The sequence below is a fragment of the Grus americana genome, chromosome 9, assembly GCF_028858705.1.
Source record: "Grus americana isolate bGruAme1 chromosome 9, bGruAme1.mat, whole genome shotgun sequence".
Taxonomy (NCBI): Eukaryota; Metazoa; Chordata; class Aves; order Gruiformes; family Gruidae; genus Grus; species Grus americana.
The window spans coordinates 6,060,765-6,189,888 of record NC_072860.1 but is presented as its reverse complement, the minus strand read 5'-3'; the positions used below and the strand labels follow the sequence as shown (position 1 = coordinate 6,189,888).

The following is a 129,124-nucleotide window of genomic DNA, read 5'->3' as shown; positions in this document are numbered from 1 at the left end:
TTTGGAACCTTTCCTGTGTAAACATCTCCTCTTGTCTTCAAAAAGCTGACTTCTTCCCTGAGGGCTAGAACAGTCAGAAAGAAAGGTGACAAGTTTAACCTATACACTTCCTAGATGAATGAGATTAGCAGAAGCAATTAGTGTGTGATTTATGAGCCCTTCCTGAGGCTTTACCTGTGACACACTAGGAGCAGGTGCAACGTGTGGTCATCTGCAGAAAATAAGAATGAACAGAAAAAGGAGAGTCTGGCTCTGGTGCTGTGATGGCAGTGACAAGTCATTAGTTGTAGAACATAAAATTATTAAAAAGTTTGTCACCATTTAATCAAAAATGTAAAAAAAAATCATAAGTCAACTAGCTAGGTTGGAGCTTTCTACTCAGTTCTTTAATATGCAGCTTTTCTGTGGGTGATCATGGCATGAGCCTCGTGTTTGCTTGAAGACAAATTTCATACAGCTCTGTACCTAAATGGCAGGCTTCTGATCTAGTAGACCTCACCTATACTATCATAAAGGTGCTGTTTACACTTGCATGCCCTAATAATTATGCTGGCTAGTAGGTAAGCCCTATATTGCACTGTCCTTGAATAGAGATGGAAGGGCTGAAGGAAAAGCACTCTTGATTGAATTACATACCATTATATTTTATATAGAATTGTACTTCAAGATGCTAACCTGCATATTACCTTAAAGAGCTCGCAAGCAGCGCTGAACTGTAGAGACGATCTGATTTGGCTACACCACTGTGAAAGTTCTGTAGGCCCTGATGATGTGAATGCTTTTTAAAAACCACTGCCATGCAGTAGTAGAAATATGTCAAGTAAAGTCTAAAGACTGACTCTTTCAATTCATGTGAGAATACCATGGGAGGAAGATGCTACATTACTGTTTTGGTGGGTTTTTTAGATCAAACTGGGGAAAATCTGTATTTATCACTTACAAATAAGGATCAAGGCCCAGAAAGCATGATTTTACTGCTTCAGTTGCACTTGTCTGCCTCCCAAATGCGTGCTTCAGTGAAATTATGGACAAGGGAGAAAATTCACAGCTATAATTCCTCCTTGGAAGTTTGACTGTTTCCAGTCGAGTTCCTCAGCAGTGCAGCAAGATAAATTCCAAAGCAAAGTCCTTGGTATTAGTTGTTCTGCAATTGGATCAGTCTGAGAGAAGAATCTGGCTCTCAGGATCATTTCTGGCTAGTGTATTTTAATCTTAATGTTGAGCTTGTAACCAGCTGCTGCGGCTATCAAGCTTAATGTAGTTAGCTGAGTAATTGCTGAGACTTGCATGCACTTCCTGCTAAGACGGTAATTTCATGATAATTATGAAAGACAGACTCTTTTTAGGAGATCTGTATAGAAAACAGCTCTTGTAATGGATGAGAAAAGACACTTTTTGGAAACTACTCCTGATCTTAGCATGAAGCATACACCATGCTTACCTTGTGTTAAGGAAGAATAGTATCAAGTACAAAGACCCAAAAAGATAATTTCAAATCCCATAAGAATGATGACGATAACTCAAAGCTAATACATGCACAAAGCAATAACCTCAAACTCATTTTTGCCTCTTTGCTTACTTCAGTTAAAAAAGGACCAGTTTTGCATTGCTTGTCTTCCCCCCCCCCCCCCCTTTTTCTTCTATCTGAAAAGTAGTAAGCATAAAGGTACTATTATAGGAACATGAGCAATAATTAATGCCCTGATTCAAGAAACTTAGTAGTACTAACTTTGTTGACCTGTGATTTTTGTCTGCTGCCTGTACGTTGTTACTGTCCATTACACCCTAGAGCCAGGGATATCGGTGCAGCAAAACCTGCAGCAATGTTATTCCTAGAAACAGCATCCTGGCTTATCACAACTGGCAGCGTTTGTGCGTATGCGGAGGAATAGAGATGCTGCCCCTCCAGATCTCTCTTGCTGGGTGGGAGGAAGCATAGGAAAATGGTTCTAAGATAAACGTGCAGACACACAAGGTTTGGAAACCTTCATTTCATACCTACTTCTGCCAGTGACTTGCTAGTTTTTAAAGTCAAGTTAATTAGCCCGTAACTTTTTCCTTGTTTGTGAAACAGTTAATACAGCAGAGGTAACAAAGGTTGGCTGTGGCTCTTCGTAAAGGTGCTCTGGAAACACACATAAAATTTCTTGGTTAAAACTGTATACAAAATATAATCTTGGATGTACTTACAGTTTAGTCTTAGAAGACCCAGAGAAGAGGCTCAATCCAGAAAATCTCTTCTTAAATAGTCGCTCTCGCTTTTTTCGGCTGTGCTTCCCATCTCCTATGCTTTCTTCTGTGAGTTCCTTCTTTCCTTTGTGCCAGCTCATTTTGTCTGTCATAACAGCAGCACCTGCTTAGATGAAAGCAGAAGTCTGAGTAGCTTTTCGAAAGTCTCTCCCTTACTGCGTTGCACCTGGTGAAGTCTGGATCTGTTACTCTACAGACCTGTAAGTGTCCTGGTTACGCAGAAGGTTTTGTGGAGATCAGCGAGCAGCCGCTTTCCATCAGATGGAGCAAATACGTGCCTTAAAATCCTGCAGACACAAGGCAACTGGATATTCTTACTCAACCACTCTTCCACATAATTATGGAAAGTAGGCTTGGACATTAAATATAATAAATATTTCCCTCTACGTGATCTCTTTCATGATGAGGCTAGTTGCTGAAAACCAAGAGAGGAGGCGGCTCGTTTGATAAAAGCGAAGAACCAGGAGCCAATGAAACAGTTTTGCGCAGAGAACAGAAGCAGTGAGACAAATGTGAGATGGAACAAGCACTGCAAAGAGAAAACCAGAACCCTGAAAAGATGAAGAAGCAACTGGGGATTTTAGTTAAGGCTTGGAAATTGTTTCCTTTTTCTTTTGATGAAGCAGTTGATTAGACTGCATTTCCGTGTTGCATTGCTTTGTCTCCAAGAATTATCCCTTTGGCCTCTCTGATTGAATTAGTGTCTCTGCTCTACATTTGATACTTAGTAATTGCATTAACTTTTGGTTGCTTGACACGGAGGGTCACGTTCACCCCCTTCTAATGACTGGAAGTGCTTGTCTGTTCCTACCTATTCAAAATATTTTCCACACATCATCTAAAACAAGTCACACAAATTTTGTAGGCTTAAAAACAGAATTGACAACCATTTTGAACTGTGCATGCTTCTGATCTTACTCTTCATCTCTCCCCCCTTCAGTCCCTTGCCCCTCCTCCCCCCCAACCCAGGCTTTTAAGGACAGTTCTCCTTAACCAGTTCTTACAGTAGGATATACACAGGCAGTAGGGGCTCACTGTGCAAATGCTCTGCAGGATCGCACCCTGAAATGGTTTTTCATTGTGTTGTAATTATTTACCAAAATTATATGTTGACACACATTAACAAGAAACTATAAATACCTCGAAGGAACAGTGACATACCTTGCTACTCATGCTTGGTAATGAAACACTCAGCTTTTTAACAGAGCCTAGGTAAGTTGGACGTGTTTCTCCCACAGAAATGGCAGAAAACACTATTTATGAAAGAAATTGCAAACAGTTTATTGACCGCTGAAAGGAAACTGTCACTAAAGAATTACTATGCTATTAAGGAATGAATAAAAGTTGTGAATGAAAGAAAATTACACACCTTACAATTATACACTTCCCTTCGGTTTTTAATTTGTGATAAAATAATCTGCAAGTTCAAGACCCATTTTAGGCATACAGTGGTGCTGAGGTGTAGCTTTGCACTACAGACCAATCTGTGGCTAATAAAATCAGGAACCAGGGAGGCAGGAATCTACCTTACCTCTGAGCTTCAAAGGCTTCTCACTGCAGGATCTTTCAGTACTAATTCCACTTGTCTAAAAGATCAAGAGATGAAAATGTAATATTGAAAGTACAGATATAAGTATGTGGAAATTGGTGGCAAAGAATCAAAGATACACAGAAGGGGTCTTTTCTGAAGCCTTTTAGTCAATAGTTTTTAAAAAACCCTGTACTTTGGACTTATATAGTATTTAATTTCTTTCGAAGATGAAGTTGGCTATGTTGAGTTTTGAGTGTAATTAATTCTAATGATGTAGGTGGAATGCCTCCTATAATTTAACAATAAGTTTAAATGTGTTGCCAGATCAGAAGATCTGAATACTCAGTATTTGAATAATTGATCTCTGCCTTGCTTTTCTTCTCCGCTTAAATCTTGTGAAACTTGACTACCATTGCTTTCAATATACTGACTGATTGCCCTCACCTTTCTTACTTAGCAACAGCAACAGTGGTTTTTTTGTTTTGTGAGCCACAGTAACCAATAATAATGTTACTGTGGCTAGCCCTGAGATTTACCTTATTATGTGGTCAGTCTATAAACCTATAGATTACATAATGACTCTTTAAAATGGGAATCCTACTTGTCGATCTGGGAGAAAATATGTTTCTTTCAGATAAGGATCACTTAACAGCAGCGAACAACATTTTCAGGAACCTCAGTGTTGTATCTGTGGGTTGGCTCTAGTTAATTATAAGCAAGGTCCTGTACCTGCAAGGCCTCAGATATCAAAACTGATTTGCACTGATGCTTGCTGTTGACTGCCTTCATTCCTGGACTACCTTAGCAGTGTATTGGTGCCTCTGTAACTGCTTTCATATTTATAAATATGATTTCAGGACAATGTGTGAATTACAGATGTGGTGAAATAAAAAAACCCCAACAATTTACAAATGAGACTGATAGTTTTTCCTACCTAGGTCTGGCAGGCTAAAGGTGCAGAAAACTATTTTCCAGAAACAGAGCGTTTCCACAGCCATCCCTCCAATTGCAGCAGCACAGAGCAGCCGTCACCCAGCTGGTATCTCCTGGGGTAAAAGAACCAAACAGAACAAGAGGTAAAGTCTTTGTGGCAGGAACTGTCATGCAAACACACAGGGCAAGAGATGCCAAACAGGAAAGCAGGCCTGGAGAGGAGAAATGACATGACTAGCAACTTGGGAAAAATTTCTTGTTTCCCCAGGATGCAGCTTTTCTGATCCAGTTCTGTGTCTTAATTAAATACAATTTAAGCTGTTTGAACTAATTCTGATCATATTATTTTTGCCACCACAGGGTGTCTCTGCACCTCCTCTTACACTAAAGGCTTTGATAGCCTTTAATGGCAAGCTGCAGTCTCAAGGGAACGTAGGGCTAAAGGAAAATGTCCCCCAGCTTAGCTGTGAATTTTCTTCAGGATCATGAGCCTTCTTGGATTGGAATAGTGATGCTTTCATTAGCTGGTAGGGACTTCTTTACCAAGTAAGGCTATAGTCCAGTGAAGTTATTTAATTTGCTTTTGAGAACTCTCCTGTATCAGATCAAAGCAAGCTGTGGCTATATGATGTAGTACACTGATCTAGCTTAAGCTCCTTCTACACTACGTTCACAAGATTTGAAGCATTATCCTGTACTGGCACGCTTCTGCTAAAGCAGGCAACGTGTGTCTGACACTCTACGTTTTCTGTTCTCCCTTCAATCAGGAGAAAGCTGGCATGAAGTCAACATAAGCACTGTATCATGTATTTGTATATTAAAACCCTTTCATGTTGGGTTTGGGGTTTTCCAGGGTTTTTTTGAGTCTTACAAGCTTTGATCTAGCATCAACATTACTTGTTCCACCCTCCATGTAGTAGGGACATGAAGTGATGCCACACAAAGGGCAGGAGGGTCTAGATAGTGGGTCCTTCTGTACCAGGAGCTCCTGGCCTCACTAGTCGTGCTTGACTTCTCTCTTCCTCAGTATTCAAATCCGTTTGGGGTTTGAGGACTAAGACGACAATCTTCCTGGTAGCAGTTGGTCCCAATATTAGGCATAAGCCTATGTGTGGGTGTTGATGTGGCTGTATGTTATAGGGGTATCGTATAAACATATATTTGTCTAGGATATCTGAAAAGTAAACTGTCCTCAGGAGGAAAGAGTTATGGAGGAATTCCAGGTGAGAAGCACTGAGCTAAGTGGTCTGTGGATAGATAAAGCTTAAAGCTAGTCAGGAATCTTCTGATGGTCATTGAAGCATGTCAGTTGGTTGAAACTCCAGCTTTTGGTAGAGAAAATCCAGTTTCAAGTGTTTTTTACTTCACATGGAAAAGTTTCTCAAGGCCAGGCTGTTATGAGCACAATATGCGAGCAAGCCCTTAGCAATGTGGTCAAATGTAGACAACTAAGGCTCAAAGTGCTGCCTTAAGTGATATTTATTTATTCATGCAAATAATTAGCTTCAGTAGAAGAGACAGAATCAGGGTCCCGTGGCAGTAGGTATAATGAGTCTTTAACGCAGTGAGCAAGCTCTTAGGCAGCTGAGGGAGGAGGAAGAGAGGTTACTGTGACTAAGTTGCTCTGAGGTGTTCCACCTTTCCCAAGGGCCTAGTTCCCCTTCAGAGCTGATAGCCGGGGGCTTGCATCTGAATCAAGCTGTGATAGCACCTGAGCTTGGAGTTAGGCAGTAACTGAGTGTCCTTATGTCTAGTCTGTGTACTGCTGCTGTGGATGTTGTCACATTCCCGGGTTACTTTCTTACTCCATGAAAATATTCAACTGGTTGATACCAAGTTTAGAAACTGGGACTGATGCATCACTCACCCCTAATACCTGTACCTTTGCCTGTTGCTTTGAGGAACAACTCATCTTTTCTTTAGCTTCCACATGCAGAAAACACAGATTTGATCTAATGACACCAATATATTTTATCTCCAACAGGCACCCCAAGATCTGAGGCCTAGATACTTATAGAAGCTCCTCTGTGTTCTAAGTAAGCCCTTGTCTTACTTGGGTAGATACCTGGTTTTAAAGGCTTGTGGTAGCTCTCACTGAAATTGATGGAAAGTTCGTGAAGGCAGTGACTGGTGGAGTATCTTCTTACAAGTAAAATGCAACAAGGTATCACTGGGGACAGCAATGTTAAGTTCCTAGTTCTTGAAAAACTGACTGTGTAGGCTTTCTTCTTCCTTGGCCTGTGTTTAGGGTATGTGATGGCCATGCAAAGGAGCATGTTCTCCTTCAGAAGTTTTGTTCTGTACAGAGGTGGGGTGTGTGCAAGAGAATTGCTAATGTTAATGAAGGGGATTCAAGCGGGAGATTGACTTCTTGCGGCCTTCACCTAGCACTCAACCTAGGTCCAGGCATCCAAAGCCAGGAGCGCAGAGACTTGGCCACAGCTGTATTTCATCTGAGAGACAATCATTTAAGCAGCAATGGTTGATCTAGTACCTTATCTGCCTTGGTTTTGCTCTATGTTATGGGTAGGAATTACCATCTTGACAACTTTGCTTTTTTTAATTCACCAGTACTCACTCATGACAGCACAGATTGAACTGTAATACCGCTCGTGATTTTCTTTTTTTCTTTTTCTTCCTTTTTTCTTTCTAGAGAGGAGAGGAAGAAAAAGAAGGTGGTTTCAGAAACATACAAAGGTTTTCATTTACATACCCCCCGCCAAGCCTCCTGGCTGGAATGAGCTCGGTTCTGGTAACCACACCCCAGCGAGACATTTCCTGCTCCGCACGGGGAGGAGGCGGGATGCGGGCAGGGAGCGAGCGGCTCCGGTTGCGTTAGTCACTCTAGGACTTTCTCCTGCCTGGCATGAGGGTGGGGAGGGGGTACCGCTGTGCCTTGCCTCTACTTCCTACTCTGTGATGTGAGGCACAGGCATGCTCAGTAGCCGGTGTCTACCCCTCCTACCTCAGCAACAGTGCCTACAATACTAGGAGACTGCTGGCAGCAGGAGCAGAGCCGGAAAGCCATCTTTGCTGGAGAGGGAGGCAGCAGACCCTGAGCCGCTCGGCTGCACACCATGTGAGTACCCGGGCGGCCCGGCCCGGCCCCGCAGCCCCACGCAGCCGGGAGCGCCCGGCCCGGCCCACGCCCCTGTCCCACGCCCCTGTCCCACGCCCGGCTGCGCTGCGGGCTGCCCTGCAAAGAAACGCGCGCGGAAAGTTCACAGCCGCCGTGGGGGCAGGAGAGTTGCTCTGCAGACTTGGGGAGACAGCGGGTGTTACCCTGTTGCTTCCGCAGCCGAGGGGGGATTAACTTTTGCGATCCGGCATCGGTTTGGTGTCTGTGGGATGTGCGGCGTGGTGAGCGGGGTGGGGTGAAGGGATGGAAACGGGAATAAAATGTCTGAAGCTGCCGTCGCCCTTGCGGATGGCATCCTGCAGTTGCAGGCTCTGAAGAAGGATTTCCAGGGCGTGGGGCTTGGCATGTGTTATTCAGCCAGACGGAGTCTGTAGGAAGCAGCATCAAAGTCTAATCTATCTGCTACTGCTGTTAACCTGTGAGCACTTAGATGGGGCTCTCGCTGCTGTTTATCCAACTGCCAGGCAGCAGTGGAGAGCATTTTTGACACATTTCTAACTTGGATTAATAGTCAAAAGGAGATGCTGGGCCAAGATCCTCAACAGGTTCAAGACAGGATTGTTCGATAGCCTGAGTCACTCAGTGCTGCTGATCCATGGCTAATGAGTCCTGTTTATTTTCATTGTTTAATGAAATGTTCTCTCTCAAATACTAGCTGTCTGATCAGTTCAGCCTCACCATCTCCAGTACCAATGGCTTCCTGTCAGCAGCGCTTGATAATAATCTGTTCCTTGTTGTTTGCATCTCTTCAAATATCTCTTCCAAGTCTTTACATTCAGCATTAATGAAAGCATAAACATTCTTTGCTAGGCAGTGATGAAACCCCCAAAGGCAATTCTGAAATCAGAAGTGTGCTGTGGTAAGTAGGAATTGATTGGACCCCTGTTCATTCACAAAAGAATTCAAGAAGCTAAATGCATCATTTTAGTTTTGTCTCAATTCATTGCTCATTCCCAGTGACTCCTAAAGGACAGCCAGAGAACATGTCTAAAGCAAACAGTCACTCACATGTGGTGTATGGGACCAGATACCTGCTGGTATTGGGTGGTCTTGGAAGAACTGGAGCTTGGTTGATTCAGACAAGATGAGGAGTGGAAACAATCTTGGCAATCTGTGATTAAATTACTTTCAAAATATTTCCATTAACCAACTGTTCTTCATGAGGGGTTTTCAAAATAGAGTCTACAATCACATATTCTGAAATGTTGGCTTTTTTATTTAATGCTATTTCCTGTATAATATCTTGGACAATAAGCTTTTGTCCATGTTGTCTAAAATGTTTCCAAAGCAAGGAACTCTTTGGAAGTAAAAATAAATTGCTATCTAAAAGAAGATTCCTTATGTGAACACTGAACTCCATCTAGCAAAAGCCAGTGTGTTGTAAGCTTCTGTTGCCTGGTTGTGTTTATATCAAGAGCCAGATGATGACATCAAATACTTTTTTTTTTTTTGATATGTGAGCTGTTCTTCAATGATTAACACAAGAGTTTGCTGCTGCAGTATTATACAATCTCAGCTGTTCAGACACAAAGCAGCAACTCAACGTTTAACCTTAACCTGTGTATATTTCAGACTCGGTGTAGGTAGGTATTCATGACAGCGTTTGTAAATAAAGCAGAAAGGGTGATGCTAATATAACTCGGTCATGCTTCTTCTGTAGGAGACTTCTGTCTGACTTTTGACAAAAATTAGAAGAAAAAGGGAAGGTGCTTTTTGTCTATTTTGGCAATACAGACTTTCAGTTTGATAATCAAAACAAAGCTAAGACAAATAAGCAGCTTGTCATTGGCAGTGTCAGTTGGCTTCTGTTTCATTGCCAGATATTGTAATGAAAATGATTTTTTTGAACATCTGCATGAATATCATGTCCCAGTAGTGTCTGAGTTACTGATGAACAACAGAGATAAATGTATATTAGCTACTGACTGGTAGCAGCAGCTACAGTTGTAGTTCACTGGACTATAAAAGCTAATCGCTAGTGAGCACCAAATACCAGAGGTTACTTCTCCTGCTGTTACATCTGTAGAGTATTGCAGACATGGACTCTTCTCATGTGCATACACAGACGTGCACGTGAGACACAATGCTTGTGGCTTCAGCTGGTGTGAGCTAGTGTCAATAAAGAACTCCTTCACTGGGTCAAATGACAGCTCCATCTATTCTGGTGTGCTGTCCCCTAAAGCAGCTTGCAGGGTGCGCTCAGGGAAAAGTACAAGCAAACAGTGGGTATGCAGTGGTATTTCCAGGATACTTTCCCAGTTTCCAGAGATTTAAGGCTCAGGGAGTGTCTGAACCTGAGGAGAGTTCTTTGTATTTCATGACTCCTAATGGGTTTTGTTGTTCTTTCATGAAGGTGTCCAGTTGTTCCATTTGCAGTGTCCTGTGGCAAGGAGGTCCACACTTGGACCATGCAGGGTGTGAAAGCTGCTTCCTGTTGGTTTTGACCTAGCAGATAGGTTCTGTCTGATCTTAATCTTGTACTGGAAATCAGAGAATAGTGTTCCTTATTCACTATCTTCTCTGTGATTCATGATTATGTATCATCCCAGCAGACCTGCATTGATTTACATCAGGTGGGAATCTGTGGTCTCTATTGCAGTGAGTACAATCCAGAGCAGGTAAGATACATTCAGGTAACAGATGTGTTTCACCTAGGTGCAGGCAGAGGAGAGGCAGCTGTGACATAAAAAGGTTGAATGAAAGGAGAAGGATATAAGAGGGATCTAAGCCAAGAACAGAGAAGGGCTGGACCATGCCAGTGCAGCTGGGAGGGTTGTTCCAGGTGTAAGAGAACACACAAACTTAGTTGGAGGAGATAAGAGGAGCAGTGAAGGGAGATAAGGAGAAGAAAATGGCGCTCAAAGCTGAGGCGCTCATAGGCTTTGTTCCTGTCTGGAAAATAGACTAACAGCAGCAGGTGAAGTACATGGTTTTGTTTCTTTTACAATGGTCACATCTCAATAAGTAATTATATATAATAGAAGCTCATGGCATCATGTCATCTGTTTACAGAGAGGTCAGTGACCAGACAGCAGGGTGCCTTTGATTACATTAATCCAATACAAATGTGCTCTATTGCAGGGTACAACTTTTGTGAGACAAGCAGCAAAGCAAAGCACCTGGGTCTCCCTGGGGCAGAATTGCCTCACTGTATCTCATTCCTTGGGTAGCAGTTAAAGCTTTCTAAAAAAAAAAAACCTAAAAAAATCTTTCTGCCTGTTTTAGAGCAGCAAGGAGTACATACATCCTGGAGGGGATGGATGGGTTTAAAATGGTTCCACCAATTGTAATGAGTCTGTTCTGGTCGAATGTCTATTCAGTTTCTCTGAAAAGAATGGCGTGGCTATGGTCTCCTGCTGTTAGTAGAGCAGTACTTAGCCTTCCTTTTGTGGGCATAATTTTATGAAACTCGGCAAAATCTCCCTACCCTCCCCTTCTCTGGTACCGATCAGCATAGACAAACTGATTTAGTACTGTTCTCTACACAATCCTGATCCACTGCTTTTATGGAGTTTAGTGGCTTACAAAAGTGCATACAGCCAGTGCATGTCCTAGGAACATATAACCAGCATGAAATGGAGGGGTAAATTTTCTAAGTGGTGCAGCTGTTCCGTGCTGGTAAGTGTGTTTCCTTAGAAATACATTCCAAAAGAGCTCTGGAAATCCATGGTGGCAGGAAGATTTGCATCCAGTGGAGCTCTCAGGGTTTTACATCTGGTGGCCAGCTGTCTCAGACTCAGAGAAGCTAGATTCAGTCTTGACATTTTTCTGACATTTCCCCCTGCCCCTACAGTCAGCCAGAGGGACTGGTGGTTTTGAGGGTCTTGTAGTGTTGGTTCACACAAACATAGCTATGAAGGAGTGGGTTGTTCTTTTCATTTAAGGGATGCAATGGAGCTTGTAGTGAAAATAACCAGGATGTACTCAGTGGAGCAGGGCTGTGTACATGAGAAGATGATGTTGAGAAGGGCAAAGGACCCCATTTTCAGCACAGTTCTATTCTGACCCTTGTTTGCTGGTTCTAAGGCTCACAGCTCTGAGTAAGAGCCTTGAAGTAAGGGCGTTAGGAATAGGAGACATCAACAGAGGGATGTATATATCTTGTTGTTTGCTTCCCTTGACTTGCTCATTTGTGACATCATGCAGAGATGTTCTTCACGTATTGCATTAGAAATAAATGCTTCCAGCTCACATTAAGTATTATTCCTGATACGCTCACTTGCCATTTGAAATAAAGGTAGCCCAAGGAGGTCTTAAATCTTTTGGATATTTGGGTGATGAGTGTTTGAAAGTGTAGAGATCAAACTGAATGGTATCTTGAGGACCTCGGCAAAGAAAATAATTCCACAATGAGAGCAGCTGGGAATTATATGTGACAAGTACAGATAAAGTGAATATGTGTCACAATAAACATTATTCAAAACAGGCTAATATGAGGTAGATTAAACCCAAATATATTTAGTTCAGTGGTCCCTTTCCTTGTGACTTAGCACTCATTCATTCTGCCTATGCATCAGCCATAACTTGTTCCTGTTGACTTCCAGGCATTCTGCATAGATCGTTCCAGCAGTGGAGTGATTTACAGGACTCTTAAAGTGGCTGGAGTGGAAGCTGAATCAGTCTGCCAAAGGAGCATTTCCCCTTTTTAGATGCTATGTACATAATTAATGTCTTCCTGAAAAAAATCAATAATTAGGCTGTAGAGCACCAGGCAAATCCACGTGTGTGTGCATGTGTGCGTACAGAATGCTCCCAGGGTGAACAGGCATGGTTGAAGAAAGGAGAGCAACGTATTAAACCTGTTCTTCCCTTCCTTCCACTGCCCTTCTGCCACTGTTTCTAGGATGCAGAACACACAGAGGATTCTGACAGCTTTAGCCAAACGTTTATGGTGCCCTGGAAGGGGCAGTACAGACTGTCCCAAATAAGTTCAAATTGACTGAACTGCTTATTTTAGGCAATTATGACTTAGAGAATATCCTCTCACCTACGTCATTCAGTACTCTCTACTGTCATTATTTGTAGCCATTACCAGTAATTAACTAAGCTGGTGGTTTTTAATGATGCAGTTCCTTTTTCCCTGATGTTTGCACTTGAGCCCTCTAAACTCTTTTCCATTATCCACTGAACAACCACTAAACGATTGCAAGGTTTTTTTGGTGGTGGTTTTTTTAACTGCTCAGTTATGACAACCTTATGTTTTTCTGTGTAAAGTAGTAACTCATTGAAATAGATCTGTCTGTACATTTGCAGTAAGTGTTTTGTCAGTTGCAGTTATATTGTAGCTTCTGTACTGGGTGAAATAATTAGAATGGAAGTTCCTGACCAAATGACCTGAACTACCTGATCAAGTTCCTTGATATCTTCAGATGCAAAATTTAATGAGAAATATGCAGAAAAGTGAAAGTATTTCTGTTTCAGAGTAAATGAGAAGGAAATTTATCAGGTGTTAACTTACACCTGCTGGGCTCAGTATCACAGGGTCAAAAAAGAACTCTTCTAGAAAATAGAGATTCTCGTATGATGACCTTTTAGAAGATCAAAACCACATTGTTTCAGGAATTGTGGGGAGTTTCTTATGGTTTTGTTTTTTTAAAAGTACATTCTCATCTATTGCAGTGTTCTGTAAATGTAAATCAGTAAATGTATTGGAATCAAGTGCTGCCACTGCATATTTATACAGTGGAGCTGTAGTTTGCTTGTGTTTTGGAAGTACCAAATAGCTGACAGTTTGTGTTTGTGAGGAATCAGTGCTGTGAACTTCACTGGAGGTTTTATTATTATGAAACATGTCAATACCATGCAGAATTGAGACAGTCTTTGCAAGAAGCTGGAGACAGAAACAGAACTGATGGGTGGTGGGAATACACCAGAGGCTATGATGTGTCCTGCTTCACTGAATGGTGCCTTATGCTGGAGGGTAAGTAGGAAAGGAAGAGTCCACAGAGTTTACAAAACTCCTTATTTGGTCTAGAAAAGAGTTGAGCAGAGGAAATACAGAGTGATAAGTGTTGCACCAAACTGTTGTTTAGTGCCTGATACTGGATAGATGCTGATTTTCTTTTAAGATGCTCGCACCAGATCCAAATGGAAATTTATATAGTGAACTTTTAAATTTTAATTGGAAAATGAAATTAAAAAATTGAACAGTTTTAAAAATGCAGTCACTGTAGGAAAAGGTTTTTCTTATTTCCCATTCTAGATGCGGGAAAATGTGTTATGTTACAAAATTGTCAAAAGATTTCTTTGCATTCTTTGAAATGAAGTTGCAAAATTTGGTTTAAAAGAACTTCTTAAAGGACTGTAGTGAATATGTTCAGGAGAGATGCTTTGCAAAGTGTTTTTGGAGATATTAAAGAATCTGACTGGATGGTGTCCTAAACAACTTCATCCAGTGGGCCCTGCTTTGAGCAGAGGGTTGGACTAGATGGCCTCCAGAGGTTCCTTCCAATCTCAGCACTTCTGTGATTCTGTTCGAAAAGGTCAGTCAAAATTGAATATGTTGAAGTTAGCTGAATTAACATTTGGCTGTTTCCCAAACATTCAAGATTTTGACTTTTCATCCATGATAACTTGGTAGCACTTTCATCTTCAACCTTTTGGTAGTGGATGCCACAGAAATACCTATCATAGAAGGGGAAAACATATGGTATTTGTGAAGGGAGGAAATGTGGGAGTTTTAAAAAAAAAAAAAAAAAAAGGCAGATCACTGGAATGCATTATTAAATTTGGCTTGAATGCAAAAGTTCATGTTCCTCCCCCAGAGAACAAAACCCAGGTTCCCTGCAAGAGAGCTTTCTCATCTTTCATATTCAATGCAATCTTCTCTAGCTTGGTGTCTGCTTTCATCTCTCTACACCATATCTTGCAATAGCTTGGTAGTTTGGAAAAAGCTATCAGTCTGTTACCCTGTAAATGCTGTCTCAGTAGTGCGGAGTGCACATTCTACTAAAACCATATGTGTTTATATCAAGTTAGGGTGTCTGGATCCATAACAGAGGAGAAGCAAATCTGTCACATGCAGCAGACTGGAAGAGATAGGAATTGCTGGTAGTAGGCAAGGTTACCAAGGAGCAGTGTGCTGACCGAGACAGGAGTTGTGACCCGCTGCTACAGAGCTGTGGCTTTTGCAACTCAGTTTGTAACTTCTGGAAATGGTGGGTCTAATCCCTGGTTTATCTCGCAAAATGGCAGCTGAATTAGCACAAAGGACCATGTTGCTTCAGGGCATGGCTGTGGAGGTAGATCCTTCTCTGTGGAGCCATATGGGAGCTTGATGGGCATGCTCGGCAGAGAGTGCTCCTTATATCCATGCTGGTAGCAGGTACCTCTTGGTTTTGGGCTGTCAGAAGCAGGACAGATCTTTAGCCCAGCATCTCTCTTGCTTCTCCAGATCTCCTTCCTCAATCTAGATTTCATGTACCTCTGGAGAAGGGGTGAGGAGAGAGCTTTCCCAGTGAGCCTTTTGAACTGCAGTTCTTGCTGGAATCAGTCTGTGAACCTTCAAAGTGAGCAATGCACCCAAAGTATGCAGCTCTGCTGAAACATGGGTGCCTATATAAAAGCAAGTGTGGATTTGTGAAGGAAAGGACTTGGGAATTGTCTCCATAGGCTTCTCAGCATCTCTTTCTGCACCCACAGAAAGGCCGGGGTGCTTGCTGTGGGAGGTGGGGGATGGGGGTGGGTGGGCGTTGTAATGCACTAGTTGCCCTTTTAGAAACCGAAGTCCTGAGTCAAGCAACGTGCCAGCATTTTAGAAATACATGGGTCCTGGTAAAGCTTTCCTAGAAACTATGAAAATCATTAATTATCCCTAAACCCACTTGTTATCTACTTCAGGAGGTTAATGGTTAGAAATTATATTTGTTCATTTGAATATACATACAAAAATAGCTCCTCTTTATCATGCTAGTGAATCTGGCCCTACTCAAGGCCTTAATTACAGCGTGCTGCAGTAAGACAAAGGGCATTGCTGCTTGAAAGCATAAACCTGGTCTACTGTTATCCACCAGCTGTTGGCACAGACTATTGCATGCGATAGTGTTTTGTACGTTATTTTGGAATTTAGAGGGGAATTCTAAGACTGGACATTTCTTACTGCTCTCAGTGATCCAGAACAACACTGAAAAAAAAGAGACAAAAATCTGTCTTCCTCTTTCACACACACACACTCTTTTAGGTCGATCTGTGGGAAAACTTCCTGAACTCCAGCTAGGTTTGGCGATAGCTCTGATAGAGAATGGTTCCCCCTTCTCTTTCCTTCATGTCTCTCCAGTACCATCCATTTCCAGTGTGTGCAGAGTGAGAATAGCTGCACCCAACAGCTGTCACCCATGGTGACAATTCAGATGGGGAAAGGGGAAGGGAAGCAAAGAAACAAAGAGCTTTAATCAATAGCAGCAAGACCAAAGTTGTCATCTAACCCTGAAAGGCATAGAGCACTTTGTGCTATCATTGAGCTGTTAAACTGATTGACATGGCACTTTGTGCTGCTGAACATCCTGAGTGGGATCAGATCTTACACAACAGTTACCACAAGATAACTGGACTTGCCTATTGGTAAAAATGCAGATTCCTAAATAGGCATCGGATGGAGCATCAATAAGCAAAACTTTGGCAGAATGACCTTGCACAGGGTGAACGTGGTAGATGCTGCAGGCCTGATTTGCTAGGACTGGTTCTGGCCAAATACTCATATTTGCAGGAGCTTTGTTTGTTTTCCATCACAAGTGCACTGAGTAACAAAACAGTCCTTCCAGAAGGCTTTAGGTATCTGGTTGTTTCCCGCGCTTCAAAAGCTGACTGAGATTTGATGATAATTTATAGTCCATCAGATTACCTGAGAATTTCAAGGCAGAATCCTCTGAGCTGGTGTCAGTGCTGTAGTTGAGAGCCTTTCTGCTGATTGGGATCTGGGGAAGGCTCAGCTTGAGAGTGGGTACTGCCAGGATGAATCAGCAGATATCTTCCTGGAAGCAATCAACAGTCGGGATATCCCAAGTGTTTAGCAGAGATGCCACCAGGCTATAAAAGTCTGCTTCTGAAATGTTTGACTACTACTTTCCAGCAAGGAGCTGTACAGTCATTCCCTGACAGCTGTGATATTGTCTCCCACACATATAAAGATTACACAGTGACATTTTTCAGCAACTTTGTTTACTAGATGATATAAATACAAAAATATTTCAAGTCACTTAACATTTTGATGCTTTTCTCTTTGTATTGAACATTTTAGGGAGACTAGGAGAAGGAATGAAAGGCAGAATATGTCCCATGTGTCTTGGCATGTTGACACTGACTTGCACATTTTTCATGTCAGTTCTCAATTGCTTCATGTATGTGAAACAACATGGTCTCTTGTATTTCATCTTCATAATTGATGCATGGCTACAGCAGCAATGTTAAAGCAAAGACCCTTGCATTAGCATGTTCATTGCCCTTGTGACAGTTTTATGGAGTTAACTCTAGGGGAGAATAAGCGGATTTGAATGTAAGTTCTGTGCAGAGACTGAAATGTTTTAGCAGTAGAATGATCTCATAACAGAAATCACAGCTGACAGGTGCTTTTTTGGTTCAACCCCCACCTGGCAAAGCCAGTAACGAATTATGCAAGTTGATATTTTTCTTGCTGCTGACTTCCGGATAGTTGTTTGCTGAGGATCTCCTTCACCACCACAGTTTTAGAAATAAAGCCTGTTTTGAGTCCTGAGCCCCTTGTCCCAGCCCTTCCTATTTCATGAGCAGTCTAGATGGCAAAACTTGTCATGCAGAAAGAAGGCACTTTGACTTAGACTAAAACATAACAATTACAGAATCAAACACACTGTATTTGGGTAGACAAAAGAGCTTAACAAGACAGATAGTGTGTGTGCATGGATCAAGAGGGGGCCTGCACCTTGGGGAAGGGAACATTGTACCCAGAGAGAAGAGCAGGGTTCCTCTCTCAGAAATATCCTCGTTCCTGTGCACTGTCAGTGAACAAGAGGTACCAAGATTTCTGAATAACTTCCTGTAGTCTTGGAGGAATCTGTAGTTGTCATAGCAAGTAACTCCAGAAACCTTGATTGCACTGAATGGTTGCTAGTATTGAAGTCCGTTAGAAGATTCCTTTTCCCTTTGCAGGGTAGCAGTTAGTCCAAGAGGTCCTAGATGTTTAGGAAGCTAAGTCCAAAATCCTCAGAGCCAACATGGCTATTGGCTTTAGATCAGGCTCAGCTCAGAACTGCATCATTCTGTACAAGGTACTTTCACTCTGAGATGCTGCAGTAGTATTGCATAACTTGAAGGAAAACATTTAAAGTAGAAAAAGTATAGTTCAGACGGTAACTCCCAATGAATTAAGCATTACATACTTTGCTGAGTGAACCTGAAAAATCCCCAAATATTGTAAAACATCTAACAACTTTACCGGTGACTAGCCAAATGTTAATTTAATTTAAAACTGCATTTTTAATTAGTTTGGTTGGTTGGTGATGGTGCTTGTCTCTGGGTTTGTTCTAGCATTGCTTGTTTATAGGATTGAATGTGGTTTACGGCACAGGCAGCTGTTCCGCCAACTTGAACCAGAGTAGTTGTGCTTCAGTGTTTGGATATATGCAACCATTTGCAAAACTCCTCTAGTTGAAAGGATTTTTCTCAATGGCTTATGTTTATTTCTGTAATCTTTGTTTTGCTTTGAAACTGATTGCTCAGGTTGCTTATGGGATTATGCATCTAAATAGCAAAGGAAAGTACTTGATAAAGATTTCTTCATATCTCTAAATCATCTGGGATTTAGGATAAAAAATGAGAAACTCCTCTTACTTGAAGGGTGGTGGGGTAGTATTGTGAGTAACAGATAGGAGATAGCAACTTGGTGAGCGTACGGGGAAGAGGAGACAAATGTAGGTGTTTACACTTCCAGCTTGCTGCACTGAGCCAACGTTCAGTCTCTTGACAGCACAGTCACATCACAGTCTCTGGCAGCCAGGTGTCTTAGGCGGTGACTCATTCGCTGAATACAGTTTTCTGTTGTTTTCACTGTGGTCCCTTGTTAACCTGCAGATGGTCCATCTTGAAATCTGCCTTCCGCTGCAACTTCCCAGTGGTGAATGTGACTGCCTGTATTTGAGACTTTTCCCTTCCTGAGGTGGCTTGATTACAGATTGATTATAGATACACCAACCAGCAAGCATCAAATTACAGCTCCAAGTGACAGAGGGCTCATAGCCTAACTTCCCATGGAAATGGCCTTCATCTGAATCTGTACTGGGATGGTAGCGTGTGTTTCGGGGCTCTAGCAGCAGAAACACATCAAACAGGTTGTCAGTGGTGACAGGGGACAGGATTGCAGTAATTCCTTTGTGTTGTCAAATAAACAAAGGGAATCCCTCTGCTCTGAGCTACAATTACCTTTAATTTGGTCAAAGTAGAATAATCTGCCTTTATTCTTCTTGGCTGTCTCTTTGAGAGAATAACAGAATAGAGAGTAACAGTCTTCGTAACAGAAAGCAGACTAGTTGTAGGCTGAGGTCAGAAGAAAATTAACTTAGAATATGCAAGGAATTAAGGTGAGGGCCTTGACTCTTTCTTATGCCAAACAGAACTTTTGAATTTCCATAAAGCCTTTGCATTTTCTGTTCTGCCCAAGTCCAACTGTGTAAATCCTTCTCTCGGGAGCAGTACAGAAAAATGAGAATTGTCAGGATGGAGAAGGCTTCTTTTACTTTAATCTCACATCTCAAACGGCATCATCATGGATGCCTCAGCATTTGCAAAAATACTAGGCATGTGAGAGATGGTGTGGAACTGGGAATTCCTTATAGTTACTGCCATAACCAAAACAGGGTTCTTCTCAATGAGCCTTTAGTTTTCCAGAATGTAGTGTACTTTGTATTTCCAAGTACAACATAGATTTTATATAGAATTTGCTCCTGGGCATATTCAGATAAATGCTCAGGATGCTTAACTCAGATCAAAAAGACAAGTAAGTTGACCTTACAAAGATTATGAGAGAAGATATTAAAACTCCTTGAGAAGTGTGAGATTTCTACGTGAGAAGATATTCAGCACAGGAACAAACACCTCTGCCTAGGAGCATGCAGATTTTTTTCAAATTGCCGATGTTTTTAATGACAGCTGCTTTGTGCAAATGTGTATAGCGAATACCCAATTTAGATGTTTCCATGATGCTGTGCAAGAGCTATTCTGCATATAAGCATTATGATGCAAAGCATGTTCTGTTTGACAACTCACTGTTTTGCTCTGTCTTTAGAAATACAATTCCTGAGAGGCTGGTATTTTTTGTATGTGTGTGCACTAGATGTGTTGTTTTGGGTTGGGCAATTTGTTTTCTTTATTTTTCAGACTATTTAAAATGGAGAAGTTGTTTGACCAATTAAAATGTTGGAATTCAGCCTCTCGTTTTTGGGGCCTCATCTCCAGTCCACTGAGGTGACTGTTGTCTGAGTTCAGGCAATCTGGCTTTGAAGAGTACTTGTTTGTTCCCAGTAGTACTTTGCTTTATACAGTATGTGTTGTTGGTGCTTATTATCTCTATGTGGACGTATATATGGCTAATATAGAATTGGCTGAAATCAAGAGAAATGTGTAAATGGCCTGTAGGCTCTGGGTCTCTCACATCTGGTATGCCAGAGCAGAGCAATATGGATCAGACAAGCAGGCAGTGATTTGAAAGTTCAAGTGAGTGCACTCAGCTGAAAACTCCTTGAAGAGGTGGGTGAGAGATTTCCCTCTAAAAACACCTGTCTGCAAGACAGAGCTTTTTTTTAAGTGGGGGAATGAACAGTGAATTTTAATTAGGATAATAGTTTTAATAGGCTAAAACCAATCAAAATACCCCTCTGTGTCTTACAGACAGTGGTACTGGCAACCTCAGCACTGCACAGATTTATACCATATAGACATTGACAAATGAAACAGAGAAGAATTAAAATCTTGTTGGAAAACTAAGACAAATATAGCCATTGTATATATTAAGGATTTTTTTCCCTTCAGAATTATCAACTGTTAATGGGAATTAAGAGAGAAGATAGAACATCCTGGTTTAAATTGAGTAGAATAAGTGAGTAAAAATTATTTACGTAGTTCTCTTACATGCTTATGATTGTCCCAGAGCTTTAATGAATGTCTTCTCTTTGCTGATGTCTTCCAAATTTGTCTCACAGAATTGAGTTAGTGCAGAATTATGTCTCCATCACAATGCTCCAGAAATTGACGTTTTAAAAGAAGACTTCTGTCCTCTTCCTGAATTGTTTCTTCTCTCAGAGTACTAGGAAATAAACCAGCCTGCAACAACCCTTACTCACTGTTTGGCTGGGAAGGTGGCTTCAGGTGGTGGCTTCTGCTATTCATGGTTCTTTGAAACCTCTGCAAGTGTGCCTGGTGTTTGGTGATACATACAATAATAAGTACCAGTTAAGCGGTGAGTGAAATAAAGGAGCAGCATGTTATAGCATGATGCTGGTAGAAGGAAAGATTTTTCTAGTCCAGTGAGGCTCACGTAAAGTGGGTTACTAGGGTAAAACATAACCATCTCTGCCTTGTTCTTTCTTTTTTGCCTCTTTCCTCACCTTTGATCTATGACTAACTCTGGCTACCTTTGACTGTCTTTGTTCTCCTGTAACTACTCTGCCTTGCAAAACCTTTTGTGGAGCGAATTTGCTCCAGCAATGTGTGCACAATGTCTGTCTTTTAGATATTTTTTTTTTTATCAGAGGTCACATCTTGTTCCATCAGGAATAAACTTGCCTGGCTTCTAATTTGAAATTTGATTTCTTAAATGTTAATATATTTAAAAAAAGAAAAAAAAAAGAAGAAAAAAGTGGCCATGCTGTGACATGTGAAGGGAAGAGAAGCTATGGACTGGGGAAAATATCTTCTCACTAGAAAAGATCTTTGAAGAGAGAAAATAAATTCCCTATGGAAAGATCAAAGCACATGAAGTTAATGCATTATGACAAGGTAAAAAAAAAAATACCTGGAGAAAATAGTAGGTTCAAACATAAAAGAGGGAAATAGGAAAGAGTGGGTTTTTTGTTGGAGATAAAGGACAGTTAGATGGCTAGCTAAGTACTTGAGATTATATGTTGTAGCTAAAGGGCTGTTAGCTGGAATAGGGATTTCTTTCCTCATGCCTGGCACAGCTTCCATTTATGTGGTGTCGAGGTAGCATTGGAGTTGCAGTCCTGAATTCCTGCTCTATTGCAGTGCTCTGTGCTGGTGACTACAGCCTAAGGCGCCCTGTAGTGCAACTAGACCCTTTCAGACTGACACAAGTCTGATGTAATAACTCTTAAAGTCACTTTAATAGTCTGATTATGTCCTGCTAGGGTCAGAAATATATGGAGTTTATCAAAGAAAAAAAAAGTCAGAAACCCTTCTGATGAGCTTGGAAATGTTAATGGGTGAAAAACTCTGGAAAAACTTTTGTTCAGGTTATTGTTATGAAAGATCATCTGTACTGCTGTAGGTGTCTGTGTGCTGCCTTTATTGCTGCAGTGTTCGATGCCTCACAATCATACAGAAATAGAGAACTACAGCTAAGGCACAAAGACAGATCCTCGAAGATCTCGTTCTCAGCGGCATACACATCAGTGGGAATCAGACATTTGAAATGCCTCTCAAGAAGCTGGGTTCAGTTGACTTTGTCCAAGGCTACACTGGGTTTCTGTGGCAGAGCAGAAGCCACGCCTCACTTCTCCCATTTAGTCACCCATCCTTCCTGCAGTCCCACCACAAAGCAGAAGTCCCAGGGGACATGTGCCAGTGCTTTACATGCACCAGGAGGTTCACCTGTACTAATTACAAAGTAAGTGTTGGATCTACTGAGAGATACTCAGCCACCCAGAACTATCTGTAGGTGTTGCTGTTTGCCCTTCTGGTTTATTTTGCTATAATTTGAGCAGTTGCGTCTCCACAAACCTGCTGGTTGTTTCCTGTATTTACAGGGATGTCTACATTGAGTGAGAACCCAACACTTGCTGCCTGCCCTTCTTAGCAATACCTGCTTACCTTCTGTCTTGGCTCAGTTTCTCATCTGCCTTTTCACAGTTCTTAAGAAACAACCTGCCTCTCTTGTCTTTCTGTCTCCAGAAGTTTATTTTGAAAAAGGCAGTAGATTTGTGTAGTGACTGGAGACAAGAAAAGTTTGCATATGTGGGACATCTCTGTATTAATGATCTGGTGGAGAGCTGATCAATACTGGAGCGTATTTAGAAGTGCAGTGTCTTGCCTGTGACCCTATGCTATGAAAGAGGTGTTGTTACCAGATGGGGTGAGGGAGGGATTAAGGCCCTGGTAAATCCTACTCTCTCAGACTCGTTAATACTGCCTGTGCTTTGTGTGCGCTCCTCTGCTATGTGATTTTTTTTTTTTTTTTAACTGCTAAGAAGTGGCTGAACTGATGTAGGAACTGTGTTGCTTCCAGCTCATGGGCAACTTCAAATTAAATATATTTAACTTAATTAAAAATAAAATTGTAAGCCCTTCTTTTTGTTAGACTGCTTCACTTTAAACTAGAAATTCTTTTTTCTTGTTTTACAGCAGCTTCAGGAGCAGTAGTCTCTCTTGCCTGTCCCCATGACGAGAAAGTAATATGTAAAGGGATAGTTTACAGTGGGTGCGTACTCCAGGAGGAGTAGAGCAACATGATTACAAAATTCAGTTATTAATAGCAAAACATTTCTATAGTCTATTCTCTTAAGATCTTGTTTAGTTTGGTTTGTAGTAGAGGCCAGAGAAACAAAAAGGGATGGGAACTAGATGCAGCAAGACTGGGTTGGACAGAACAAATGGTTTTGATTAGAAATGTTATTACTGTACCCATCTAGAAATGAGAAGATATGAGAGCTTGACCTGAATATTTGATATTCAGAATTCTTGATAATAAGATGCCAACAAAATTTAGAAGCAGTAATTGAAGGACAGCTGTCACTGGGTGACTTGCGCAATATGTCAAGAACTGTTATAGTATTGAGGCCTTTGCCAGCTCTGAGCATGGGGCCCATGCTTTTCCCACCTTTTCGAGGAGAATAGGTCTGTGATAGTCCTTTCTGTGGCATGAGAAAATTGTGCACTTTGTTACGTCTGGCACCATGGTCATATTTTTTGCTTTTAATATCTAAAATAGATATTTGGAGCTGTGGAGCTTAACCAAACTCTGCAGCAATTGCTACTTACCAGTTAAATTCTGGGCCTATATAAAGGCTAGTAGCCTGGCACCTCATAATTAGCAAATTCCTTCAAAAGCAATAAACCAGGATGTTGAACAAAAGCTTTTTTTTTTTTTTTTTTTTTTAGCACCCATCTTAGTTCAGCAGCCAAGTTTAGATATGGGTCCTGAAATTTCAGTTTTCAATCTTTATTTTATCATGTTCCACTTCCACAAAGCAGTAGTCACAGTGGTGCCCTTTTGGTACGCACTGTTCCTGCCAGGCCCAGAGCAACTGACCTGCTCTGTGGAGTAAAAGGGAGTGCTACTCCCAAAGACCATTCATGGGTACAAAAGTGCAGTGTCGCCTTCTCTTCCATCTCTTTCTGTTTCCCAAAGCTATGTATGGCTTTTCTTTTGTATATTGTCAATTTTACTACCAATCATTTCCATTTCAGTACTGATGTATGGAAGATGATAACATACAAAACATTGCTACAGTAGGGTACTACTATAAGATGATGCTGGCAACACACACAATTAGCCATATTAATTTCTTCTCTTTTAATAGCTGGGAAGAAAACCTGGAGAAATAGTGAGCAACAAAACCTCAGTTTTCATTTGAAAAAGGAAATAGAGAATGATTCATTCTAAAACCATACGCTCCAAAGGAGGAAGATTTGAATTATTAACAACATATCTTAACATGATGGGTGCTGACACCTTCATCTCTTTAATTTTTACTGCCATGGATTTTCTTCACATGCAGTGAGAAAATTTATACTACAGGAAGTGTTAATGGTTTAATGCTTCCTACCCAATTTTAGCTGCCTAATTTATGGAAAGCCATTACTAGGTGAGTCATTGCTTTCACAGGATTAGTGTGGCTGAGATAGAGCTTTGGGTGTTCCTTTAATTTCCATATTTGCTTGAAAGGAGCAACAGAACCACATTAAAACTGTTAGTGTTTGCTCTTGCAGTAGAGTTCAGAGTCTCTGCTGTGCTTGATCATGTACAAATATTGCCAGAGATGCTCCTTGTCCCTATAAACTAATGAGCTAAACAAACAAGAAAGATAGAGACTTAGCTGCATTATAGATGCCATGAGTTAGGGTGTCTTATTGTTCAGCATTTGTGCCTGTCTGGATGGGAATTAAATATTTGCAAAGATTACAAACAGAAGCAATGCTAGGAGTGTCACTATAAAGAACTGTTCATCCTGCAATAGCTTTTGCAGAAGTACATTTACTCTCTTGTTGATCTTAAGAGGTTTTGGTGAGACATTCACAAGTTACAAAAAAATAACAACCAAGCCTGAGGATCAGGGTTTACCCCAATAGTAAATGAACCATGGGTTGAAATACATTTGGGCTGTCTGAATCATGATTGTAACAGGAGAAATGCAGTGTGTAAAGTATTCAAACGCTGAATAAGGTGTAGATTTCATAGCCAATTCTCTTTGTAACAAGTAATTCAGATTTGTTCAGCTTAGAGAATGGTCTCCAGCAGGCAGTAACAGATAAAATGTAAAGGGAATCTTGAACTGATTTTTTAACTAATTTAATCTTCCATAAATCTCTTAACATGCTGCAAAAGGTGTGTGTTAGCTGTTATGAGTCTTTCACCCAATGAGAAGCTCTTAAAGATCTACATAGGTTTTTTATACAGGTTTTCTGTACAGGTCTACCTCCAGAGGCTAGCTGTTTCAGTTATGTGTAGGTTTCTTAATTAAGGAGCCCATATCTCACTGTACAACTATCCATCTGTGGCTTCTGCATTTGCCTTGCTGGGAAGTCTATCATCAAAAAATATTTTAAATTTTATTCTGACCTTAAATCAATACAAACATTTGTGGTGGATGCTTTTATTTGTACGTTCAAAGCATCTCACATTATTCATGTTCTTATTTCATTCAGGGCAGTTGAGTGACTGAACGCAGAAGAAAAAAGCAGCCACGTCCTTTGAAAGCTGAATGATTGGCTGCTCATTTGTTATACCACTTCTATGTAAAATGAATGGCATCTTCCTCCACTGGAGAGCCACTGCCATGACTAAGGCATAATACATGTTTGAATAACAGTAGCAAAAGCAGAGGCTAAAAAGAGGTGTCTGCATGCAAGGCTTTTAAATGCTGCTGGCTTTGGCCTGCCTTTCCAAGGAAATACAGTTAGTGTGATGGCCTCTTTACTATTCTGCTAAACTTGATTGAGTGGTAAAGACCTCATAGATACAAATTCCTAAAAGCTGTTGGGAAATCAGCAGCTAGGTAGAGATGAGGCCCAAATTATTGTTGTTAGCCTAGGAAAAGTCAGTAAGAGAAGCTCAGGAGCTGTTGGTTCCGGTGGTTGGCTGTATGCAGGGATGGTCCAGACCTCACCACACGAGCAAAAGTTCTGATGCTTACTAGAAGGGGAAAGGGTAGAGAAGAGCCAGTGCATGTGGCAGGAAGTATTACAAGTTAGCAAGTCTTGCAAGATGGTAAGGGAGGTAAGCTGGAGGTATTTTGGTGACTGGGGAGTGATGTAGCAATTTTGGATATGAAGCATGGCTTTATTGGTTTGGATCCTCATGGAAGAGTTTGTAATATAGTCTGCAAAGGTTGCTTTTTAATGAATGACATCATAAACCAGGGGATAAATGGAGTAATTCTGAATATTGCTGGTGTTTTAGACCAGTAGAAGGGATAAGACTCAGTCTTGGTATCGATAAAAACTCATTCAGGATCCTAACCACAGAAAAGGCAGAAATTGTATACAAAGTGAAGAAGTACAATAATATATCATGGGTGTTCTATAAATAAACAAACCAGTGGATTGAGTATTTGTCCTGCTTTGATTTAGTTTCTAAGCAAACTAATGTACAAATGATAAAAATAAAGCAAGCCATTACTAATACACTTCTTTTGGCACCTTTACTGAAATCTATGTTTCATTCTGTGGCATGTACCATAGAGAAATTTGTGAGTCCAATACATATCTTCAAAGTAATAACTGACAAGTCAATAAAAGCAAGAATTAGCAGACTCAGACCTGCCTCTTCTTTCTTTTGTTTGACGCAATACATTCTTACAAGGTTAGATGTTCTGGAAAGTGTCTGTGTGTAATGGATACAGTCAGAATAGTTTAATGCGTACTTTATTTGCTGCTGCTTGTAACTGAATCAAGCAAAAAATGTTCTTTCCTTTTGGACAGTGACAATTGTCTCCAGTTGCACCACAGGACACCTAAAATGGTAAGATGGAGCTATACTCTACTATTAAAAGCCCCTTGGACATTGCCTGATACATTGTGGAGTTGTGACAGTAATATTTTACTATAATTCCTTTCTTAAGATGATGACAGAGTGCTGCCATTGCTGTAATTTTTTTCAGTATGAGTTAAACCAAATATGTGTGATTCAGGCATATTCACTTGACAGAATGCTCTGAGTTTACATGATTAGAAAGCTCTTCAGATTGAATGCAATTCATCAAGGTATTTCTCACAAGTACAATACCAGATTGGCCACTTTTCCTTTGTGATGGTCGGAGAAGAGTCTTACTGAATTCAAGAAAAATCTCTGAACTACCTGTACATGCCATCAGGTAGGTAGGTAAATAATGTCTCTAATTAGTTCCAGATGTAAAACTGCATGTGCAAGGTTGAAGGCTGAGTTGAAGTTCTTTAAAAAAAAAAAAAAAAAAGAGTACAAGGTGGTACTGCAGACTTCTGAAAAAGAGGCTTTTTCAGAAAATCAGGCCCTTCAAATCTATTGAATCTCATGAAATGTTAGTCAAAATCTGAAAAAGAGAAAACGCTTAGCAAGCAGTTTAAAAGGTTCTTTATCATTGCAGGATCATCCAGGAAGATTGCGTATAGAAGTATTCAGCAGGTTTTCTGGAACGTTGCCATAAAACATAGTTACGTGGTCTCAAGCTATCAATAACCACTTACAAACTCTTCTTTATGCTAGTTTCAAGCTCCTTGCAGAAGTATTGGTATTAATCCACATGTGCACAGATGGTTCATTACATGTGATGGCTGCTGGTAATCATATGAATGCAACATGATTGTTGCAACTAGTAAGAACTTGCATTTATTTTTAAAAAGCTGTGCTACTATGCAATAACTCAGATGTTTTGATATTTTTGAGGTCCTGATTCTGCAGGAAACTTACTGGAAAGAAACTATGAATTTGGTACGGCTTTTTCCAGAGAAGATTATAGCAGAATGCAAAAGTGGAGTCAAAAACTAGACAGGTGGTCCCTTGATAAAGAAGTTGGACCATCTTTTTTTTGTTGTGTTTATTTCCCTATGTGAGCACAAAGCAAAAAATATACCTTTAACTATGCTTGGTTGGATGAGTGTTGGTGAGATTGTGATAATTACTGGTTCATTATTGAAAAATATATGCTGTTCTTTTTGACTCATGAAAGACTTAAGAATCTCTGTTAGTGTTTAGTGACTTTGCTCATATACTCCTTATATAAAATAAATAGAAAGAAAACATTTAAAATCAGCAACATCCCAGAAGATGAGATAGTTAACAAAATTGATTTTTCTGCAAGTTACTGATTGCATTTCATTTACTTGGATAATTTGGATGTAGCAGTTTGGTGAGATTAGCATAATCACCAAACATATACTTTATCCTAAATTTGATTTAGCAGTTACTGATGAAAATTGGAATTAATTCAAATAGAGTTTGTTGTTTTGGTTGGTTTTTTTTCAAATGCAGCTTGAAACACAAATTAAGGCCAAAACACCATTAAATTCTGACTTCTTGTATTGTGTAGCTATATTATTTCACAGTTTACTTTTTTTAAGCTGTTACAAGTTTGGATTACAGCAAAGATTGTTTTCTTGATGTTCGGGGTTTTTTATTTGGAATCTAACCTTCATTTAATCATTTGAATTGATAGCTCACTAATGTTAGACCATTATATTTTTGTTTGCTAGATTGGAGAAGAATCTAATGTCTGGCATCTTCTCCCTGAGCTCTGATGGTCACTGTTTTTGAGGTTTTGAGATACATACACACACACACACACACATATATTCATGCATAAATATATGTGGAATTACTTCAGTCTCTTTTAAATAGCTTGCATAACAAAGTCTTGCTCTAGTAACTTTTATGATTTTGAAGTGAATCAGTACTTCACACATTATTGTTTCTTTGACTTTTCAATTTGGAATTGCCTATGAGAAGTCTGAACATCTAACAGTCTTTTTTGAAAAATAATTTTAAAGTAATGTCTGAGAATTGTTATTCAGTGGATTACTCACAAGCAGTTAGTTGTTTTTACTTGAAATCTGATGGAAAAAACTGAAATGTGGTCTGCTCATGTAGGCTGGATTAATTCTGTAATTTTCTCCTCAATTTGAACATTGGAATCAGGCTTCTAAATTGGTTTTCCTAATAATGTTGTGGTTTATCTTTCTGATTATATTTGTCTCAGTTAACTTATTTAAATATTCTCACAGCAGGTACTGCAAATTTTAATGTTTTTATGAGTATATTATTAAATTTTTTTAAGGAAGTTAGTCAATACTAGGTAAGACTAGGAAACTGAGTCAACCTGGTTTTAAAGAGAACAGGCAATGAGAGAACTCTGCTTTGATTTGGACAGGTCCCTTCACAGGTTAAAATTTACTTTGCAAAAGATTTCGTAGACAATTCCTCTAGAGTCAGTGTGATTTCTACCATACTTAGCAAGGAAAATGACTTCTGTTCGTTTCCTGAATTGCTCTACAGATGTTCAGTCACTCTAGAACTTCATGGATAAAATAAAGAGCTTGCTGTTACAAGGTTTTCATGTAGGCATCAAGATTCTTCATATTTACAACTCACAACTCTTTCTTTCCTAAATATTCTAGTCCGTCAGCTGATTCATGACTGAGGGACCTATGCTACAAGTACGCTTTGGCCAGTCTTCACTTAGGGGCCCAAGGACTAAATATTGCAAAGCATACTTGCAAGGATTAATGGCTCTGTCTGATGCCCTAGGAGCTTTGCTTGAGTTAACTGCGCTAAATGAACCATCAAAATGTCTGATACAAATATCATTGGGGGGAAAAGCCAGACAAGGATGAGGCAGACAAACCTGTTTCAGATCAGAAGTAGAAGTCAGTCCTGACTGGAGATAAGGGAATGGTCAAGATGAACTCCTGAGGCCTTTTCCAGATAAATTTTCTATTTTCCATTATTAGGAAAAAAACCCCACAAACAAACCAAACAGAAAAAAATAAAACCTCAGTCAAAAGGATGTCTCCTGCCAGAAACATTCCCAGTTATGTCAAAATCTGTTGCTTACATTGGGAACTGACTGACTTTGCATGGTTATGCCCCACTTCCCTTTTTCTTAGTTACCAAAATTTTTACTATCAGTTCAAAGTTTGAGGATTTCATACTGCCATCTAAATAAAATCTAATTTAATTATTGGGCAGTTAACTTTAAGGAAATACCTTATTGGTATGGAATGCTTAATGCTGTGTGTCAACTGTACATCTAGCATACAGCAGTCTTCTTTCTAGGCTAACACATCCATCTGTGAGAATTGTAAGGCATGACTTATAATTGTATCCTTTTAAAGCACTTATCATTTATTAAGTTTTGCTGCATTCAGTGACCATGTTGGTTATCTGGAAGCACAATGATTCTGGGGCTGTGCATTGTCAGGTCACTAATCTCCATCCTGCACTCAGTCTATCAGCCACATGAGAATGACTCATTCTCTGCAAACCTCTTGTCGCTTAGTAGCTGTTTGTAATGTGAAAGAGAGTTGGGAAAGTAGTGGTGAGGTAAGAGAAAAAGAGCTGGGAGGCAGAGTGTTCCTGGCTGCCTAAAAGGAACTTGTGAATGAGGGTATTATTTGACCTTCAATTTGGTGAGGAATTTTTCTGTTTCCTCACAGATACAAGGTACATGAATTTATATGCTCTGCCTCTCTCTCTCTCCTCTGCAGTATCCAGGAAAGTTAGTCATGCTTGTGGGCCTTTTTTGTATGCATTTATTTATTTACCACCATGGTACCACTTTCTTTTTTAATAGTATCTCTTTGTTACCTAGGGAACTGGTTACAGCCCTGCACATTTCTTCCTCTGTTTGGTGTGTCATGATGCTCCTGTATGCCGTACACAAGGTTCTCAATAGTGTTTGAAGAACTGCACGTCTGAAACCTGTTGTGCCAGGTGTGCATTACAGCACTGGCACCAGCATGATGACTCAAATCAAAAAGGATACAGGAGCCAAAGAGGAATTAAAAAAAAAAAAAGGAAAGTAATAGCTCTATCAATGCATTGAATCTTGGAATCATAGAATGGTTTGGGTGGGAAGGGACCTCAAAGATCATCTAGTTCCAACCCCCCAGCTATGAGCAGGGACACCCTCTGCTAGACCACATTGCCCAAAGCCTCATCCAACCTGGCCTTGAACACTTCCAGGGATGGGGCATCCACAACCTCTCTGGGCAACCTGTTCCAGTGCCTCACCACTCTCACAGTAAAGAATTTCTTTCTAACATCTAATCTAAATCGACCCTCCTTCAGCTTAAACCCATTACCCCTTGTCCTGTCACTACACTCCCTGATAAACAGTTCCTCCCCTCTTGCTGTAAGTTGTTGAATTTGTTGTGGACAGGTGGATTTAATTCCCAATATTTAGTTGGGATAGCTGTAGAAAGTTGTTTAGCTTTTTTATGGAAACAAACTGCATGAATAACATTCGCTTCTACACTAAAGTATGTATCTGTATCCCAATCCTAATAGCAGGAGGTAACACTTTGCCCTTCAAGGGATATAACACAGATGGAATGACTGAGAGAGCTTGAAGAGTAGCTTTGAGGGTAGGAAATGTTAGCCATGGGAATGCTTCAGTGGTCTGACTTTTTCTTTGTTAATATAAGCAGTAGTTATGGTTGATTGTAAATGGATTGCTTTGTCCCAAATATGATTCTTACCAATTTCTTCTTCTCACTTGAATAACATATGGACAGTTCAAATTTTGATTAAGTCTTTGATTTTTTTTAAAGCATAACAGGTTTAAATCTCAAACACTTCTCCTCAATCCTAATTACTTTTTTGTTTTCAAAAAAGGAGATGAGGAACAAGTGGTTATTTTTGAAGTGTTGTAAAAATAATTAACTTCCAAGTTTCAGATGAATGCTAAGCAAAACAGCAATACTCACTCAGCAGACATGGAGGAGAGTGTTTCCATTTATCTGGAGAACCCCAAGGGCTGCTTATAATGATGCAACTCACAACAGACTTTCAGCAAAGTGTCTAAGCATTTTAACAAATAGTAAAAGGCAGTCTCTTGTGTGTAACAAGACTAAAAGATAGAACCAAGATAAACTGGTCTTTACTGAATTAATAGAAGTTTATGGATTTATTTGGAGAAAAAAGTTCCATTTCTGGACTGTAGCAATTTGTGAATATACATTTGATTTAAGTATCTCAACTAAATTAGAAAATCAGATGTCATAGCTCAGCCTCAGCATTGATCCACAGAGTATGTCTGTAAGCTTCTGAAATCACACTAAGGGTTCTGGAAATGTGATTTAAACACAGGTCTTTGTGTAAAGCAAAGATGGTTATTAAAAAAATATCAGAGTTTAGAGAGAAAGACATATGGTAAGATAAAGATGGGGGCATAGTCTAAGGGGAAACTACAAGGCTCTCAGTGATGCCATGAGGATGGGAGTCTGAAGAGTTTAGGAGAGATGGCTGTGATGATACAGACAAATCTTATTTTACACACTTAAAGTGCTCAAAACGTGTTTCAATATGGATTGTATAATTTTCTGTTAGGCAGTATTCAATAAATTCACATTAGATTGCCAAATGATTTATGTGGCAAAGTAGTCTTAGAGATCTTCTTTAAAAGGTCTTTAAAATTCTGGGTTTGTGGTATTCAAAATGTTCTGGGTTTTTTCAATCAATGAGAATTTGAAATGAGAAATTTCCTTTTATTGCTTTAATATATTTGATTAAATGGAATCTAGTTGCAGTAATTGATGGATGTTGAAACTGTGGAGAAAAAACATTGTGTATGAATCATAACACTGTGGGAAGGTGGAGCACCTGTGATAGGGACATGGTCACTTGCAAATGGTAGCTGTGTTTCATGGCAGTTCTTCAAGAACTGAACATGACATTTTGTGAGAAATAAGGATGAAAGTTTGACTTGATGTACCAATACTTTTGCTATGCTCTCTTAACACTTGCACATACTGTGTGACTGCTGTTTAAGTAATGAATAGGTGGATAAAATGTTCACTGTGGTTCTCTTGGCCAAGTACGTAGAGAAGATTTAAGCTTAATAAACCTCCTGATAATTAAGCTTTAATATAAGTAAGGATGGTAATTACTCTATAAAGTTCAGTTGTGATGAAATTGCTACTGAATAGATGTATATAGCAAGGCTGCAAAAACATTTAGCTGCTGATGGAGATGTGACTTTCAGCTGTTTAGTTGTTGCTGGGGCTTTTTAATTAAAAAAATAAAAAATGTTAATAGTTTATTTCTTTCTAAAGTGCAACAAGAATGCTGGGAAGCAATTTACAGACAAATGGAAAGCCTCCAAGCCTCCTAGGTTTTAATTTGGGTCTCTCAAAAGACAGGCGCAGAAAACATCCTTGATCCAAAAAAATACTACTTTAAAGTAGTGAAAGCATAGCAATCTTATCATTCCTTTAAGAGTCTTCCTTGCTCCTCTCTATCAGAGTTAACTTTTAACTGACTGCAACCAGCAACAAATTACAGCAGTTTCTTCTGCACCGGTACATGAGTCAGCGAGTAGGGTATGGCTGAGTCAAACTCTACCCTGATCCCTCCTTCCCACTCCCTGCCCAGCTGCTGCCTGTTTACTCCTTTGGGTATAGCCCATGATCCTGGAAGCCTACACAGAAAGTTAGAAATAGTGGAAGCTCTTCTTCCTCTGCATGAGAACATAGGTGAAGTCTAACCATAATGTACCACGTCAGCATGAACTTCAAGTACATCATCTCGTGTTCAGAAGCAGGACTTGGGACTTTGCTGAAAGGTGACCATTTCCATTGAACTGTGTCCTTAGTGATTGCTCTAAAGGTTGAAAATAGAGATTTGTGAACCTGGAATATTTGGCAGACCAGGATGTTTAACATCATCGGCTTGTTCAAATGTACTCTGACTTTAGAGTCCTGAATTTTTAGAACATTTCTCTAGCAATGTATTTGATATTTATGTATTTGTCCTATAGTTTCCAAGACAGATTGTGTTTCTTCTTTCTCTTCCAGTATGGAGAGGAAAATGATAGCAAGGATACTGACTGCAATTTCAGTGTATTTATTGCTTTATTCTTGATTTGTTTCAGACATATCTAAGGCACTGACTGAAGCTTTGTTCTGTTAGGCTTCCTCTCTCCCACAGCCTAGTATGCTTTGGCAATTTTCTGCTTTAATCCAGTGTTGTTGCAGTTTGCAATCAGTTTTCTCTTTCCCTAATTTCAGATCAGTAACTTAGCACGAGAAAAATAAAGGCTTTGTATTATCCAGGATTTGATTTGTGATTAATTGCTTCTTTGTTTTGGGTGATTTTTGGTTGTGTTTTGTTTTTTATGCTCAGTAAAAACCACTCTTCTATTTATAAATTAAAATCACTTTCATAAAGTTTTCTAGGGAGAAAAATGCAACTTTTCCTGTAATGGTCAGTCTTTGTGTTATTTTTCCAGTGTGTAACCTAACCTCAGTGTGCAAGACAGAGCTGTAGTAACTGGAGAAAGGCTGCTACCAATGCGTCTTGCAAGGTCAAGAGCGCTCAGGGATGGAGTAGAAGACCACATCAGCTCAAATGGGCTGAATTAAGATAAAAACGTATGGGGCTGATAGAGCATAAGGAACTTCTTTTTAACAACATTCGGTTATTTTTTTGGAACGGTATGTTCATTTATCTACACCTTTGAATCTATTTGAAATTGGCAACCCATGCAGAGTACTAGGTTTAATCTATATTCAACTAACTTGAAATAGTAACCATTTTGTGACAAAATCAGATAACAGAACTGATCTTTGTGCCAATTTTATTGCCTTTAGCCCACATGATAACCCAGACATTCAAGGTTAATGGATTGAGACTTAAAAAAAAAAAAAAGCGCAGCTTGTATTCTTTCAGCTAATGAAGAGAAATTACTGTAAGATTCTAAAATCTTGTAAGAAGTAATAGGAGGTACAGTACCTAGGAACTAGAGATAGTACTTCCTTTTTAAAATTGACATGTAGTGTTTTGGTATTTTTCTGTGTAGACATTGCACTGAAGATAGCTTTTAGGTAATAACTGTCATGAATATTTCACGTGATGGATTTTTCACATTTTTTTTACTAAACTAATTTCTATCCAAAAGCAGCCTGATGCAAATTAAGAATTTAAGCAAATTTAGAAAACAATAAATTACGTTCCTCTTTTTCCCCAATATAATGTTAATTTCAATATAAATATTAAGAGAAAGTTTTTATAATTGCTTACACCTGTATTTGCTTTCATTCTCTAATTGAAATAAACCTCATTTAGTATAAAGACTACATAAAAATTATCTATAAAGATTAGTATAAAATTAGTTTCAAATCAGCAAATAATGAGAATTAACCCTTTTCTAAGGAAAAAACCACAATATGAGACTAAAATTGGCTAAAGTCACTGGTCAGTCTGAGGAAATTACCTTAAAGGAAATTATTTACTTTAAGAGTTGTTTAGGTATTTCCATTCTATATATTTAAGTATATAGATTTGCAGTCCTTGTAGCTGTGGAAAAATATATGTAATTTGATCAGAGATTACCCAGGTATGTAGCTATTCTAATGCAGAGGTTTGTTAGGGGCAAAGTCCCTTGCTGATCTGAGCAGGGCAGCAGAGATTCCCTGCTCTGGTGTGCCTTGCTGGCAGCAGAGGTCCCACATGCAGCAAGGTGCAGTGGGGCTGCCCCACAAGCTAACCAGCTCCATTGGGGCTCAGTAATATGGGGCTCTTTCCGTCCCTCTTGTGGTTGTTCCCGGAGAGATCTAATTTGCTGGTCTGCCCCTCTGGAAAGAGATGGGGAACCCTCATCACTTTTGGAGAGGCAAGTGCTATGGTGTAAAAATTAAACCCCATATCGCAGTGTGTTAGAGCCCAGATTTAGTTAGTCTAGTCTGGGTCAACACAATTCCTAACTGTGGTTTAAGTAGCGGACTGAGCTCTTTTAAGTGGATCAGATACGTTACAGGTTATAATGGTGATTACTTGGTTGTCTGCTTCATTAGTTCCATACATTTTTGTTAAACCTTTCTTTTGTCCAGTTAAATGTGAAGATGACACTGGTCAACTGGGATCTAAAGACGTGGTAGAATTAGTCTGTATGTGCAGGTGCTTTTTTGGATAGGTGATCACTTAACACTAGCATACGTTAAGATGGTTGGCTTCTATAGTGTAGTTCTCAGGTTTTAATTTGTGAACATAAAATGTGTACACTAACACCTTGAGTCATCTAACCCTTAATCATCCCTCAAGCAAATCCATAGACTGCACTACAAAGCATGGTCAGTGGTTAATACATGAATCAATATCCCTGCATTATGTTGACTTTATCTTAAGCCACAGCCTTTGCAAAAGATGACAGCAAGGGGAAAGAAAGATCTAAAAAAAATCTGTAGTGTTGATATTTCAGAAAAGGAATCCTGCCTTGTGTTAATTTTCTGACTAACAGAAACCCGCCTGAGTCACCACAACTGGTGGTTGTGAAGACTACAATTTAGAGAAATTATGGAAATAATGCAACTCTTTCTGGCAAATTCTTATGTTTGTCACAAAGATAATTTGGCTGAAGTAATTTGTTTGATTTAGAATTCAGGTGCTTTGGGCCTTGTAAGTAATACTTATTTGGCTTGAATAGAAGATATTGGAGAAGATAAATCGGTCAATCATTACTAGCATAACAAGTGATGATCAAATTAAAGATGATGTCTTAAAGTTCCTCTATTTTTCCTCTGTGTGCATATTTAGCACAGCAGATGGTCAATGCAGTCATAATAAACTGGTGGGAATATTTAATTAAATGTAGGGTATTATTCTTTGGCTGATGATCAGAGTAAATATTTTGTAATAAGGGAGAGTCCTTGTAGAATATTGCTGGTACATGAAAATCACATTTGGGAACAGAAATGTGTTCAAAGCAGAACTTTCTTCACAAAATTAAGACATCTCAAGTGTTAATTCCTTTTATATGTGGGTTTTTTCCCTACCACCAATTCACTGTTACTCATTACTACCCAATTATTACAAATGAGAAATCATTTCCAAATTGATAGTCATAGAATGGAATGAGTCTAAGTTAAAGTCTGTAGCTGTTTAATTGGTAACAGTCACATTTTTACTGAATACTGAAAGGCCTAGATGGAACATTGAAAAGCACATTTACAATCAACATCTCAAACCAGTGATGGTTCCCTGGTACTGAAGGAAGCCTGTTTGTTCTTGTTGGGACTTAATTCTGCTCCCTCTGTGAAATCTCAGAGGACTGAAAACACCTTTCCATAGTCAGAAAATCTCTCCACCCTCAAATATGCAAATGTCCACTAGCCCAGCCCATCTTTTCACCCTAACCAGTTTTATAATATCATGACTCTCTTTACTCCTATAGAGCAGCTTTTTTTCCCCCCCTGTGAAAGAGATTAGTAGAATGAAAACAAGAATAAACTTAGCCTATTAAAACAGGCTAGTTAATAACTGAAGGGGGAAAGATCAGCTACAAATCTGAAATACATACAGTTAGAGGGCAACTGAACCGAAAAGCAAATTACCTTACTGAGTGCATCTATCTCTGAACTGGGTAGGTCATGCTCTCTAGCTGGGGTTTTCTTTTGAAGAGTCCTTTCACCTTACAGGCAGAGAACATCATTATCTGTTTGTAAGAAGGCTGAGAACCTAATTCTGAAGGACACTTAATTTTATGGGGGTATTAGAAGTAAGTTATCTTTTCTCTGAACCTCTCCTGACAGAATTAGTGTGTGGTTTTCAGAGAGTAACAGGAATCTGCCATTTGATGCTATCCCATTTCACTATGGGAAAAGCAAAAATTTGGGTGGGAAGCATTGGGATGGATAGCTAACATCTCTTGATTTCTAGACACACGCATCTATATATTCCCAAACAGAAACATAATTGTCCACACACAACTGTACTAGTGTTAAGTTTGTAGCGTTAAGCACACAAGTTTGGAAGGCCCAGAACTTTAAGGAGTTTTGATATGAAAGGTACCAATTTCTCTGAGAGATGACATGTAAATAGGCTAGCACAGAATTTTAGTCTGCCGTCTTTGGTTAGACTAGATTTTGATAGGACTGTGTCAAACTGCATATAGCCAAACTGATTAAGAAAGCTTTTGTGCTAGTGTTGGCTAAACTGACCTACTGCGGAAATAAAATCCTGTGTGGTAGAATCTGATTAACAGAAAACTGGGAACTAGCAAATCCATCCAGAAAGCAGAAGACCTCAAAGTATTATCAGTGAAAGTCTGCCTTTGCAAATTAGCAGTGGCAAAATTGCTTTAGCTATTACTGCATAGGAATAAACAAAGCAAGTTCAAAACTAACAGCAAACCTCCAGTGCTATAGAGCTCCTTTATGTCCTTAGAGATCCTCCCTGCCTCAAAGCTTTCAGATGCATCTAAATTCACAGATGAACACTCTCAGCACAAGGGACAATGTGAGAGTGGTTTGTTTCTACAGTTACTGTTAGGTCCAGGATCTTCACTGACATCTGTAGTCACTAGTGTAGTGTATGCATATGCATTTCTAGCTAATTTTAATAATTGTTTTAGAGTTAAATCTCAAGAGTACTGAGCTATGGAGTGTTCTGATTTATTTTACAATTAAGTAAAGGGATTTTTTGTGGTGTTTGGGGTTTTTTTTAATGCCTTTGGAACCACAGACTGTCAAACCCCACTTAAGCAGTCAGCCCAAATGGGTAGATGCCTTTTGAAGGGGTCCAAATGGAAGAACAATATCTTAAATGCACGTAAGTTTGGTTACAACAGTAAATATTTACTACAGAAATATGGCACCTGGACAGTAAAAAAAATAGAGAGGAAGAGATTTTATATTTTATTTGAACAACAGGGAAAAGGGGTTGAGGAAAGAGGAATCAAACTGGGATTCATATAAAATTGCCTCCTTCATTTCACTTTTTATAGGGATCATTAGTCAAATCTTCTGCTGCACTGATGCACTTTCACTACCCCCTCCCCTGAGCTTTGCCAACTGCTACCAGCTAAAGCTGTCTGGTGTAATTCTTACTTTCTTTGTGTTGTAACCTTTAACTGTGTGTTTCTCACTATTTAAGTCTGAGGGGTAGAAAATAATTCCTGCTGTTAGAAACAGGTTGTGAGTTTTGATTTGGAGTCAGTAGCTGATGAAGAGGGGAGCAGAAGCATGGCAATGAAGAGGCCTGGGCTGCTTTCCACAGGCTTCCTATGCCACTGAGCAAGTCACTTAATCTCCCTATACCTGTTTCCCAGCCATATGCAGGGATAATAGCTTGTCCGTAGCTTGCTGCAGTGTTGTTAGGATAAAGACTTTGAAGGGATTAGGTCTGGTAGCTGGAGGCTTTAAAAGCACTTTGGATAGATAAAACAAGTTGCTGAAAGTGGCTGTTAAGGTCCTAATGTAAACTGTACCAAAGTCACAGTGGTGGCCTGGCAATCTCCTGGTATTCACATTGTGCATCTCCCTTCCCTAGCCGGACTAACAAAAAATTTCTCCTGTGTAGCTCACACATACGAATAAAAACGCAAGTATGTTTCAGGCAGCTTCCCAAAATGTTAGATACGCAGTCATGCTTAATGTTCTTTCAGCTACTGCTGAAATGGAAAACAGTAATGCTGGGTATCTCCAATTCTCTCTTAAATAGAGTTGCAGCTCCCTTTAACCATTAGAGCTAAGTAGTAAATTGCTTCCAAAATATCCAGGTGAGATGAGAAATCTCTTAGTCATGATTTTGACCTACCAGTTTCAGGCCCAGCACGTAACTGAAGAACTGAGGATGTCTGAGTCAGCTGAGACCATTTTACTGAATCACTAGGACAGTCCCCAAATGTTTCTTCATAGGTGGCTGCATACATACACAGATCCAGCACCTGCTTTCAATCAGTCGGATTGCTCATGTGCTAACAGAACAAAATCTGGCACAGTGGGGGATGAGGATGTAACTAATGTTATATAAAGAATGACCTAACTGCCGAGGCTCTAAGCTGTGGTACTGTTGTCCTGAAGTAAGTGTACTCATCACTCTACCAGAGTGTACCTCAGTGCTCTGACATTGCAGAGTGGTTGCCATTTAAGAATATTTGCTAGGGATTTATACCCTTTTTCACCAACAATAATGGAGCTTTGTCCCCTCTTCAAAATTAATTTGACCTGTTCTTGGGAGTGAAGATTCTCAACATCAATGGTAACTTTTTTCCTTTTCCTAAAAAAAAAAAGTACACAAGTCTGATGGCTAAGGGCCCGGCGATGGAACTTTTATATGGATTTTTGCATTCTTTTGTAGCTCCCAAAAATCATGCCAGGCCATGAGAAATTGGACTTTAAAATTGTGATGCTTCATGTATTTCAAAAGAAAGCCTCTCTAACATAGTGCTAATGTTTTGCATAAATTTCTTTGAATAATGCTTCTGAGAAATTATAAGCTAATATGACACAATACAGAGGCAATAATAGAAGAATTATGTAAATGTAGGCAGGACTTTTCTTCTAGCATTTTTGCACTAAGATATCCCAGAGAATATCGGTACCTTCTAGTGATGTAGGCCTTCAATTCCCTTCTTTACTAGAAAACTTAGGTTCAAAGACAAACTCTTGACAGCCTTGTGGGACTGGAGTCACATTAACTCACAGAAGAACGGCCTTCTGCTGCTGCCCAGCCAGGGTGGTTTCTACAGAGCTCAAAAACTGGTAGGGCTGAGCCGGAAGCATGGAGACCCCTCTGTCCTGTTCTGAAGTGTCTTGGGAGGCGGGGAGGAGGAGAAATGATGCAGATATCTTTGTGCTTGTTTTGTCTATTTTGGATATCACATGCTGCCTAATGTCAGGAGAAGGCTCATGCCTTGTTAACCTGCAAGATGTACTGGTGGTATTAAATCCACATGCTTAAGGACTGACTTCCTAGAGGCTGTCTGGGAACCTGTGCTGTCCTCTCTGCAGTGGGTGCTGCATCTTCTCTGGTGAGCGCTCTACTTGTGGCAGCTCATTGCTCAGACCCACAAGGTCGTGAGCGAAGCAGCTGCTCTTACTGCGTAAGGAGAGCACAACTCCAGAGACAAAAGCTTTGCAAAGAGTAGCTTTGCACTGCAGGCAGCACCCAGCTCTGGTTACTCTTGTATTAGATTTTATGTATTTAATTTAGATGGATATGTTAATTACAAGCTTGCTGTACCTTAGCATAAAGATTTCCATCTCTCTTTGATCGTTACAGTAACTCCTGCTGGATGGTCAGGGCAGCTGTAAAAACACCCATTCTTCCCATCCATTCCTCCCTTACGCAGGGAGCAGAGAAGCCCCAGGACATACAGTTGAAACCAAATTAGATGGCAGCAAGGATGCTGGAAGAGAACAAACCAGGAAGTGTCTACTTTATGCCACATCATTCTAAGGACAGCTTAGGGGTGTGCAAAAAAGATGAAAGTTACTGGGCAGAAAAGGTATATGGCAGAGCACTGAACTTTTGAGTTGTCACACAGCTTTGACCAAGACCACCACTGCACTTACAAGCTATGCTTACTAGGGAAAACATGTGGCCAAGAAAAACTTCTCGTGCTTCCCTTCTGTAGTCTCTGGGATGCTAACAATGCATAGCTCAAGAGGGGAGCTCTGTTAACAGCTGTAGTAGTGAACAGTGTGACACAACATTTCCATAGAAAAAATTCTGCTTGTGTTGATTGGGAAAAAGCTTATTTATGTCCTTGACTGGAAAGAAATTTCGCAGTTTCAATTTTAGCTCTGTTGTTGTACCAGGAGCTCCTTTTGAAGTTGTTAATGCTCCAGAGAGATCTTGTTTTGTGTTATTTGAGTCTGATATACATTATAGTCAGATTTTGATCCTTTGTGACAACAACATAAACTCAGAATAAATCTTGTTGGCATGCTAGCCCTCTTCCATCCTTCAGTGGAGTAATTCCATTGCAGGTGGCAGCAGCATCTGGTCTTTTATGTATTTAATAGTGGCTGTGAGGTCCTCAAAAGATGAGCAATTTGTGTACTGCTCAAGTTCTTTTAACTAAAGCTTGATAATGACATGCTCACTCACAGTTGAAAAAAAAGCAGCATAAGATACAGCAGTGCTCCAGATCTGCAAACAGCTGCTCCATCACCGGGAGTCTGTGAGGGTCAGTGTTATCTGTAGGGATCTCAGACCACAGGCGATACTGTCAAACTGAATTTTGCAGCTTAGGATACCTTTGTGGAACTAACTTTAGTGCTTCTAGGCACTTTGACAGCGTATTACTGGGGCCATAATTCTAGCAGCATTAATCAGACCCCAGGACGTAAAAGGGAATGATTCACAGAGAAACACTGTGTTCTCTCAGTCTGTCACTGTGGGAAGGCATTGGTAATGCATGAGTGGGATTTGTGATGTTTTTCAGTTCACAAGCTTAGGGATTTCCTCTGCAGCTTCAGGAAGGGTTTTATTTCTCTGCAGGAAGAAGTGACAGGGGTCCCTTGAAAGGAAAGTTAAGGTGTCACAGGTTAAAGTGTGAGTGTGAAGAATGACTGGCTAAGGTTGAGGGACCCTGTTCAGGCTGGCAGGGTGATTTGCCTGCACAAGCTCATGTACTGAGACAGACCAAATCTGTTGTTGGATTTTTAAGGGCCTTTTGTTTTGTCTTTTGTTTTAAAACAAGCTGGGGAAAGCCTGTGTTGATGCTTAAGTGAAGAGCTGATGCACAGGAGATCAGTGCTCTGTTCAAAGCATTGCTGCAAATATTCATCCAGGGTCCGGCAGATGTTCAAGCCAGGCCAGCTGCTCTAGTGGGGCATTTGGTGACCACCAGTGGGGTGGTTAAGCATTGCTGAATGCCTGAGATGACTAACCCCATGCTGTTTGCAATTCTCACCCCCACTTCCTCCTCCATTTCTTTCTCCTCTCCTTTTGTTTATCTTTACTTGGTTAGCTTCCAGCCAAACACCAAGGAGCAGGGGAGTGCATCATTCAGCACACTGAGGAGGAAGGCAGGGTCGCAGCCCTGGCTCATATAGCATCAACACAAAACAGCCATAGCAGAGTCTGTTTCTTTGGTGGGACATAAGCTCTGCCCTGCTATTCAGGCCTGTTATCAGTTTGGCAATTGGCCTAAGTTAGGTAGATAGTCTGAAGTGCTTGCTGTTTAAAAAGGCAGCAAGGGAGAGGAAGAGTTTGATACAGTCCTATCAAGAAATAGTGTGAAAACTAATTGCAGCATGGGAGGGAATGGGACACCAGGGTTGTGATCCGGGAATGGAAAATGTGGGCTGTGAGACAATGGAAAAGTAACTCCTTTTAAGAGATACGTACTTCTGACTTGTTCCAGAAAAGAGGTAGTGAACAAGTGAAGTCACTTTTTTTTGTTCTCTGGTTTTGATCTAGGTCTTCTCCAGTTCCTACCCAAGGTCCCACCACTGCTGGGGCTGCAGGGCCACCTCCTGCTACCAATGTGTCAAGTAACAAACGGCTGCAGCAGACACAAGCCCGGGTGGATGAGGTGAGTGGCTCTAGGTGATTTGTTGCTCACCACAAGGTACTGATGTGATTTTTTTTTTTTTAATTTTTTTTTTATTTTAAGATGCTTTTCTCCCTAGTGATCCAGCAACTCCTGCTTGTCTGAAGGCAGTGCATCTAGGAAATGAGGTTTACCAAAGGGTGGTATTTATGAGGAAGCAGATAGTATGAGAGCGAGCTGAGTATGAACATCCTTGTACCAGTAACGCTTCTGCAGAATAAACATGGGCATTGGTGTCAATTCAGGAATTTATCCCAGTCAGTCAGGCTAGAAGGAAATGTCATAGTGGAACCAGCTCTTTTAATATGTTCCTGCATTCCTAAAGGTTAGACACTAATCTCACAGACTGTTTCACAGGGACAGACCATCGGCTTCTCATAGATAGATTCAAGTCATGTGAATTGTACAGCTGAGGGCTGTGTTCATTAGCCAAAGCTCTATTAACTAATCGTCACAATTTATCCCCAAAGAAAGACACCCACACATGATGTCATAACAGCATCTTTAACAAATCCCCACTCCTTTTGTTGGTCTTGGAGGACCACATGCCTGTTCAGCATGAATCCTTAAATTCTTGTAGCGTACAGACTACCCCACCACCTGGGCTGTAATGCCAGTGTTCATCTAACTGCTGTCATAATGGGAATAAGCGAGCATACTGCTGCTCATGGGTGTAGTCCCTGCGCGTACCAGCAGTACAATAGCAGCTGTAGTGTCCTTGCACATCTGTGCAGATTTGTGTGCTGGGTATTAAGTACAGAGTTTTGCTAAACCCCTACAAAGACGTAAGTAACTAATTGTTTACTGTCCACGGCTTGTGTGATTCTTTAATGCCAATTCAATAAAATACACATTAGAAAATAGCTATTTATATGCATAAAGGCATCTATTTTCAAAAGCTCTAGGTATGCCTTAAAAATAGTAGAGAAGACCTCATGATGATCCAACTCAAATGCATTTCTTAAGATGAGTTAAATACACCTGTCAAATTGAGCTTTGTCTTTTTGAGAAGTTTTTCTTTGCTGAAGATCTGAAACAGGGTCTTTCTGGCCTCCCCATTGCTAATGCTCAGAGCTGATCACAAGAACACCCTCTAGCTGCAGAAATGTCTGCAGAAATTTCTAGGCCTGGTTTCCCTCATTATCACTGATTTTCACATCACATTAACTACATTGACATTAGTGGAGTGTCTCCTGCAGTGGGGAAAGGAATATTACATTTCAACTTTTGTCTTGGTTCAGAATAATAAAATAAACTTCTTGTCCTGAACATATTACATCATGATGGTGCTGTAATTGTGAGCTACAGCAAAAGTAATTGTCCCTAGAAGATGAAAAATAATTGCTAGTTATTGTTTAAAACAAGTGATGTAGGTCAGATACATAGGGTTCTTCAAGCAGATCAGTGGAGATGGCTCCAGTGAGGCTAGTGAACCCCCATTTTTCATTTAAGATACCATGTACTCTGAGACTTTTCACTCAAGCCTATGGAAGTTTGTCTTCTTGCAAAGCATGATGGAGTAATTTTGGCAGGAACTCTTATCCAGTAGGAGGGGACAATGAGTAGCTCTTGGATTTGAGGATTATGTGGGTGATAATCAGAGTCCATGGGTTTTTTGCCTCCAGTTTGAGAGGGAGGCTGAGGTTGCTATGGGTTTTGAGTGGATAGCACGCAGTCAGTAGATCCTTGTTTAACAGGGAAATCACAGTATAAGAATAGGCAAGGGAGAAAAATGCCACTGAGCTTGTAGGACTGTGAAGTCACTAGGGTGAAACATTTATAGCACTTAAGGATCTCATCTGTTTAGCATTGCTTTGACCTTCCTACTAGATCTTTCCTGGTTGTTTTTCTTTCGTGTCTTGTGGGAAAGCAATCTATAGGTGGCACCAAACACCACAGCACACCACTACACTTCTCTGGCTGTTCTGCACAGCACTTCAGGCCCAAAGCCAAAACTCAGCAACACGATCACGACTTTGCTTAAGAGAAAATTTTTGGTGTTAGTAAAATGACTGACATTTTGAATGCTATATCAATGCTGATATAGTATTTCAGCTATATCCGTGTTGGGTTTTCCCCTCTGATTTCTCTGAGCATCCTAAGGTGCAGATCTTGTTTTTAGTCTAAGCAAACATTTATTTATTTGACAAAAATGCAGTCTTATCTCAATAAGACTTCACTGCAGCTAGATTAAATTCAATAAATAATTCTGGGAAAAAAAAATGAGAGAATGGGTTGGAAATGTTAAAATACTTTGTTTCAGCATTTTCAAATAGTTTAAAATTTTCACTATGAAACATTGTACCAAGACAAAATTCAGCTAAATACTAGCTGAGAAATGAAAACAAAAGGGTTTTTAATTTGATATGAAGTTAAATGCTTGGAAGGTTTTGATTTGGAAAAGCAAGTAAGAAAATCTGGGTTGACCAAAACATTTGATTTTGTTTTAGGTTTGGTAGACAAGTGAAACAAATCTTTTGAGTTTTGGAACAGCATTTAACCCTATGCCAGTCCTTTCAAAGATTCTTTCACTACCAGTTTCATCTCACTGATTTTAAATCATGTCTTATTTAAATAACGCTGGGTTTTTGAAGGTAATAGTTAAATTATATTAAATACAAACAACATGGACTTCCTTATTACAGAGTATGAGAATAACAGACCAGCAACCATATTCACTGCTAGAATAAGTGGACACAACTTTACTGAGCTTGGTATACTGTCTAACATTTACGTTAGTGATGAATTTGTACAGGATTTCTATTCAGAGTTATTGGCTTGCTAGAAGAGGATTTTCCTCTAACTCAATGTATAAAATATATGCATGAATGGGCCTTACCTATTGTGTACTGGCTGTGCACACTTTTTTCGCTGAGGCGATGCCATGAGGTGGCATGAGCTCCCTGCTACTCTTCAGGCTGAATTTTCTCAGGTAAAATTTTCTCCTCCTCCACTTTCAAGCAGCACTTCAAATTATGGCTGGGAAGTCATCTTGTCTGAGAAAGATCTGCAGAATGAGTGAATTCCTTGGTCAGGAAATGCATACAGTTCCCTTTAGAATGGCCTTTATCTAGCCAATTTCTCTAGTTCAGGTAAGGAAATTACATTAAATTTATAAGGAAAATAATAGCTTGGTCTTAGTGATGACTAGACAAATGTCAATCAAATTATAGTAGAGGTACTAGTCTCCAGGTTTTTTTATATCTATAGTGAAGTGGCTAGTTGCAGGCTGAAAAAAAAAACAAAAACAAAAGCTGAGCACAATATAGCTATGTTCATCTTGTTCTCACTGTGTCTGTTTCCATGGCACGGTTTTTGAGGCACTGTCCAGGTAATTGCCATCACATGCTATAATGGCAAATGGCTGGTTTCAGTATGATATGTGATATTCCAGAGTGTGAACATATGGGTGACCTTCAGCTTTACTGTCTGTGGAATCTAACATGAGACTGTGCCTTTGCAGGTGGTAGACATCATGAGAATGAATGTGGACAAGGTGCTAGAAAGAGACCAGAAGCTATCAGAGCTTGATAACCGGGCAGATGCGTTGCAAGCAGGTGCCTCACAGTTTGAAACCAGTGCAGCCAAACTGAAGAGAAAATACTGGTGGAAAAATTGCAAGGTAAGGAATATAAATTCTTGTTAAGAGTCACTTCATGGCAGACATTAATTTCACTTGCATTTAATGGGACTTCGCTTGCAGGATGGCATCTCTAAGTGGTCTCTTCTTGTGAAGGGGAGAAAGAGATGTCTTGCCCTCTAGGCTCCAGGATAAGTCAAGCAACTTTGATCTTTACCAGAACCTATTCTTTAGATAATATCTGCAGTGTATAAAATGTAGATACAAATTTTTATGCTTCAGTCAGTGCCTGCAGATAGGGATGGGAGAGCATTCCATGTTAATTCATGTCAGTTCCCTGTGTGAAGCAGAAAACCTGAACCTGTAGTGAATTCTAGTAGTGGGAGAAAAGAAGCTTTTTCCTTGTGGGAGATCATCAGCCTCTTGATCTTTCTTTAGGATGGTAAACTACAAAAAAAATACTTGGTTCCATAAATTGCTGTGAGATGTGAGGAGATGACAGTCTCTTTTAGAGAGGGGCAGATTAGGATAGAACAAGACTTTAATCAATCAGCTCTCTCCTCTGCTGTCTTCAAAGTCTCATCCTTTCCCACGAGCAAAGGGAACCTCACTCTCCTTTGCTTTTTCAGACCTCCTTCAGGATTTGTGTTTTCCAGACCCAGAAACTTCAGCTCCGCTTAGTCATATAAGACCTCATATCCTTGCTTCTTTCTACTCATGCACCACCAACACATGAACACTATGCCAAAAGTTCAGCTTAATTTCCATTTCTCTTCAATACCATCTTTGCCACTGATCATTCACGTCCACCCAAATAAAACCACCTGTTCCCGAAGGAGAATCTCACATGTATCTCTTACCAGTCTGTTGCCTGCTTTGTCTCTTCAATCCACAGTGCTATGAAATGCAAAGCAAGACAAAATATTCTGGGTAAACTACATACACAAACACTCTAGAAATAAGTGGATCTAGGTTAGAAATTCAACCAAGCAGTTGTTCTGGGCCTCTTCTAGCTGTTGCCCGGTTGCTTTGCCTGACAGTGCAGGAAGCAGGGCTTTTGCGAGCTACAGACACAGAATTTGAGTTAGGTTCACCCATGCTGACGGCAGTCACTACAATGACCTACATTGACACTAGATCTTCAAACCTACCTTCATTCTCCTTTCCTCATTGTCCCTTCCTGCTTTACCCTGACAAACAGAAACCCCCTGTCCTTCCTCTGGCTCCCAAACTCTGGAAGGAGGGGGAAAAATAAGTAAATCTCCTGCAAGCCAATGGCTGTCTCTGTCCTTCAGATATATGTTTGGAGGAATGAAGGCCTTGATTTGACTTGTCCATGATTTGTTGTTTTTTTAGTTTTTCCATTCTCACTGGGGTAATGATGGGAATTGGACTGCAGCATCTCTGGTGGTCTCATTAGCATTCAGCAAGTCTCACGTGGGGGCCTCTACGGCACACAACTCAGGGCTGGTATGGTCTGTGCACAGCTGGCTCTGATATATCTGTTCTTATGGGAACAGCCTTCGCCTTTGTGATGAGCTATTTCCAGGCTAACACGCTGGAAACTGTGCTGGCTAGCATGGGCTACCTCTGAACAGCACAAGTACACAAAGCCAGCGCAAATAGCTGCTAGGCATTAGACATCTCCAGCTGTCAAGATCTTTCCTGACTATGAGAACGTGGTGGAAAGTGATCACATTACGCTGGCATAAAGTGGTACATGGCCATGTGTGAATCACCTCTGGAGTTATTTTACTTCAGAAGTTTACTTTTTCTTTCCTTTATTGCTGGAAATGGACGAGGTTCATCACTGCATCTTAGCTGATGGGCAAGAACTTGCTAGCTTTGACAAGAGTTTATGTCCATTGCTGGTGGTTCCTAAAACTGACACTAAATCTGGGGCCTTAACAAGTCTGTTGCGCTGAGTCTTTGCAAGAATTAAAAGTGCAAGGAATGAGCCACTAAGTAAAAGCAAAAAACCTGAGGGATTAATGTCTTTCATATGAAAACCTGACTTTCTCTTTTTTTCTCTCACAACTTTCTTTTTACAGATGATGATCATCCTTGGTGTAGTATGCGCAGTCATTCTCATTATAATTATAAGTGAGTAATTAATTTTCTCTTTTGTCTGTGATCTCAATAGCTCTGTGACCTACAAAGTGGTGATATATTAAAAAACAAAACAAAGAATGGATATAAAATATTTAAAGTGATTGATTTGTGAAATTGCCCTTCTAGTTTTATGCTGTTATGGTAAGAATTACTGCAAGCTCTCTGGACACTTATATAGGTAGAATTTCTTGATATTTAATGTATTTTACATTAGCATGTTACATAACTTTCCCTAGGATTAAAGACTCTCCCTTTTCACGTTTATATAAATTTTTATGCAGTCTCAGCTATCTTCTTTTCATTACAACCAGTGCAACAGTCTTTTGGTGTTTTCTAGTGAGAACAGTAATGCTTGAATTACCCCATGCCTATAGAAAGAGGGTGAAGGCCCACAGGCAAATGGGCATCTGATGAAATTTTTAAAAGCATATAGGTGCCTAGTTCCCACCAAATCACCTGGAATTCGAGATGTTGGTGCTTCTGAAAACCCCTTTGCATCTTGAATACCTAAATATTGTTAAAAGGTGGTCCAAAGTCTTACTGATTTCTTGTCTCGAAAGATCATCTCATTCCACACACTTGTTACAGGAAAGATAGCATATGAATGAATAATAGCAGTCGTGCTGGTTGGGAGCCAGGGATCTTGTAATGACAGGAACTGATCATTTTATTTATGTAACCTCTGTGTTAGCAACAGCCATTATGTGACATAACTGTAATATGGCATTAACTCCTAAAAGGGAGATTTCTTGAGTTAGACAATCCAGCTGGTAACACAGAAGAGATTCACCAGGAGGCTAGACTGTGGATGTGAATTAATTCCCAGCTCTCAAATTACATGCCTTGTATTCGGCATGTTTCCATTTTCCTCTGTTGCTTCTGTAACGAAGGCTTACAGAATCACCTGTAAACATGACTACATGGATTGAGATACATGTGGCAGTTTATTAGTCTTATGAATGCTGGCACCAGAGTGACCCAGAATAATTCTAGGGTTTCGTAACACTGGTGTAGCAAGAATGTGAAATGGCTAGATACTAATTAACTATATTAACTGGGTACTCAAGGCAACTGGCTTTCAAAGAAAGACAGGCCTTTGTTCTGCAGTCTAATGCAGCACCCTGTGAAGACAGATGTGCAGCCATTGAACTGATTGCTGTGTATATATGCATTGATCATTATATGTATCTTAACAAGTAAGTAAAAAGCAGACAAGATAGGTCATAATTTCTCCTTAGAAGTTAAGCCTGAAATTATATATAACATTGTTTCCCTCCTGGTTTTAAATGTTGGATGCCTGTCCTGGTAAGTTTAGAAACAGAAATATCAGGTTTGACGTGTCTTAGGTTGGGTTTAGGGTATTTAATCACAAACTTGAGTGTCACATCATCAAACCCAGGTCATGGCTCACCATAGTGAGATCTAGTGCAAGTTTGGTGAGATTTAAATGTATTTAAGCTCTGGATCTTAAATTTTTTTTGCAGTCAATTCTTCTGTAATAGTGCCTAAAGGTTGCAGCTTCAGGAAGGGCCCTGCGTATTGAACTCAATGATGTGTTTGTTTATGGTAGCTCCCAAGTATATGTTTAAATCCTGTTGACATCGAGCATCCAAGTGCTGTCACAGACAAGGCCTGCATGGCTTCTTCAGTCACTGATTTGAATTGGAACAAGATCATACCCTCCATGCAGCGCTGGCTACAGATGCAAATAAATTGGGTAGTTCCTCACAGCAACAAGCTACCATGGGTGGTGAAATGGCCCAAGCCAGGCTTCCTACGAAACCTGGTAGTAGTGCCCTGGAAAAGCAGGCCGGCTTCACGCTGAATGAAGGGTTGCAACATGTGGGACTGCAGGTGTTGCTGGAGCTGGGGATGGCAGCTAACATCACCATCATTCCTCACCGTTTCTATCTTTTGAGCTGCAGTCTCCCCTGCTTTCCACTCTGGTTCCCCCTCTGAACATCCTTCGATATGGGAGGAGCAGCCCCGTTCCAGTCAGGAAGGCACACTGTGTGCCAGACATGTCATGCTCTTTTAGCAAAGGTGTGCTAAAGGTGTTTACCATCCTATGACAGCACACGCTTCTGTGAGATAAAGTGCAACAGTAACTCTGTAATAACTGTTGGTTTATGTCTTCCTTTTTTTTTTTTCCTGTTCTTCCTTTCCCAGTTTATTTCTCCACTTGAAAAAGCGAAGAAGGAAGACTTGGCACAACTTTGTTCATAATCAACCAACGACATCAGTGTTCCTTTGTTGAACTCCGCTTTTTAATTCCCGGTGTCTTGGGATTTTTGCTTGTAATAATCCATAAGCATTCGGTGTGGTGTGTTTTGGAATTCTGTTGTTTCCACAAGAAACTGTACCAGCTAAATACTGCCAAGTAGTTCCATACACTGTATTATCACTGTGTCTTAAAATGTGTACGCACTGACCTTCAGAAACTGTAGTTTATGAAAAGCATCCTAAACATTTCAGAATCAGAGAATGCAGCTATGAGGAAGCTCCTGCTTAAAGGGACACTGTCAGGTGGATTGGAACCAAACCTAAGGTTACAGCAAACATTAGGGCTAAAATTCTCAATCTAAGCACCTAAAGTTGGATGGCAAAATCCACCATCAGATGTAACTTTTTGAGGTAGTGAGTATCTGCCACTCCCATTTAAGAAAGTGGTACCTTCAAATATGCGTGTAAAGCATCTTATTTCAACTTAGCCAACCAAACATAGACTTTTTGAGATTAGTTGTAGTGTCCAAGCATAAAAACATTGCCTGCAGAAAATAAATAGGACTGGATTATCATCTGTTGAGGATTTAAATTTTTCCTTATGGGGTGTTCCATACAACCAGGATGGCCTCAATACAAAAGCCAGAAAGAGAACTGTATGACAACCAAAAAAGCATTAGCTAGCACGATCTTGAAAAAGCCCAATGAAATGCAAAAATGGTAATACAAGCATCATAAATGTCCAAGATACAGACTCTTGCTAAAAACTCAAGGCACTGTTTGTCAGACTTCATGGGACTCCCTTGAATGCTAGTCCCCGGTACTTATGGCCCTAACTTAAAGCACATGAAGAACTTTGGTGATGTTTGTGGCTTCCCTGCACAATTGTAGGAAGCCACCTCTGCACCATTTTGCAGAAATGGTCCCCACTGTGAGGACCATTAAAAAATCAGGAAGAAAAAGGTATGGGTAAATAGAGGGAACAGTGGAGAGAAGCCAAGAAAGGGAAGGGTGTCTAGCAAAGCTTTCCTGGAGAAGAGGAAGGCAGAGAAACACTGTTCCAAAGTGGTGGTGTTATTAGGCTTCTTAAAAATTTATTTTAATTTGTGTGTGTGTATAGTTCATAAACTATAGTGTCGTCTTTGTAAAGTGCTCAGCTGAGATATTTTTCATACTCAAGTAGTTTAAACTAACAGTTGATATAATTAAAAGAAATGATACATTGCAGTTTGAGAGAAAGTTCTTGTGTGCTGTTGTTGTAGGGTTTCTCCCAAATGTTGAATTCCTTGGGTTTAATTTTTTAAACACTGAATAGGTTAGTCATAGTTAACCAAACTAAAAATTAATTATCAAATTTTGAGCCAGGAAATTCTGAAAGGGTCTTTTTAGACCTTTTTAGACTCCTTCAGAATTTCTAACATGAATTTGTAGAATTAAAAAAAAAAAGGTTATTTGTTCTTTTTGTCTGCAATTTAATTAGGGCTGCGGAGCATTTCTCTTAACATGGTCTTAGATTTAAAAAAACAGAGACCCAGACCAGTTCATTGCAGTGGATGCATATACAAATTGTGCTTAACTAGAATTTTGCAGAGAGAAAAAGCAATGATCATTTGAACGGTTCCAGTTGCATTTTTTCCCTATATATTTATTACTTCATATTCATATTTGCTGTTTCATATCATTAAGTAGTAGGTGGCCACAGTCTTAATGAAACTTTCAAAGTTATTAGTGTGCTACTGGACTTCATGGTATGCCCTGTTCACTTCAGTCCTTCAGCGGAGTGAGTACATCAATAATTCTAAAATCCTCCTGGGCCAGACAGAAAATTCTGCTGTCATTAAGGGCCTGACTCCATGAGGTGCCATAACTGAATACTACATATAAGTGAGCCTTTGCTGGAAAAGGAATAAGCTGTCCAACTTCAGGACCCTTTTTAAACTACTAAGATATTTGGCTAGCTGATATAAAGGAATTGCCTCGTAAGAGTGAGACCCTGCCACCCTTACCCATGTTGAGAATGGCTCGATCCTCACAGGGCTTCTCTACGGGAATGCTGAAAGGACTCATGAGATGAAGATAGCTTTCACTGGAGATGGTATGATCAGTAAGGTTATATGCTGACACACATCCTTAATGTAGACGGTGCCTTCTCCTATCAGAGTCGGAACTAACTACGTAGCTGATATGGCTGCAAATACACTTCAAAGAGTTTGAATCCTCTAGCTACAAAGATGCAGTTTCCAAATGAAACTGTAATGAAACTGCTATAAAGATGCAAAGCTTACGTCCTCCTAGGTAACCTATCTCAAGCAAGTTAACAATGAAAGCGGGAGCTTTAGGGGAGCTTTAGGGGAGAGTTGGGAAGAGTTGGGAAGAGAAACTTGTGGTTGTGGAATGTACTCATTCTCCCCAAAACAGTAACTAATGAGGATAACTGATAAATGTTGGTGAGAATTTGCAAGGAAGAGTTTAGTCAAGAAACCTAGCCTTGCGTGGGTTGTAAAATGTTTGTGAAGAGACAATTTTCTCCTGTGTGCTAATGAAATATACTAAATTGATGTGTTTAGCTCTTACAAGTAGTTTGCATGTAGTGTGCTTGTGAACGCTCAACATTTGCTAGTTGTGCTGTGCTGGTTGGTTGCAATTGGTAAGATAAGCCATGTAACATTTCTAATTCAGCCCAGGAAGCATGAACAAGTATGTCCTTCCTTGATGTAAAGACCCAGAGTTGGACTGCTCCTGCAGAGGGTTAATTCTTCTGCAAGGAGAATATGGTAATATAGGACTGCTCAGGGTCATAGATTGTGCAACACCATCACCTATACGCAGATTGGTACAGAGGACAATCTATATCAACACAGTTGGAGATGTTATTTGTGTTGAAGCCAGGATTGATTGCTTTCCACTCACTGCCTCTACATTTAAAATGTCCATGCATAGTCAAAACTGCCTACTTGTAAATTTCCCATTAAAAGGCTAAGTCATTCTTCTTTAGTTAGCACTGATTAGAATTTCAATTACTGGGTAGAATTTCAACTACTACTCTTCATCACTAACTACTGCCTAGGCTTGGGCTGGTAAAAAGGCGCAAAAGGGCTTCCTTTTACCACACCCCGGCAAACCCTCGGGGACTGCAAGCTGATTGCTTTCTGACTGCCAACTTGGGGACTGAACCGAAGACTTCTCTGGCTGGAAGCAAGGATTTTTATTGCTTTAGCTGGAGTTAGATATTGTTTGAGACTTGCATAGTCTATCCTTATAAGAAGCACTTATTTTTCCTCTGATTTCTGGGCTACAGCTAGGATGCTAGCATGATATGCCATTCAGAAACAGCATAGCTGAAATGGGGTGGTGAGGAGCTGGTCTGTGTTAGTACCACTGCTGCTGTTTGGCTTGCCAATGAATGCACATCAGCTTCTGAGGTTGAAGAAGTGTTATTTGCATCCACTGTCCACAGGCTAGTAAGGGCCTGCTTAGGCATTACACCTTCTTCCTTCTAATTTAGCTCACCTTGCAATAACATAAACGTGGCTTTAAACCTAAAAAATTGGTACACAGAACTTGCAGGAGCAAGTAGCATGGAAGCCCAAACAGGGACACTTGACCTGTTTTCGCTTGACATTATGTAACAGCACAGTCAATCCAACATAGTCCAACATAATCCAATATTATTAGAAGGAGGAGGGGAGAATGTGATAAAGATTCTGAATGTAACCTAGCGTCTGTAGGACAAGAAGTGATTTAGAAGTGTAGTCAGTTCAATTTTTAAAGCTGGCACTTTAATTCTATTCGAACCTGCATGAGGTTAGCCCCAGGAACAGTTCAGGCAAATAAAATACTTGGCTGTTTTCTTTTTAAATAGTGATCTCCCATAAGTGACTTAAACACCCACAATGACAGAAGAACAGGACAGTATTAACTGTGCAAGGAATTAATTAGAGCAGCCACAATCTGCTATGTATTTGTCTGGGTAGCAAAAGCTTTTGAAATTCTTCTGTTTCTGTGTCTCATTTCTGTCACTGGTCCTCTGACAGGGCTTTACATAACTTTAACTTTATGAGCAGCTGAGCTACATCTTGTCTGAATACAATGGATTTTTACCTCTTAAGAGCAAGTTCATCACTTGACATCCGTGTTAGAGCATACCTGTAAAACAATGATGTCTGCTCCTCAGAGGTGCATCTACTATGGAAGACTCAAACTTCAGGAACTCTTAGTAGCTCAGATGTTACTAAACTCTTCTTCATGCTCTTATAGAGTGAGTTTTTTTTCTAGTCCGTGGGACGTTATCCACCCAGTGGGACTATGTATAATCTATTATTTTTTTATGACAGCGTCTTGATCGCAGATGTTGGCACTAGACCTTCGCAAAGAAATTAGAGAGCACTTGGGTGTGGTCCAGGATTTATATCACAACCCTGCTTCTCCTGCCCTTTAAACGGGGAAGAGGGCTAAACCAGTAGCCATATAAGGGATTGGGCTTGCTCCCAATGTACACAGTGAGTATTGGAGAAAGGCCTCAAAGAGATCAAAGTCTCTTTTGTCTGGATTCATGACTTGATCTGAACTTTAGACCTGTAACAGATCATAACCTTTGGGCCCTCTGTGTAGTCAGAAGAGTGAGATGCTCTTCCAGCCAGTTATTCCTCTCACCTGAGTTAGGTCCCTCTTGCTAGATGAGATACATTTCAGCCTGTGTTTCTTCATGCAAGAGGAAGCACAAACACCCTTAAATTACCTTCTTTAAAAGCAAAACCAAAAAAGACTGAAGAATGTAGTTTGAAAAAAATGAATTGTATCTAGAAGAAGAATTGACTGAAGATTTCTCAGTTGGTGACATTATTTTTAGGAGGCATACTAGATTGGGATGTATGAAACAGTCAAACCAGAACCTCACACCAATTATTTTTTCTTCATCTGGTCTCCTTCAGAAACACTTCTCTGTTCCACTTCAAGAAAGGATTTTGTTTTCCTCTTCAGCTAATTTCCCCTCCTTATTTCATTAATGTATGGCTCCATTGATGTTCTCAGTAGCTTTTATTCTCCAACAAAAACCAGAAGACTGTCTGCCTTTAAATACACGCGTAACAAGAGATCTGAGCCACCCAAGGAGTTTACCTTTCTTCCTGATGCACTGACATTTAAAAGCTACATCTTACAATAAAGCAGAAAAACTGTGGCAGTCCGATTACATGCAGTTTTCGTAGAGTAAACACTTGATTATTCAACAATGAGTCATTTCTGCAGTAACCTCATTCTGTCATGACTGTATCACATCTGCTAACTCTCCAAAGCAAAAATCATAACCCGTACTGGTTTAAAACATGAATACAGCCTCGTGGTTCATACATAACACCCTATTCAACCAAAGAAGCTGTGTGCTAGAAGTTTAAAAGGGCAAAACACTTGTTCATAAAGAGAAAATATCATAGAGAAGAACAACAAAGATAATTATGAAAAAAGCTTCTCCATTCTTTAGCTCTTCTCACAGTGGCTGGCTTCTCCCTTATTCAAGTGTCTCTTCATTCTGTTAGCCTTTGTGTTGTTGGAGCGTAGTGTCTTTGGAACATAGCGTATTGGAGCTAGGGTGGTTCTGCTGCCCCCTGAATTGACTCCCTGCCTTTCGCCATATTGTTAGTGTTGACCTCAATCAGAGCTGAGGCAGGCCTGAGTGGAGCAGAACCTCCTCCCCATAATGCCCTGCTGTTCTCAAACCAGCCTCTACTGATGGGATGAGAACACTGGAGGCAGAATATGGCTCCTGGATCTTAATTTGGTTCACAATGATAAGATACAGAAGAAGGCTTCTCACTGCTAGACATTTTAGCATTTTTGCTAAACTAATTGTAACACTGCAATTTTAATCAAATGTATTTAACGTTTTCTGTAACAGTAATTTCATCAATTTTGATGGAAAAGAGAGGAAACAGCAAATAAGGATAGTGTGATAATGACAAGATAGTAAATTGAGAAATGGTTTAAGTGAAATATAGCCAACATTCAGTAAGCTCCTTTTTATAAGTGGCTATACCTAAGAGCACCTTTTGTATGTTAAAACTAAGCAATGCTAGTCGATAGAAGTGCATGTGGACTACTACTTAAAATGAACTATGATAAATGGTAGTTGAATTTACTTCCTTTCACTTCTTTCTTGAATACACAGGAGATACATGTAGGAAGGATGATCTAGTATTTTTTGTAGAGCACGTCATTTGGGGTATACCATCCAAAGACGTGCTGCTGTTGTCAGCTGCAGAAGTGGTCAAGAACTTCAGTTAAATAAGGGCTCCAGAGTGCTTGGTGCAGTAAAGATACATACTGAATGCCCACTTCGTTGTATAGCACTTTGGTCTGCCAGTAATGAAATCTTTTTGACACAGCATGATTATTTTGCTTACCCTTGTTCCACTCTAGTATCTATGCTTGTCCACCAATAAATGGTCTAAGGAGAGGATGGAAAATCACTTTGCTGAATCCATTACATTCCCGTCATGTGTATGTGAACACGTGGTGGTGGTCTGAGCTTTTGTAATGAAAAGAGTTTAAAAAAATTAAGAGGTCTCAATATTTTAATCTATCCTTTGAAATCAGTTTCTGCCTCTGATAAGCTGCAGATTTGCTTAAAGTAAGAGTAAATAATGGCAGCTGCTGTTGTTTTCTTTGTAAGATCAATGTTTGGGATAGTGCATATAATGGAGCCACAAGTTCATAGATGCACAATGCAAGATTGTTTTCAGAAGTTCAGTATTAATAGTTATAGTGTTAACCTGAAAGGTTGCAATAATTTTTCCATCAATCACAGTAGTATTGGCTGGACCTGAAAATTCAGTGGTCAGCATGGCTACTGTGCCACTAGCAAGCTACAGGGTACTAAATAATGCAAGTTCAGCCTTTCATGAAACTTAAAGGGAAAAAAGATTCTGAATAAAAGTAGAAATGTATAGTAAAGGCCATGGGTATACAGTTTAACCATTACTTATTTAAGTATTATTTATCTATTATTTAAGCAATTAGCAGCTATACAAATAATGGAATAATTAGCTTCCAAAGCCTATTTATCAATGAAATAATATTTTTTTTTCTTATTAGAAATGCTAAGTTCAATCTATGTTCCATTTGCTTTTTCCCCAAATTGGAAATAAAATAAAATGCTAATGTAGCTAAGACACACTCCCAGGTCTGCACAATAAAATGTTACTGATAGCCCTCTACTTGTCATGAAAAACATCATTACTTTGTCTTGTAATTGAAAAATCCTTCCTCCCCCGGCCACATACGTGGTAAAATATTAGTCACATTATGTGTATCAGCACTACTGAAATAATAGAAATTAGTACCTCCTACTCAAGATCAGGGCTTAAAAACATCCTTTGTCTGTTGAAAAAATACATTTTGAGGAGGAAACACCAACTGTTGTAGAGGTTAAATTTTTATTTGACAACTCCTATACTTTTTTCCTCCCTCTTTATGAAAGAAGTGCTTATATACGTAGACAGGCATTTGCCATTAGGGTGATATGTTCTCTTTCCAAGTATGAAAGAGATGAAACATAGCAAGTATCTCCTGTGAAGCAACCTTTAGTTTGTTTTGCAGCATAAAAAAGTTCTCTTAGTGGCAATGTACGAACTCTTCTTGTAAACCTGTTTTAGTCATTGCAGGAAATGAGTCTGTAGTCAGCTAATTAGTATTTTCCCTAATGACTTATGCCTGAGTCTTAACACAGAAAAGCAGCCTCTGGAGGTGCTCTCTAATCAGTTCAGCACTGTAGACTTAAAATGGACAGATGGTTGAGTATTTCACACTCTCTGGCCTTAGTGAAGAGCAAAGCATGCCCTGTTCTGGAAGCAACTTCAAAGTTGTGCTTAAAGCATATAGAGAATTTCCTTTCTCTGTTTAAGACAACAAAAAAACCCTCTCATTTGTCTTTACTAAATCCAGGTCTGATATGGAATCTGTGCCATGTTCTAATTCAGGAGAGGAAAAGCCTTTCCTTTGAATGATAGAAAAATTAGGTTGGAAAGGACCCCTGGGGTTTATCTAGTCCAATCTCCTGCTTGAAGCAGGGCCACTTTTGAGGTTGGATCAGGTTGCACAGGGTTTGTCGTGATGAATTTTGAAAGTCTCCAAGGATGGTGATTCCACAGCAAATTCTGCCATTTCATATATTCTCTGCCCTATCAAGGTTGATAAAAGTGCAGCAAGCACCTTTGTAAGTGTATGTGGTTTATTTTTTTGCCTTTTTTTTGGTGCACTGATCTGATTAGAGTCAAATTCAGATCTAGTGGGAGGAAGTGCAACCTCCATTTTTCAAAGAGCTTCCACTATTGACATTAAGAACTCTTCTTTCTTCTTCATTTACATTGGACTAAGCCAGACCTGATCAAGTTGAGTGTATCAGTACACTCTCTCCCCTCTGTGTATCTGAAGCCTGCTACTCAAACACTGAAGCTGAGGTCATCAATAGCATAGGATCAAATTCAGGACAACTGGTAAAGTCTGTTTCTGTACTGTCTGAGATCAGTGACAAAACCTTGACTGGCCACTAAGTTACTACACTGGCACCAAAGAAAGAAGAGGATTTACTAAGATTACTATTTTTCTTCATGAGTCACCTTAGCAATGCCGACCCTCTTTCAAATGCTGCTGGAATGGCAATGCAAAACAGAAAGCTTTCTTCTACCTCTTTCCTTTTTAATTCTTCAAGCTTTACTTATTCTGATAGGAATAACCAGAAATGAGTTTTTAGTTGCCCTTTTAAAAACTAAACTCCAGACCAAACCTTTAATTGCATCATTTGAAAGGCCACACAGTAGTGTTAAGCCGTGTCATAATGCACTCAGAAAGGATCTGAAAGCCTGTGCTGAGAACAGCAACTCTCACCTGGTAAACTCAGCTGTACTGAGCAAGAAATTGTGATTTGTGCCTCTACAGAAAATATTCCATTTGCATCTTATTAGAGCTACCTGAGGAGGATAAATAATGTTGTGGAGACCAGGAAATTTCTTAAAGTGCTTTACCTGGAGGTCAGTGGAATTCCATTTATAAATTATGAATGCATGCATTTTGATGCTAAAATTGTGTGACTTACAAAGTTTGATATTACTGTACTTTTCTGTGGACAGTGATTTTTTTTGAAGTGGTGAATGTATTTTCCAAGAATATTGTAGACATTTGTAACATGTATGTTTGTGCCAATAAATCTTGTTTTAAGAAGTTGCTTTTTGAATCATCTCTGTTCCCAATACACAACAGTTTGAGGACAGTTAAGCAGCTTCAGCCTTCATTCCCTGTGTTAAGTGTTAAAGACTTCTGGAATTAAGATTTTCTAATTCACACTGAGTTTTTATATAATCAGTCTAATAGAAAACAAAAAAACCCCTTCTGTTGTATAAATGATAATGAACTCCATACAAAAAGGGGTAGGGGAGACAGTGGTACAACCATTAGAGAATTGTGAAGAGGAGCAGATGGGAGAATGCATTTAGTGCATTTGACCTTATTCTTAACTCACTTGATGGTAAAATATGTTTTCCTTTTAACAGAGCACAGTTAACTCGGAACTCATTGCCAGGAGATACTGTTAGTTCACAGATTTGGTGTACTTTGGACACATTTTTTTAAATGAACTAAAAAGGATTCCCTGTGAGAGGGGTACAGACTCTCTTGCAGGGTCATCTTCTGCCTTAACTGGCAACAGTTGACTGGCTGCTAGTGTGATGGCTTAATGGGGCATGGTAACAGTTGCCATCATTATTCCTAATGAGTAATTAAGGTCTTTGAAGGGACAAGAGTTGGAAGCAGCTTTTCTCCCCCTCCTAGTGACTACACCTACATTTTAAAATATTTAAGCATCACAGAAATTCCTGGGTAGCTCTGCACCTTCATGCATATGGGGCATTATTCAACAGCTCTTCTAATTTTGTTACAAATCAACTCAGCACATAAAAAGGGCACAGTATCATCACACCCCCCCCCAACCCAGTTAATGTCACGATGCCTTCTCATACGACAGTGCCTTATTAGTAAAACTATAGATTTTTCCTGAGTAACTCTTAGCATACCTGGCAATAAATTGAAGGCACTATGAGTCTATAAAGAGGAGCTGGGGAAAAGCAATCATTATTTCACACAGTGCCTATGCTAGTCTATGTGAAATAGCAAATAAGGACTAAGTGAGAAGGTGAATTAGGTTGATTGGTGCAGATGAATGTGATGGTGAAGAACACAGGAAACTGATCAAAGCCAAAATGAGGCTTATGCTAATAATTAAGAGAGCACAATGGGCTCCATTAGCACTTTTATAGTCAGGTTGTGTAGTTAGCTCAGTTTTGTTGAAACAAAATGTCCCAATTTCTGACTTTCCAGCTTACAAATAACTCCAGCAAATGATGAAACAAATTGAAAATGAAATTATGTGTAATGTACTGGAGAGATTAAGGTGGAGATGGCAGAATCAGTAAGATTATATGAAAAAATCTGATATATTTTTGTGTGTTGTTCACATAGCAGATTTGCAGAATTCATGGAAGTTCAGGGAGCAAAAGGAAGGACTGCTTCTTAGGGGTTACTAAGTTACGTGGTCTGAAGAGCTCTGGGACTTGCATATGCTTTGGAAAGTCAATAGAAGATAGTTCAAAGACAAAACAAACCTTGAAGTGACTGTCTATATACTTTGTGAGCTGAAGTACACAGAGGTAAGTGAATGAATAATATGCTTTTAAGTGCTCCTGACAGATCTAAAATTTCAAAACAATGTCTCACATGACTAAAGATGGGCAGAACTGCAATCTGAGAAGAAAAGCAGGTAATCTTGAGCGTGCTAGAGTTCTATATAAGAGAGAGCTAGGCAGTGATGATGACTTCTATAAAACCAAAATGTCCTTTTTTTTGCTTTCCCAGGTGTTTCAAATCTAGGGGAACATAACCTTGTAACACCACCTGTGGTTTGGGCAGCTATCATCCAAAGCTCTTACCATGATGTGGTAGACATGTTAAATACATTTTACTATGGGAATTTCCTTGTACCAAATGCACAGACTTATTACACTTTTAAGGCAGCTTTTAGAATGATTCTGCAGAAACAATACCCTTGCGTTCTCCCTTAGCCTCTGAACAGTCTAATTATAATTTAACAGCTGTTAGCTGAACTGCTTTACAAAGGCAAGTAAGCCTGGCTTTTCTACCTTCTGTTGGCCATATTGCACCTTTACTCTGTTGAATGTAGTCAGTGGATTACACTTCTAGTGCTTCTCTAATAACTGGCAGGTTGTTCTTTTTACTAGAAGATGTACAGTACAGCATCATGTTATTTACATATTCTCTGGGTTAGCCTAGAAAACACCTGCTCCATAGTCCAGCTTCACCAGGAGCCTGGACAGACTTTGCAATACCACACAGTGCATGCCTCTGTGATATAATCTGTAGTAAGCTATAACTACAGTGCACTGAAAGAACTGGATAGATCAAGGGTGTCACCAGCATCATACAGCCCTGCAGCAACTCAGAGTTTGTTAAACTTCCTAATGATTCAAGAAAGCTACAGAGGAGAGAAATCCAAAAATTCTCCCTAGTCCGTGTTAAATGATGTAGGGGTGAGGGGAGTTCCTTTTCCCAACTCAGAATCCAGTGAGTTAGTTTAACTGAATAGGATGCAGAAAGCAAGCATCTGAAAGTGTAATGGCACAAGGAACACTGGGGTTCATAGTGCTTGATAAGCTGGGAAAGTAAACCAGTTTTATATAGCTTTCTAGACAAAGGAAGCCTTGAAATATGGGGTTATTACAGTGTACGTGTTGTACTAGCAAAGAACAATTCCATCTCCTTTCAACCCACTTTGGAGACACCTACAAGTTCCAGTGACAAAGTCCAATTTTTTTATCACCAGGAACTGTCTGGATCAGTTTTGTCATCCTTCCACCTGCTTATCAGGCACTATTTGATAAGCGCATGAACTCTTGGCACCCTTTAGTCCTCTAGAAAGCCCAATCCGAACTTCATTCCTGAGCTGACTAGAAAATTCTTTCTGATGTCTTGGTTTCTATCTGGGAACAATGTATAGTTCTTACTCTTTTGTTTGCTATTTTTCTTCAGTTTGACTAGCCCATGTCCTCCTTGGTCATCCTGACAGTCCATTTCTGCACAGTTGCCAGTTCCATCACTTATGACCAGAGCAGCAGTCAGTGCTCTGATCCAAGTAAAGGCTTGCCAAAGGCTGTATGTGATAGCATAAGTATTTCATTGTCTGTATTAAAGAACCCTGAAACATCCTACTGCCATATTAGTATTTCTCACAACTGTATTTATCCTCCCACACCCAAGGCAGTCATCCTAATCATCCTGTGTTACACCTGTTGCTTTTTTTTTTAATCTCTTTCTCTTACCTCTATAGTTTAGGACTAACAGAATTATCATTGGTGAAACAATAGTAAGCAATATCCTCAAGGATGAATTTGATCCAAATTCTCCTGCCTCTACCACCAAAACAAATCCTATTGATGTTGCCAGTGCCTGACCAGATGATAGCTAGGTGGCCTGAGATATTGCCTATGGTAGGTAATCAACTGATGGTTTCATTTCAGGGTCTTCTGTTTCACTCCAAAGTCTCAAAGGTTGAGTGTTTGGTTTTCTTTTTCCCCAGAGATATTAATATACCAAAAGTAAAATTCTTGCTTCCTGCACTCACCAGCTTAAGCATTTCTTGGTCACTCAGACATTGTTGTTCCCTTTGAATACAAATGCTGGTTGAAAATGCTATTATTTTTGAGATGCCTAGGGTTCGCAGCTAGATGGAAAAAATAGAGTAATAGTCTTTGTTGATGAGAAAAGGCATCTCTGGGGTGCCGTAGGTAAAAGCAGTATCCTCAAGGCCTGTCTTTAATCTAGATGAAGAGCCAGGCCACATGTTCTTCTGCAGCTAAGCCTAGAACTTGAAGCCCTACAGAGTGAGAAAGCCAAGCTGGCTGTATAAGCAGCATTGCTGCATTTTGGTGGTGCTGTGCCCATTATGAGCCTCCTTCGGCTGTACGTACACTTATCAGCTTTCATGTAGGATACTGAAATGCCTTCTGATGCCATTAAGACACTGCTGTCTTACAGGCATCCCTGTGTCTGGATCTTATGATAAAATTGTCTTTGGGTGGTTAGATCATTAATACATGATTAAATGCAATGTGAACTCTTCTTCAGCCTTGTATAGCTGTATAACACATCATACTTACATGATGTGTGTCTTAAAAAGAGAAGCAGCAAAAAGGCACATAATCATTAAAAAGGGAGCCCTTCAGCATATAACCTGTCTGCTCCTATTTGACCCAGACATGAGGAAGGAATAAAACCTCAACCCACTCAAACTAGCAGCTTCTATTCCTGATTGTTTTCTCTTTGCAGACCATAGCAGAATCAGTGGGAATTTCCAGTAGAGATTTGTGGAACCACTCTCCCCTCCCTAAAATGTGTGGGCAAGAGTGGGCACATCACTAAGTATCTGCAATGCCACAAAGCAGGTTGTCTTTTAGATTTTGTTTTCCTTTAAATACATAAATAAGTATTTAAAAAGAAATATTGTCTTGCTTTTAAAACTCCCTTAATGGAGAGGGGAAAAAAAGACAAAAAAAAAAAAAAAAAAAGGCACGTTTTGTGGCTCGAGCTGGCCGGCAGTGTAGCCGGCCGCCAGCTGCAGCGCCCCGAAGTGCGGCTGAGTGGAGCTCGGGAGGCACCCGGCCAGCCGAGCTGTGACCACCCCCTGGTGCGCAGCCGGGGGAACGTCAGACAGCGGCAGCCGCAATCGCCCTGCGACAGCACGGGCACCGGCAGTCACCGCTTATCGTTCTACTGAATTTATTTCACAAATGGTGACTAACAGTGTCAGACTCGATCTCAAATGCAAAACAAATTTGGTGAAAATTTGTCTACAGGGGATTAAACTATATTGCCCATCCCTTGGGTTAGCCATTCCGCTGTAACTGGCACTCATTTTGACAGTTTTTCAGATCTCTTTTTGTCTCCTGTACATCAGTTCCTTCAGCTCAGGCTTCAAATTTGTCAAGCATTCTCAAACTTAAAAGCATTTTTCTTTGTGGTTTTGGCATTGTCTCATTCTCCCTCTCTGCTTCATCCCACCTGTTCTTTGTTTCACAGTGCTGAATGAAATATTGTTCTCCCTCTTGTCTACAAGAGCTATTACTTCTCAAGTAATTTCATTTAACTCTTATGTTCCCCACTTTATGGGGAAAAAAAAAAGATCAGATTTGTGTCTAGCCACAATGGTTGAGCACTTTGATTAAGCCATCAAGGTCTTTGTATTCTCCTGATGCTTCCTGAGCTGCCTCCTACATATTGGCATTCTCTGGTTTAGCATCGCTCAGGGTGACTAAGTTGTCTCATTTGTCCTTAATAAACTCTTTCAACTCTTGTTTAAAAAACAAGTATATAATATAAATGCACCTTTGTCTTAGAAGGAAAGGCTATAAGTTTCTCCTGTGTTTTAGGTCTTTTTTTGTACTCTTACAAGCATCAGAAAACACCGTATCAACCTGAAGAAGTACCTGTTGATCCCTTCATGGACCATCGTTTAAGTCTGGAGCCAATATGAAGCATGTTGCCTGCAGCTGTCTGTACAAAGGCTCCCTGTGCCATGTGCTGCATGGGAATGACCTCACCAGTTGAATAGAGCTACTGAACCAGTTATGGATGTAGTCTGACAGTCATAGAACAAACATGACTCATTTAAAGAACATTCCCTACCTTCCCTTTTAATAACTGGTTTCACCAAAGTCAGTAAACTAGAACTGAAAGGGCGAACAAAGAGTTCTTCAGTCAGCACTGCACAGCGTTCTCACACACCACTTACTTTGCTGCAGGAGCATGTTTGAAAGAACTGTCCCTCCACAATCACATCTTCTCTGATGATGTCCGAGCTCTCACAATATAATCACCTCTAGCAGCAGATACTGACACACCAATACTAATACCAATACTAACGAATTAACAGTTCTATGTCCTGGATTTAAAACCAAAAAGCTTTAAAAATACAAGATGTTGGTGTGCTGAGGAGAGATCATCATCCTTGATGATGATAATAATTGTGCTGAGATGAGAACAGGGTTCTGCAAATAAGGAGATTTGTGTGTAGTTTGACCAAGCCTTGAAGGTGACTTCACACCCAAGAGTGCTCAACTTCCACACTCAGTTTTCTGAACAAGAGGCTAAGAAATTAATTCCTGCTGTGCCTTTGCTTCTCCACCTTGTGGTATATCAGTAATCACTTTGGTATAGCTCTTGTTGAGAAAGTAGATAACAGAAATTATAACATGTCAGGGTAAACTTTGAAAATTTGAACTTTATTTTAGAAATATCTTTGGTATTATCTCTCAACTCCACTGATGCCAACAACAGCAACAACAAAATCTCGATTATATAAGTGGACCTGAGGCTTCATCTCAGATTAAGCTATTACAGCATGCAAACAGCAGCATAATCTTCTGAATGTGCAATACACTAGTCCTCATACTAGGTCTTCTCCTATTTTTTCAATGTGATTGTAGTGAACTGATCCTACATAATTAACTTGCAGTGGCATCCTAAGTTGGAAACAATGGAGTTTATTCAGTTCACCAGTCATGGCTGTGTCTAGATGGGCACAGTGCAATTTTCAAGAATATTTTGATAATGGTCTCCCTACATAATTCATTGTACAGTAATCCACCACGTGGCTGGGGAAAGAATTTGTTTAAATAGATTTGGCTTCTGTAACTGACATTCGCATTAACTCAGTGTGAATTACAAGATGCTCCATCTCAAGATTTGAGGTGTGGTTACTTGTAACAGCCTCATGACATGTTGTGGAGTGCCTTGTCTCTGGTCTTGAGCACTGATCTGTGTTTCTAAGGAATGCAAGCTCTAATGATCAAGTCTGCAGTGAAGTAATGGCTTTTAGATAGTGACACAATGCACTTTGATTGCATTTTAGAACTTGAGGAGATCTTGTCTCAGTAGACAGTCAGTGTATGACAAGAAAAGTGGATTCATTGGTTATTAGGTTCTAATGAAGTATAAAATCTGACATTTTAAAAACTCTCCCTTTTTTGGTTTGCTTTCTGAAGTGCCTTGAAGAGTAGCATATGCATCTTCTCTGACTAGACCAAAACACCTCAAATTCTGCTGGTGTTCAGATCTATCTTGTTCCTTCTAGAGGTAAAGGCAAAGAAAGGCTTAAAGCAGCCTGATTTGCAAATTCTTTGACTTGCAGGTAAGGACAAATTGATGGCTTACTTTTAAAGTTATTATTTTTTTAGTTTTGGTAAAGTTGCTTAAATGCCACAGCTATATACTACGGGGGGAGGGAATTCTGCTGAAACTCAGATTTACCTTCCATGCTGTAAGAAAAGACATGCACAAGCCTTGGACTAATTCAGGTTAGAAGAACAGAGATGATAAAACTTAGCAACTAATTTCGGTTAACACCTGAAGTAGATGAGCCTAGCGTTTAAATCCAAGCTGTTAAGTTCAGTCAAAATACACAGTGCTTTTATCACTCTTCTTAACATGAGCTAGGTAACTCTTGCTAGTGAACCCTAGACAGGACCATATGCAAGCTAACAAAGTAAAGGTATAAAGTTTTTCTGCAGAGGGAAATTATCCTCTTTCTAGTAATCACATGAGTAGAACACATAAGGAAACACTTCAGGAAATTTGTTAGGCACCACCACTCAGGAGGATACCAGCTGCAAGGACTGCAGTAGAAACCAGCTTGCCCAAACCTGCTTTGTGCTAATGAGCTGGGGGAATGGTCTAGCAGAATGGGCTAAATACCTGACTGAGCTCCTTGGGTGGGCTTTGCATCCACACTGAGCTCTGTACCTATCCAGGGAGCTGCCACTATTTTAAAGCTGGCTTGAATATGCCTTCACAGGCTGTCCTTACAATGCAGATGTACTCCAAGGCTGCCCCAAGTCACTGCTTTCTCTGCACTGTATCCATTTAAAAAGAACAAGAATACTATTACTGCATGTAGAGGAATCAGCCTCCCCAAGTAAGTGCTGCTTTCTTCAGTGTTAAATGAAGCCAGCAAAAGTTACCAGCATTATTAACAACAATGGCTGGTTAATAATGCACTGTGAAAGAGCAGGGCTGGGGACACAAAATAATAATTGTAAATTACCTGGATCAATAAAAGGGCTGGAAGGCAGCTGGATATATTTTTCAGACCCACTAGAAAAAAGAAATCCTGATGCTTACCCAGTTTTCTACCCAGACCTCAAGGAAACCATGAGCCCTACAGCATTTTTATAATTGCCTACAGGAGGCATATCTCATGGCTCTGCTTTTTTTGGCAAGGTAAGATTTCTTTCAAGCTTTTTGTTTTGCTCTACCCCTTTTATCTCAAATATATTTCCTTAGCTTTCCTGTAGCACAGTGCTTTAAGATGACAGCAACCTTTATCTAATGAGCAACAATTAGCTAATATTACTTAGGGTTACTAATTCTGGCTTCCCTTTTATGCCCTTTAACCTTTCTCATTTAAGGAATATAAGGATGTGGGGTTTTTTTCCCCTTTTGACTGAATTAAACTGCTTGTTTAATTTCTTTTATTGTTTAGTCACATAACAGAAGCACTGAATTCCAAAGCTTCCTACTGTTAACTGAGTATCATATGTTACAAGTGGACAGAATGTGTCTCATTATGACAATGAGTACTATATTTTAGTGTTTTTCTATGTAATTAAGGTTCATGTGATCGCTTTGATTCTGTCTGCTTGCTTGCCTCTCCCCATTCACCTGATAAATTTATTGGCCAGTGTCTACAAACGTGACAGATAGGAAGAAGTCTCAAGGATATTTCAATTACATAATTTTCAAGAAATTATATACCTGGGAAACCAGGTAAATGAGGGAAGTCTCCCTAGACCTGCACTGAGGAAAGGGCTGTAGTTAATACCAACTAAACACCAGATAATCCACAAAGATGGGAAAGATTTCTGCCCTCTTTTTTTCAGTTACTGTATTCTTTAGAGCAAGCTCCCAAAGCGATCTAAATGAAAGGGAGTTATCCTGATAGAATTTGTATCAATCTGTCACTTCTTGGCACTGTGGATCAATGACAGGGTGCAAACTGAGCTGTCTTTTCTCTTTTTCCATTAATTTATTAAAAGAAAAGAATTTCTGATTGCTTATCAGAAATTTCTAATTTATTTATGGACACAATCTGTGAAACTTTATTTACTGAAGTATCTTGAATTGACTTAGTCCACAAGGGACTTCTGCAGTGCCTGAAAGGCTTATCAAAATCCCTACTTTGTTTTCCAGTAGTGTGGCCAGGTATGTCAGGCTTCTCTTCCTGAAGCAAAGTCAGCCAGTCAGCATACACCCTCTCCTGAAAACAAAACCAAGCTTCCACTGACTTCAGTAGCAGCAACATTCAGTTCAAAGCAGCTCATGTGTGAACTAACACTGGAAAACTAATTGAGGCAGAACAGTAATGGGAAACTCAATCTGAAAATGAAGTGTTTTTAATTAAGAGACACCTTCAGAAATATACAGAAAGAGGGTCTTTCTCATTTAAAATTTGGCTCTTCCCTCCTCACCAACTATAAATCACTGATCTACCATTACTATTCTTAGAAGAAGGAATGCCTGATGGGTTCAAATTATATCTATGATTAAGATGAGGAGAGCTGTAGGTGTGTTGAAACAGATTCTAGCTAGTCTGCTACTTAGCATCTAATTTCTCACAAATGTTTGTTATAATCTGTTAATGTTATATTCTGTTAATGTTATAATCTATTTCTTAAAAATGAGAACAAATTAAGGAAGAAGCGTGCCTCTAGATTCCTAGCAGCTAAGAGCTGCAGCATGGCACAATGACTGGGAGCTTACCGAGGAATAAGAAAGTGTCCAGCTCCACTCCTGTGCCAAGACCTAGTCCAACATTTTATGTAATGACTATACAATTTTCATTAAATAAATGCTCACTGGTGGGAAAGCCAGTACCCAGATCTTGTCTCTGTCCTTATTCTGTTTTTAAAGGTGTGTCTCTCACTCAATTTTTGTAAGAGACTGATAACGCTTCACTCTAGTAGAGTCCAAAAGGAGATCATAAGTGCGATGGAGGTCAGTAAACTGACTCTCATCAGTAAATACAGAGTTTAAACCAATACCAAGAGTGTGCATAGGAATCAGTGGTTGTGAGGAGTCAAGGACTGGGATACACTGTGTTACAGGGCCAGCACCAGGTCATAGGCCTGGCTGTGTAGGTGTGTGTTGAGGAAGCCAGGTGTCTCAAGGACTTCTGCTACGTGTGGCCATGTTTAATCCAGAAAGTAGTGTGCCTCAGGTATCAAAAGCCGTGGAAATGTTATTCTATTGTCTCACTGCCTTTAAAAGAGGTCTCCCATGCCCTATCCATGCCATGCATGGACTCGGAAGTGTACTTTCTCACCAAGGGATCAGATTCAGTTGCTTAACAGGCAGGAAGCTAACTCAGAAAGCTTTCTGACAGATTAACAAATTGAACTGGCTCAGCCTTTGAAGGGCCCAAGTAAGTAGCAGAGTGCACAAAAGGAAGGGTCAAGGCCACATAACCATCAGTATATGGTAGCAAGGTGGTAGTGGTGGCAAGGATGGGTCGAAGAACAGCAATGCTCCCCCTTGATGAAAGCGAAATGTTAGCTTAGCTCAGAAACCTTGTGAAAGTTGTCTTTGGCATCTACGTCTGGATGTTTTGAATAGTGAACCCCAGCCTGAGGCAGTCTCTTTCAGGGCATGTATAAATCCAACACAGTAGGCAGGAATGAGGATGCACTTTTCTGTTTGGCTTCTCTTACTAGCTCTCTTATGCTAGTCTGATAACATGCACATTTCATTTTAAGTGTCTAACTCTGTAATTCCATGTACAATAGGTCTCCAGCCCAAAATATGTTCTTCCATCCTGTTTTGTTTTGGCTTTTGTGCTCCTGCAGCTGTGATGTGATCCAACCAAAAACTTCTGTCATGGGATGTTTTCAGTCAAATCAGTTTCCTAATCTGGTTGACAATACAGTTGCATAATCTCTAATTTTTAACTCAATGGAGATGGTTGGACTGTTCCTTTTGGTGGAGGTGTAAGGTCTTTGATCACCTTAGGTAGACTGTGAAATCACAAACTAGCACTCTCTGAGTTATACAGAAAGCTTAAAAGCCCTTTTCAGCACTGTGGATTCAATTTCAGGTTCTCTTCAGCCTTCTGTGAGGCTTACTGCAGAAAATGAGTTGCTAATACACACTAAACAGCAGGATCCCAGACTCGGAGTGCTCAGAGCTGTATTTTGCTTCTGAAATCATGTTAATGGACTTGGGGATCAGCGCGCATGTAGTTACAGTGATGAGATACACCCCCTCCATTTGTATCCTTCTAGTCATTTTAAAACAGAACAATACAGGGCTCCTTTATGTGTTACTTTTCAAGATATCTGCAACTTAAAATTGCACTGAAATTGCCAACAGAAACCGAATTTAATAAAAATAACTAGAAAACAGTAAGAATGGGGATAGAATGAAAAACTACATTCCCCAGAACTCTTTAGGAAAGGTTTTCTGGCCGGGGACAGCCATACACCTTTGCAGAGGACTTCTGAGCTGCAGCACTTTTCAGGAACTTGCTGCTTGAGTTGGAGGTCTTTACCATGTTTCTTACGTTCCTTTACATTTTAATCAAAGAGTTTTCAAGACTGTATGGATATTGGTATCTTTCTGCTTTTTGTAGTTTGTTGCTACACTTTGTAATGCTTTTAGAAAAATCTGTCCATATATTATTCACTGGTAATGAGGAAAGTGGGTTTTTTCCTTCCCTCATCCTTTGTCTGTACTCACAGTTAACAGTGACGCCTTTTGCTCATTATTAAAAAAGCCTTTCCGGATCTTTACAAAAATCAATGACTGTCAGCGTCACTGTAAATGATGAGTAATTAGACTTAGGAAATGAAGAATTAGACGTGGGCTCCAGCTGCAATTTCTTTTTTTTTTAAAACAATAGACAGTTCCATCAGTGCTGTGGTATAATTTATGCAGGTAACTCTGCAAGTGGACAAGTGGCTAGGGAAGCATAGTCACTTGAAAAAGATGAGCCCTATTTCTTTAACAGTAGCAAACCCAAGCAAGCAATCCTCAAGTAGTTTTTCAGGAAGTTTCAAATTCTTCTTTTTTTTTTTTTTCCCATTGAAAGAGTTGATGATTTTTTTCCCCAAAAAATGTTGATGCTGTCAATAAGTTGCTGCTTGTCAGAACTGATTGAAATACTTTTGTTAAGTAAAAATTCTATTTTTTTTAAGTGTGTTGGGAAAAGATTCAGCATTTTTTGTGTGTGTGTGTAAAGTTCTGATAATACTGGAAAGTGCAAGAAGCAGGGGGAGTTTCATTAAAAAAAGAAAAGCTTTTCTAAATTACTTTTTTCCCCATGTAAAATCCTTGCAGTAAAAAAAAAAAGAAAAAAAAAGAAAAAGTCTAGTTCTGCCTCTTAATGTTTTGTGATTTCAGAAAGATACTATGCTGGAAAAAAAGCTAGGGAAGGAAGAGATTCAATAGCATGTGGAAACTACCTATTAGTAGTGCAGTTTGAGCAATGCTAGTTGTGCAGTTAAAAGAAAACGGTAAGGCCCAAACCTGCCTGCTTACGGATGGACCCTGCTAAAGAAGGCCTGCTGTCTTCCACGGTGTTTCATACAGACTGATACTTGCCTTGTGAAACCAAATGAGGGAGCCAGGTAGCATTTAAAGCAGGACAGTGCCCCGCCTCACCAACTAAAAGCCACTTTGGGTGAATGTTAGTGTGAGATGTGGTGTGTTATATGGTGAAACAGATGTATATAAAGGGCTTGCCTTATATTTGAATGATTTGTTCTCACCATGCTGCAAGTGTTACAACCGAATACCAAAAAATAAACAAAGCTGGAAAAAACCCCCCACAACCCTTTTCATGTTTTTGTTACAATCTTTGTGTTCTTTAAAACTTTTTATGTACGCACACACAAACATTTTACTCATGCTGCTATTAAAACCCTTATGCTATAGCTACTTACTAGGTAGGGTGACCTTAAAATCAAAACAGTTTTGTCCTGTAGCATTTTACAACTATTTTTTTTCTTTGTTTCTTAGCAGATGAGCCATTGAGTCAGTAGTAATATTCACTCCTCTAGAAGCCATGTCCCTGCCTCCTTATTATTTCATACTGGTGTTGCCTGGGATGACTTGTATTTATACACAATTGCAACTCTCAGAAAACTGGCACAATAGAAAAAACTGGACTGTACTGGTTCAAGATGCACTATCATATTTTGAGTAACACTGTTTTTCCCAAGTTTTGGTAAATTAAATAAAGCTATAAACACCAAGAGGTGGCAGGAATAGAACTTAAAAATTATTCCTGTAAGCTTGTCCAAAATAACTGTTTAGTATTCCTTTAAAATAAGCAGAAGTCAAGCAATGCCTCTAGTAGTTACTAGGATGGAAAAGGTACTGGCTATTTCTGGTGGTGGTGATTACTGTTTGCCTGCTAGAACTGGCATGCTCTGCTACAGTGAAGAATGCGTCTCCTATTCTGTTTGTTCTGGAAACCCATTCAGCTCTAGTGTGGTGCCATAGTTGGCCTCCTGCTCCTCACACTTGCACTCTGACAGGGTGGGCGGGGACCTCAAAGTTTTGCCTTGATTGAAGTGTCTTAGTTTGAATCTGTGGTAAGAGGTATAGCCTTTAGCATACAGCCAGAGATGGGTATTTTTGGCACATAACATGAAAAACAACATCCCATGGAAACCAAGAATGTCATTTTTACATCCCTCCAACCCAACCAACCCTACAGCAGAGAACTTAAGCAGAAAAGACAACAAAATGTTGGATGTGAACTCCTAACAGGAACGCTAAATTGACCAAACTACACAGAGAATATCTAATTAGGATTAGTCTTTAAATCAGACTCCTCAGAGGAGTGCAAACTAAGAAGGGGATCCTGATAAGCTGACTTGTGCATCGCAACAAATCCAGTTGCTGAATCTGGTTCTAATGCTTCCGCTGCCCACCCCCTCTCCTTTCCAGGAGTTAAATACTCCACAGTACTTTAACTCACAGGCTGTTTCTGTAACAGTCATAGCTTAAATATCTATGTACCTAATGGACTTATCCCTAACACCACAGTGAGGGAGGGAAGCGGCATTAACCTCATTTTGCAGATAAACAGTGGAAGCCCTGATGGCTCTCTACTGCATTACATCTGATGGAGCAATTGCACATATGCAGCAAGTGTAAAAATGCTGTTACGCCAGACTGCTGTATTCACATCAAGACTGACAGAGCTTTGGCATGTCCTCTGTTCCTTCTTTGCACAGTCATGTATGTCTATGAATATAAATGAAGTTCAGAATATGGATAAGTTATCATTAATTTCTCAGCTACTGATTGCTCTGCTCAGCCTTGGAAGATGTGGAGACTAGAACAGTGCCACTCAACATGATGAACTATTTACCAGTGGTTAATCTCATTGCTGAACTGTAGCAACTCAAATCCCAGGATCTCTCTCACCACAATTTAGGATGGCGCAGGGGCCTGAGCAAAAACCTGTCAGACCAACGTCACAATAAAGTTTTTAGTATTTTTTTTTTACTGTATGATGGGAAATGTCAATACTTTCTGACCATTTTGCCTGAACAGAAGGGAAAAAGATTTAATCTTTTTGAATAAATATGAAAAATTGTTTCTTATACGTTTGGAATGGAAAGTAATCATATGGTAATTAGCACATCGGGAGTTAGTTTTCTACAAGAGCACAGTACATACCTTTAGTGCCTCGCAAACTCTTGGTTTAACTATTTTTGTAGTTATTCAAACTGATGCTAACTGGATAGTGCCGAATAAAGGTGAAGCTCTATGCTCGCCTGTCCTGCACTTTGGTTTGTGACCCGGCAACTTCTGAACATTACGCGGGGTCACTTTCGAAACTCCAGGGCGTGCACCAAGCACGGGCGGCAGCACCAGGAAACGGGATACGGGCGCTTCTCCCTTATGTAAGCGAACCGGGCCCCCGGCAGGCCATTGGCTGGCCCCGGCAGGGCAATCTCCGAAGGCTCCAGCTGCTGTCTCCGCACCGGGAGCGCGAAGCTCTCCCGGCTAGGCCGGTCTCCCTCTCCCCTCAGCTCGGGCTCCCGCCAGGCCGTGCATAAACCTCTTCCAGAGCGGCCTTTTCCTGCCGGCAGGGCAGGAGCGCTTCCTGACCCCACCATCGGATCGCGCTCGGCGGGCGGGCCGACTCCCCCCTCGCCCACCCTTCCGCCGCCGGGGAGGGCCGGGAGGCGGCCGGGCGCTGTGTGGGGACTGTGTACGGCGCTCCCGGGCAACGCGCCCCGCCCTTTCGCTTCTCCCCTCAGCGAGGCCGAGCGCGCGCCGCGGCCGTTGGCGGCCGGGCCCCGAGGCCGAGCGCGAGCCCCACCCCGCCTCAGCTGGCGGGCGCGCGGCCCGGCCGCCAACGGTCTCCCGCGCGCCGACCCAGCGGGCGGGCGGGCGCGCGCGCGCTGACGTCACGGGCGGTTCCGAGGGGGCGGGGCGGAGCCACTTCCCTCAGGCGTGATGTAACCTCTGCCCTCTTCGGTCCTTCGGCGGAGGGGTAGCGCGGGCGGAGGGGCGGGAGCGGCCAGCGGCAGAAGGCAGCACGGTTGCCCGGTGCCGGCGGTGAGCGCTCTGGTGGTCCCGCAGGGACGCGTCCGAGGCGGGGGAGGGGTGGGGGGAGGGGCAGACTGGCGGGGCAGGCTCGGAGGCAATCGTGGCTGCCGGTGGAAACATGGTGCCACACGTGAGGCTTATGTAAAATGAGCGGCGCCCGGCGCTGCCAATGGGAGAGGAGCGCGCCCCGCCCCCGCCGCCGTCCCCCGCTAGCGTCACGCGCCCCTGGCCAATGGCCGTGCGGACGGGGCGGGCTCTCCGGGCTCAGTCACGTTTCTGCCTGTATGAAGTCGGTGCCGGGCTGTGTCGGGCTGGGTGGAGGTGGTGTATGCGGTGAGTCGGGCCCTGCCGGGCGTTCTCCCCGCCACCGGCCGGGGCTGGGGGGGGGTCCACGGCGGCTCTGGTGGCGGGAGGGGGTGGCGGCGGCGGCAGCAGCCGTTAGGGGCAGAGGGGCTCACCCTCCTCCCCCGCCCGCTGGGCCGAGGTTACGTAACCCCCGCGCGCCGGGGCTCTCCCGTTGCCGGGGAGATGGGACGGGGCCGCCGGTGGGGCGGGCAGTGTCGCGGGGCCCGGCCCGCTGCTTCCCCCGGGCCCACCGGGAAAGGGGCGGGTGGGGATCTCTTCAAACCGGCGAAGGGGCGGCTGTGACACACCTCCCCACCCCCCCGATCTCAGACCGTAGCGGGGGAAGAGGGTGCCGGCTTTGACTTCCTCCTCGTACCGGGCCGCGGGGTCGGGGGGCTCCGGGGGTGAGTGTGGCACGGTCCCCCCGTATCTCGGACCAGGAGGGGGCGTCCGGGGGTGCGGGGCACAGGCCCCCCAGCTCAGGCCGGGGTGGGAGCTGGGGGCTCCGAGGGGCGGCTGTGTCACGCCCCCCCGCCCGTGTGGGGCCGGGGCGCCGAGGGGCGGCAGTGGTCCCCGCCTCAGAGCGGGAGGGGGCGGCGGTGTCCCCCGCCCGCGTCCGGCCCGTAGTGGTGGCGCCGTGGGGCGGCGGTCAGACCGGTGTGGAGGAGGAGCGCGGCGGGGCGGCTGTGACTTCCCCGCCCCGCGGCCGATGGGGGGCCCGGTGGCGGCGGGGCCGGTCCCTCGGCGCTGCCGCGGGGCTCCGCTCTGGCGTCCCTGGCGGCCGCGGTTGCGGGGTGCGGGCTGCGGCCGCATCTGTGCGAAAGGTCAGCGCCAGGGTTTGAAGGGAGCCGAAATAGGGCGCGGGTAGCACCTTTGGGGAACACACACGTTCCTGTCCGGTGAGCATGGCCCGCGGCCCCGCGCTCTGCCGTCCTCCTCGAGGGGACAGTGCTGTACGGGTAGCTTTTTTCACGTGAGGAATTGTGTGGCGATAAGTAACAGAACCTCAGCACGCTGCTGAGATGCGTGAGCTACAGGTAGAGTAGGCAACAGGTGCTGTCGATTTCCTTTTTGTGTTGGCTATAGTTGCAAGGACATGTTGTTCCTTGAGACGGTGTGGTTGTGCTGCTGTTGACATTAGTTGCATGCTATTACATGTGTGATTACAAAACAGTTTATGTAAGTACAGTTTCATGGAAATAGATGAGCAGTATGGTAACAGTCAAGCTGACACTTTACAACTGACTTTTTGTAATAGGTTAGGATAGGGTATGGTATTTCTCCCTGTACCACAGGAGCTTAAAAAGCCCCCCAAGAGGTCAGTATGAGGTCTCTGGAATTTGGAAACTGAAGCACTTTGAAATTGTATTCTAGGGAAACAGTAACTTGGCTGAGACAGTGTATATGAAGAATTTTGAAGAAACATGTTGGTTTATGTTTTTAGGCTGTGAGATGTCTTTCTTTTTCTTTTCCAGATGTAAGAATCTAAGATTTACAGTCTTGTATATCTGAGATTCAATAGTTACCACTTATGTATTTGCAAGTAAAGAGGAAAAGATGGAAATTCTGTAATGATTCTAGTGTTATGATTGTCTGGTCAAGTCAAAAGTAGAGTAAAAAACTGATTTAGTATAGCGAGAAACTGTTTCAAGTTGCTAGTATAATTTTAACCACAGAGTTTATTTACAGATGACAGTGTTAGTTAACACTTTTTCAAAACTGCAGTTATCATTTGGAGCTGGCTTTTGCTTATTGTCAAGGTAAAATCCAAAGTAATCGTAATGATGGTGGTGATGAATATCTACTTGAATGCAAATGGTAAGTTTTGATAATGTAGGGTTGTTGATAAAACTTAAGGATGTCGAGCTGACAGCTAAGGCCTTGATGGTGTGGCCCCATCCCATAAATGGATCCTATTGTATGTTAGATAGATAGTTTGAGGGCATTGAACTTGATGAATCAATCTCAAACTTTTCATACCTTCTAGCATGCCTCTGTGTGTGTCCTTGATCTTCTTAGCCTTGGGCACGGTGCTGTTTATGCACAGTGGCTCTTAAATAGAAAATTTGGGAGCAGGGCCTAGAATTTGATTCATGCTAGAGAGAGTGCCTGCATTGTTGCGCTGAAACATCAAGTTCCTTCTTGCTTACGCTTGTGTGTGTTTGCATGCTCTTGTGATTTTTCTTTTTGACCTTTCTTACTGAAACTTGCATTATTTCTGCAAAGTGAGGAAGCTTCACTGGAGAACTCGGCCATGTCCTCGCTTCATGCAAGACTTGCTGTTAGCCTTGAGATTAGGGGGTACTGTCCTGAGGTGTGGAATCTTTGTTCTGGACTGTAGGGGTTGCTTACCTCACTAATAAGACATAATGGAAAAGAGAGGCCCTTTTGGCCTAGAGTAGAAGAAAAATGTAATATCTTTGTTTTGGTGGGGTGTTGGCCATTTCAGGTGTTTATTTCAAGGTAGAAGGGAGAATGCTTTACTTGCGTAGTTGGTATAAGTGTCCAGCACCGCAGTGAAAGAGTGTGGCCTGTCCTGCACTGTGAAGAAGTATAGTTCAGCTTGATATAGTTCAGAAGGTCAAGGCAAGGAAAGCAGGATTTTGGCTTCTGTGCACTTTCTTCAAATTCAGCAAGTTTTCTGGTTTCATTTATGATCCACAGACTGCTTGGTTTTGCTGGGCTTTCTGTTTATTTGTCAGTTGGTAGGACTACTTGTAGGATTCCTATATTTGTTTTAACACATGAATGCTATCTGTGAAAATCTAAGTAATCTTTATTTTTACAGCTTACTCTTACTACTTTTGGATTTCCACAGAGAGGCATTAAAGAGACAGTATATTGTGGCAGCTCTTGGAATAATACCGTACTTTTCCACTTTTTTTTTCCCAGACATAAGACTAAAATATGTAACAACTCAGTTTATCAAATAAACTTATTTGAGCCTGTCCCTGGACAATACATTTATATAGTAATAAATTTCCCCTGTGAAGAATCACATTTTTTGAGTAAACTGAGATTTTGATGGAGTTTAGCCATACTATGAGAATAGAGCGAAATGGAGAAACCAACTGGAAATAGAGTTCTGGATCTTTCTTCTTCCTTAGACTTCATTAGGACCAGGAAGTGTTTGGTTTAGATACAGACTGATAAACCAATTTTCTTTTTCCTAGGTTCTTGCCACACCTTTATTTCTCTTATTTACAATATTCAAATGTGCTTTACTGCAGAAAAAGCTTTTTTTAACCCCTTAAAGTATAAGCACATGAACAAGTTACTGTGGGACGAGGTATATTGGGGGTGGTTTAAAAGCAAGTAGATTACCACTAGCCAGTAGAACGAGTAAATTATCACTAGTCTAGATCAACTGTAATGTTTTATATAGGGTTGCTATGGTTGGCCTATGTTAGAAGGGAACATCATGTACTTAGCAAGGTGTTGTGTAATACTTGGCACGAATGTCCTGTAGACACTATATTATACTCATAAAGTTACCACACCATAATTACCAGATAATCAGGTGTTTCTGAAAAGGAATTTTTGTGTCCACTTTTGGTTGCATGGCCTAGAATTCCTCTATGAGGATGGTGGATTACAGAGATTTTTAACTGGGTTGTCTTGCTGCATTCATTCTTTCCACGTTCAGTTATCCCTATTGTGCAAGGTTTAAACTGCTTGAATATTTATTATGTTAACCTATCTTGTCAAGCACTGGAAAGCAAATGAGTCAATAGCTGTATTATTCTTTGTGATATAATTTTATTACTCTGAAGGGCTTTGACTTGCACTTTTGGGTACAGATAAGGTTGGATGCAGAAAATGGAGGTCTTGAAAGTAGTGCCACCGATGTTTTGTTTGCTGTGTGAAAGGTGTCTGTCCCCTCTCCTGCTTAGCTGCTGCCTTAAACTTCACCACTGCGGTAGCGGGGGCCAGGCTGTTAATGTTGCATGTGTTGTTGGTAGTAAGGAAAACCTTTTGCTTGCTAGTTGTTGGTTAGGAAAGAACAACTCCACCTCCTGACATGTAGAGGGGTTTTTTGGAGGGTTGTTTCTTTTTAGCGACAGGTGAGATACTTCCTACTGTGAACTATGTTTAAAGGGCATGGGAAAAGAGAAGGCAGCATTAAAAACACACTTCATAGGCTAATGATTTTGAGATCTGTTTTGGGGATTTCTTGTGGCCCCAGGCCACTTTGGTCTCTGCCATACTTTATTTCACAGAAATGAAGAAGGATCAGATGGCTTGAGTATGTCTGCAAAGGCTGGGCAGAGGCTCTGAAGCTACTCTTTAGAGCACGTTCTGTTCATGGTGACAGAGAGCCAGCAACCATGTGTAGTAGGAAAGCACCCGAACACATGGGAATCCACATGCCTGAGCATGCGCACAGTGATCTGGTACTCTAGTAAGTGGCTTAGTAGATCACCAGGCATGCTTGTGCAGCCTGCTTGTACTCTGCCTGCCAGCAGTGCTGGAATATCAGCAGATCAGGCTTCTGTGCATCTGTTTTGTATTTCTAAGGTTATCCTTTAGGTGCACATAGGGTCTTTATGTCTGAATGTCTGCCCTGGACTTGTACCGGCCCAGTACAGAATCCTCTTACCTGGTCCTCTCTTCCTCTTGAAGAGCTTCTGAGGGACAACAGCAGTGTACTAAATTTCATGCAAGTTGCACAGGCAGTGATTCTGAAGAGTATGTTTTCCTTGCTTATCCATATATGTAAGTGAGGTTATGAGATTTTCTTTTTGTCTGTATGAAAGCTATTGTAAGGTCAAGAAAAGTTTTTATGCAGATGTTTTCAGCTGCTGCTGAAGTAGTGTGTGGTAGTCCTAGAGGACCGTTCTGATTTCTCTGACTTTTTTGGAGAGTCTGATTTAGACAGCTTTGCTTTTAGGACACAATAAGAAGTGAAGCTAAACTTATTTTCTTTGAGATATATAATCATGGAGTCTGATTTTCCTTTTTCCTTCATTTTCTCCCAATAGAAAGTAAAACTTTCTTGGGAATACTGAAGAGATAGAGACTCAACGTGCTGTTTACAGGACAAGTGGACTGAAATACACAGACCGTGTATGTTGGGGCAGAGTATGAGATTATTCTGCAGATTGTGTGAGCAGGCTGCAGAAGTTTGGTGCAAGAAGTACTGATGTTCATCCTGAAAAGATGTGATAGTGGGAAAGAGCTCATTTGTACATCAAAATGTCTGGGAAAGACTTTGGGGCTTTGGTTACAGCTGGTTTTGAGTGTACTGTGCTAATTCTTAATGCTTGGTTTTTTTCTTAGAATCGAGATTTCCTTGTATAGATGGCTTTTAAAAGTGGAAGTGGCTTTTTAAAAGTAGAACCAAATCTATACTGCCTTTCAAACATTCTGTCCTAAAACGGAGGCACTTCACTGTTAAATAACACCTGTAATTTTTCATAATTGAAGCTTAGGGAGACATGATGGAGTGGTGAGGATGTCCAGTACTTCTCTTTTTTGTTGGTTTTGCTTCCTATCCTCCTTATTCCTTACAGCTTTTGTATTTTAGTATGGGTTTTGTGCTTGACCTTATTACATGTACTTTTATGTTTCTGCTACTTAGTTTCTTTAAGTGTACAAAGATCTTCAGTATATAAAGCACTTCTTTGATTTCAATTACATCTCTACCATGGGTTCCTCTGTGACTTGAGCTCTTATTTCTCGGTACTAACGTAGCCAACTCAGAGGACAAGTACATTGTGTTTGTTAGGTTGCCATACTTTGTGGAGTGTATTACTGATGTGGTAGGGGCTGTATTAGTAATAGCTTGAGAATTTATTTGACGTAAAGTCTTCCAGAATGGGACTTTCGTTCTGACCGAAATCTTAACTGGGTGTGAGCTGCGGCAATGTCTAAAGAGCAGCATTAGTCTGGAACTTTTGTAAATGTAATACCCTGTGGTGAAATTATGCCCCTTTTTTTAAGGGGGGGAAGCACCAGGTGTGAAAATATACTGCTTAATGGAGATGTCAACAAATATTAAAGGTGAAATATGGTGTTGTAGATACTTTAGATCTAGTTTCACCTATAATAAAGGTGAAATATATATGACCGCATGGTGGAGTGTGATAATTTGTCCCTCCTTCCTGTGACAACACTTCCTCAAATGTATAATTTTTGTTATTTTCTTCAAAAAGGACAAGAGTTAACGTGCAAATATTAGAGTTCTGACTACTGACCTCCGGCTTAATAATTTCTCCAGTTCCAGTCAGGAAGAGAATAACACTTTCTGTTTACAAAGAAAACCACATGTCTTTTTAAATTCACACTTAATACAAAGAATTTTAGTTCAACTTTAAGAAGGCGCCTGTTGTAAGACTGGAAGGAAGTATGTCTGGAAATTAGCATGGGGCTGTTAAAAGAGACGATGTTTAGCTTCTTCACAAGATGTCTTGGCACAGCTGCCATAATCTTGTCTGTCAGGGATGTATATGTGTGCTCACTTTTTCCTTTATGGCAAATATCTAACCCATTGGCAATTAAACTTAGCTCTGTGCCATGGCTTATTATTCAAGGTGAAGGAATAAACTTGAGGAAGACAGTTTCTGTTGGCTCTTGGGACTCGTCAGTCCACATCCACTGTGGAGACTTGAGCACAGGTGGTGGGCTTAACAACACAAGGAATAATTACCTGAAAGGGTAAAATAAGCTTTGCTTCTGGTCTGGCAGAAAAGAGAACCTGCTAGATGATGGAGGAGTGGCTCTGACTGCTTTTTGTGTGGGAGGAGAAGGGGAGATTACTTTGGTACTTGGCTTCTTATAGTTACAGGAAGGCAAATGATGAATCGGGAGCTGGCCCAGGTTGGTCAGCACAGCATAGGTGAGATTGCCTCATGGAGGGTCAAACTTGATAAGTTCAACAATGTGCTAGTACTGTGCTATTCATAGTAAAACTGAGTTGACTTTGTCCAGTTACCTCAGGCTAACTTTTTGCTATTAGTTATTCCATGGGGAGAATAAACGGCTTTAAAACCAACAAAATGAATGTAAAACTGGAAGGAAATTAAATAATAGTGGTGCTGTGGGTGCTTCAGGAATAGAAGTGACTTGCGACATAAGCTTAGATCAATTTAGGAACTATCACTTGAGGACTGAGGGATTTATTTTTTTCCTGTTTGGTCCTCTGGGACATAGCTAAGGAAGCTTCTTTCTGTGGTTTTTGTTGTGTGTTTTTTTTTTTTTTTTTTTTTTTTAAAAGATATAAGCAAAAGAAGCATAACTTTAAGCTGGGAACAGCTTTTGCTTTAAGAATGCATACTTATATTTTGCAACATGAAACTAGTCTTGGTCATGATGTCATTACTTTTGCTCAGTTGAATTAGCTCTCTGAAGAGTTTTTCATCTGCTAAGGTTAATTTGGAATTTGTATTTCAGTGGTGGAATGTTTTAAGATTAAAATCTGTGGAAGAAGAAACATAACTTGAATTAAAATATATGATTTCAAATTTTATACTGGATAATCATTCTTGAGCTTGGATACTCTTAGATGAGTAAATGGTTGATTGTGAAATACACTGATTTCTGTATTATCTTCACAATGTTCTAACAATAAATGAAGATCATGGAGATGAGATTTTGCAGGGTTTCTTATGTTTATCAAGGGAACAGAATTCAGTGAATAGTTATTCTGTGTGTTGCTCAAGGAACCAATTTAGAAGTTTGGTTACAATAATAGTAAATATTTTTATCAGTAAGATTTCTTACCTTTCCTCTCATTTTGAAGAATAGTTATAAAGATTACAAATATATCTGTGGAAATTGTACTTTACGTGTCTGGACTTGGATTATTAAATGGACTTGATTTATGTTTTGTAAATATTTGTCTTGCTTATAAAACTTGGTTTTGTTTTTTTTTGTTTGTTTGTTTTAAATAGGAATATATTGATGACTCTTTCAGATTTGGAAAGATCATGGTTAGTACATTCATTAAGGTGAGTGTCTTATGCTGGCTCCAAGAAAGTGATTTATAGTATCAGTTCTTTCTTAGTGGGTCTGAACTGATTTTTGTTTTGTTGCTGCTTTGTAAGCTTCCTTTGAGCTGTAATTTCAGAATGCTGAAAAATATAAAGATAGTCAGGGCATTAAATTTTTAAAGACCTGTTGTACAAATCATGAAGCACATGGAAATTATGTGACTTCTCTAAATCTTTAGGAAAATGAAATTTAATGTAGTATCAAGTGCTACATCTGCATTGTTTGCTATGCAGAAGTGTATTAATAAACTTCCAGTCTTTTGATTGCTCTTGCAGGTGTTTTAAGAAACTTTGAATGATGAGGAAAATTTATGGGTCCAGAAAACAAAGTAGCTAATGTTACTCAGATAATCAGGATGATAGCTCAGGAGGTAAAAGGAAAATGTTATACTTCTAAACTTTGATTTAGAAAGCAGATCGTAGCTTCCAACGTTATTTTTTGGTCAGTTGTGTTCTACTTTGTAACAAGCTGATACTATTCTAATCTCTGTTTGAGAAGTTGAACACATGGCATCAGAGGTACTGACTTATGCATGTTTGTTTGTGCGAGCAGCTGATGACAAAAAAGGGTTATTACAACTCAGGGGGGATGTGTGGTGGATTAAGAAAGCAGAATAGATGTTCAGAATTATGGAAATATTTTGAAAATGAAGAAAAAAAGAAACAGCTGAGAGTTTAAAGGAGAATGGTGGTGTCATGTCATCTGTGATGCAGAGAAAATTTATCCAAGTGGTTTTGTTATATGTGATCTGGTCATGGGACAATATTGGCCCAAGACAGGAAAGGGAAGGATAGCAGTTTTGGATAGTACTGTAATATTGCAATATGGATGAAATAATTGAGATTCTGAGGATTAATACTGTAGTGTCTGATTAGTCTAAATGATTGAAAAAAACAATTACCATTTTTCTACGGCTACAGTATGTGATCGGAATAGGTTTGTAAAGCTAACAATGTTCTCTTTTTCAATGCTGCAGGTGTGACTTCAGTTCTCTACAGAAAGTGAACTTGGTTGGGATCCTGTAATACAGGTGTGTTCCCTAAAACAGGTTGTTCATTCTTTTCTAATATTTGAAGTCTTCTATGCTTAGAATAGATATATCTTAGTATCAAAGGAAACATTGTCACAAGTTCTATATTCTTTGTATACTGGTCAAATTAGACTGCCTTCTGTGGAAAAGACCTTGAGATGCCATACGTGGATGAACTCTTTTAGTTCTTTGGGATTTGGGCATTCTCAGTGACCTGTACATTTCCTCTGATAAATAATAGAAAACCAGAAGATAAGATTTAACTGCCTCTAATTCTACTCAAACCGATAAAATGCCTGGTTTAAATGACTTGTATTTAGGTTCAGATAAAGATCCTTTTGGTGTAGATTTGTCTTAACTTTCAGTTAAATTGTAGAGAGGCTTATCATGAGAATTTTAAGTAGTTTACAAGAACTGTTTTTTCTTAATGTCTTCCTAAATGCACTAAGTAGTTGAAGCCAATATGAGACCCAATTAAAATGGTACATGCTGCTGCTACTGCAAATATCCTCTTCAAATCTAAACTTTGTTAAACCTTCTTTACTTCTTTATCTATGAAAATGTCATGATGGAAGTCATTGAATTAGAGAAATGGTACGTCACTTCATAAATAGTCAGGCAAGACCTTGCGGCTAATTTCTCATAGATCTTGATTAGTGAAGGTAGAAACTTAACTCTATTAAGGAAATACAGATTACAGGGAGGTGAGTTAGTGAGAAGGAATTGGAAGAGCTGTCTTTAAACCAGGATTTAACTAGTGCTGAAAGACATTCCACATTTTCAGTGGCCAAGCTAAAAATTGCAAAATCTGCAAGTAGCTCCAGATACGGCAATTTCTAACACTTCTTGTGGTCAGAGATAGAGAGCTTATAATCCTGTTTTATCAATTTAAATGTTTTGTCTTTATCAGAAAGAACCAATGTACACAGATTTGTATCGTAATCTGAGACTCATAGAACTCTTATCAGCTTGGCGACGTTATGCAGAATGGAATGTTGTGAATAAATTCTTCCTGAAGTCTGGCCAACACAAATGTACTTTTAACAGTTGGTAGACGTGCAGCATTTTAAATTAAGGCATGTTAACATGGGCTACCTTCCAAACTGGTTAGCTTGTGACTTGAACACTGTTCCAAATTTTTGTTCCAAACATTCCTTCTGCATATTCAAATGAAGCACTTAAAGTGATGTAATTGTTTGCCACACAAATGTTGATCTTCTGAACTTCTGATTCTACTGTTTCTGTGTGTTACATGGCAGTGGAATGTACCAACAGGCTTAAAAGAACTTTCAGATTTTTGTTTTCCTGCCAAAATTCTCAGTGTCTTTCTTGGAAAACTGGGGGGCTTTTTAGGTAGAATAACAGTGTTGAAGGACTCTGTTAGTACAGACTTGTGAATGTAAGGAAACACCTTTTTTGGTTTTTTTTACCATGAGGGTGAGTGAGTACTGGAACAGATTGCCCGGAGAGGTTGTAGAATCTCCATCCTTGGAGATATTAAAAAGTCATCTGGCAGTGGTCTGGTCCTGGGAAGCTCGCTCTAGATGACTGCCTGAACAGGGAGTTGGACAAGATGACCTCCAGAGGTCCCTTTTAACCTCAACCATTCTATGATTCTGTGAATTGAAATTTTGTAACTGCTTAGTAAACTCTTTAATGCCCACACCAAGCCCACAGCGATGTAGATGAGTTTAGATCAGGTGTTAAAATGGTATTCTAACCAAACTTCTTAAGCACTTCGAGCAAAATGCCTGATGTGGTCAACAGGAGCTCTGTTATCTACTGGAGAGGTTGACCCTTCATTCTTAGTGGCTGCGTCAGCCTATGCAGACTATGCATGTACATAGTATGATACCATACTGATAGCAAATTGGAAGGGTTATTTTATCTAGTGTAGAAGATTCTGTTATTTTTAAAACTCTGAGACCTTATTTTAGACCAAAAGTGTTTAAAATGCAAATTTGTATCTGATTCCTCTGCTGGATGACAGTTTCATGTTTAACCAACATTTATCTGCATAGGCATGGCATAACTGTGACCATCTCTCTGATATCTGTTTGAAGAGGACACTGTTGGGGGGCCCAGGTATTTCTTTTATATTTTATAGTTATAGAGGTGTCCGGACTCTGTAATGGTCAAAGATTTCCAGTAGAAGAGGATGAGACAAGAATTAAGTGCATGTGGGAGACTCTGGACCTAGGCACTTCATGCTTTTGATGCTAGCTGGGAGGGAGCTTGATAAACACTTTTACCAACTTTTCATAGAAAATCCAGGTAAGAAACATGCATAATTGTTATGATTCATGTTAGTAGAAAGATGCTTTCCCCTCCCGCCTCCTAAAGCTGATGCAGAAACTATATTGTTCTGTTTGTTTTATCATAGAACTGTGATTTAAGTCATATATACATACTTACTCAGAACTATTGTTTAACTGGGAGTTACCTTATTTGAAGCTAAATGTTTTTAGCCTAAAACTCTACTTATTCTTAAATTCAGGTTTGACTTTCTTTACTGAGGGAACAGTCTGGTTGGAAGCATCCTTACTGTGAATGCAAGGGCCCTAGCCTGGTGCTTATGCTGACCTCTTCCTGTATAGGTGCTGCTATAAATTCAGGGTGGCACTTGAGTGGCTCTGGACCGAAGCTATGTCTTGGTCAGTTCCTCTGTAATAAAGTGGCAGCTGTAAACAGTGGGAAATCAGGATCACCTTTATAAAGATATTACTAATTTTTATTTAAATAACAGCCCTGCGTTCAGGATTCTCTTGAACTGAAAGGTGAATCCTTATCAACAAATTGTGAAACGAATGCTGTGAAATTCAGATTCTATGGAAGCACTTGTGATATTCTAGATGTTGTAGATAATTTTATTGATATGAATAGAAAATTGACTTACACCTCATTCCTTGTTAAGAAAAAGAGCAAAACTTGTTCATGACAACTTGCAGTGAGATGAGGAATCTATTAAAAAGAAAATTTCTTTTTTTTAATTCAAAAAGTCTTACAGGAAATTGTTAAGCATCTTCTGTTGTTTTTTTTTTTCTTATAGCGAAGTCTGAGAATACTGCCATCCTTTTTTTTTTTTTCTTCCCTCTTCCTAGAAAGTGTCCTAGTGAAGGTATTCTGTTAATTGTTCTTTATCTTGACACAAAAAAAGTGAAGTTCTCAATGTTATTGCTGGTGAAGTTGTACAGTTAGACAAGTCACTTCTTGGATTATTGTTTGGTTTTCAACATCTTTTCCTAATGCTTTGCTACTACCAAGCATTTCATTATTGTCTAATTGCACAGGGAGAATGCATTCATTGTGGATGTTAATTTCAAATTTTCTCTAAAATTGCATGATATGATTAAATTCCTGCTAGTTATTTGCCATACAAATGAGAAAACTTACCATTTTGCAAAGCAGTCATCCAGAAGACATGTGCAAACTCTTCTTGTTGGTAAGATCTTCAGTAAGGTTGAATCCTGACCCTTAGGAATGTCTCCTATTGGTTCTAGTACAGTTAAGAGTCCACAAATATTCACATGTCTAAAGTATAGTCATAAATTGTGGTGTGCCTCTTGCTTCATTTGGGAATATTGGTAAGTTCATATTAGTTGCAAATTTAGACTCAAATCTTAAGATGTTTTTCTCTTACTCAGTTCTTGAATTAGATAATTTTGGCTCTAGATTTTTAGTCTTTCATTCTTTAAATGCCAGTACTAAACATGGTATTTTTTGTGTGAAGAGAAGTCTGGAAAAATCTGTTCTCTGAATGTAACCAGATCTTTGCTGAAACAAGAGTTTAAATGCCATAGTTTCAAAAGAATTGGAAGATGATCTAATTCCAACCCCCCCTGCCATGGGCAGGGACACCCTCCACTAGACCAGATTGCCCAAAGCCCCATCCAACCAGGCCTTGAACACTTCCAGGGAGCCAGGGGCATCCACAGCTTCTCTGGGCAACCTGTTCCAGTGCCTCACCACCCTCACAGTGAAGAACTTCTTCCTAATATCTAATTTAAATCTGCCCTTCTTCAGCTTAAAGCCATTACCCCTTGTCCTATCACTCCATGCCCTTCTAAACAGTCCCTCTCCAGCTTTCTTGTAGGCCCTTTTAGGTATTGGAAGTTGCAATAAGATCTCCCCGGAGCCTCCAGGCTGAAAAACCCCAACTCTGTCAGCCATTTGACTCCTTGGTGTTCTACAGCCCTTTTTAAGAGGGTTTTTCAAAAGCACAAACCTATTATTTCTTCAAGTGTGTGTCCATACATATTTTGGTGTGTTTTTCTGGAGACAATAAAGTTCAAGCTGTTTCCATTGTCTTACCGCAGGATAAAGAAGCTACTGTAGCTAATGAATAATTAGAAGATGTTTTCTGCACATCTAACCTGGCATATTAATGCCTACGTTTGTCCTTGGTGCTCAGTGGAATTACGTTGCCTTTTTCATACACTGCATCAGGATCTTAGAGAGTTCTAGTCTTTGCCGGAGTGACTTTGGCAGCTTTGCTCTGTCTAGAAGAGTACAATATTTTTTTTTTGTGAGCCAGTTGCTTTAAAATCAAGCTTAACTGGTGCCAATTTAACATTAAAAAGAAGTTTTTCTTTACAGGGTCAAAATAGACAACCTCCCTTAAAAGTTTAGAAAGATGGAGCAGGCAAAGAAAAAATTACTTAATGTACTCCTCTGCACTTGCTTACTGAACTTGGTATGAGATGCAATTACCTTCCACAAACTGGTAACGGGAGAGAACCTCAGACTGGGAAAGCATGCTAGCTTTTACCTTTTCATTCTTGTTTGGTTGTTGATTGGAAATTCATTCAAGCCTGTAAGTGGGATGAATATGTGCAACTTATTATGTCATTTTGACTGAGATTACTTTCAACATTAATTAATCTCTCTGGGATGACTGACCCTCTGTGCTCCTGAAGTGTTTGCATGGTGCTTGCATATGCATGCAGGTGTTCCACTTAAGGTCTTCCTTGTCTGAAAGTCTAGCCAGATGCATTGGCTCTTATCTAAAATTACAGGCACAGAGCACGGTGTAGAGTAATTGCCAGTCTGTTCTTTTTTCATAGTCATTCCAATCTCTTCTTAGAAAATCTCTCCAAACTTAGTGTATATTATCATTGGCTTTTCTTATTTATTATACAAGCTCCTGTTTTAGAAACACTGCTCTTCCTTCTTTCCCCAGAAGCTCTTGGAAGTCTATCATAATGTTTTCTTGTTCCTTCCTATTTATTCTTCCTGTATTCCTTACTCTGGTATGTGCCTCTGGCACTGAGGCTTTTGAGATTTTTTGAAACAGAAGAAATTTTGTGCAAGACTGACTTTGAGTGACATTATCTTCCAGTCCTACCTAAGAACACCATTCTACCTCAAGGAGTTGAGCCAATTCTTCTTGAAATATATCTTTAAAAAGGTCAAGCTTGTATCTTCTCCATTACTGGGATACTCATTGCTGTTTCTGGTGTCATTGTCCTTGGGCTCCAAATTATAGTCACCGTAATGGAGTTATGTAGGAACTGCATAGATGCTTACTGTGGGCATAGCTGCAGAAGCTCTGGCATGTTGCTAGTTAGAGACAGAAGCAACACAACTTAAGTGTTTCCTGACACAAGTTTCTGCCAGGTATCAAGAGGAAGAAAATTCATGTGGTATCTCCTATAGGCTAGTACCTATTTCTTTTCAGTTGGCAACTCTCTTAATTTGGACTTACTGCTTAAAATTAAAAATAATTTTAAAAACCCTGAAATCTTGACTGTCATTGAATTACTCAACCCTTGTTCAAGGAGATGTAGGAAATCCCTCAAAAGTTGTTGGACAGCTTATATATATTGGGAATGATTCTCTGCCACCTAAGGAATTCCTATTGAAGTTTCCTGCAAACACCTGGGAGAAGCTTGCCTAGGTGTCAGGGAAAGAGGGGAGGAGATCAGACAATAGGTGATATTTGGAGGTGGAAAAAACTACTCATCAGTGGTTTAACAGCTCAGAGTTTCAAACTGTAAGACTCTACCTACTACTTATGGCACGATTTCATTGACTTTTAAACTTCCCAAGATTACAGAAAAGACTTTGGGGAAATAATTTTCCAAGGAAAAGTTGTTAAAAATATTTGTGGACAACTCTTGAGGCTTAAAATACTACGGCATACATAATACTCTGGCTTCAGAATTCAGGAGAAGAGGGTTCTCATGCTTAAAGACCGAAATACAAAATGTTTGCATTTACAGTAGGAAAGCTGTGGTACAATCATTGCTGTTCCCATAAATAGCACAATTTTCCCGATATATGTGTTACTGTAATATTGGGCTAATTAGAGAATTTAGAGCTACGCTAAGAGTCTGTCTTCTGGCAGTTCATGCTTATGAACCTGTAAGCAGCAATTTATATAGTTTTCTTTAAGGGGTTTAAGTATAGCAGCCCAAAGTTGGGGGGTTCTTTTGAGAGCTTTTTTCCCCTACTTCTAAAGAAATCATGTACCATAGTCTACTAGCAGATAGTATTTTTTCAGATATGGTGGTATGTTTTTTTTCTCTTGTATCTAAAGCTCTTTGTAAGCAATATTTGGTCAGGAAAATAGGAGTAAACTGCTACCTTGGGCACAAAATATATTATGAGGAACTTCTTAAACTCCTTTTTGGGTGATGTTGTGGCTGTCTTTTTTCCAAAAGCTTCATTTTAATCACAATGAGGTTAACTTGTGTAATTCTGATGTGCAAATTTTTGTGGACAAAATGCTGTAGATGACCTCTGAGGTTACTTTTAACCTTCTCAGAGAAGGTAAAAAGGCATCCTATTCCTAGCTCAGTAGTTTGCTGGAGTACCTTTATTCACAGAATCCTCTATAGAACTTTACCACCTCAGTGCTCATGTGTCATCTGTACTATTATTTCTCACAAGGAAGTGGCTTCTTGAGACTGGGTTCAGTTATTTAACAGACAGATGCTCTTATTTCTGCAATACTTGAAGTCCCGTGCTGTCCATATGGGTATTCCCAGTACCACCTTCTATATTCACTCTCCTGAGCCCTTTGACGTTTCCAGTCCCTCTCAGACAAAATGAGTTGTGACTAGTCCTGCATCCTTAAGCATGAGCCGTGATACTGCAGATAGTAGCATGGGTACCACTAACTGGTCAGGCTCATTAGGAGCATGTGTGGTGAAAGTGGACTATATACAGGGACAGAACGTCATTAAAATGTCTAGCTAAGGAAGGCAAGTGAAAATGTGAGCTCTATTTACCAGAGAGATTAAATCAGAGATGAACTGTCTGATCTAGTTAATCATTGTCCACCAGAGTACGTGCCATTGTGAAATAATACTAGAGTTTCATCTAAGAGTAAATACTCTTTTATTGCATGTTCCAGTTATGTAATTTTTAAGACAGAAGCGGCTTACTTAGTAGTTCTAACAGTTTTTGTCTGGCCTGAAGTATAATTTACTACCTGTATACTACTGTCCAATAAAATAGCATAACAGAATGCCTATTTAGTCTGGATTGGAGTACCTGAAGTGAATATATGCCGAAGTGAAGTGTCGGTATATTTTATTCTACCTAAAGGGTTTTTTTATTCTTATCTATAATAAAGTACTAGAGAACAATCTTGTAAAGAAAAGAAATAACTTATTTATTTGTATACCATTACTATTAGCTTAAATGAATGTCCTTAAACTACACTTCCTCTTTCAAATGAAAACAGATATCTTGCATATTACTTTGGCCAAACGAGGAGATGAGTAGTATTTTCTTCTGAAAAACTCAAAATAAATGTAAAATGTCTGGAAAAACAGCAATTAGGAGGGTAAGAAAATAGTTTCAATGCTTTTTTTTTTTTTGTGTGTGTGTGGAGGGAGTTGAATCATAGTGTGTTTAAAATGAATATTAATGTTTTCTGTTACAGGTTTTCTAAAAAATTTAAATATATTTATATTTTTGTTTGAAAGGAAGCTGCTGCAGTTAATACTAGCAAAACTTAGTTGCAGATTTTTTTCATTGACTCTGTTATTCCAGTTTTATTAGTCAACAATTGTAATCTTGAGTATTTTAAAGGAACAAAGAGGAAGGAACAAACATGATTCTGTTGTTTTACAAACAACCTCAATGATCAATTACACTGTTCAGAGAATCTTAGTTTATGGCTTTGCAGTATTGTTGTCTCTGTGGGTTGCTCAAATAGACATGGAAATGAGTCAGATTAAAGATCTTTATTTTATTCATAAAGTTGAACTGCTCTCTAGTACTTCTCCTTTGATGGCTCTTCAATATTAGTTTCTTCTTCATTTACTTCTGTATACACTCTGATTTTGAGCCTGCTGCATTAGGATTTGCTTTAAAAGCAGGGATTTTCTTGTTTTGTTTTAAACTTAACTTTTCTAAACAATGCAGCCTCTTACTTTTTATTTATTTTTCCCCCGAATTACTAGTAATCAGTAGATAAAATTACTCTGACTTACTTGTGTCTTAGAATTTTTGTTGTTGATAAATAGGCAGGTTTGCATACTTAGTTTCCCTATTCCTGCACTATGTTCAGTCTACCTACCAATGTGGCTCTTGTACAATGAAATAAATGAAGAATTGGTCAAAACAGCGGAAATGATCTTAAAAGAAAAAAACAAGACTGGGTATTTAGGAAAAAAACCCCCAAACAAAACCCAGACAAGATCCAAACCAAGTAAGGAATCCTCTGATGTCTGAATGGAATCTTTTTGTTTATCAAGGTAAACTGGAAGCCAGGGGAATAGTTTCACTGAAAATAATAGCAGCTATGGTCCAAATCCAGGCAGTAAAATTGTCACGTATTAAGTAGGAGAATAGAAAACAAGTGAATACATACATTTTTAAGGTGTTTTTCATGTTTATTCCACTTCCTGTTTTTGTGTGGGTTTTTACTAAAACCATAAATACCTGTTCCACAATGAAACATTAACTTTGCAATTACATTTAACTTAAACTTTTCACTATTCAAATGCTGAATATATTAACCATGAATGTCACTTTTAATTTTATCAGTCAGTGAGATTTCCAGTTTGTCAGCAAAGGAGAAAATAAGTGTTTTTTCTTCCTTCCCTTCCTCCTCAGGTTTGTGGGTCTGTACTTCCAAACAGAATTTGTACAGAGAGAAAATTCTGAATATGGCTTGATTTGCTCTTGATCTTGGCAGTGTTTCTAATGAGCGTCCCATGGACTCTATCAAGTTTAGGGGGTTCTACTCTAGCACTGAGGAGCAGAACCCTGAGCAGCAACCTGGTATCAGTGAAAACATTTCTTCATCATTCTCTTTAGAAGAGCAACAGAAAATGAGTGATTATTCTGGACTTGCAAATAACCATAGCCAGATGATTGCTGAAGATTCAGAAATTCAGGCAAAGCCTGAACAGCATCATGAAGTTCTTCAGGAAGATATTGAAATGAGCAGTGGATCCAGTGGAAATGACTTCAGTGGAAATGACACAAATGAAAACTACTCGAGTGGGCATGATTCTCATGGCCATGAATCTGATGAAAATGGGAAAGAGTCCGCAATGCTCATGGAATCTTCAGATTGTCATAAAAGGTAGTAGCTAATATTAAATACATTTCAGTTTTATTTTTGTCACTAAAGGCTTTTTTCCATTTAAATCTAACTTCTGAATAATGACTACGGTATAAAGTGTATCTTCAGATTGAAGCTTTAGTGTTCTAGTTAACTTGTAATCTTGTATGATATAAATTGTGTAATATATTATAACTCATAAAGAGAAGGTCTCTAGTGTTCTGTGGGCCCAGCTTCATTTGAATCTTTCTTCTCATCATTGTGTTTTTGGCCATATATATATATATATATATTTTCTTGTAAACCAACTTCTATAACTGTATATCAAAAAGTGTCCAACTATTCTTATGTGTAAGGATGCAACTGTGTTATTTTCATCTTTTAAATAATAGCTTAGTATACAGAGCAAAGCTACAATAAGAAGAACCTTCTTAGACAAATTCATAACGGAGCTATAGTTTCCATTTGTTGTACCAGGCAGAAGCTTTTAAAGTTTTTTTTTTTTCTTATAGATAGCCAGTCATTAATAGGAAAACAGAAAACTAAAATGAACTAAAAGTTATTTGTTAGGTTTACTAATATTAATCTCTTTCAATCTTTCCTTATTCTAGTTCAAGCTCAAATGCATTTAGTCTGATGATTGCAAACTCTGAACACAATCAGTCTAGCAGTGGATGCAGGTAAATTTAATGTGCATATATGCTCAGTAATTTGCATGTATGTGATGCTAAATGCTGAAAACTAAATAGTGTTGTGGTTTGGGTTTTTGTTTTGGCTATACCTGGAGGAGTATGCAAGAAATCCTATCTTTGATTCTCTCCCTGTCTGTAATCAGTAGCATGTCCTATTAACCACTTGGTTGAATTAGAGCTTTTTGTTGCTGTTCCATGCAAGTTGTATGATAATCTTTCAAGTCATCTTTCTTTGTTTTAATTTGGTAGCTTAACTCTGTAATTTTATATTTGTGGTTCACTTTGAATATTGCTTCAGCCATAGAGGTTTTTGAAGCTTTTCTTTAAATTTCCTGCTCTTCAGAATTTAGTCTGAAGCCTTTGCCTGGGGACAGCCTAGTAGTGTTTTAACATCAGAATTCACCCATTGAGTTGGATGTGTTCTGATGTCCAGCAGCCATATCATCTGCCTCTTCTGTGTTCCATTCGCCAGGATTCAAGCCTCAAGTCTGTAAGGACAAACCAACATCAGCTGCAGGAATCCCTCTATATGAACTCTACTTCTGACCCTGATAGCCTTGAGAAACCTGGTGACATTGAAGGCTCAAATATGGACACTTCAGAGTGCCCTACTGTACTTGTTGGGTCTTCTAAGTCAGCTTTTGATCAGGAGACCAACCCTGATCCTGAGCAGATCGAGGATATCTAGCTATAGCATACTGATGTTAAGACCCTTATTTACATGTACCTACCTGAAAGTGTTTCTACCTGATGCACTTCCTAGAGAAGTGTTAAATTAAAATCACCCCTTTGCACCATTTGGTGCTTGAATTTGTTTTCTGTGTCTGCCTTGCAGGCACTTGGAGATCTTGTTCCATCCTGTATTTTCAATTGGAAATTGTGTTCTGGAGTTCATGTTGCTTAGTATAAAAGACAGTGAAGCAAAGGCATTTCTTAATCTGCCTTTCCCATTGATTCCATTTCCTTCACTGCAAGATTTTTTGGGGGGTTACTTTTCATAGTTTTTCTGATACCTCTTTATTTTAAATTTCATTAATAGCTCTCTGCTCAGAAACAAATAGCAATCCAGATGGTACGGTGTTTTCCCCAGCTGTCAAGCATAGTGCTATAGAGGGTTACAGAGCAGAATCTGATCATCTTTTAAGAATGGGAGACTGAGGATGTCTAGAGAATGACCTTTAAAGAGAGGACTAAAATAGGCTGATAAGCTGTAGGTTTAGTCTTTGATTCAAAGACTACTGGGCTTTGGATTCAATATCGGCACCAACCAGCTACTTAGTTTAATATCTCTAGGTACCTTTCCAGTTCACTGTTCACATAAAGCAAAAGAAAAAGCTCCTGTCTTTATAGAACTTGCTTATTCTGTCCTCTGCAAGTCACAACTTCCCTGTGGTTGGCTACTGTGCCTGGTACTACCGATTTTTGGAAAAACATTTTTGAGTTGTAAAACTTATAGAAGATGGGCCTCCTTGGAAAATATTTGCTGCTGCTATAGGCTAATTTGGAAAAGTTTCTTTTCTTGCAAGAGTCTGACCACTCTCCTGAAGCACACTCAGAGAGTACAACACCAGCAGTGTGCTTGGTTCATAATCTTTTCCCTCTCTCTTCTTCCCTACTGCTAGCCTAGAGGGTTCTTCTGTTAACAAGGCCCTGTTTGATTGCATCGGTCCAAACTGTCAAGCCATGTTATAGATGTGATTTTAATATACAGCATGAACATAATGTTTCCCCAGGGAGTACTACACTCTTTTGTCTTATCCCTTGCCATTATTTCTCTGTACAAAATGACTACTGATTAAGTGAATGCTATGTTTCTCATAGTACGTTGTGATGTAAGCAAGAACAATGTGTATCCTCTAGTAGAAGCCAGCTTTGTCACTTTCCAAGTATTTCTTGTGAAATACACCCAACACCTGTCCCAGAAAAATGTTCAGAAATCCTCTTGAAAATTACCTGGAAGCTGAAGCCACTTTATTGAGCTCTTCACACAGGGCAGTGCAGTTGACAAGACTATTGTTTCTACAGTGGTTCTTAGGTACTTAGAGACTACCAGCTATGACAATCAGGTGGTAAGAGAAGAACCTTCCTTTTGATGGGAAAGAATTTATTTTCAGGAAGGTTTAAGAAAAGCTCTAGAATCTTCTTGATTGTTGTGACTGATTAGCTTTTAAAATCTACTCCAATGAGAAAGACAAGGTGATTTTTTTTTCATTCTAACTGCTTTGCACCCACCTGCCACCCATCTTTGTCATTCTCCCCCTCCCTTCTCTTCCCTCCTTTTATCTTTTTGATTTTGTCAGCACCTCTTAATAATGGGGAGAGATATCAGGAACTGCAAAGGAAGGTGATAATTTTCTGACGTTGGCACTGATTATCTCTGTAGTTTGACCTTCTACACTGAGACAGTGCTTCTGAACATGCACCTGAGAAATGTGAATGCAATTTCTGTCTCCAGTCTCCTCTGATTCTTTACCCTACGTATTTAGTCAAGTTTCCTTATCTTATTTAATGTATTGCCATGCTTATCTGGGATACGTTGTTCCAAGGATTTCTCCATTTGTTTTGTTAACTTGATGCTCTCCCACTGCCATTCCCTTTTCAGGGACCTTTCTTATGAGAACCTGCTCGAACAGGAGGTGAAGACTTGAATGGACCTCCTGCTTCTCTCCTTTGAAGTCCATGAACATTTCTATGAGTTTGAATTTGAAAGGAACTAAGGAAAATACCACTAAAAAGGGAGGAGGGAGACTGGCAAAAAAAAAAAAAAAGTTCTCTGGTGCTTGGGTATATGTACTATTGCACATACAGAGTACATTTTACAATAAGACTTCAGGTGGTGGTAAATCTTTCATTTTAAATGATTCTAGATAATTTAAGAATTACTGTAAGTTCTGAATGTTGATACTAAGTACTGGAAAAGTTAATGTGGCTGGCTGTACAAATTTAGGTACTCAAAGTGTCCAAGTAATTTGGGTTTCTCTGAGGATGGTGTGTCACTTCAAGCATTCAAGTGACGTTTTATTCTTTGTCTTTAATCTTACAGTAGTGAGCAGTCCACTAAAGCCAAAACACAAAAGGAATTGCTGAAAACATTACAAGAGCTGAAAGCTCACCTTCCCTCTGAAAAGAGAATTAAAGGCAAATCTAGTGTCCTAACGACTTTGAAATACGCCCTTAAAAGCATTAAACAAGTTAAAGGTAATCAAGTATTCTACTACCTAGATAATGCCAACTTGCATAAAATTAAACATTTAAAATAGGCATTTAAGTGTGATTGTCATTATGTTTATTATACTTGAATCTCTTAAGATCATCTAAACAGATGTTTTCATGGTGTTCCCATTTGTTGGCTCTGTTAACCTGTGCTCATTTGGGAGTCAAAGCAGCTCTCTAGATGTTTGATATTTTACTGATACTTTCTTGAGTTAGAAAATTATTTTGAAAACAACTTATAATTTCATACTATTTGAACTGCCAAACAGACCAAAATATATGATCATGCATATATGGGTATATTAAGATGGGTAAATTTATTTGGGTTATTGATGAGGAAGCTTTACTGAGGAAAAACTAATTTGGTGTAGTACCTAGATTTCCCAACTACCCGTTCTGTTCTTATGCCAAAAAAGATTTTGGCCATTCGCTGCTTCCAGGCTGGATGTTTATTGATGAGATTTTTAATTTTGAATATAAGTTGTTTAATGTTCTTATCTAGCCAATGAGGAGTATTACCAATTGTTGATGATTAATGAATCCCAGCCTGCTGGACTCAATGTGTCATCTTACACGGTGGAAGAAGTTGAGACTATAACCTCAGAATACATCATGAAAAATGCAGTGAGTATGGTGACCCAAGTCTGCACTGTGTATTGAAAATGTTTTCTAGAACTGGAAATCTCAGGCATGCCTTCTTTTTACAACAAAAGAGTTGGTAGCTAGGCCAGCAAGCTGAAGAAGTTGGCTTTTGCCTTCCAGGGGATGTTGAGTAGAAACTCTGAGCCTTTGCGGACTTTGCCAATATCATCTTAACCTAAGCTTTTTTCTGTCAGTTAGGAGGAAGATAAGTAGTCTAAACTCCTTGGTCCTCTGAATTATACCTCATGCTTAGAGGCAATGGTGTGACATATCTCAACATCTGTGTGATATAATGCACTCTTGAGACATCATTGCTTTTCATTTTAGAACACCTGCTAAAGTTAGAGTAATTCTTCCCAAATTTTAGTCAAGGCACACTGAATTGTTTGAGTAGGAGTTATTTGATGTTTCACCAGTTCTTTGTGTTAGTGTGACTGAAAAGTGATGCAAGTGTTGGAATCACTGTGTGTTGTGTCCTCTTCTGCAGTATTTGTCTAGTCTTTGCAACTGGTATAGACTTACTGTGTGATCCAGTGATACTGTGTCTTCTCTTCTAGATAAGAACAGCTACGATGATCAATGTAGTTTTAGCAATAAAATGATAGTCTGAATGATTTTTTTTATTATTTATTTTTCACGTTCCCAGTGTTTTAAGGATATACTATGGAGTTGTCAAAAAATAATTGCAGCTAAACTTATTAGACTACCTTCCACTACTTCTTTTTCCCCTGAAGCGTCTGTCTTGAGTGCATGAAATTCTGAAATCAATAAAATATTAGCATGACTGGGGATGTTCCCTAGCTTGAAGTAGGTGGGTTTTGTTGTATTTATGAATAGCAAAGGTTGCCCACAAGCTAAAATAAATAGGAAGTGTAGAGTGCAACTGAGAACTTCAGCCAAATATCATAAACATTGTTCAATTGATCTGAAGCATCTGAGTTTATGAAACTGGTGTTCTGACGACAGCTCTTACGTTTGTGTATAGCGTTAGCAGATAGAGCACTAAAGGTTATGATGCAGGAAGCTCTTCTGTGTTGAGAAGACAACCAATGTGAAATGATACAAGTGGAGCGTGTGTATGGCTGTGTGGGACTCTTTTCCCACCTGTTTACTCATTATTTTATGTTTACTATTATGTTTTATTAGTATAAATGTTTAGAGCATGTTTTTCTCATTTTGCAGTGGATGGACAAGCTAACATAAACAGCCTTTCACAAAACACTTGAACTTTGTAAATGTAAAATATGCCTGTAACAAGCACAAGGAAAATGTGCAGTTTTATAGCTGGAAGCTCTTTAATTCTTAATTCATAAATTCATTCTGCATTGTAAAATTTTAGGCCATGATACTTAAGGCTTGTAACCCATTAAGAGGCTAGTGTATTATTCTTATTGCATGGTTCAAAAAATATACTGTCTGTGTCTACTTCATAAGCAGATTAATTTTATTTTATTGCTCCCTAAACAGATGTGGTATAATACTATTTCCTTAATTTTTATTTTGAACTTATTAATGCTTTTATATCTTAAGTGTTTTTCTAAGAAATACGTACTGGATTGAAGAATGTTTTAAACTGTCTAAATAATCTGAGATTTTTGTTCTTAGGATATGTTTGCTGTAGCTGTTTCTTTGATTACTGGGAAAATTTTGTACATCTCTGATCAAGCTGCTTCTATTCTCCGCTGTAAGAGGGGTTATTTTAAAAATGCCAAATTTGTGGAGTTCTTGGCACCTCAGGATGTCAGTGTGTTCTATACTTCTACTACCCCATACAGATTACCGTCATGGAATATTTGCAATAGAGCTGGTGAGTGGTGTCAACAGCAGATATTCTCTGACCTTCTTTCAGTCATGCAAATGCAAATACTGGAATTGATTTCTAATATTCTTCCATCCTTCTCCATCACTCTTTGAGGGTATAACACAGATGCATTATTAGAACATATCTGAAAAATACTAGATGTATAACACACTTATATAAATCAGCAAGGCTTGTCTATTGGCTAAAAGTCTTCTGAACATCATTGTTGTGTCTCGTGTCCCTTTCATCCAAATGATGAATGAAAAAAAAGTAGGTATTCGTGCTGAAGAGTGGATTTGCTTTCCACTTTTACTAGCATTCAAATGACCACAGTTTTTCTTTAAGATTTCTTTTCAGATAGAAGGGGGATAATCTGCCTCCTTCCTTTTAAAATGGTTACGATTTGAATACTGGACACCTTGATTACAGTGTAGAAAGATGTACTTCAGCTACCATCACTGTGTATTCACCAAGTGTAATCATATCTCTATTCTTTTAGCCTTAAGAAAAATGTTGTTAGGCATGCTAATGATGAAGGATCAGATGTCTCAGGGCACTTGATATTTGTTTGTAGGAGGATTGTTTCACTAGTGTAGCTACGGCTGTTAGGAACTGAGAAATAGCTGCCAACTGTTTTAACCAAACACTTGAAATTCAAGGTCTGCTTTAAATGTTTGAAATTAGAGTCCATTGTATACTAGTCTATTAAGTCAGAGTGTGAATTGTATTTAATCTGGAGAAACAATTAGCAATAAACATACACTAAGTAATGCATACGTAAAGCAGGTCAGAAGGGACCTCGTGAGATCTCTTGTCCAACCTCTGGCCCAAAAGAGGGTCAATGGTGAATTCTGACCATGTGATCCTGATTACAGATATTATTCAGTTATGCAATTTTTAAAAAACATTTTCTGTAGCTTTATTATGGTTGTGTATAGCTTCAAATTTCAAAAAATGCATTAAGTGGATGATGCACACCATTCCATATATCAGCTGTCACAGAGTATAATATCCAAAAGTATTGTGCACTGAGGCCTTTGTAAGACCAGAGCTTGCCTTGAAAATCAATCTATGGCTACTGTAGAAAAGGAGGGAAATAGACTTAAGAGGTGAGAGGAAGTCTTCATGAAAAATACTCTTATTTTTGGAGGGAGGGCTGATGGGAAGTAGATTTGATGATCTAGCTGTCCTAGTGCCTGTCTGACACTTTTCCTAGACTTTGAGGTCCCAGATAATCAAATATTTTTGATCAACACTATAACGTACAGTGGAAAACTGGTAAGAGTAAACAGCTCAAACTGGAGAACTGTTTAGATGTGGTTTGGTAAAAGGCTTAATAAGCCTTAATAAGCTGTGATTCACATGCCAGCCTTAGAATCTGAGTGGTATTCAGATGTAGTTGCTTATGAAGTACATTGTTTAGCAAATGCACATGGAGACATAGGGTACATAAACTCAGCCTTTATCATTTAAGGAAAAATTCTTGTTTTAACAAGTTGCAAATTACTGTGAGATTATATTTATGAAATATGTTTCATATTTCTAGAGTCTTCCACCCAGGATTGCATGGAAGAGAAGTCTTTCTTCTGTCGCATCAGGTAAGGCAACAATATTATAAGGCTTAGTGTTATATTACAAAACCATGCATTACAGAAGTATTTGACTTTTATAAGGACCATATAGTATGTAAGTTTCTCTTCCATAATGTGAACATAAGGCAAAACATATGTATGTCCTCTAGTTGATTAATTCCTAGAAGCTACAGAGAAAACTGCAAAGTGATTTCAGGAAGTTGCATCTTAAAAGTTAATCAGTGTGAATATTGACATTTGCACCATAAAAGAAGCCGATACGGTATCTCCTACTGCTATGCAAAGTCTTCAGTTCATGTTAATTGTACTGGTCTGTTCAGCACCTGCTACAGAGTCTCTTTTATTCTAGAAGACTAATGTCTAAACTTAAACTTATCTCAGGTGTCCCGTAAGGAAAGATACATGAGGGCAACTTGACTTGTCCCTTTTGTATTTACTAGATTAGAGTTCCTTTTGGTTTTACTTTTCTTCCCTCTTTTCCTGCCCCCACTCCCTTTAGTTGCTTTTATTTAGGAATTGCTGGCAACTTATTCCATGTTCTTTCTTGTGCAATTTGATTTCTTGCTGCTTGTTGCAGCATTTCCTAAAACAAAAACTGTGGATCCTATCACTTAGTTACTTCTGGAGTAAATAAATACTTGTCATTAAGGTACGAGTAAGCTTTAAACAAATTGGAGGCAATGCACTGCTCCAGAGCAGTCTTCATAAAATACAACTATAAATTCATCCCTCTGAGTATAATGTCAAGATTATTTGATCAACAGAATAACGTAATCTATCAAAGCAGGTGGGTTTTTATTTTTCCATCAAATTTCCATTTAAAGTAAATTTTATTTCAGGCAGTAGAGAGGACAACATATTCTTTATTGCAAAAGATGCCATCAGAATTGGCTTCTCTTCTACAAAAAAAAAAAAAGAATTTGGAAAGTTAAGTTCTTGGGTGCTATTTTAGGAGCTATCATGCAGTCCTTGTGTCATGAGGAAATTGCAATAGATGAATTAAAAATTTGTTTAGTGTAAGATGAATCTATTGAAATAATTAGCTCTGTTTAATTATTAGTGCAGGAAAGGAGCGTGAAAATGATATTTGCTATCACCCGTTTCGGATGACTCCTTACCTTATTAAAGTGCAAGATCCGGAAATAGCAGAGGACCAGCTTTGCTGTGTGTTGCTTGCGGAAAAAGTACATTCTGGTTATGAAGGTAATCCTTTGAATGCGCAAAGACTAGTTTGATTTCCTGAGAGTAAAAACTGTTCTACATTCTGCTACAGGAATCTCCATGCGGTGTAGCGCAACTGAATTTCAGCCTAAGAAAGCCAACTGTATGAGTTACTGTCAGTGATCTCCAGTTTTATTAAAGTGAAAGATAATTGGTTCTGTTCTCTACCCTTGCTGAGAGGCTGTGAGCTAGCAAGCTGCTTTCCTATGTGCTTATAGACAGACTTTTAGGCTTTACTCGGTATTTAATAGGAACATGTAGCTTGATGTATTTCATGTGTGGAAAAAAACCCCATTTGTTAATCTCTTATCTTTCTCTCAGCACCCAGAATTCCACCTGACAAAAGAATTTTTACAACTACGCACACGCCGACCTGTTTGTTCCAGGATGTAGATGAAAGGTAACTTACAAAAAATATTCTTTGTAAATTTACTGATAAGCAAGCTATCCAGTATCTTTACAAGTATTTTTAGGACTTAAGATGTCTGTGTGGAGTTAAAAAATTATGTGACTACTGAAGAGTGTTTAACCCAAGAAAAGTACATCCCCCAATTTTCACTATCATGAAAACACATTACACTGTGGTATTTAAGTGGAAAACTATTTGCCTGCTAACAACTTGTTCTTCCCTTTTTCTTCTATCTGAGGCAGATCTGGACATAAATTCAATGAATGAAACCCATAGTCAGGAAAATTCCTGTGCTAACAATCATTACCTGCATGAGAATTTCTGGGGCTTTTTTTTTTTTCTTTTAAGTTTGATCCTATTAATAACAAACAATATGTTGCTCTCACTTTCTGCTGGCCCATGTACAATTAGAGGCATGTCTTTTAAATGCACCATTAGATATTTAAAAATAAAAAAATTTTTGTGTTCTCAGTTCAAACTACAGTCTTCATAGTTCTTGCTGTTCTTGTCTGTATACAAAATCTACTCAAATTCTATTGGCTGAAGACTTCACGTTGCTTTGACGATCACAGAAGGTGATTAGAGTAAATATTCACATTTTCAGAGTAGAACCAAATATGCCATCTGTGATCTTAAGGCATACGTAGAGGCTCAGGAAGTAAGGTGTAAACAAAGCTTTCCTTTAGTTTTCTGGATTGCTTTTGCCTGGGGCCTTTCAAAGGATGTTTAGATGATGGAAATGTGAGTTCTAAGAAAAGAACGGAAGATACTCCTTCAGAGTTAAAGCATACTTGGCTGAGGAGGAGACGATAATCTCAACAAGCTTTTAAGGACAGGGATGCACTTTGGAATATTGTAGTGGTTTGAAGACTTGACAAGAGAATTCACTTGTTCCTGAGTTGAAAACACAGGCTACTTTTTCCTTCTCTCTTCCTCTTCCCTTGTTTTACTTGATATTTTCTTCATGATGGTTTCTGATGTGCTGTATGTGGGATTTTATTTTGATTTTTTTTTTCTCATTAGTGAAAACTAAGTTGGCTGCAATAGTAGCATCTGACTTCTTAGAATGCTTAAAAACAAGAGAACGGGAGAATCCCAGAATACTAAAATTTTCTTTGTAGGTCTAGGTGGGAAGTATGCTATAGACAGAGTAACAGTATAATGGACAGTTTTGGTTTTCTGTGGTATCTTTTGGGAAATCTTCTTGATTCTGAAGAAATATGCTGTTCTTGGCAAAATCTTTAACTGCAGCAGAGGAGAGAGAGATTGGGGGAAAGGAGGTTATTGGGAAGTTTGGACTCAATAAGGTAAAATTACTGTTTGATTTTTGAGACAACTTAACTGCAGAGAGGTCAGGCACATCGGTATTACTGCAGCACACGTGTTTTTTTATTAAACAAGAATTGCCAGACATAATAGCTACTGGAGACTACTATAGAAGACGACAATGGCTAATCGGTGGGGATAAGCTTGGAGTTTAAGGTACAGCTATTTTTGGTCAACTTGTGCATACGTTGTGGCTTAATATGAAGAGTTCCTGCAGGATAGAAGATAATGTAATGCTGACAAATTGTTTTTTCATGGTATGATTTATACGGTCTCTCTAAACAGCTTAAGTTGACAAAAGAACTACTTAGTCCAGCATAGTTCTGTCCTCTTCATGGATTTTTCTCTCCCTCTCATTCCCACACATACTCCAAGCCAACTGCAACTTTGCAGGGTTGGTTTATCTTTTCAAATAGGCTAATGGCACAATGTTCCTTCCTCCATGCACCCCCAGCTCGTTTATTTCCAGTAGTCATAGAATCATAGAATGGTTTGGGTTGGAAGGGACCTCAAAGATCATCTAGTTCCAACTCCCCTGCTGCAGGCAGGGACACCCTCCACTAGACCACGTTGCCCAAAGCCTCGTCCAACCTGGTCTTAAACACTTCCAGGGATGGGGCCTCCACAACCTCTGTGGGCAACCTGTTCCAGTGCCTCACCACCCTAACAGTAAACATTCTAACATCTAATCCAAATCCACCCTCCTTCAGCTTAAACCCATTACCCCTTGTCCTGTCACTACACTCCCTGATAAACAGTCCCTCACCATCCTTCCTGTAGGCCTCTTCAGGTACTAGTAAACCACAATTAGATCTCCCCGGAGCTGCCTTTTCTCCAGGCTGAACAATCCCAACTTTCTCAGCCTGTCCTCATAGGAGAGGTGCTCCAGCCTTCTGATCAGCTTCATGGCCCTCCTCTGGACTGTCTCCAACAGCTCCATGTCTCTCCTGTACTGGGGCCCCCAGAGCTGGATGCAGTACTCCAGGTGGGGTCTCACAAGAGCCGAGTAGAGGGGCAGGATCACCTCCCTTGACCTGCTGGTCACGCCTCTTTTGATGCAGCCCAGGACACGGTTGGCTTTCTGGGCTGCAAGCGCACACTGCCAGCTCATGTTGAGCTTCCCATCAATCGATACCCCCAAGTCCTTCTCCTCAGGGCTGCTTTCAATCCGTTCCTTGCTCAGCCTATAGCCACGCTTGGGATTGCGCCGACCCACGTGCAGGACCTCGCACTTGGCCTTGTTGAACTTCATGCGGTTCGCATGGGCCCACCTCTCCAGCCTGTCAAGGTCCTTCTGGATGGCATCCCTTCCCACCAGCGTGTCGACCACACCACGCAGCTTGGTGTCGTCGGCAAACTTGCTGAGGGTGCACTCGATCCCACTGTCCATGTCGCCGACAAAGATGTTGAACAGTGCTGGTCCCAGTACCGACCCCTGAGGAACACCACTCGTCACTGTTCTCCACTTGGACATTGAGCCGTTGATCACAACTCTTTGAGTGCGACCATCCAGCCAATTCCTTATCCACCGCGTGGTCCATCCATCGAATCCATGTCTCTCCAATTTAGAGACAAGGATGTCATGCGGGACAGTGTCAAATGCCTTGCACAAGTCCAGGTAGATGATGTCAGTTGCCCTTCCCTTATCCACCGACGCTGTAACCCCATCATAGAAGGCCACCAAGTTTGTCAGGCACAATTTTGCCCTTAGTGAAGCTGTGTTGGCTGTCACCAGTCACCTCCTTATCTTCCATGTGCCTGAGCATAGTCTCCAGGAGGCTCTGCTCCATAATCTTGCCAGGCACAGAGGTGAGACTGACTGGCCTGTAGTTCCCTGGGTCTTCCTTTTTACCCTTCTTAAAAATGGGGGTTATGTTCTCCCTCTTCCAGTTGGCGGGAACTTCGCCAGACTGCCAGGACTTCTCAAATATGATGGAGAGTGGCCTGGCCGCTTCATCCGCCAGTTCCCTCAAGACCCACGGATGCAACTCATCAGGTCCCATGGACTTGTGCACCTTCAGGTTCCTTAGATATTCTTGAACTTAGATAGTCACTTAAAAGAAACGGCAAGATTACTAAATGAAGAGCTTTGCCCTTATTCTTGGGCTTGGGTGGAGTGAGTACAGTAAATCCCTTCTCTATAGCTACTATGGAAGCTTCTTTCCTGTTAGTCTGGTGTTACCACTTATTCTCAAACACCTCACAGTGAGGGTTGATTACGTCTTGGTCTGATATTAGGACTTTGCTTCATTTATTTCTGTTCTTGTGGTCTGTGTGGTTGATTTTGCTTTTAATTATTTAACTCCTGAGAGCATTGGCAGCCAGATAAATGTTTACCAAGATATGCATATGTACTTTATTACTCTTAAGCTCTCCAGGGTTAGGTGGAATACACAAAACAATAGGTTATTAGAGAAAGTGGAGTCTAATGTTTAAAAATACACAATTGAACACCTACTGTTGAGTGAGAATTGTTTATAATATAATGCTGAAACTGTTGCCTGACTTGCATAAAATAAATTCTGTAATCAGTGTGTGTTCATGAGTTGGAAGAATGCTTATTTGTCCTAACTCTGCAAGTGGATCTCTGCACAGAATATGTTAAGTAAGAATAAATATTTTCCTGAAATTAAATGGATCATTCCTGTATATATTTGTCTTTGAAACGTATTGGACACTTCATGTGTACGATGGGTGTAAGGAGTTCTATATAGCTCACAGTGGAGTGATCTTAGTAAATGAATTTAAAGCAGTTTCCTATTTAACTTGCAATAAGAATATAAAGAGACTTCTTATTCATGTTGTTTTGATGCTTTAAATGTCATTCTATAAAACACAAACTGAACTCGTTGCCTCTCCTCATCAACCATTCTTATGCCATATGTGCATTTGCATTCATAAAATGAGTTTATTAACTTAAACTCTGAATTATTTTGAGTTATTCATTATGAGGAAGCATAATGATGCTGAGGCACTGCCTCTAGTAGATAGTAAATTAAGTATTCTCAAACACAGCATTATGTAATTGCAAAATGCTGGTTGGAAGGGACTGCTGGAGGTCTCTGTTCCATCCTTTTGCTTGAAATGAAACCATTGCCCAGTTCTAGGTTAGGTCAGCTGTGACCTTGTCTCAATAATGCCAGAAAACCTCCAAGGACAGAGGTTACACAATCTGTATGGGAAACTGTTCCTGTGTTGCACTACTCACTTTGTTAAAAAACTTTTCCTAACACCCAGCATAAGCTTTCCAGACTGCAGTCTGAGGCCATTGCCCATAGTTTTATTGTCTGGCACCACCAAGAAAATTTAACTCTATCTTTGTAACACCTCTTTCCAGTAGCTGTGGGAAGCTCCTGGGTCATTCCTTAGCCTCCTTTTCATCAGGACAGGCGAGCCAAGCTCAATCTCTACTCATTGGTCTTATATTCTAGATCACTGAGTCTTCCAGTGATCTACATATCAGTATAAAAATGCATAGGGGATGTAGAGTTTGCCAGCCTTTCATAAAGCAGGCGGCAAAGAATAGGAACAGTGCTGAACAAATTTGTGTTTTCTTCTACTTCTTACAATGTTATTTGAAGTTCTAACTGAAGTAATTCAGAGTTGATTGGTATTTTAAAATCCTCTAGCAGCATAACTTTTCTTAAGTGCTTTGAACTTGGTAGCATTTTTAAATGTCAGTGTGTCAAAATGGTATGATTTGGTATGAGTTTCATGCCAGTTTCAGCTTTGTAAAGTTATTGCTTCAGATCATCCACAAGTTTTTAAGACTTGTTATTTTAACTAATTGGCTCAATAATAAGGCATTAATTGCTGTACTCATTTTTCTCTGAATATCTCAACCCCTTTGTGGGAAGGGTATGTTTAATATTTTGGGGAACTGATCTAATTCCAGTGGGTTATTGGAAGTGCAATGTTGAAGGCGTGTGTCCCATAATGCTTTTGAGTTCCAACACAACACAGATCCTGTGTCTGTGGTGCACTGCAGCTAAGTTCTTCGTTAAAGCTATTCAGATGCTAGAGTATCTTTCTGCTCCTGGGCATTTGTCAGTGAATGGAACTGGGGGAAGGTAGACAGTGCTTAGAGTTTACAAGGTGACTTGTTGGCATCTGACAACTTCCTCAATATCACTGAGTAATACTGACTTAATGTTGTGTTAGGTTTTTTTGGTTTTGGTTTTCTTTTTCCCCAAAGCATGTTTTTGGTGATTAGCTTTCAGGGTAAGGTGCAAACTGATGTTTGTGAACTTTCACTCTTTCTTCTTAATATGAATGCTTTAAGTGATCAATAAAAATTATTTCATCACATAAATTAGTCATTCACATTATTGGGAGTAGTAATTGATAATGTGCAGGAATTCAGTAACATTACTTCAATTATCTATTTTAATTAAGAAACTTGCTTCCTTGCAGCTCCTTTATGAGTTGAACTCTTAACCTGCCTGTGAGAAATTTTTTTTGAGTCCTAGTCAACTACCCTGTTGCTGGTTCAGCTGTAGTAATTCTGTGATCCTTAGCCTTGGCTTGCCGCCCATAGATTGGGGCACTATTTACCTTCATGAGAGTTTTACAAGATTAAACTTTATTAATGCTCTTTTAAAATGCCTCTAGAGCTAGGCAGCATAGAAAAGACAGAAATGCTGTAGCAGACTCCTTGATTTTGTCTGCTCATGTTGTTTGTAAAGTTACCAAAAAACCTCCAACCACCCCACAAACAAAAACTCTTTTGTTTAAAGAGTACTACTGCTGTTGACACTGCTATTTCTCCAAATTTAAACTTAAAATTGTTCATTCTTTTTATAGGAAAAAGAGCAAAAAAACCACCCCCCACCTTAAAATGGAAACATTTTAACAATTAAATATACATTTATTCCACGTGATTTTTATTTTTATTTCTTTGTTTTTCTTTCTCCAGAGCAGTACCTCTGTTGGGATACCTACCTCAGGACTTAATAGGAACACCAGTCTTGGTGCATCTTCACCCAAATGACAGACCTTTAATGCTAGCAATTCACAAAAAAAGTATGTAATCTCTTACTGTGGCAGAAATACAATTTTTTCTCTAAAAGTTAAAAATAATGACTACAAAGACCTCAGCAAGTAGGAGGTGAAAATTAAGTGTGACTATGAATTTTTATGCAAGCAAATACTGAATCCTTTACTGTACAACTTGATTCTTAATGCAAATGGATGAAAACATGAAATCACTCAATTTCATGTTTTATGAAGCATGTGTCTGCTGTAAACAAATTGACTGCAAATTAATATTTCATACATAAAGAAAATTTTCCTGAGAATGCAGTGATAGAAGTTGTCATACTTTAAATGATAATCTTTCTTATTTCACAGAGAAGAGGAGCCATTCTGGCAGTGTTAATTTGTTAAACTTTTTGAAAATGTAAAGCTGTTTCTTCAGTCATCTCTAGCTTGTGTTCTGAAGGTGATTTTCTTGACGTAATCCAGTAAATTATGAAGGTCTGCTTATTCTGGGAGCTCAGAATTTCTAAATGTACAGATGTATCTGGTATTTGTTCCTTCAAATATCATCTTCCTCCTTTACAATTCACTGTAAAATCCCAAATCATTAAGTGGAATTGTGCTAATATTAATCTGAAATTTGTTTTTGAATCATTCATTACAGTACTTCAGTATGGAGGACAGCCTTTTGACTATTCACCAATCAGGTTTTGCACCAGAAATGGAGATTATATAACCATGGACACTAGCTGGTCCAGTTTCATTAACCCTTGGAGTCGAAAAGTTTCATTTATTATTGGAAGACACAAAGTTAGGACGTAAGTCAATAAACTGTTGGGACTTTAAGATATATTTTTTTTTAAATTTATTTTTATTTTCCCTCCCCTCAGGTTTACAGAGTGATCCTTAAGAAAGACATAAGGGATTTTAGGGGCAGGGGGATCACACACATACAAATTGCTTCCTTTTCAAATTTGGGGTTGTAATGTAGTAACTGCTTTAAAAAAGAAATTGAAGTCCTTCAAATTCTGTCAATGCTTTCAATGCTTCAGAAGAGGGAAGTCATGCTCAAAGTGAGTAAGGGTGTGGATTTTATCGGATTCAAAGGTTGTAGATGCAATAGAATAAGCATCAGATTCTGTTTACTCTATATAGATGGTAAATTGAAGTTGCAGTCTTCCTGTGATTGAAGTACTTGCATTTGTAATGAGCTGGGATATGTTTGGTTTATGCAGGGGTCCCTTAAATGAAGATGTCTTTGCTGCTCCCAACTATACAGAGGATAGAATCCTTCATCCCAGTGTTCAGGAAATCACTGAGCAAATATATCGGCTATTATTGCAGGTACAGCATGTGCTTTAATGTTACCCTTTTCATTTCACACTGAGAAAGGATATTTATCTCTGTATGACATTTTGTTTAGCTGTCTACTACTGTACTGGAATTTCTGGCTACAGTCCTGGAAATTACTTAACTCATGATTACCAGACAAGACTTACTGAAGTATGTTAAAGCTGCAGTTAGTATTTTAAGGATGTCATGCAGCTATGGAGTCCTCAGGAAAAAAAAACAAAAAACCAACCAAACAAAAAAAACCCCACAAAAACCAAACCCCAAAACACCCAAACCTAAAATAAATCCTTTTTTCTTCACATGGAATTACTGGTAACAATTTCAGTTTCGTTTCAAGCTGGTATGCTGAGGGGTGTGTGTGTGTGGGGGGGTGTGTGTGTGTACACACACACATATGTATACATATATATATTTGTTGTTGTTGTTGTTAACAGCCTGTACACAACAGTGGATCCAGTGGCTACGGAAGTCTAGGTAGCAATGGCTCTCATGAGCACTTAATGAGCGTGGCATCCTCCAGTGACAGCACAGGAAATAACAATGAAGACACTCATAAGGATAAACCAGTAGGTTTGGCTTTTCTTATTCAAATATGTGGCACAAAAGAAACTAGTGAATGTGGGATTTTTTTTACTTTTAGCATAAATTAGGGATGGAAGAAAATAAAAGGAAAAGGTGATCTTTCCTTTTTGTTTAACATGGAAAAAACTTTCTTTCTGGGGGAATAAACATTTATGGGATAGATAAAGTCTCAGGGTACTGAAGCAGTTATAGGCATGAAAGTTGGTGTGTGTAAAGAATTTAAACCTGTACAGTGTATTAACTTATTCTAATGTCCACTATATGTTATATGCTGTGTTTATGGGGAAAACCAGCTGGATATTTGAAAGCAGTTTCTTTTGGGAGGAGAAAATCTGTAATTACTGTTTTCCCAAATGAAACTAAGAAGATAAAATGCAGTAATAACTGCATAACCAAGTGATAGCTTGACCTTGATCACTTTTTATGTTGCAAAAATACACTATACAAGATAGAATTAAATAAATGGAATGGAATAAAATTAAAAATTTTTTGAGCTTAAAACTTCACTTTATTGTAGATTGGGCCTCCGCTACATCTAGCTGATAGCGAGATGTAATTTTTTTATTTCCATTAGTCTGAACAAAACAGCAACATTACATTTGTGTTTGTGCTTAACAGAATTATTCCATAGGCAAGGTAAATCAGATGGACAGTAATGTACTGAATGTGGATGCAGTCAAAGGAACTGCACCTTTTAACATCTCTAGTCATGTTGGCTTTCCTGTCATTCTTCCCAAATTTGGTGTAGCTCATTGAGGTGCATTTAATTCTGAAAGCCAAAATTTTCCTTTATTTAATTATATTGCTTATAGGCTAATTCTCCCAAATCTGATTTCTGCTTCTGTAATCAGGCATGGCAGACTACCGCTATTGGCAAGGTGGTCACTTTCCTGGCTTTCAGTCCTTAAACACTAGTGGCTTAAGCACTCTCTGGATGTTTTTGTTTAACAGATAACTTACTTTTCTGCATAGCTCTGAAATGTAGTAATGTTTGAGGAGATCTTGGTTTTGAGGGGAATAGATACCTATCTTTTATTCAGTATTTCCAGATAGTGAAGACTCTTATAATATAGTTCTATAACATCCTGTCAGTGCTTGGTTAAACTTCTAGCACAAAAAGTTCTCAGTCTTAGCAGCAGTATTTTTGTTTACTGAGTGATGCTGTTTTGTGTTGTGTTTTTTTTTTTTTCTTGAAGTCTTGTTTGTAATGTATCTTTATATTTTCCTATCCAAGTCATTCAACCATATTAAACAAAATACAGAGTAATTGTGTACAAAAACCATACTGTAAATTTCTTCTGTATCCAATTCCCAAAATTCTGCTGCTGCACAGTAAAATTCTAAACATCAGAATTTCTCCCTTGATCAGACTAATTGTAAGATAGACATTAACTAAGGTTTGATTTAGTCTACTGAGGAATCACTATGCATGATGTTTTATATCAGAATTTTTTAATAACTCTTTTTAACGACCTGCTTTCAGGAGGTTTGTCAAGATGCCCGTAAGGTCAAAAATAAAGGACAGCGTATTTTCACTGACAATAAAGCAAAACTGGGATGTAAGAGAGAGACTCTTGGAGGTAAGACATTATCAAGTTAGTTAAGTATTAGTCTATTGTGTTGGTGCCTCATACGATATGACAGTAAGATATTTGTTTCTAGTTTAGTTCTAATCAATGCATAAAGACAGCATTTTTATAAATTAAAATTATATTATCCTGTGTCTGTCCACTGGGTTCAGGAAAATATTGCGTTCAGCTATGTCTGAATTGATAATGGTATAACACACAGCTAAGGCATGTCTTAAAGCTGTTGTTTTGAAGTACCTTAATTGTAATTCATGTTTCCATACAAGTCAAGCGTCACCTTTTCATTTAGGTGGAGGAAAACGTTATGGATGTTGTCTTTCCTGTTTGCATTGTAACCTCAGGAATTTTTAAGCTGATAAATGAAAAATCTTACATTCTGCATACATTAATAGGTTATCATTCTAATACTTTGTTATAACTTATGGGCACGAGAGTCGTCCTTATACTGAGTGTGTTTCAACTCTAATGATATCTATTCTCTTATAGCCATAATATCTATTCCCTTTGGATCAATATGCATCAACTTAACTAAACTTCACACCTCCAAGAATCCATAGGAACAGGAAGATATTTACACAACGTTCGTCTGTTAGTGTGCAAACTTCTTACATGCTTTGCAGTGGTGAACTTGTGACCTGTTAAGAAATATGTATAAAAAAGAACTTTTACTGTTGCTTTTAGGGGAATTCGCAAGGATTTAATGCCATAATTGCATAATAGCAGTACCTCTTTTCACAGAAAAACAAAATGGTCCTGGTGGTCAGGTGAAAGATGCAGTGGGAAAGGATACTGCAGTAACAGCTGCTCCTAAAAATGTGACTACTGAAGAGTTGGCTTGGAAAGAACAGCCTGTGTATTCTTATCAACAGATTAGCTGTCTGGACAGTGTCATCAGGTAAGCAACCAGGGTGTAAATTACTCATAACCTCTAGACTTAAGATTTGCATATCTAATATTGTTAAATCATTGTATTTTAGGTACTTGGAGAGTTGTAATGTGCCTGGTACAGCAAAAAGAAAATGTGAGCCTTCATCAAGTGTTGCATCACTGAATTCTGGAGTTCATGAACAAAAACCAGCTGATAACACTATACAGCCCTTGGGAGGTATCTGTACATCACAGCTTTTTCTTGATTGAAAAGAGTAAATGAGATACTTGCTGATTCAACCTTGTCATTATATGAGGCTGAAGGGGAAGTGTCTAGTGGAGTTTCTCAAAAATTGGTCTTGGGAATGATCTCATCTGAATATGCTTTTGAGCTTTAAAAAAGTTCTAATGCAGCTTTTAGAATCAAATTGGAAGGTATCAGTATACATAGGAACGAAGTGTCCTGTAGAAGGAATTGAAATGCCTTGAGAACTAGAGAGGAGGAAATGGTAAAACTAGAATCATGCAATTAGGAACACAATTTCTACTGTCATTTGGAGTTTATGCAGTTCTAGCTGATGGGAGAAGATGTGTGTTGACTAGCTCTTTGGTGCACCGATCACTGAGAACAATGAAGCCACCAGCATACTCTAGTCAGGAAAAAGGCAAACTTAAGGTCTTAAATATGTCTTATGCCAAGTATTCCTGCTGGAGAAGGAATGTTTTAATGCTGTTTTATGAGGCACTGGTATGACCTCTGCTGGATTATTGTGTACAGCTTTCAAGTGAGAGAATTTAAATAGGTGGATGCTCAGAGCAAAGCTGTTAAGATAACCAGCTAATGACAGAGATTAGTGTACAACAATATGGGAGCTGGGCAGGTCTTAATCTTAGGCTGGAAGAGGCTAGAAATGTTTTCCAAAATTTTGTCATGAAAGAACAGTGAAGACCAGTAAAGAGCAAAAAGTTCTTAATTGAAAAGATTTGGTTTGGCTGTATGTGAAAGTAGAGGATTGGATTTGGTTGCTCAGAAGTTATTCTATTCCTAAAACATTGGTGGAATGCGTAAAGTAAATGTTCGTTTTGTGTTTTGTCAAGCACAGTTTAGCATCTCCTCTGCTGTTTTGCAACCTTAGCAGCATGTAACTTGCATTTGCTGTTATGCTGAATAAACAACAACTTTATTTCTTTTAATAGATCCTGCTGTGTTGAAGGCATCTGGTAAATCAAATGGTCCCCCGGTGGTTGGTGCTCACTTAACATCTTTGGCTTTACCTGGCAAGCCTGAAAGTGTTGTCTCTCTCACAAGTCAGTGCAGCTACAGTAGCACCATTGTTCACGTTGGAGACAAAAAACCACAACCTGAACTAGGTATGATTTTGCTAATAAATTTTCTCTAAAATGGCGATTGCTAGCAAGTTTAAATTTCAGATGTGTAAACAGCTAGTATCTGCTTGTGACTTGCATTTCCATAGGAACATTTTAGCTGTAAGAAAATGTAATAAATAGGGGCAGAATTTGTATCTTAAACTTACAACAAAATTATTACAGAATTGTAATAGCTTAAAAATGCATATATAGAGCTGCTTCATCCTGATTTATTTTTTTCCTCCTATTTCTGTAGAAATGATAGAAGATGGTCCAAATGGAGCAGAACTCCTCGATGGCCAACTTCTTGCCCCTCCATCCAGCTCTGCGCATGTAAATCAAGAAAAGGAGCCCTTTAAAAAACTGGGACTTACAAAGGAAGTCCTTGCAGTGCATACACAAAAAGAGGAACAGAGCTTTTTGAATAAGTTTAAAGAAATCAAGAGATTTAACATTTTTCAGTCCCACTGCAATTACTACTTACAAGATAAACCAAAAGGACGGCCTGGTGAACGTGGTATGGCAATAGTTTTCACAATAAAACTTGTATTTATATAGAAGTAAATCCAGTTGAGAGGGCATTTCCATTTTTAGCTGTATTGTGGGGTCACTGTGAATAGTGACAGTTGCATGCCATTTTTAAAGTCCACAGAAAAATTATTTCTGATAAGTCTTGCTTGAAGATTGAGAGTGGAATATAGCTTTTAATGTAATAATGAACGTTTTAGTAACAAATGTTTTGATTTTTATCTGTTCACTATACTACTACTGTCATGTATCTACTTTCAAGGGACAAAAGCCATGCTCTAGCATGTTTGTTTTACTGTATCTATGCTTGTATTCCCTTGCTTTTCTTTTCCTTCTGTCTTTCCATCTGTCTTTTTTCAGATTTGTGGTTTTGTTTTGTTTTCAGCCCCTCTACATCCAGTTCTCCCCATTCTGCTATTGTGTAATCAGTGAAGCAATCTGTTTCGTTGCTTTTAAGTTAATAATGTGATCAGTGGAATGGAAATGGCACAGACTAGCCGTAATAGTGAGATTTAGTTTTTATTAGGACTAGGAACTCCGAATGCATTTTCAGAAGTGCTTGATTCTGATCTGACTTTTCAGTCTTGACTTGACTTGGAACAGAAGTCAGACACTGCTAAGCATTTCTTGCAGATTCTTATCTTTCATTTTTTTATTTAAAAGTTATGCAGATCCTTGATTTAGGAAACCTGTTCTGGAACCCTTTAGTCACCTTGCACTCTTTATGCTCTATAAACTTTCAGCCTATCTAAATAAGCTTTAGACAAACAAAAAGTTTGAACAGCTTTTAGTGCCGGAAGATACTTTATGGATTTCCTTATGTCTGTAATCAGATGAACAGACAGCCTTCACCTAGGGGAGCTGCTTGGTGCAGACTTCTCCTAAAATAAGCTTGCAAGGGTAGCATGCTTTTTTTTTTTTTCTCCCCTCAGGACATTCTCTTCTTTATGTGTATTTTCTCTCCTGCTTTTTTTTGTCACCTTTTCAGTTATGAACCTGCATGACCTTAACTCTCTGGAAATGCTTTCAGTCATATCCCATACTGCTTTCATCATAATTGCTGGAGTAATTAGAAGTTTGCCCCTCTGGGAGCCACTGTTTGGCAGCTTTGTGATGTTTGGGTGACACGTATCTGAGCCTGAATTGATCCACTGCTGCCCTCTTTTCTTCCATGGTGTGTCAGCATGGTTTTCATTGCCCAGTTAGCTCAGCTCTTGTGCTAGAGGTAAAAGTGAACCTGACTTCTTCCCAAATGCTTCCATTTGCATAGGCTAAGTTCAGACCTGTGGTTTTGAGTAACTTATAGGGAAGACGAAATGGAAGGGCTCCATCAGATTGCAAGTAGGATCCTTCCTGATGTGGTGGGGTTTTTTTGTTTGTTTTTTGTGTTTTGCAGGTGGCCGTGGACAAAGAAATGGCACTTCTGGAATGGATCAGCCTTGGAAGAAAAGTGGAAAGAACAGGAAATCAAAGCGCATTAAACCACAGGAGTCTTCAGACAGTACAACTTCTGGAACTAAATTCCCCCATCGGTTCCCTCTTCAAGGCTTAAATGCTACCGCTTGGTCACCATCAGACACTTCACAAGCAAGCTATTCAGCGATGTCTTTTCCCACTGTTATGCCTGCATATCCGCTTCCTGTTTTTCCAGCAGGAGGGACTGTGCCACCAGCTCCTGAGACTTCACTCTCTGGTTTTAATCAGTTGCCAGACTCTGGAAATACTTGCCCTGTGCAACCATCCCAGTTCTCTGCACCCCTCATGACACCTGTCGTAGCTCTTGTGCTCCCCAACTACGTCTACCCAGAGATGAACAATAACTTGCCTCAAACGCTTTACCACAGCCAACCCAACTTTCCTGCCCATTCCAGTTTCTCTTCACAGACAGTATTTCCGTCACAGCCACCATTCGCTACACCCAGCCCTTTCCCACAACAGGCGTTTTTTCCAACGCAGCCATTCCATTATAATCCACCAGCAGAGAGTGAAAAGGTTCCTGTCACAGAGCCACGAAATGAGCCATCCCGTTCCTGCACTCCACAGTCAGTGGGTCCTCAAGATTCACCGCCTCTGTTCCAGTCAAGGTGCAGTTCTCCTTTGAATCTTCTGCAGTTAGAAGAAACCTCAAAAACTGCTGAAAGTGGAGCTCCTGCAGGTTTACACGGAGCTTTAAGTGAGGAAGGAGCCATCGGCAAAATCATGACAACTGATGACTGTAGTGGAAAGGGATCCTTGCCAGTAAGTATGCTGATGGGTTTTAGTTTTTTTTAAAGTCTTCACATTGTTGAACATATCTGAAGTTGTTAATATGTAGAGATGCCTAAAATGTTTTGGGTTTTCCCCCCTTCTCCCTGTTTTCCTGTCTCTGCCACATTGTTTTCAGTCATTTCACTTGTGGGATCTATTTTTTAATGATAGACAGTAATCGGTCAATATAATGCCAGGAGATGGACTGACAATTGTAGTCAGTAAATTCAAACTTCAGCAGACTGAATAAAGCATGAAATCCAATAATTAGAATAGTCAAACTTTTAAAAATTAAAACCACCTTGTTCTTCTTCTAAAGTTACACTAGGAAGCTTGGAAATACATCATGAAACAGTTTTGTTCCACTTTTTTTTTAAGTATGAATATGGATAAGCCTATTGAAAAGCACTGAAACAGATTTAAAATAATACGAGTGCTTTATTTTTAACAAAAAGTTTTGGGCTAGTGAATTTGTGTGGAGGGGAGAAACAATCTATAAGTGGTCTGAAAGAAGCTGATTTATTTGGTGCACTAAAACTGTGGTAAGCTATTTGGTAATTTCAGGGTTTTTTATTTCCTGACTCATTCAACTTTTGACAAATCAGTTTAACAAATATTCCATCTGAAGTTTCTGTAAGGTTAATATGTCTGTAAAGGTTTCTATGACAGAAAGATGTAGACTAATATTAGTGTTTTCTAAAGGCCCTATAGAGCGTCTTTGTAAATGCGAAGTGCGCGATGGGATGGAGTTGCAACCTAAACCTTTTAGACTGGCTCCTTTCTCCCTCCTGCTTTTCTTGTTCTGTGGTTTGTAACTGGTCTTTGTATCTAATGGTGCAGTTACAAAGTAGAACTTGGGTGCACTGCTGATAAAAAGAGAGCAGGCAGTGGAAGGGGTGGCTTTTACTTTTAGGCATGTCTGAGAACAAATACATTTGGTTTTCATTTAAAAAAAATCTGTATCATACTAGCTGTGTAAATGCCACTTACGGAGAAATTTTCAGGGATTTATGCATCCAGGGCCTTATTTGGACAAATGTATTCTGTGCACTACATAACATCTCTGCAATCTTATCTCTGACTTGTGCTGTGGTGTAACAGTGCATCTGCGACAGTCTGTGACAGTGCATCTTACAGCATGCTCTGAGATGCCTCTGCTGTATTAAAAGAAGCTTGATAACAAAACGTAATAGTAACAATTTTGCTGGAAAATTCTTTTGAATTTCTTCAAACTGTTAGTTTCTATTCTTTAGAAACCTGCAAAATGTAACTTTCAGTAATTTCCTTATCACTTACTGGAAAATGAGGGCAATATGGGCATTTGTTCAGGAGTGTGTTAAGGATAAAGCTAGTTCTTTTCATTATTACGTATTTTGCTAAGTTTTGTCAACCTTAATTTCAAATAGTCAATCTTCAAACTGACTTGCAGTGAGGTTTTGCTTATGTTAGAAATCAACATAGTTAATGCTTTTTCCCTTAAAAACATACAAATAAATTATTGTGCCTTGGAAGCTTGCATCTGGGAACACCTTCTTTCTTCTCATCATGTATTGAGAGTAGTAACAGTGATGGACTGTTGATGCAAATCTTTGAGGTACATTATAGTAGGAGCAACTGCAAGTATGTCTTAGGTGGCTTGGGTAAATTCTGACTTGTCCAGGACAGTAGCGGCTGTCAAAGCTGAATAGCAAATGCCCTCCTTACTTCCTCACTAAGCTATATTTATTTTTCTTAACAGAAATTGGATTGAAATCTCAATCTTAATGAAGGACCGCTTCTCTGCCTATCAGTTCATTATTCTTCAGTTGGTCTCTGCATATGGCATATGTTATTGGTGGTTGTCTGTCTTTGAATAACTGTGTAAACATATTAGAATATAAAGTGAAATGTATTAATGCTAAATGTAGATGATTAGTAATGAAATAGCCTTGGTTTTGTTTTTTTATTTTATTTTTTTCCCTTCCCCTTCTTATCACTAGGCTGAATCTCCAATGGATGCTCAAAATAGTGATGCACTCTCCATGTCTAGTGTCCTGCTTGACATTTTACTTCAAGAAGATGCGTGTTCAGGCACTGGCTCAGCTTCTTCAGGGAGTGGTGTATCTGCAGCTGCTGAGTCTCTGGGGTCTGGATCCAATGGCTGTGGCATGTCAGGGAGCAGAACAGGTAACACTGGCAGCGAGTACTCTCTTAGTTTAGAGTTCGAGCGTGAGGTATTGCAAACACCACTTGAACATCAAGTGTTTTATGTAAAAATCTCTATTGTCTTTAATCCTCATTGCATAGTTTATTCTTGATTTATTTTTTTTATTACACAACATGAAAGTTTTTTCTATTTATTGATTTACAGTATAGAACCTTTTTTTAAGTGTGTGTAAAATAGACATTAAGTTGCTATGTAGGTATGACAGATACGGTTCTCCATGTTTCATTTCAGAGTCTTTAAGCTAATTATTCTGTTGAAATTTAATGTAGAATTAGCTTGAGAATTTGAGTGCTAAAATATTAATGCAGTTCCTTAGGAGTGGAAGTTCCCTCTGTTTAAAAAATGAAATAAAATAGTGATTGTATTTATGCTTTCAGTTCTTTTTAATCTTATCTATTTTCAAAAGTATTCACATAATCTATGTATTTGACAATTTATAATGAAACTTTAAATTTCTTTTTAAAGGTAGTAGTGAAACTAGTCATACCAGCAAATACTTTGGGAGTATTGATTCCTCAGAAAATCATCATAAAACCAAAATGAAGGCAGAAATGGAAGAAAGTGAGCACTTCATTAAATATGTCCTTCAGGATCCTATATGGCTTTTAATGGCAAACACAGATGACACTGTTATGATGACTTACCAGATACCTTCACGGTAATTCAAATGTTGTAGTCCTTCATGAATTTTATATATGTTGCGGGGAGCAGGGTCTACAGAAGGAAAGATATATATGAATATCTGTCTCAATAGAAGTAAATTGGTTTTAATGTTTAGCTCAGTGTCAAGAAGAATTCTTGCTTCCTTTATATCTTTTGTATATTACACAAGAAGTTCTCAAAAAGTAAAAATTATTTGATGAGGCATACCTGGATTTTTAGATCAATTACCTGAGTTGAAATTAACTGTATATTTTTTTGAAGCTGTTTTATAGTTAGTGATTTGTAACTACTTGCCTGGAAACCCTTGTAGTCTGATTAATAGATCCTGGCAAGTATGCTTAGATCTAAAGATGGTCTGTAGCATGGAAAATCTTTACTCCCTGGCTGTTGTCTTTGAGATGCCACATTCAATGGCACGCTGCTTTCTCTGCCCTGTGAGTTATCTCCTGGATTGTTAACTTCCACATGTTCATTCTTCTCAATAAATTCTCATTCAAATAGGATAAGGAAGTAGAAGGTAAAAATAATTAGCTTTCTAATAGAAAAAAACTTTTAAAAAAAAAATTCCTGCTTCAATAGCAAAGAGTAGATGTAGGGGGAGAGGGGGTGACAAGTCTGCGGACTTTTTGTTTTAATCTTCTTGTTTATATTTCTTGGGAGCAGTGAGTGATATCTTGAAAGGAATAAGAAGTCTCAGTAAAGACAAGCCTTTTGAAAGGGAAGGAAAACAAGCTTTCAAAATACAGAAGCACAGGGATGATGGGGGCAGAAATAGAGAACACATCATAAGAACCTTAGAATTTTTCCCTATAATTAAAAATACCCTGGCATTTCTCAGGTTTTGTAGCCTGAAGGGTTGACAACTATAGATGGGAATTCTGGTAGACTGTAAGAGTAGCAAAGCCTGCCAAGGAGAACATAGTATAAAACAGGATATTGTGGTAAGAAGAGTTAAGCTCACTATCAGAACGTGATGTCCAAGAAGAGAAGTGTAAAGCCAACCTGTTCTTAGGTATGCTGTCAGGAACAGAAATAGTACTGGGTTTCTTGGAACTTGCTTTCTATTGTCATCTTTTATAGAGGTATGCAGCCTGTAAATGTTTGGTGTGGTGTGGGTTTTTAAAGTTTCTGAATCAAGGTGGGGCATTGGGGGGGGGGGGGGGGGGGGCAGGGAGAATGGCTGCTGAAATAGAGCAGTGTTTTCTAAATCTCTCCCTCTCAGTCTAGAAGTTTAATCTATTCCTGATGACCTTCTTAAACATATTTTACTTATTCTGCTTTATTATCTCATGTGCATCTAGTGTCTGTTCTGGGTTGTCCTCCCAGTGAAGGGGAACTCGGAACTTACTGCAGCAGCAGCAGGGGGGAAACTGGAGTTCTTGATGGTTTCACTGGTGGTGCTGCCTGAATAGCTCTAAGAAAACTGTTTTCACTGATGGGATTTGAAAAGACAATGAGCCAGCAAAGATGCGTTAAATTTGTCTGCAAATGCAGAAAGCTGCTGAAATAACCACACTTAATTTTCTTCCAATATAAGATTTGTAAGCTTAACATTCCAGAACAAAAATAGTCTTCAAAAATGTTAGTATTTGACTGTGTAACCTTATATAGGCATAAATCCCAGAAACGGTTGAAGCTCAATTTCTAAATACATTTTATTGTAGAGATTTGGAAACAGTTTTAAAAGAAGATAAGCAAAAATTAAAGCAAATGCAGAAACTACAGCCAAAATTCACAGAAGAACAAAAAAGAGAGCTTATTGAAGTTCATCCATGGATCCAGCAAGGTGGACTGCCAAAAACTGTTGCTAATTCTGTAAGTTTAAATGAGTTACTTTTGCATGTACAACAGTGCTTAAATTATTAGCTGCCTATGTTAGATTCTTCCATTCCTGTTGCTATGAAAGCTGGGTCAATTACGTAAGGGGAAAAAAATTAATTCAAACTTATATGCAGTGGTTTCTAGCTTGATTTAATTTACTGTAAGTCATCTTTCCGATGGGAAAGTCAAAGTAACGGTGAATACAGTATAAGAAATTTTCTTCCTATTTCTAAATTTCTGTGTATCTGTTTGAAATCATTTATCAACAGAGCCAGAAACTTCACTACATAAAAATTTTTATTTTGTGCGCAGAAATTTATGCCCATTGCTTTCTAGAAAGTATAAAATTAATGGGAGTACACTGTTCCTTTTTTCTATCAGAATTCTTATGTGGGATCATCTCTTGCCTTGATTCTATAAGTGGATTAATGGCTTGAAAAGCAAAAAAGAAAGCAAAACCAAAGCATCCTTGCAGTTTTATTTGTTGTCCATGTGTTTTACTTATTCACACTCAAATACCTGATTGCATTTTCTTTTCCCTAAGCTTTCCATCATTTGTAGCTCTTACGCACGTTCTCATGTGCAAAGGGAGCCTCTGCATTTGATTATTTCAAAAGTCAGTGTAACAGAATTGCAGTGGAATCCTAATCCTGATGTTAATGTTACTGCAACATTAATATATTGTAGCATCCACCTTGTGTAAGCGTACAGTTGCTTCAGTCTCTTAAGCGCTGCAGCTGACTTGAATATATTACTGCAGGGTTAGCAATGAAATGGAGGAAAAGGTGATTGAAAGTGCATGTAAAATGTCAGCATTATAAATGATCTATGACATAACTGCTTCCAGTAGAGTTCTCAAGTACTTGTATTGATTTACTACACATTATAAAATGATCGTGTGTGGGGAAAGTTGGGGAGTGGAATATTTAGTAGTTGCAGTACAGATGTAAAGGTTCCCTTGGAATTGGGCATTGCATGCAAATGGACTGTTGTTTGGAAAAGCTTTTTTTTTCCTTACGAGTGTTTCTATAATTTTCGTTTTTAGGAATGTATTTTTTGTGAGGACAATATACAAAGCAATTTTTATACGTCGTACGATGAAGAAATCCATGAAATGGACCTTAATGAGATGATTGAAGACAGTGGGGAAAACAACTTGGTTTCCCTGAGTCAAGTCAGTGAAGAACAAACATAGCCTTTGAGCCTGTTGTTTTCAAAGCTGCTCCAAAACTACAGTGATGATCCATAAAGGTTTTAATCTTGTATCCAGCAAGATGAATCCAGTTCATAAAAACAAATGTTTTTTCTTGCTCTAGAAGAGTCATTTGTGAATGAATCTCTTTTTAAATGGTGGCAATCTCTTCCCAGTAAGGACATTGTTGAAGATGGTATAGCTTTTCTTTAAAAAAGAAAGACTCATATTTTGCACTTACATGCCTCAAGTATTTCTTTATAAATGATAGAAACTTTCATTGATGCCTACTGTTTTTTGTAGAGTGGGTTAATGAGTACTGAAAATCCCCTGACGTACATACGGTTCTTCAAATCTCCTTTTGGTAATGATTCAGCATTATAAATTGTTCTAGCAATTTTGCTTAGTGGCTCTTCAGCATTGTTCTTAATATTTGAAGTGGTCCAGCATAGTAGAATAAATAACCTTCAAGCAAGTCAATTCACACTTGCCCTTTTCATACCATCCTCTTTGTTTGTTTCCTATAGTTTTGAATGTAGGAACCTTTTTTTGTCTGAGAAATGTTGAACTAATTTTGTAAGATGGTCTTGAATTAAAACACTTATGTGAATGTGTAAGAAAGTATAGATGAGTGCTGACAACTTTGTAGCCTTTTATTTAAATGGACGCTGCAATACTATGAACTGTTTATTACCTTGAAGCATAATTTCTGAGAATTTATACACAAGAAATCTTTATGCTTAAAGATTTTAAAAACTAAGACTGCAGAGGATGACTGCGTATGCTCCAGTGACTGTTAGACAAAGCTTGGTATAACTTTAACCTTGATTTCTGATTTGTTCTGTCAGGAGGTTGGCCATCAGTTTTTCCTGTGTGGCTAAACAAACACCAAACTTGTATGTGGCAAGAGAGGATTAGATGCATTTCTTGTTATTTGAAGATAGTTCTTAAAGAAGTGATTTTGAGAATAATGTTGACTTTCATTATATTTAAATTGCATAATCTAAAACTTAGTGTGGCTGGAATCCTTTGCTGTCAAGGATTTAATTTTAATGACTCTGAGATTGTATTGACTTGAATATGTGTACTTTATGTTCTTGTGCTGTTTATACATGTTGGATGTGGGAAGAGAACACAAAAGAGCAACTTGAATATATTGGTTAGTTAAAGGACCTTTAGTTGCAATATTGCTAGATGTCATCTGTAGGTCTTGGGGTGAAAAACATGGAGAAATTCAATTAACTTCGATATGTCTGTCTTAAAATATTTTTCATGGAAACCATTTCCTTTTTTATTAGGATAACATTTCTATTCACTGAAATCAAAGGTTTTTTCCATTCTACAAAAATATTTCTCTTTGCATACAAAGAGGATGTGAAGTTTGATCTGACACCACCAAAAACACGCAGAAGTGACTGGTATTTGCTTAGTGGAAGAAATAATTTGTGTAAAGCAATTAGTTACTAATTGGCCAGTGTCATGAGGAAATTTACATTGGAGACAGGTGCTGCAGATAGCAGAGCATGTGAACTTGTGAAACAAGTAGAATCACAATTTAAAAAACAAGTATCTTACATGTAGTGTGAAGCACTACCCAGCAAGATCTGATTCTTGTCTTTAATAGTTTAGCAAGGTCAAACTTAAATATATGTAAATATAAACTGAATGAGAAATTTTAAAATGTTGGTGTTCAAGTCCAATGTATTAAATGTTTAATCATAAATGGAACAGTGCAGCTATACCAACATATTAAATATATTCCATTTTTACATGTAAGCACAAAGAGTTTTAATTGGACCAGGGTTTGGGAAAAATAAAAGCTTTATGTAAAGGAGTGCATCATAATTATACAAATTATTTTCAGGGAATTCTCAACCACTTTCAACTTATTTGCTTTAGCATGCTTTTTTCTTTTTTCTTTTTTTAAATTTGTTCTCTTTTTTTTTTTTATGACCATCTTGTAACCATAACTTAGTGAAAGGAAGAGAAAAGTATATTTAGAGCATTTTGTGGATGTGCTTACTTATGGACTTAATCTTGCATCCTTAAAGTGTTTGCATTTACAGGGTGGTATTAAAATATTTTCCTGTAACTTTAAATCTACATGCCTCCATTTATAGATAAGATTCTGAAGCTGTAATTTTCCAAACTGTTGTAAGATGATTTATTTGTGATGACACTTTGTCAACATGTCAACAATGTTTTCTGTACACTGTGCAATATATTTTGGTTTTGCCACTTGTGACTAATTTTTATGACTTTGCTTTTTAGAAAACCGGTAAATAAAACAGATATATTTTTAGTTGCCTTTTTGTTTCTTGAGCCTTCTACTCCATGCAAGAAGCAAAAACTATATGCATTATTGATAGTATGTGAACTGGTATTTCAAAATGAAGAACTCGCAAGCTACGAAGTTAATTGTGTCCTGAAGTAAAATTGTTGCCAGCTTGTCTGACCTGTAAGTCTAGTGGTCAAATGAAAGATTGAATTTTTATATTGTCTAGTTGTTCTGAAAAAGTACAAAGTTTCTATCTGAAAGAGCTTATGCAGCTGGGTTCTCTGTGTGTGTTGTTCAAATCCACCAGAAGACACATTGTCCTTTTAGTTTTGTTTAATGTCAGCTATGGATACCTCTTCTCCTGCAGCCTGTGGTTTTATACTGGTAGCTTAGAGGTAGAGAATTCCAGTTATGCCCCTTGAATTTGCTTTGTACAGTCTTCTGTCGTGGTGTGAAGTGTCATGTCTTCCCAAGATTGCTGAAACTCGTCAAGCTAGTGTACTTTCCTGTTGATGTTCTTGTTTTATATTCTGATGCATGGAGAAAGTGGGGAGGCTTGAAGTCTTTCTCACTTTGAGCAGTGATGTAGTTTAGTGGGTGAGGGATGCTGCTTTGGATTGCCCCTCCAGTTTAGGATATACTCAGGTTATGAGACCCTCATTAGGTCTTTCTTTCCATGACTGCATTTTGAGAGGTTTGTAGTTTTTTAAAACAGAACAAGCTAGTGCAAACCCTAGTTTGGTCATGAGGGAAACAGATATTTCTGTGAGCTGCAAAATGAAGGTGTTTCTGTACCACAAAGCAGTTCACTGCACAGGTGAATTGCCTTCACAGCAAGGGTAGAATTGTCATGTCATGCACTGTGTTGCTGAGACATGCATTTTAAAGCATGCTTGTTCAACGTGTCCCTTTGAAGTCTTCTGAATTGGCCCTAACTATATGAGCAGTTCTGTGTATGTGAAGTCTGAAAACACTTTTATCCTAATAGCACCTCGGTTCCTTGCTTAGCTAAAGATGCAGAGGAGAGATGTATTGATGAAGCAGTTTACAGAACTACAAATCTGCCATACACAGGGTATCTGTGCAACTCAGCAGAGAAGGTATTGTGCTACATTACGTTTGGATATAAGTTTTGATGTGTAATGTTGGGAGGACTGAAGTGCTGCTGATGCAATAAATTACCAGGTAATGTTTCACGGTTACTTCTGCTTCCAGTAATTTTTTTGCAGTCATAAATGTAATAAGAGCACAAGTTAAATGTGGCTTCAGGTATTCACATACTCCTCCTTGGTGATGTGCATTCTGTCAGCGTTCAAAGATAATGGCTTAC

At 39.4% G+C, this 129,124-nt stretch overlaps 2 protein-coding genes across 22 annotated transcripts; both read left to right on the top strand.

Moving 5' to 3' along the window:
- The first annotated feature begins 7,519 nt into the window (after positions 1-7,519).
- Positions 7,520-60,869, top strand: LOC129210148 (vesicle-associated membrane protein 2-like). The gene is made up of 5 exons (XM_054835758.1): positions 7,520-7,793; positions 43,612-43,726; positions 47,208-47,366; positions 49,376-49,427; positions 51,606-60,869. Coding segments are annotated over exons 1-5 (345 nt in total). The 5' UTR covers positions 7,520-7,791; the 3' UTR covers positions 51,623-60,869.
- A 15,373-nt stretch (positions 60,870-76,242) lies between these two features.
- PER2 (period circadian regulator 2) lies at positions 76,243-127,818 on the top strand. Of its 21 annotated transcripts, none has more exons than XM_054834707.1 (27): positions 76,587-76,670; positions 84,575-84,631; positions 85,651-85,704; positions 87,726-87,789; positions 93,395-93,496; positions 94,774-95,248; positions 95,839-95,907; positions 98,963-99,117; positions 99,635-99,756; positions 101,380-101,581; positions 103,122-103,173; positions 104,228-104,370; positions 104,710-104,788; positions 111,039-111,145; positions 111,765-111,918; positions 112,336-112,444; positions 112,888-113,019; positions 114,519-114,615; positions 115,363-115,519; positions 115,602-115,729; positions 116,689-116,862; positions 117,116-117,376; positions 118,784-119,625; positions 121,614-121,800; positions 122,306-122,498; positions 124,168-124,318; positions 125,370-127,818. In XM_054834707.1, exons 6-27 carry the CDS (start codon positions 94,875-94,877, stop codon positions 125,517-125,519), a joined length of 4,038 nt encoding a protein of 1,345 aa, XP_054690682.1. In that variant the 5' UTR covers positions 76,587-76,670; positions 84,575-84,631; positions 85,651-85,704; positions 87,726-87,789; positions 93,395-93,496; positions 94,774-94,874; the 3' UTR covers positions 125,520-127,818. The 21 variants fall into 21 exon arrangements, with proteins under 21 accessions (XP_054690689.1, XP_054690700.1, XP_054690697.1 ...); XM_054834716.1 differs by having other exon boundaries at positions 87,726-87,978; XM_054834723.1 differs by having other exon boundaries at positions 76,624-76,670; positions 84,575-84,613.
- Positions 127,819-129,124: the final 1,306 nt, after the last annotated feature.

Bases quoted from the DNA above. Each gene is read 5' to 3' on its own strand.
- LOC129210148 (XM_054835758.1), top strand. The intron at 43,727-47,207 runs GTGAGTGGCTCT...GTGCCTTTGCAG, and splicing joins CACAAGCCCGGGTGGATGAG to GTGGTAGACATCATGAGAAT. The intron at 47,367-49,375 runs GTAAGGAATATA...TTCTTTTTACAG, and splicing joins ACTGGTGGAAAAATTGCAAG to ATGATGATCATCCTTGGTGT.
- PER2 (XM_054834714.1), top strand. From the start codon at position 94,875: ATGGACTCTATCAAGTTTAGGGGGTTCTACTCTAGCACTGAGGAGCAG. The intron at 111,146-111,764 runs GTATGTAATCTC...CATTCATTACAG, and splicing joins GCTAGCAATTCACAAAAAAA to TACTTCAGTATGGAGGACAG. The intron at 124,319-125,369 runs GTAAGTTTAAAT...TTTCGTTTTTAG, and splicing joins CAAAAACTGTTGCTAATTCT to GAATGTATTTTTTGTGAGGA.